This window comes from Mastigoproctus giganteus, chromosome 10 (assembly GCF_048544385.1).
Source record: "Mastigoproctus giganteus isolate SK-2022 chromosome 10, ASM4854438v1, whole genome shotgun sequence".
In the NCBI taxonomy this organism is placed as follows: domain Eukaryota; kingdom Metazoa; phylum Arthropoda; class Arachnida; order Uropygi; family Thelyphonidae; genus Mastigoproctus; species Mastigoproctus giganteus.
Genome location: NC_143584.1, coordinates 179,308,059 through 179,452,237, shown reverse-complemented (window position 1 = coordinate 179,452,237; position 144,179 = coordinate 179,308,059). Strand labels below are relative to the sequence as shown.

The 144,179-nt window shown below is 38.0% G+C and overlaps 1 protein-coding gene across 1 annotated transcript; it reads left to right on the top strand.

Annotated features, from left to right (window-relative positions):
- The first annotated feature begins 68,276 nt into the window (after positions 1 to 68,276).
- On the top strand, positions 68,277 to 143,901 carry LOC150079585 (translational activator of cytochrome c oxidase 1). The gene is made up of 5 exons (XM_090383128.1): positions 68,277 to 68,791; positions 114,643 to 114,752; positions 121,922 to 122,049; positions 136,687 to 136,873; positions 143,701 to 143,901. Exons 1-5 carry the CDS (start codon positions 68,326 to 68,328, stop codon positions 143,899 to 143,901), a joined length of 1,092 nt encoding a protein of 363 aa, XP_090239254.1. The 5' UTR covers positions 68,277 to 68,325.
- Positions 143,902 to 144,179: the final 278 nt, after the last annotated feature.

The window sequence follows — 144,179 nt, the reverse complement described above, 5'->3', positions numbered from 1 at the left end:
TTTATGCGGTCCCAGTACAGCTTGAGGGTTGGGTCTCTAGTACGGTCTCGGGTTCGTACTTGTAATAAGATACGACGCTTCCTTTGATCAACTGGTATTTCCACGGTAGCTTCTGGTGTATTATCCTAGCTACCTGGTCACGTCTGCGAGTGCACTCTGTCTGGTGATCACCTTGCATCCTGCGGTGATGTGTTGGATCATTTCTGAAGCCAGATGCCATGGTCGATAGTATCATCTGACACTCCGGCTCCTTGGCGATATACAGGATGGTTATAAAATAAGTTCCCTATTCAAGAGACTCTCAGTGTCAAAGCGGTTAGAGTTAGCACTGTGAAAATCGGTGGGTATGTCATTTAGGGTATGGGGGAGCGATTCGTAGAAGAAAAAAAATTAGTTCAAATATTCGCCACCAGGGTAAAAACGGCGCTGCACATATGTAAAAGTTGTCATTTTCTTCAAGACACGCTGCTTAAGCAAATGACATTCTGTTAGATAAAAGCAGAAAGGCCAAAGCCACCGTCAATACTCTTTATGGCTCTTACAAAAAAGGAACGTACTCTTTTAGTAAAACTATTCTACTAGTAATAGTAACACTAACGCAGCACTACGTGAATATCGGAAAATTAAAGGTTTGTGTTTTTACCTTTGACATCAGTGGGGCTTCGAAAACTAATAAAGAAATTTGAAGCGACCAGGGAGTTAGATGTAATTCCAGACAGGTGACGACCACGTATCGGAACGGAGGTAGTGGATGAAGTGGCGGTTGCAATGGTCAAAATGTGAAACACTACCAGTCAGTAGTGCTAGAGGTGTGTCAAGAGACTTGAACCTTCCTTGGTGTACTGTGCGTAAAGTGCTTCGAATAATTTTATGCTGGTTCCCGTACAAGATTCACATAGTGCAAGAACTAGCCTTGTAATCAGCAACAATGAATAGACTTTGCTCTACAGTTTCTGGTCGTATGGAACTTGACAATATATGGGCTCGAATGATCTTGTCGTCTAATGAGGCACATTTCACTCTTCATGGGGTTGTAAATGCACAAAACTGCCAAATATGGGGAACTTCTCGTCCATCAGGTGGTACATGACTTTCATCAACCGGTGAAATACCACCACTTTGCTTATTGGAGGCTTGAAGTGGTGAAACCCATGTTTAGTCTCTAGAGCAAAGTTTCCGGCATCCCCCTCCCCCCATACTTCTCCTTCAACCCATGCATGGTACTAAGTACTATAGGTTTTGATACCTTTCGTGTTTGGGGTTTTCATAAAAAAAAAAAAAAAAAAAAATCTGCTGTGCATGAAAGACCACTACAAAGTCCATAAGTTACAGTATGGTGTGGATTCACAGCAGAGTTTATAATCGAACCATTTTTTTTTGAAGAATCTACACCTCATGCCCCCCCGTAAGGTGTATAGTGCACGGTACTGCGCTCTTCTAAGAGATCACATTATTCCCGCTCCGCAAGAAAGGCAATGTTTGGAGACCTCATGCAAGATGGTCGACAAGTGAAGGAACTGTTCCGTTCAACATTCGGAAATGATCGATCCATCATTTCTAGAGACTTTCCGCAGTTCTGGCCAGCCCGATCAGCAGATCTCAATTCCTGTGATTTCTGGCTGTGGAGATACCTGAAAGACAGAGTTTACCGTAGCGGCATACAGACGCTTGTCGATTTGAAAGCAAGCATTAAACAGCATGTAGCCAACATCCCCAATGTGATGCTACGCGAAACTATGTCGCACGCAGTCCTCCGTTTTCAGAACGTCATCTCAAGTGAAGGAAAGCACATAGAAGAATATCTGTAGATTTCTAAGTGCTGATATTAAAATCTAATCCTAAGTTAAGTATTTCATCTCATGTTTACACTCCCCTGGTGGCAGAAATTTGAACTTTTTTTTTTTTTTCCCTTCTTCAAATCGCTTCCCCATACCCTAAATGACATACCCACCATTCATAGTGCCATCTCTAACCGTTTTGACACTAGGGTCTCCTGAATAGGGAAACCTATTTTTTAACCAGCCGGTGTTTTCTATAGTTCCTGGTGTTGATTACCCAGTTGATTACTTAGATGGCAAGGTTGAATCCTTCAGTCTACTGGGAAGAGTGTTCCGCTCCTCTCGTGAGCTATGTATGCACTGGAAGCTATTTTATCTATTTTGTCGATTTGACAAAGAAGACACTTCATGTCTACCATGAAGTGTCTTCTTTGCCCATCTTTCTAGCTTCGTTCGTTCCGTCTGGCTGGAAGGGGACTCCTCGCTTAGATTGAGTGGGGTATGCCGATTATCTGTTTTCCTTATGGAGTGGTAGAGTGCTGAGTTTTTCTGGAAGTAATCCTTCAGGTATTAGCTATCGCTGTCTTCTTTTGCTCGATGAGGTCTATCACGCCCCTTCCTCCTTTCCGAGCTATTATTGTCAGTCTCTCCACGGCTGACTTCAACCGTGGAGTGCCAGACACAACCACAGTGGTCTCAGGGCATCTCCTTGAAAGATTCCTCTCCTGATGAGGTTCGGTCTGGTTGTGATGTTCTCGACCGGATTGACTTTGTAGTTTTTCAGCGTCTCTATTAGCCAGGTATGAGGCACGGAGTCGAAGGCTTTGTGGTAATCGATTTAGGCCGTGTATTGCGGCGCTTCTTGTAGGCTTGCTCTATAACTGTGGCATCAATTATTATTATTACTATTGTTATTATTAATAATAATTATTTATTTATTTTTCAGTGGCGAAGATTTTCGGATCATACACAAGCCGTGGCCACTGTTTGGATTTTAACTTTAGATCAAAAGTTCTTAAAAGCCTTTCTAAGGAGCGAACGCTTCCGCGTAACTTTTCAGTATTTTCTAAGGAATAATGGTAAATATGGTGAATCATCATTAATGCATGGACAGTTACCTACTGATTAATCGTTTAAACTGGTGGCGCCACTTATTTAAAGTAATTTAGGAAACTGAAGATACAGGACAGGAAATATATGAAAATGTTAAGCAGAATCGGTTTAATAGCCTTATTATTTTTGTGTGAAATTGTTTTAAATTTGACCCTCTCCTTTAAAATAATTTAATTTTAACGTATTCAATTTAAAATGTTCTGATCAAATTATTAGGAATTAATGCGATTATCACAGAAGTGAAGAACACGTCGTAATAAGCAAAGAAGACTTAAAAGAATTAATGATGATAGAGAGATTTCTTAGTCTATCAGAATCGGTTTTTTTAGGCAGCAGTTCCTTTTTTAGAAACTTAGTTTCGGAAAGAAACTAAAATCATAAAAAAGGCTACTTTTGTATGCTACTGGAAGAGAAAAAGCAATTGATAAAAGATCTTTTTGAATCTTAAAAGTGAAACGAGAAAGGTAAGGAGAACGGGAAAAAAAAAAAAAAAAAAGGCAAGTACAAAAGACAAAAAATAAAAAAAAATAGAGAGGGGAGAAGCTAGCCTTTGTAGCAATTTTATATTTGCTGACTAAGCTGTACTGTCATCCAAAAGCATTAACACCTGAACAAAAAAAAAAAAAAATCGTTTTGGTTTAAATGCACGACATTTGAGCTTCTGGGAGCGGAGAGCTCAAAGGCGCTTCGTCCTTGTATAATACTGCTGACTACTGCAATATTTTAGATCTGCTAATAATGCAGCTGGAATTACAAGTCGTTGCCATAGCAACGACAGAAATTTAATATCAATTAACCCTCGTTGAGAAGGGAATTATTCTTCGCATCAGAGACTTTAAAGAGAAGTTTTGTAATTAGATGTTAACACCTTGGATCAACTTTGTTTGTCTGCGTTACTTAAGATAGAAAGCTCTCGAATAACGTTTTTAAATAATCTTCTTATTTATGGACTTGCTAATTATTAAAATATTCTTTAATATTATGCATGTGACACTAATGAATCCTTCTCATTTCAATGGAACACCATATCTTTGTTTTTAGCCGTGCTAGTTCCCAGTGCATAGTTAGTTCATGATTCTTTTCATATTTAAGACGTAATATGAGTTCGCAGTTTAAATGGGATAATTTCCATATGTTGAAATATTAAACTTTTTTTCTTCCTCCCCTAGAAAAGTTAACATTAGCACTACCGACAATCACAAAAAGTCAAGCAAAATGTACGGACCTGAAATAATTTTATTCCATTAATTTGTGAGTTTCATTTGAATACTATTCACACACTGAGGCCCTTCGAAAACTTTAAAACGCAGAGAATGTCTAAACTGAATGGAAATATTTTAATTAAAATGTCATGCAGAAGTACGACCCTCAAAATAACTTTCAAACAATGCGGTAACATTTTACCTAAGTTTATTCACTGTAAAATACGTTTTCCCCTATTACAAAACCAAAAACTCTCATTATGTCCTTCATTAGCCAATTTTGCTACTAAATTTGTTTACAAAGGATTTTCCTGTTCGATTCACAAATACATTGTGAATTGATACGCGCTCCATCTAGCGGCATTGCTATATAACATTAGTGCTCTTATTGTCGTAACAAATGTGACTAACAAGGATATTACTTCTTTGCCATTACTTTGCACCGGCCATTGTATTAATAATATATTGTAACCTGAAAGTGTTATTAGACCTAATATATTGTCTCGAATTCTGAAAATGACAGCCGAGGGAATTGCACTGCTGACAACACGTGCATATAATGAGTACGTATTATGCTGAAACCAGGAATTAAAATGGGCATTAAAACTTAATGGTGGTGTATCCTACAAGTATGTAGAAGATTATCGCCCCGTAATTGTTCGAGCTTGCGAAGTAAGATAAACTCACTTAATCAACGACGCTTAAGACGGGACATATTTGTGTTTTGAAATCTTATTAGCATTGTTTAAAGTATGCCAACGTAAGAAAGCTTAAGACAATTAATGTCAAGAAGGTAACAGGCCAAATCTCGACAAGTCGAATTAGCACTGATATCCAGCTTCTGCTTGAAAAGTTTATCATTGCATATCTGAAAATGCCTCTGGCTTATTTGGTACCATGGCTCTTCTTAATATTGTTCTCGATTGTTGGTCCCATGGTTCAAGTAATTCGCAAGATTTCATTAATACTCCCATCATATGCAAGCAACTCCCCGACTTACGTAACGGTTGCGTTCCGCTGAACTCTACGTAAGTCAGATTTTACGTAAATCGGAATTTCCCTAAATGCGTATGCAGCACTCGCAACTATGCGCGCTGAATTTGATTGAAGCAAAAAATAAATGTTCGATGAAGATGTAAATAAAATTATTTATTCAATTTTTTTTTTATCTCATGCACACAAAAAATTACAAAAGTGTACAAAATTACAAAAATTATAAAAATACAAAAAGAGAGAGCAGACAGGCATAACGTCAGCAAGTTTTACCTTACGAGGATCGTTGTCAGAATTAACTCTCCAGCTGATAAGCACGCCGCGGCAAAAGTTGAGGGCTGTGGAGATTTAGAAGGGGTATTTTCCAACACATCACAAAATTTCTCTGCAGCTGCAGAATCGGCACTGGCAACTTCACTGCATACTTTGTTTTGGAAACCAGCGCGATGCTTGAACCTATTAAACTACCTGTGCTTGCCACGAACTTGGCTTGGAGTTCGCCGTACTTATCCTTAATATCTTCATAAATACTTCTTGCTTTTGCTTGAATGGCCATTGGACTCAGGGGCACTTGCTTCTGAATCTGATTGTCCATCCATATTATTAATAGCTTTTCCATCTTCGATATAGCACCTGAACGCTGTTTTGTGATCACTGTTGATCTTAAATTCGTTGATCCTTTAACATGTTCTTTTATACGCGCACTGTCCCTTAAAATAGTATTCACTGTTGAAACAGCGAGACTTAATTCCGTGCAACAGATGACAAACTTTGTCCTGCTTCGTACTTCTTAATTAATCATCTTCATTTCCAAATCAATTTTGTTTCGTTTCCTAGCCAGCACTTGCACTTTCCGTTGGTCCCTTTCCCTTCACCATTGTAATAAGTAAATAGAAATGAAGAAAAGATTCTGAAAATTTATTTGTTTTTATATGACTGAAGATTTCAGTGAAGGGGAACTCATTTCGCCATAATACCGTAAAGTAAAAACCCACAGGATTCCAGTTATCGGTATTATCGCAAATGCAATAAAATCGAGTTAGCCGGGTAGGTAAAGTGCCTGCCTGGCAACCCAAAGGTCGCGGGTTCGAATCCCGCCTCGGGCTTGGATCAGAGTAGAAAATGCAAAAACCTTGGGAGGTGCAATATGGCCACAGAAGCCGACGCTCCAACAACTAAAAAAAAAAAAAACTACCCGTTTATAATAAGATTGCGCTAACAGAAAAGCCCAATAAACCGGAAAGTGCAAATTATATTAATGTTAGTGACCTCCACAGTGGCGAATTCAGGGTAGGGGCTCCGGGGAACGTGCTCCCCCTGTCGTTTTTGGGAAAATATACACCAATCGTTTAAATTCTCTTTAGCTACAAAAAAAAGTTGTTGGTTTTTTTTTATTGTTAACATAGGATTTTATCTATTTTTGCACTGTGGTCAGAGGCGGATTTAACGGCGGGCGCACCGGGCGCGCGCCCTGGGCCCCGACTTCTGAAGGGCCCCTCAAAACCCCAACTTTACACTTTTTTCTAATGACACCAAGTTTGGTTTCATATGTGCAATTTTAATTATTTTACAATCGGCGGTAAAACCTGATAGTATGTTTATATTCGATTATTTTCATTATTTCATTACTACGCTGCATAGGCCCCGCGCGGCTGCTCTACCGCTCATCGGTAGTACCACGGAGCAATAGAATCGTATTTGCTACTTTGTACAGTACTTACAAAGGTTCTCCTGCAGTGCAGACTTACGATATACGCAAATACGCGTATATTGTTGAAATTATATTAAGATAAAATTAATTCCTGTTGTTACATCAGCGCCTGGATTTTCGTAGTTTATGAATAATTTTTGAATTTTAATTAATCATTAATTTATTGCACTATAACGAAAAATCTCTTCTCTAGTATTCTAATCATTTAGACTATTAAATTTTATTTTCATTGGTAGGCTACCAATGGTAGCTAGAAAAATGAAACGACATCTATCAGGGGCTGAAAAAGACAAATTAAAAAAAGACGCGAATATAATACATATATTATATTCAAATTTTATTGGAAATAAAACATTAATAGTACATAATATTTTTTATTTATTTTAAAAAAATGGTTAACATGTATTTTTATTTTCCCTGTCTCTCTCTCTCTTTTTTTTAAGGGACCCAATATTTTCTTCTGCGCCCGGGGCCTCAATCGACCTTAATCTGCTTCTGACTGTGGTTATTTTCAACTGAATAGAGTTGGCAACACTGATGCTAATGTGATCGCAGGTCGTCATAGCCTAGCCTAGTGGTCAGGCGCGCGTGTGCATAAGTACACGTGCCTTGAGTGACCGGGGTTCAAGCCCATGACTACTGAATACAGTGCTTTCTTGGTCCATCTTGTAAACTACTCTGACCGTTTGGTCGTCCCGAAGTATAAACAGAAAATTTATTTATTTATTCTAGTGCACAAAATGGTGCCCCTCCTGTCATTTTTCCTTCTGGATACGCCAATGGACCTCCAGAAATGTGTTTTAGAAAAATATCACAAAGGCGTTCAAAATTGATTCCTATAACGGAACATATGATAACGAAGAAAGTGTAATGCAATTTCCATTATAAAAATGACCTTTTAGAGAGATAAATAGTTTAGTTATATAACGAAAAATTCAACTTCCGAGGCTTTAAAACGAATTACCAAAAAAAAAAAAAAAAAAAACAATGTGTTATGGAGTTCACATTACGATATTTTCATGATACATGTACCTCCATTTATTCCTACGGAATGCAAAATACGTTTCCAGGATTTTTTAAGTTTGCACCGGCCGGCAAAAACTTACGTAAAGTTGAATTTTCGTAAGTCGAGTATTACATAAGCTGAAGAGTGCTGTGTATATATATATATATATTCAGTGGCGGATTAAGAATAGTTGGGGCCCCTAGGCAAATTATATTTGGGAGCCCCCCAAAAAATAATAAAAAAAAAAAAAGAATAAAAAATAAATAAAAGTTAGGTGGCAAATAAATAAAGTTTTGTACTTTTGAATTTTTTGCTTAAATTTTCCTTTTAGCCATTGGAGCAATTTACCCTTAATACCTTTCTGCTCCAATTTGTACAATAGTCTTCCATGCGCAACAGTGTCAAAAGCTTTCCTGAAATCCAAATATATGATATCAAAATTATTTTTTGCATCCAGTTCCTTTGTAACCACATCATAATATCCTATCAAATTTGTCAGACAAGACTTTCCCTTAACAAACCCATGCTGTGTCTGAATTATTGCTGCAGTCTTGTCTAGATGATCCTGCAATGAATCTTTAACCAGTGACTCCATTATTTTACCCGGAACAGAAGTTAAACTAACTGGTCTGTAATTACTCGTGTCACCCTTCGATCCCCATTTGTGAATTGGGGATACATTTGCACATCTCCAGTCAGTGGGAACCTCCCCTGAGTCGAAGGATGCTCTCATAATTATGGCTAAGGGTTTGCTTAGTTGCTTTGCCGCCTCCTTTAATATAACTGGATAGATCCCATCCACCCCAGATGCTTTTCTTATATTTAACTTCGACAATTTCTCCTCCACTTTGCTTTCAGTTATTACAAAATCATTAAGTATCCTGCTACAATTTGATAACCTTCTGCCATTTTCAAACCTTAATAATTCCTCATGTGTGAATATAGATACAAAATACTCATTCAGTTTGTTTGCTATCTGAGCAGGATCATCAATAGTCGAACCATCGATGTCAAGTGGACCAATCAGATTCATTCCCTTCCTTTTAGAGTTTATATAAGTAAATAAATCCTTGCTGTTTTTCTTAGAATCTTTTGCCAAGGATTTCTCGTAATCTGCCTTCGCCTGCCTAACCTCCTTTATAACATGATTACAGACTAGCTTATATCTGCCATAGGCTTCTGAGTCGCTTGATAATTTATATGCATCCAATGCATTTTTCTTCTCTGTCACGAGTCTCATTAGTTCATTAGATAACCATTTAGGCCTAAACCTTGAACAATATTTCTTAATAGGTATAAAACTTTTAGTAGCATCCACGATTAATTCCTGGAATGCTTCCACTTAGAATTTACTGTTGGTAACATCGTCAGTTTATCCCACTGTACAGAATTTAAAAACTGTCGGAGACTACTGTATTCACCTTTACGGAAGCAAAAACCCTATCCTTTACCCCTGATCGTAATTATATCTTTAAGTAAATCCCACATCAGTACACTGTGATCACTGCTACCTAGTGGTTCCTTTATCTGCAAATTCTTAATACACGAATGATCACTGCTGATAACCAGATTAAGAGTATTACTTTCTATGGTTGCCTCTCGAACATGCTTCTGCAGAAAACAATCATCCAATAAATCCACAAAAGTCTGACTAGTGTGTGAGTGACCAACCCACAAGTTCCAGTCAATATCTGGGAAGTTAAAATCCCCCATTATAAGACATTCCGATTTACTAGCCCACTCTATTTCTCTGTACAATTGTTCATTGTACTCATTCGAGTCATTAGGCCTATAACACACTCCTACTCTTATTTTTGCTTTCGCAGTGCTTATGTCACATCAAACTGACTCAACAGTGCATTGTTCATCTATATCAACTGGATGCACTTCTTTTGATTTTATGTTTTTCTTAATTAACAGCATAACATCTCCCTTTCTGTACACATTGTACTCCCCAAATTCCAGTTCAGCATTCCTTATATCTGTGTGACACCAAGTCTCTGCTATTCCAACATTATCTGCCTTTGATGTCTTGACCAACACTTCAAAGTCATCAAATTTATTTACTATACTTCTAGCATTGGTATACATGCAAGCATACATGCTCCTACTCTTAGGTGGCAAAACCATGCCCATTCCTTCACTGCCGTGAGCTTGAAGAGTCCGATGACTAGTATCATATGGTTTCTAGCGAGCAAGGAGGTGGAGGTGGAGGACGAGTTCTCAAATTTCGCGGGAAAGTGGAACTATTTGTTTCACTATTGGACAATACTCGATACTTTCAGGAAAAAATAACTCCCTTTGTTCGAGTTTTAATTTGATTAACCCTGCACTGACAAAGAATTTGTATAACCAGCGGGTCAAACACTTGCCTTATGAAACTACTAAGGTTACTTTATAAAACGAATGTTTCTTTTATTAATAAAAAAAAAACAATTCTTTGAAGGTTCACAGACAGGTCTTTTTAGACAATTAAGTTGCCTAATACTACATGGCTGTGTCTCATGGATGTGCTCGGTTTGAAACTGTATGCCAGGGCCGGCAAAAGCAAACTCACAACATTTGCCCACTTATTTACACTATCCTTCAATATATACCGGAGGAGCTCATTTCTGGAAGGTAGTGGCTAATTGCAGAAGTGCCAAGACATAAATGGTAGTACCAACTAAAAACAGGATATAAGAGTTAGTTAATGTATGCAGTTCATTTACATTTCAGACGCGTTACCAATAAAAATATGATACAGTATTAGCAGTAGACTATGATGCAAGAAAGCAAGCATATAGACCATCAGCCAAAAAAAAAAAAAAAAAAAACCCACTTCCCATTTCACGTATCATGTGAAATGGGAAATGAAACCCGATATACCTGGAGAAATTTGTCTAGTTCTTCCTTGAATTTATTTAAGCTATCAACTTCCACAACGACGGGTAGAAATTTGTTCTATCAATCAACCACTCGCTGGCTAACGGCAAATTTCCGCACATCTTTTCTGCAGCCGTCTTTCCTCGATTTGAATTTATGCCACCTTAAATGCTTAATTAGCATTAGTACAGGCATAATATGCAAGAAAGCAAGCTTACGCAGTATCAGCCAAAAAAAAAAAAAACCTCCCATTTTATCCCTCCATTCGTTCCAAATGCCTGTCCAGCTTGGCCTTAAATTTATTTAGGCTATTAGCTTCCACAACAAAAGATGGAAGCGTGTTCCACCAATGAACTACTCACTGGCTAAAAGCAAATTTCCGCACATCTATTCTACACCTATCTTTCCTCAATTTGAAACTGTGCCCCCTCAGGTTCTTAGTCTGAGCAAGAGAAAGAATCCCAACAGCATTCAGCTTGCTCAACCCATTCAAGGCCTTATACACTTCAATCAGATCAACTCATAGGTGCCTACTCTCCATGCGCTGCAATTTGCAGAACTTAAGCCTTTCTTGGTAAGAGCACAACTTTGTTCCCCTCACCAATCTTGTTGCCTTTCTTTGTACTCGTTCTAGCAACTTTACATCCTTCCTAAAATGAGGCCTCCAGACCTGTACACAGTACTTTAGGTTTGGCCCGACCATTGCCTTGTATAATGGGATAATCATCTCCCTGTCCCTGCTAGCAAAACCTGTACATATCATTGACAAGACTCCATGACCTGCCCTGGCAGCTCGTCTGCACTGCTCAGCAAACTTCATATTTGACTGCATGATTACCCACAGGTTTTTTTTCACTTTCCACTTCCCAGATTGTAGTACCACACAGTTGGTAAGTTTCTCTTCGGTTATTGCTACCCATATGCAGTACTTTGCATTTTTCAATGTTAAACTTCAGTTGCCACTTCTCAGCACATTTCCCAACTTATCTAGATCCAGTTGGAGTAACATACTGTCTTTACTGTTAACAACCACGCCAACCTTTGTATCATCTGCAAACTTGGACATTAAACCCGATATACCTTCATCAATATCATTGATAAATACACAAAACAACAATGGGCCCAACACCGAACCTTTGGGAACTCCACGAATAATATTTGTCCAAGAAGAGCAGTGTCCATTGATTACCACACTCTGTCGTCTCCCACTCAACGATCCCTTTATCCATTGTAGCAACTTACCCTTAATGCCATACCTCTCCAATTTGTACAGCAGTCTTTCATGTGAACAGTATTAAAAGCTTTCCTGAAATCCAAGTATATGATATCAAAATTATTTTTGGTATTCAGTTCCTTTGTGACCACATCATAGCATCCAATCAAATTGGTCAGACAAGACCTCCCTTTAAGAAACCCATGATGTGTCTTAACTATTACTGCAGTCTTGTCTAGATGATCCTGCAATGCTTCTTTAAGCAGTGATTCCATTATTTTCCCCGGAGCACAAGTTAAACTAACAGGTCTATAGTTACTTGTTTTTTTTTTTTTTTTTTTTTTTTTGATTTGGTAGTTGTTGGCGCATCGGCTTCTGTGGCCATATTGCACCTCCCAAGGTTTTTGCAGTACTTTGATCCAAGCCCGAGGCGGGAATCGAACCCGCGACCTTTAGGTTGCCGAGCAGGTACTTTACCCACTCGGCTAGCCCGGTCGGCATAGTTACTTGTGTCACCTTTTGAACCCCCTTTGAGAATTTGTGATACATTTGCACCTCCAGTCCATGGGGACCTCCCCTGGGTCCAAGGAAGCTCTCACTATTATGGCTAAGGGTTTGCTTACTTCCTTTGCTGCCTATTTTAATATAACTGGATAAATCCCGTCCGCCCTAGGTGTCTTCCTTATGTTTAAATTCAACAATTTCTCCTCCACTTTTCTCTGTTATTACAAAATCACTTAGCTCCCTGTTAGCTTTTGATAAACTTCTAGCACTTCCTTCATTGAATAACTCCTCATGTGTGAATGTAGATGTAAAATACTCATTCAGTTTATAAGCTACCTGAGCATGATCATCGACAGTCAACCCATGTATGTTAAATGGTCCAATCTGATTCATTCGTTTCCTTCTAGAGTTTACATAAAAAAATAACTCTTTGCTGTTTTTCTTTGCATCCTTTGGCAAACATTTCTGGTAATCTGCCTTCGCCTGCCTAACCTCCATTGTGACTTGATTACAGACTAGTTTATACCTGCCATAAGCTTCTCTGTCACCTGATCCTTTATACATCCCATACATTTTTCTTCTCTGCCACGAGCCTCATTAATTCATCTAACATCCATTTAGGCCTAAACTTTGAACAGTATTTCTTAGTTGGAATGAAAAGCCTAGTAGCCTCCAAAATTAAGTCCCTGAAGGCTTCCCATTTAGAATTCAATGTTGGTAACATCATCAGTTGATCCCACTGTACAGAATTTAAAAACTGTCTGAGACCTCTGTAGTCACCTTTACGAAAGCAAACGCCCTTCCCTTTAGCCTTGATGGTAGTTACATCTTTAAGTAATTCCGACATCAGTACATTGTGATCTCTGTCACCCATTGGTTCTTTTATCTGCAAATTCTTAATGCATGAATAATCACTGCTGATAATCATATCAAGAGTATTACTCCTTCTGGTTGCCTCTCGAACACGTTGCTGTAGAAAACAGGCATCCAATAAATCCAGAAAAGTCTTGCTAGTGTGCGAGTGACCAACCCACAAGTTCCAGTCAATATCTGGAAAGTTAAAATCCCCCATTATAAGACATTCTGATTCACTGGCCCAGTCTATTTCTCTGCACAACTGCTCATTATACTCATCAGATTCATTAGGCCTACAATACACACCTACTCTCATTTTTCCTTTCCCAGTGCTTATTTCACACCAAACAGACTCAACACAGAATTGTCCACTAACGTCAATTGGATGCACTTCCTTATATTTTGTTTCTTAACTAATAGCATAACTCCTCCTCCCTTCCTGTATACATTGTACTCCCCAAATTCCAATTCTGAACTGCTTATATCTGTGTGACACCTTGTCTCTGATGTCCCAACAATATCTTCCTTTGATGTCTTGACTAGCACTTCAAGCTCATCAAATTTATTAAGTATACTCCTAACATTGCTGTACATGCACCTGTTCCTACTCTTGGTTACCTTAACACAGCCCATGTATTTACTTGTTCCTCTATGACTCCCAACAGTCCTGTAAATCTCCATTACCTTGCTTCCAGGCTGCTGCTCATTCTGATAGAAGCAGTGCAAGAATTACTTTTGCCTCTTCCTGCGGCCACTGTTAACCTTTTAGTCTGTGTATCCTCCCAAGCTAGCAGTTTTCCGACCCACCTAACACTGCCTCGATAGCATCAGCAAATATTCTTGCACCTTTTCTATTTAAGTGTACCCCACCCGTGTAGAAGCAGTCTCTCCTGTCAACAAGCACAGACCAAGGTGAAAAAAATTCTACCCCTTGAGCCTTGCACAATCTCTCCAGGGCTGAACTGATCGACAAGGCTCTCATCATATACTCCCTCCTATCGTGTCTGGGCAGAATTGCAAGACACTTTCACATTTAACCCTAACTCGCGATTTTTTTTAACATTGACTGAATTTAACACTGAATCTGATCAAGAGGAAGAATCCCAGCAGCATTGAGCTAGCTCAAAACATTCAAAGTCTTAAAGGGCTCAATCAGATTACCTCGCAGGTACCTAAGTCTCCAAAGGGTGCAATTTACAGAACTGGAGGCCTTTCTTGGTAAGAGCATCCCTTGTTCCCCTCACCTCGTTGCTCTTCTCTGTACTCGTTCCAGCAGTTTTACATCCTTCTTAAAATGAGGCATCCATACCTTTATGCAGTACTCGAGGTATGACCTGACCATTGCCTTATACAAAGAGAAAATTACCTCCTTATCTTTGTTAGCAAAATTGCTGTATATCACTGACAAAACCCCATGAGCTGTCTTGACAGCCTTATATGCAATGCTCAGAAAACTTCATATCTGAATGCAGAATTACCCCGAGCTCCTTTTCATTCCCCACTACCTGAGTGTAATACCACACAGCTGATATGTTACTCTAGGGTTACTGCTACTCATACACAGTACTTTGCATTTATCAATGTTAAACTTCAAATTGCCACTTCTCAGCCAATCTGCCTAACTTTTCTAGATCCTGTTGCAGTAGCATACTGTCATTACTAACCTTGATAACCTTTGTATCATCTACAAACTTGGACGTTAAGCCTGATATACCTTCATCAATATCATTAATATCATAAATATAGAAAACAGCAATGGGCCCAATGACGAACCCTGGGGGCCTCCACTAATATCATTAGTCCACAAAGTATTAATCAATGGACAGTGGTCCATTGATTAATACTCTCCGTCTTTTTTCACTCAACCCGTCCCTTTATCCATAGCAGCAACCTGCCCTAAATGAATTGATTGACAAGGCTCTCACATACTCCAACTTATTGTGTCTGGGCAGAAGTGCAGACACCTTCAAATGTAACCCTAACTCGCCACTTTTTTTCAAAATTGCCCTGTACTTGTTAAGTAAATCTGCAATGTACTCTTAATGTCACTAGTAACAACATACACAACAATATCACCTTTTGTGCTCTTACCAGTTGTAATAGTAAACAGCATAAATATAATGAATAGCAATAATTTATGGCAAAATAAATAAAAAAGAGCAACAACTTTTAAGCGCGAACTGAGAACATTTCGTTTCTGTGCATTGGCCACACTATCCATTTATTCTAGGGCTTGCAAACCCTAAATCGGTTTTCATATTGAGTTGTTAAAACCGAACTTCTAAAACCGGATTCGAAAACTTCTTAGTTAACCCTCGAATATAGTTTTCTGTTACGCACATTTTCTTTTGTTTGTTCTGGATCGTTCAACTGCTTTGTTTTTTATTTTATTTTATTTTATTTTAAGGTACGAATCTCATGGGCGAGTGGCCCAAATCTAGGAGGGGTACCTTTTATCTTCCCACCTGTATCATGGCACGATGCAGGTGTACTCATTTACGACTGAGTGAGTCGGAGCGGTAGCGTAAAAGAAAATGCTCAACATTTCTCCGTTCCATCTATCTTGTTCGCCAGGCAAGTTATGGAACGCGCCTTATTGATGGTTACCCACTAGAAACAGATTCGCTGAATATTGCATCAAATTTCAATCGTAGAAAGTTTTTTGCTTCTTTATTCCTATTAAATTTGCGATCAAATGTTCTCCAAAAAGCAGCTTCATCAAATTTAGCTTTTATGTAATTTTGAAAATACAATAGATTTAATTGGGGGGAAAAAATTGCGAGTAAATAAATAAAAAATTTCTTTCGTGAAAATTTTGAAACTTGCCTCGATTAGACACTTCATTCAGTGCTTGCAGGGGGTGACACATAGTATTGTGCCTTTGTTATCTTCAATATTTTTATTTAAAATTTCGGTGATATAAATTCCTACTAATTAATATTTATTACTCTTAATATGTCTAAGATGAAATCAAATGTATGGAATTATTTTACTCGAAAAAGCAAAGAAGCACAATGTTCGAAATGTCAGAAGATAATGAAGTCGTCTGGAGGATCTACATCACCTTTGATGTTGCATTTAAAGAAAATGCATCAGATTGACATTAAACAAGATAACAGTGAATCTCCCGTAAAAACGGTAAGAACATTAGAAAACTTTATCGTTAAAAAATCTATGGAACAAGAGATTTCAAAAGTATCTGCTTTAGATGGATTTTCTTTTAATTCAATTGCCAAGAGTGAGTTTATACAATCAAGCCTTCACCTTCAGAGAAATAAATACGATAAATTGCCACCAGCCTCAGTGAAATAAAAAATATGGTTCTGAATTATTATGAAACTAAGAAAGAAGAACTCATTTAGCATTTCAAAAATTTATTCGTTTTGGGTGCACGATATTCATTGACTCTAGACGAATATACGTCTATACAAAATAAAAGTTATACGAATATAAATGTGCATTCAAAAGACAATTATTGGTCGTTAGGTCTTATTGAGATTAATGGTTCACTTAATAGCAGAAGAACTGAGCAAATTATGAATGGACACTTGAAGGAATTTGGTTTGAACTTGGATGAGGATATTGTTGCCTGCACCACCGATGGAGCAGCAATGATGATTAAGTTTGGCAAGAAAATTACGCCTAATCATCAACAATGTATAGCCCATTGTATACATCTGTCAGTTATAGATGTACTTTATGAAAAAGCAATCAATTATGGTACCACAGTCTCTGAGTCTCCCAAAGACAATGAAGAAAATGAAAATAATGAAGAAAGTAGTGATGATTGAGTGATGAGTGAAGAAAGATAGCAAGGCATGCTTTATCAAACCGACTTTACCGATGAGCTCATTTGTTTCTTCAATCCAGTGGCCAATATTGCACAAACTATTAACAAAGTCAGAAAAATTTGCAAGGTTTTTCGAAAATCGCCTACCAAAAATGACATATTACAAAATTTTGTTAAAGCAAAATTTAATGGGAAAGAATATAAACTTATATTAGATTGCAAGACTAGATGGGATAGCACATTCTATATGATTGAGAGATTTTTGAAATTGAAAAATTGCATTCCAAATGCTCTATGTGCAGTACTGTCAACTGAAGCTGTGTCTGACGATGACTGGAAAACACTTGAATTGCTATGTGAAACTTTAACCTCAGAATCTGGCTATAACCTCAGAAGATACAGACTTACTTAAAGCAGAGTCTTCAATAGAATTTCTGCTTGCTAAGCTTGATACAGCAGAAAACCCATTTACTTTAAAGTTTCACCAAAGCCTTTTGCAAAGTTACAATGCAAGACGAAATTGCCAAACTGTGGCTTTGCTGAGCTATCTACACAACCCCAAAAAGTTTAGAAAAGAAGATTCAGGTTCAAGAACTTTTGATTTTCCAAGTAAACAAGTTTTGAAAAAGCATGCTGAAGAGATTTATCAGAGATTATTTGCAAAACATTCCGAAGGAGTCTTAGCGTTGAATGAAGAAACTGAAAATAAACGAACTGTTCTTTTAGAAGAAAACAAAGACTCGTCTAGTTCCGATGCTGGAGATACACTCATGCGAGAGTATGATAGTGTAATGCAGAGATTAACTGAAGAGCCTTCAAAATATCTGAGTGAATTGGAAATCAGCAAAGAATTTAAAATTTTGGAGGCAACTAGCAGTAGAAGTGAAAAGATGGAGAAATTTTATAGAGCACTGCTGACCATTAAACCAACAAGTGTCCAATCTGAGAGAGTGTTTTCGATCACTGGTCTCTTTAACACAAAAATAAGGTCAAGTCTATCAGGAAAAATGCTTAATATACTGTGTTTTTTAAAGGATCATTTTCAGAAAAAAAGCTGAGCAATAAATAGTAAAGTAATTTTCCCAAGCTGTTTTTTTTCACATCATTTTTAATTAATTATTATTATTATTATAGGGCTTATTATTTTTTTGTTTACTATACGACAAGATAGTTTTTATTCAAAGGATTTGAATACAATTTGTAATTTTGTATAATCTCAAGCTGGTTACTTTTTTGGAGCATTTTAATTTTTTTATTTTTTTTAATATAAGAGGTGATAGATTTTGTTTAAAAGATTTCATTACGATTTGTACAATCTACCCAAGATAAAATAAATACCTGCGTTATAAACTTTTAATTATTTTTCCTAAGTCTGAGAAAATCGGTTTTTAAAACCGGTTTTAAGAGTAAACTTCGGTTAAACTGGGTTTTCAAATTTCTCGGTTTTATGCAACCTAATTTATTCCTCCAACCAGCGCGAGCCAACAAACGTAATGGCCAGCGATTCAGCTACAATATACGGTATATGGATAGCTTATGTGAATGTAAGAAAAATTAATAAACTATAATTGCCGAATTTCTATTTCTGTTCGTCCAATTTTAATTAAATTTAGGAAAGCTCGAAAAATCGTTTCTATAAGAGCGAAATATAAAATTTAATAAAAATCCATTCATTGTAAGTCAAATTATTAAATGTAGACGGATGGACAAAAAAATAATAATTGTTGGATTTCTATTTGTCCAATTTTAATGAAATTTGGGATGGCCCATCAATTATTTTTAAGCGGCCCAAATAAATTTTTTTTATGAAAGTTCATCCAGTAGGAGCCGAATTATTACATGAGGACGGACGGATATGGTGAAAACAATATGCCCACTAAGCATATGTGCTAAAGCTCCTAAAAATGCACGCACACTCAATGATAGGTATGTTCTTGTTTATACTTTGGCATAACCACCAGGTCAGAGGAGTTCACAATGAATCATGAACACAATCGTTAATCGTATTCAGCAGTCAGGGAATTGAACCACGGTCTACTCGAAGAGCGTATGCTACTGCACTCTCGTTCCTGACCACTCTGCTACTTATATGGAACGATAAAGAATCTAACTCCTTTCATAAAAGTCAGAACAGTAGGCTGAAACATAGCACGTCAAAAAAAAACATATTACGGCCACCCGAGAATTATCTCACTATCTATGTGTGCGTGTTATGTCTTCAAATTGTATGTGTTATCTGACTGATTTGCCTATTTGGCTGGATGAAACACTCGAGTTTCCTGGAAGGGAAGGAACCATTGATATCTTCATTTGAGGCCGACTAACTCAGCCACAAAATTTAAAAAAAGCCCATAAAAGTTCATCCTGTTATTGAAGGGATTTGAACCCGGTCCTTTTCCTCCCAAAATGCAGAAGGATGGTGATTGTAAATACTGTGCTATCATGAAGACATTAACCAGATAGCCAAAAGAGTGGAACATCCAAAATCAACTGTTGGAAATATTGTATGCAAGAAAACCAGAGTGGGTATCGCGACCACTCATCCTAAGTGAAGTAGCCAGACCACCACTGCTGACCTCCAGAACGTATCAACAGCAGTTGTGATACTGCTGACCTCCAGAACGTATCAACATTTGAAACAGAGAGTGAGAAGAAATGGAAATGACACCCTTAACAAACTGATTCAGGAGACAGCTGACAGAACTGTAAAAAGTGTAGGATCAACAACCATCAGAACAAGTTATTTAATGTATGCAGCTCATTAGCAAATAGTAATCCATTGATTTATAACAAAAAATAAGCAAATAGCAACGACTTTTATGCGTGAACTGAAGAAATCTCATTTCTGCACGTCCACCACTCATTATTACCCATTCATTCCTCCAACCAGTGCATGGCAACAAGCATAATATCCAGTGTTTCATTTGGGGGGGGGGAACCCCCAGTGCCATCAGACAAAAAACGTTACGTGGATAGCGTACATGATATATATGAAAAAAATAAATAATAATTGCTAGATTTCTATTAGTCCTATTTTAATTAAATTCAGGAAGGCTTAACAAATCATTCTTCTAAAATGCTCAAATATAAAATTTCATGAAATATCCATCCACCGCGAGAAAGAAAAGAAATAATAATTTTTGGATATCTATTGGTCTGATTGTAATGAAATTAGGAATGATTAAACAAATCTTTTTAAAAGGCCGAATTATAAAATTTCTTGAAAAATCTTTCCACTGCAAGTTGAGTCATTATGTGAAACCTGTTGTTGTAGGGTTTAAGGCGCATCAGCAACTTAGGCCATATTGCGCCATATATAATATGTCTGTAAATTGCATGTGCTCTATAGTCAATCTACTGTTTGTTGGATGAGTTTTTGGGAGAAAAAAATGTACTGGTCTCTTTCAAGGTGGCCAAGTTAATCGGTCTCTCCTGAAACCGACTAATTCAGCCATGGTGTGAAAAAGACCCATAAAAATTCCTTGCACCACTGCCAGGATTTGAAATCAGGTATTTTCCACTCCACATAGGTAGGGCGGTGATTATACCAAACTGCGCTACTGATGAGAGCAGTTATTATGTGCAGAAGGACATGTTGGGATCATTTGCACCTTACGCATATAAATGCACCTAAGAACGCTTCACAAAACTGGTTACCATGTCCTTGTCCATGAATTGGTTACTGTGCCCTAATTCAATTTAGTGCAGATACTGTACATGAAAGTGGGTCTCCTAGCAATGCACATCACCACCAATCCTGGTGCAAAGGGAAGCACTGGACATTACAGCAGTACAGAGAATGATGTAGAGTAACGTGCCATCCATTCTGGGCATTAGGTGTATCTGCATGGGCTGTATTCCCAAAAAATATTTCCACCCAGATTGTATAAAACCAAGAATGAAGTTTGATGGTAGTAGTGTGAGTAAATGATCCTGTTTTTTGCAATATTCTGCACAATTTTGCTTTATCTGCAATGAGGCAATTCTTTGAAAAGGAAGGGGGGAGCTATTTGTATGATTCATGTCACAAAGCATGGTCAACAAAATCAGTGGTTTTAGGAGCATAACCTGGGGAAAGAAGAGCACTAACTGAAAACATTACAGGAGAAGTGGAGCAAGAATCCAGTCTCCACAAACCAAAAACTTGTAGATAGTGTCCCCCAAGGCCAGAGTTATTAATGTCATTAAAGTCCAGGGATCATACTTCATATTAAAAATTTATTTTTTTATAATCAGATGGGTTTTTTTCCATTTAGTTTCACATTACATTTTGAAGATAGCATATATATTTTGATTGTTGGATTAGATTTATGTCTAAAGCAGCATAACCATGGCCTATGAGAAGAGTCCAAGCATTGCCACGAAGATAGTACCACTGCTTCTGAAGTCATTGCAAAAGGCTAATGTAGCTGGTGTAGGCAGATGAACAGCGATTCTCAATCAGGCTAATGCAGCCGGTGTAGGCAGATGAACAGTGATTCTTGAATAGGCTAATGTAGCTGGTGTAGGCGGATGAACAGTGATTCTCAGTGAGACTAATGTAGGCAGCAGTGAATCGACAGTGAATCCCAATCAGGTTTAAAGTGTCAATTAGTTTTAGCGGTAATCCATCTTAGTTTGGAAGAGTATGTATTCAGTGTCAGATGAACTTTAATAACAGTGAAGTGTAGATTGATTTTATTTAACTGGAATATGAAACTAGGAAGTACGTCATCAAGCCTGGCTTAACACGTGTTTCGTGTGAGTAGTACTTTATTTGAAAAAGAAAAAAAATGCTGCTGAAGCGCTGCATGCCTGGATGTACTCTAATTACAGGAAACCTTATATGAGTGCATTTTGTTTCCCAAATGATGAACTTAAAAAGAAGTGGCTTGTCAAAATTCACCATGAAAATTATACTGTCACAAAATATTCAAGTGTTTGCATTCATCATTTCCCAAAAGTTTATAATCATGCAAGATAGTTTTGTAGATAATACAGGAAAGTTAATAATGGTTAAAAAAGATAAACCAAAACCTCTAAATACAAGAAGAGATAAAAGAGATAAACCAAAATATTCAAATATAGCTGGAGAATTGCACCACATTTAACCAAGAATTTGGGCAAAATGATGGTGCAAGTGGAGCAAACAGGAGAACAGCAGCTACTTGTTGCTAGTACCATTAAAAAAAAGTATGATTACTTATATTAAAAGAATTGAGGCCTCAAAAATTGCTTCTCTTAATAATATTGTATCCTATCTGCAAAAAAGTGATTTTTCTTTGTCATGTGTTTGATAATAATGATTAATAATTATGAAAACGATAAGTAATATCCAAAGATTTGTAGAAGTGTTGTTGTTTTTCCATCTTTATAGTTTTCTTTATTTTTAGGGGAAACAAACTATCACAAATGCACATTATTATTATTATTACCAATATGGTGCAAGGAAGCCTGACGCTTATGCTGCACCAGCCAAAAAAAATTCCCGAGTTATCCTGAGGGAGAGAGAGAGAGCGTCAGAAGCAGAAGGGGATTCACCAAGAAAGAGAAGAATGATGATATCAGCTCAGGACCCTAGGTGTGCCAAGCCCATACTCACAAGATGTGAGCCCCTGGGGTTAGAAGGTTTGATGTGCATTTAAAAAAAAAAAAAAAAAAAAAAAAAAAAGCACCAAACAGAATATTGAAGTATTGGTTACAATTTGCAGTAAAATCAGAACAGCACATGCAATTACAAACATGGAACTTGCTATGAGGAGCTTGAATGATTTCTAAGCACAGTTAGATAATGTTGATGAGAGGAAGTTAAGTTTCTTATGGAGCAAATTTAGATGATAAAAACACCAAAAAATTTAACAAGATTTTCCTCTGCCACTTATCTTTTTGCTTTTGAAATGTACTTATAATCAACCTCAACATATAAAGCAATTAGAGAAACAATTTTTTTTACAATTCCCCATCAAAGAAAATTGCAAATGATAATTAAAAATTAAACATCACAAGTGATAGTTTTGAGGTGCAGTCACTGTATTTAAAAAAGAAAAAACTGGTTTTCTACAACATAATGGGAAAATTGTTTCACTCTCGATCAATCAAATCTATTTAGATGATATTTTAACATTTAAAGCTGGTAGATTAATTGGTGTGAGTGTAAATAATAATAATCCAACCAAGACGGCATACATGTTCTTTAAATCTTCCATTTTCCAAATATAAAGACGTTGTTGGTATAGCCCCTGTGTCATGCTTCACTTCAGACCAACTATTATTATTAGTAGTAGTACTAGTAGTAGCAAATGATGAAAGAAAGCAAGCTTATACAGCATCAGCCAAAAATAAAAAAAAAAAACTTCCCATTTCACCTATCCATTCCCTCTGATAGTCGGTCCAGTTTTTCCTTGAATTCATTTAAGTTATCACTTCCATAACAACAGATGGAAGTTTACTCCAGCACACCTCCTATTCTACAACTATCCTTCCTAGATTTCAATTTATGCTCCCATTCAATTTATATTCATTCAAATATTATATTCATTTTATATTTATATTCATTCAAATATTATATTCATTCAAATATTATATTCATTTTATATTTATATTCATGAATATTATTATATATTCATATTATACTCTGAATATTATTCAATATTCATGAATATTATATTATATTCATATTATTTCTGAATATTATTTGATATTCATATTATATTCTGAACAGCCTCCATAGCCAAGTGGTCAGGAGTGGCAGTGCAGTAGCACACGCTCTTTGAGTAGACCAGGGTTCAAGCCCCTGACTGCTAAATATGGTTGACCTGCCAACCCACACTGGACTAGCATGGCAGATTATGGTCCATTTCCCTCAACATTCATTATTGAGGAGGCTTCCATCCTGCAGTGGGCTGATAATGGCTGCAGTTTACCTTTATATTCTGAATATTAAATGACAATATTTCCCCTTACCAAACCTATGCTGTATCTAAAGTATCACTGCAGCCTCATCTAGATGATTCTGCATTACTTCTTTAACCAGTGACACCATTACTTTTCCTGGAACAGAAGTTAAACTAAAGCCTGTAATTACTTGTGTCATCCTTCGATCCCGCTTTGTGAATTGGGAATACATTCGCACATCTCCAGTCTGTGGTATATCTTCTCTGAATCCAAAGATATTCCCTTAATTATGGTCAAGGGTTTGCTTACTTGCTTTGCTGCCTCCCTTAATATAACAGGATAGATCTAGCAGCCCAGATGCCTTTCTTATGTGTAACCTCAACAACTTCTCTTCCACTTTCCTCTCAGTAATTACAAAATCATTTAGCTCCCTGTCAAATTTTGATAAACTTCTGGCATCCACTTACCTATAGAATTCCTCACGTATGAATGTAGATGCAAAATACTCATTACGTTTGTCAGCAACCTGAGCAGAATAATCAACAGTCAAATCTCTGTCAAATGTCTGCCAGGGGCAAAGGTTGATGACGTTGTAGAGCGGATATCATCTTTTAAGGGCACAAAAGGTGATATAGTTGTACACGTTGGCACTAATGATATTAAGAGTAGGAGACTGGGAATTACTTAACAAGTACAGGTCACTGTTGAAAAAAAAGCCGTGAATTAGGGTTGAATTTGAGTGTCTGCAATTCTGCCCAGACACGATAGAAGGGAGTATATGATGAGAGCCCTGTCGATCAATTCGACCCTGGAAAGATTGTGCAAGGCTCAAGGGGTAGAATTTTTTTCAGCCTGGTCTATACTTGTTAACAGGAGAGACTGCTTCTACAGGGATCGGATACACTTAAATAGAAAGGGTGCAAGAATGTTTGCTGATGCTATCGAGGCAGTGTTAGGTGGGTTGGAAAACTGCTAGATTGGGGGAATACAAGGACTAATAACAGTAGCCATTGGCAGAGGTGAAAGTGATTCTTGCACTGCTTCTATTGGAATGAGCAGCAGCCTGGAAAATAAGATGCAGGATATTTCACAGACTGTTGGGAATCATTGGGGTACAAGTAAACACATGGGTTGTGTTAGGGTAGCTAAGAAAAAGAACAGGTGCATGTATACTTGCGTGTACACCAATGCTAGGAGTTTAGTAAATAAATTTGATGAATTTAAGGTATTGCTCAAAACATCAAAGGCAGATATTGCTGGAATTTCAGAGACGTGGTGTCACACAGATATAAGGAATGCAGAACTGGAATTTGGGGAGTACAATGTCTACAGAAAGGATAGACAGGATAGGAAGGGAGGAGGGGTTATGCTATTAGTTAAGAAATACATAAAATCCAAGGAAGTGAAGCCAGTTGACATCGCTGGAGAGTGCAGTGTCGAGTCAGTTTGGTGTGACATAAGCATTGGGAGATCAAAATTGAGAGTAGGAGTGTGCTATAGGCCTAATGACTCTGATGAGTATAATAAGAAACTGTACAGGGAAATAGAGTGGGCCAGTAAATCAGAGAGTCTTATAATGGGGGATTTTAATTTCCCAGATATTGACTGGAATTTGGGGGCTGGTCACTCACACACTAGCAAGGGTTTTGTGGATTTATTGGATGATTGTTTTCTAAATCAGCATGTTTGGGAGGCAACTAGAGAGAGTAATACTCTTGATTTGTTTATCAGTAGTGATTCTTCATGCATTAAGAATCTGCAGATAAATGAACCACTAGGTGGCAGTGATCACAGTGTGCTGAAGTGGGATTTACTCAAAGAGGTAACTATCATTAGGGGTAAAGGGAAGAGTTATTGCTTTCGTAAAGGTGACTACAATGGACTGAGACAGAATTTAAATTCTATACAGTGGGACCAACTGATGATGTTACCAACAGCAAATTCAAAATGGGAAGCATTCAAAGAACTTATCTTGGAAGCTACTAGTCTTTACATACCAACTAAGAAATATATATATATATATATTTTTTTTTTTAATGAAAACCCCAAACACGAAAGATATCAAAACCTATAGTACTTAGTACCGTGCATGGGTTGAAGAAGAAGTATGGGGGGGAAAGGAATGCCGGAAACTTTGCTCTAGAGACTAAACATGGGTTTCACCACTTCAAGCCTCCAATAAACAAAGTGGCGGTATTTCACCGGTTGATGAAAGTCATCTACCACCTGCTTGTTCAAGGTTTAGGCCTAAATGGATGTCAGATGAACTAATGAGACATATGGCAGAGAAGAAAAATGCATGGGGATACATACAAATTAACACGTGACACAGAAGCCTATGATAGATACAAGTTGATCTGTAACCAAGTGACAAAGGAGGTTAGGCAGACGAAGGCAGATTATGAGAAATCTTTGGCAAGGGATGCAAAGAAAAACAGAAAAGAGTTCTTTACTTATGTAAACTCTAGAAGGAAGAGGATGGATCAGATTGGTCCACTTGATATCGATGGGTCAACTGTTGATGATCCTGCTCAGGTAGCTAACAAACTAAATGAACATTTTGCATCGACATTCACACATGAGGAGTTATTCAGCGAGGGGAATGCCAGAGGTGTATTCAACTCTAGCAGTAAGCTACAGAATCTTGAAATAACTGGGAGTAAAGTGGAGGAGAAATTGTTGAAGATAAACACAAGAAAGGCACCCGGGGTGCATGGGATCTATCCAGTTATATTAAAGGAGGCAGCAAAGGAAATACGCAAACCCTTAGCCATAACTATGAGAGCTTCCTTGGCTCAGGGGAGGTACCCATAGACTGGAAATGTGCAAATGTGACCCCAATTCACAAAGGAGGATCAAAGGCTGACACAAGTAATTATAGACCTGTGAGCTTAACTTCTGTTCCTGGAAAATTAATGCAGGCACTGGTTAAAGAAACACTGCAGGATCATCTAGACAAGACTTCAGTTATAGCTCGGGCACAGCATGGTTTTGTTAAGGGGAAGTCTTGCCTAACCAATTTGATTGGATACTATGATGCAGTCACAAAAGAACTGGATGCAGGGAATAACTTTGATATTATATACTTGGATCTTAGAAAGGCTTTTGATACTGTTGCATATGGAAAACTGCTGCACAAATTGGAGCAGTGTGGCATTAGAGGCAAATTGCTGCTATGGATAAAGGGGTGGTTGAGGGGGAGAAGACAGAGAGTGGTAATCAATGGACACTGCTCATCGTAGACTAATGTTATTAGTGGAGTCCCTCAGGGTTCAGTACTGGGTCCATTATTGTTTTCTGTATTTATAAATGATATTGATGATGGTATATCAAGCTTAATGTCCAAGTTTGCAGACGATACAAATGTTGGCAGGGTTGTGAAGGACACTACTGACACTATGCTGCTGCAACAGGATCTGGAAAGGTTGAGCAGATGGGCTGAGAGGTGGAAAATGAAGTTCAACATTGACAAATGAAAAGTACTACACATGGGAAACAGCAACCCCAGAGCAACGTATCAACTCTGTGGTACTACACTGACAGTCGTAGAGAATGAAAGGGACCTGGGGGTGTTTGTGTAAGCAGATATGAATTTCTCTGAGCAGTGCAGACAGGCTGCAAGAGTAGCTCATGGTTTCAATGATATATAGGAATTTTTCTAGCAGGGATAAGGAGGTGATTATTCCCTTGTATAAGGCAATGGTCAGGCCACACCTTGAGTACTGTATACAGGTCTGGAGGCCTCATTTCAAGAAGGATGTAGAGCTGCTGGAACGAGTACAGAGAAGGGCAACAAGATTAGTGAATGGAACAAAGGGGTGCTCTTACGAAGAAAGGCTTAAGTTTTGCAAATTACAGTGTCTGGAGACTAGGCACCAGCAAGGTGATCTGATAGAGGCGTATAAAGCCTTGAATGGTTTGAGCATGCTCAATGCTGATGGGATTCTTCCTTTTGCTCAGAATAATCACCTGAGAGGCCATAAATTCAAACTGAGGAAAGGCAGATGTAGGATAGACGTGTGGAAATTTGCCTTTAGCCAGCAGGTGGTTGGTTGGTGGAACAGACTTCCATCCCTTGTCGTGGAAGTTGATAGCCTAAATAAGTTTAAGGCTCAGCTGGACAGGTATTTCGAACGAACAGAGGGGTGAAGTGGAAGTGGTTATTTTTTATTTATTTATTTATTTATAAGCTTGCTTTCTTGCATCAAATGCCTCTACTAATGCTAATGCTAAATCATGAATATGAAGTGGATATGATTCATGCATTTCCTTCTAATGTTTACATAAATAAAGTCATTGCATCATTTTACAAATATTTCTCATAATCTGCTTTAGCTTGCCTAACCTCCTTTGTGACTTGATTATAGACTAGTTTATATCTACCACAGGATTATATTTCTACACTGTTAATTTATTAAAAAAAAATTAAGTGCATTGGGCTGCATATGATAAGCGTTGTTACAGAAAATAATGCAATTAACAGCTCAATGTTCAAAACATTTCAAAAGCATCCTTCTCTCAGTGCTGCAGTTGTAAGTCCATATGTTAATTAAACTGCACTGTACAGTACTTATTATTTGATTAAGTACTCATATTAAAAAAAACTCAAAAAACCACCAGTATTAAGTGTTTAAATAGCAATAATGTGTTAGAGTTTTCCAGATAATTGCTTCTCCAGAATATAATTTCCTTCACCATAATAATCGGCTGTGCAACATTGATGCATACTTGTAAATTGCAACTGGTAAACATTCATATCATCATGAAAGAAAAGCAACCTCTCTTGATATGTGGTCATTCATTAAATGAGTTTACAAAATGTGTAATTTGTACTATGTTAAATTTTTCTGAATAATTATATTAGAAATAGGAATGACAAAGATACAAGTAACTCAAAATTCAAGGCCATGAGAAAAAAACAATCTCATTAGTTTAATATTTACATCTACATTCATACATGAAAACTGCTTAGGAAATTATGTAATATGCAGTTTGCTTAATTTGTTCACATTGTATTTTAAACTATCAGCTATAATTTTGTACCTTAAAGAAGAGTAACTGCTCTTTAGTTGTAGTCATATTCTAAACAAGTTGACAAAATGTGTAACTTGTCCTACATGCCACATTTTTCTGAATAAACTATATTAGAAATACGAATGACAAAGATATAAGTAACTCAAAATTCAACAACACAAGGAAAATTTTAAAAAATATTAATAATAATTAGTTTAATATTTATCTTGAAATTACTTTGGAAATTATTTAATATCCAAAGAAATTTGTGGTGACATAAGCACTGGGAAAGAGAAAATGAAAGTAGTTGTGTGTTATGGGCCTAATGAGTATAATGAACAATTGCGCAGAGAAATAGAGTGGGCCAGAATGTCTTTTAAGGGAGATTTTAACTTTCCAGATATTGACTGGAACTTATTGGTTGGTCACTCGCACATTAGCAAGAGTTTCGTGGATTTACTGGATGACTGTTTTCTACAGCAACATATTCGAGAGGCAACCAGAGGAAGTAATACTCTTGATCTAATTATCAGCAGTGATTATTCATGCATTAAGAATTTCCAGATAAAGGAACCACTGGGTGACAGTGATCACACTGTTCTGATGTGGGAATTACATAAAGATGTACCCCATCAAGGGTAAAAGAAAGGATTTTTCCTTTTTTTTTTTTTTTTTTTTTTTTTGAGCAGGTCCATAGAGGTGTTCTAGTACCGTCTAGGGGACTAAATTCGATTGCAAAAATCAAGTTAAAACGAAAACAATGAAAATAATAATAATAATAAAATAACAAATATTGTATATAGTTATTTTAATTTCCGTGAGCGTACGAAGAGTAATGAATATGGATTATTCATTACTCTACATTTCTGAGAATTTATTGATATATCAGCTCTTTTATGTACTGAAAAAATAAATATTTTTGGAAATTATTTTTTAATTTCCAAAAATATAACTGAGTGAACAAAATATTTCTCATTCTACCAAAAACCTCAGCCCAGGTACATCCGCAGGGGATACCAATTTCAACATCTTCCTAGAGCGCCGATTACTGACAGCAAGTTTCGGACCGTCCTTAAAACTATTACAACCACGTCTCTTTATTTATTTATTTATTTATTTTTCATTAATTTTTTTTTATAGTTGAATAATTATAATACAGAACACATGTACCCTTGTTACGCCGCCGCTCCTAAATAAATGCTTACTTTGCGGTGGGAAATCCGGCCCTGAGCGTGCAGGGATAAGGATGTACCGTTGTGCAGAAACACGCAACGTGATATATACTGAGCAACACTGAAATAAAACTAAACTTTAAAATAGCAACATAATACGCTGAAAAATTGCATAAATATAACAAAAAGGAAATATAAAAATTAAATAAAAGATTTAAAATCACTGTACAATAAAATGCCATGTATGATATATAAACAAGCAGATTTTCTATTTCTATTCGAGGACAGTCACATGAGATCAGAATAGTTCGTAACTATGTATAATGATTAACAATAATTGACATATTTATGGTGATTGTATAATAAATAGCCCATGGATTATTTGTACTGTATAGTGAGCACCTATAATATGCTGTTTTGTGGCTCTCAAATCCATTTAAAGAATTAAGTATAACCAGTAGCGTAGCTACCCTTTTTCGGCCCCGGAGGCAAAGAACATATTCAGACCCCTACTTAAATTATAGCAAACATCGCTCACCAATTTGTAACCGCGAAACAAATATGCAGTTATATTTCAGGTAAATTTGTTTTGTTTATAAAAACAAAGGTTAAGAAATATTTGTTATTTCGTAATAACCTAAATTACTGAAAAATTACTTATTAAAGAAAAAAAAAAACTCTATAAGAATACTGTACATTATAAAATTATTTATTTGACATTGGCACACGCGAAAATGAACAGACGATTCAAGTAGCTATGTACAGCTTGTAATGTAGCGATTTTTACTAATCACATTTAATTGAGATTAATAGGTATAAACAGCACACCAATAAATGTTTATAAATTTACCTTGGTAAACAGTCCAAAATAAATACCTCCCAATATATAAATATCAGCATTATTAGTATTAACAAAATAATACAATGAAGCAAGCGTATACGATATCAAACAAACGTTGTTTTTTTTTTTACCTCCTGACATGCCAGTTAAGTTCATTAAATTGAGGAATAAAAAAACACGTCTTACCTGCTGTATTCTTCAAGCTGATTTGGTCCTCCTCAATTTATTTGTACCGAAAACTCTATTATAACACAAGATTTGACTTCTTTATCGCACACTTGTCTTAAACGCAAACAGTTATCAGACGAAACCACAACTATCTGTCTGCACAGAATGTAACAAATGAGTGCCACCTGTATTATTATTTCGTGGTAATTAAAACAATAATAATAATAATCCTCTTATTTTCTGTAATAAGTTAATCAATGGTTCTTCATCAATCAGACACATTAAAAAAATAGCCTGGAATATCATAAATATTATATTAATCATAAATTGATTTCAACATTAAATGAGAACACCTCAGTATAATATTTTATATGATACCATATAAAATATCATCAGCTGGATAGATATCATCATTCTTCTCTTCCTTGGTGATTCCTTTCTATTTCTCTCTCTTTGAGGGTAACTCTTTTGGCTGGTGCAGCAAAAGCCTCATGCTTCCTTGCACCATATGGCTAATGATAATAATAACCCTCTTGCGTTACTTTCATTAAAATGCATTATTTCAATAAATAAATTTAAATGTTATATACATACTGTATATAACATTTTCACATATTATATGACATATATTCTGATGTAATAGCATAGTTCATGGGGACTTATTCTGTTGATTAATTTATTCTTCATACATTTTAATTTGCTTTTCAAATTTAAATTTAGACAGTTCAAAATAGGTGGGAAAATTTCTAAAATATAGGAGGTGCTAGAGCTTTGAAGAAAAGAATAGAGAACCTGAATTCATTAAAGCAAAAGTATTTGGTGTTTTACAAAGATTGTTTGTTTCATATTCTTTTATGGTCTTTTTTTCACACCGTGGCTGAGTTATTCGGTCTCAGGCATGGACAGCAAGGTTTCACCCGAAAAAAAAAACTAGGGTTTTTCGTCCAGCAAAGCAGGCAAATCGGCCAGAGAAAATGCAATTTACAGACACAATACACATGGGTAGTTGAAAGTGACTTTCAAGGTGACCCGAATATAATAGTTTAATTTAGTTTTTTTCGCTTACTTCTGCTGGTTTAACTTCTTGATTCTTCGCTTTTCTCTTCGTTTTTCCATTCTGCCTACCTCCTATATTTAGACGAAAAACCCGGAACTCGTGTTTTCCGTCCACCATAACAGAAAATTGACCACAGAACACATGCAATTTACAGACAATATACACGGAGCAATATGGCCTTAGTCGCTGATGCTCCTAAAACCTCACAAAAACAACAACAACATCAGAATGTGACCGCATTCTGCTATTATAATATGGTTAAGGACATAAGAAATTTCTTGTCTTCAGTAAAACATTTCTTATTTGAGATACAGGTGTGTTTTTTTTTTTTTTTTTTTTCATTTTATTTATTTAATGCATTTACTTTTTTGCTTTTTTGTTATTCCTCGAAAATTTAACTCTGACGTGTTGAAATTTTAGGCTCTAGAAGAAGCTGAGAAGCGAGCGTGATTACTGTTTTTTTTTTTTTTTTTTTTTTGCCACTATGACGTTGTTACAAGGGAAGACGAGCGTATTGAGAATTATCAACTCGCTTACTTGCCGATTAATAGCTATTTATGCTGTTCTTTAATGCATCAGACAGGCTTAATGAAAAGAATTACTCTCAGTTTATGACTTCTAGTCTACTTAGTCTACTGTTTTTTTTTTTTTTTTTTAGTTATACCTTAGTAATTAGGTAACCTGATGTTAATGAATAATCGTCGAAAAGCTAGCGTGAAGGGCTCAACTCGATTGATGATACGAAGGGAGCATGGTGAACAAAGTATCAGATAATAACCTATTTTCGTAAGGAAGGAAAAACAGATTAAAGCTGAAAGAATATTCAGATGAAATTTAAATCTACATTTAAAACAGTCTAAAACAGTACTACTCGAAGTGTGGTCCGCGAACTGTTTGTTACCGGTCCGCGACGAATTGGAAATAGAAGAAACTGGTCCTTCACCACAGATAGTTTGAGAAGCACTGGACTCAAAAACATTAAATATAATATACTGTATAACATTAAACACATTTGGGTTCGATAAAATATCCAAATATTCTACAGAACAATATTATTAGTAAGGTTTTAAGAATAAGCACAGTTAAAAAAAAAAAAAAAAAAAAAAAAGATTTATTTATTTATTTATTGAGTTGCGATATTTTATATATCTGAAAATCTGATTTCCTGATTCAACTAGAAATTATACGAATTTTCGTTAACCATTTTAGAAGGAAGACTCCCTTGCCAGATGACAACAGCAAAACCATAGGGTTAAAAGAACTTCGAGATTTATAGAGAAAAAAAATGCAGATAAAAATAAGAATTCTTCTGTATGAAACCGACTCTGCGTTTAATGTACATAATCACAGTGTGAGGGCCAACACACACGGTCCGTGCCATGTCGGTCATAATTTTAAACAGATAGATGACACCTTTCTTCTTTCTAGCTTTTATCTCCAGTAAGCTAATCTTACAGCAATGGAAATTTTCATTAGCATATTTATTAACCCCATCAGTAGAAGCAGCGGGTTAACAGATTAGAGCATGACAAAAATTACGCTCACTGAAATATACCTCCTCACGTCTTCACGATTAAAACTTTCTAAACTTTAATTCTTAATGTACAGAGTCATTACAATCTACGCCTGAATGGCCGTCTTCAGGACAACTCATAAATGATTCAACAACTAATATCTTTCTCGTGGGCTACTGCCAGTGTTCAGAAGGGTTGCTATGGCACCACGTGAAATCCCATTACCTATTTGATCATCGTACATTATGTCACCTTAATAGTTGCAGGAGGGTTTCAAAGAGTCTTTCAAAATAAATATATGAAGCAAGAGTGTAGTTTTTTAAAATAATCTTTCTGTCTCAAAAAGAAAAAAATATTAAAGAAGTAAATCTTAAACTTGGATTCCTAATTCAGGTCAATAAACTACAATTTTAAAGTATCTAAGTGTATTTGATGACTGGTTTCAACTCTACAAATCACACCACAGCTGTCAAACGAGTGTGTGTTAGTAATATCACAACTTTCAAGTCAATTTGTCAGTAACTTGATTTTGAATATTATTTAACCCTTGGACTGTCCTAAGGATTCATTTGAATTTTCCACTGCAAGGATTCATTTGAAGCAGAAAGAAATGATTTGAAAATGTAAATATTTTTGTGTCATTTTGATATAAAAATACACTCTTACAAATATATTGGAAATATTTAATATATTATTATTATTATTTATATAATTATAATTATATTATTATTAAATATTATAAACAATATTTAATTTTATATTTTTATTATAAACAGGTAATGAGTGGACAATCTGGCATACGCGTCAAGAAAACAGAGCCAGTGTGGCGGATTTTTAAGTAAGTTGGCAACATTTAAGAAAAAAGTGTAAACACAAAAATAGCTTTGGAGGCGATCGGCATAGATCAAAGAATTGTAAGGCCAAGGCGCGAAATAAAAGTAAACAAGAAAATTTCAAGAGTGGGGTTTGTTTTGTTCACCAGGGAGACGATTGTGGGAAGTTTTTTAGCAAATAGGAAGGAGTGAAAATTTAAGCATTGCATTGGGATTGGTTGAGAGTCTTATGGAAGAATGTTCGAACTGCTGAGGAAAAAGGGTTCGGAGGAAAGTTCGGGAGTTGGGAATTGCGGGTTGAAGTAGAGTTTTTTTTTGTTTTTTTTTATTCAGAGTTCACAAATCGTAGTAGCAAGATGAAGAAGAGAAAAAAAAAGTGTTATTGAAGTTGAAGTAGAATTTTTTTTTGCATTCAGAATTCACAATTCGTGGTAGCAAGATGAAGAAGAGAAAAAAAAGAGGGGTTATTGAGGCGGAGTGAACGCGAGTACGTGCGGACTGAAAGTGATGATGTTTTTTTTTTTTTTTGGAAGTGTGGACGAGTGAGAAACATGTGCGTTTAAAGTTTAATGTTAAGGTAAACGTGGAGAGAGAGAGTCCAGTTGACAGTTGATTGCTCTGTCTAACAACGAAATCGCATGCTGTATTTCCGAATATTCATAATAACTGCGCAATCATTCACCAACTGTTATTAAAAATATAAATAGTGTTATGTTATATTAAAATAATGAGGTAGATAAATGAAATAAATAGAATGATAAAATTCCACCGGATAAAACTGATAAAAAGGTAACTGTCTGTACAACAAAATATGAAATTTTAAACTGCAAAGAATTATTTACAATAATATAATGTAGATAAAACAGGATGATAAAAGCGTTAAAAGCTTTCAGAGGCATCCAACTCCTTTTCAACAGTGAGGTTTTTCGTATGGCACATCCTTAAATATCAGCAGGCTCACGGTTGTCGGCACGTGTTTCTACAGGAGCATGGGCAGTATTCTCCTCAAGTGCACTGGAACCGGAAATGGCTCTGGAGCTTGTTTGTTATGCTATTGTTATTTGGTTTTTAGGAACATTAGCAACTAAGGCCATATTGCTCCAGGATATGCGGTGGTCATACCCTGACCTTTCCGCATCCTCCGTATTTGGTGGTGACGGGCTCGAACTCCGAGTCTAATCAAGAAGCGTGTGCTACGCACTGCTGTTCCTTCCCACCTGGCTACGGAGGCGCCCACTCGGGAGCATGCCAGGTGGAACCGCTCATCCCGTCCAAGAACCACCGCCTCGAAGAGGGGATGAATGCAGATTCCCCAGTCTCTATTAATGGTATTGTTCTCAGAGGAACAAATCTGCAAGCTCTCGAGCCATTTGCAGTCCCAAAATCTATGTGCCCGGTCGACGATAACAGCTTCGATGGTGCTCCTCCCAAAAATGTTCTGCCACAGCAGACTTCCCATAATCCGCGGTCTTTATCGCGTTCATATGCTTCCCCAGACGATCTTTGAACCGACGTTTCGTTTCACCAACATAACATTCCCCACAATCCGGGCACCTGATCTTATACACGACCCCACTTGTAAATTCCCTTGGTATGGGGTCCTTGACCTGTGACACAGCTCTGTGACCTGAGTGCAACCTCCGTCCTGGAAGCTGCACACCCACCATGTCTGGCTTTCGCACAATACCCGAGCTATATGCTCAGTTTGACCCGGATAGTAGGGAATGTATGCAGTGGCAACTGGTGTAAACGGTTCTCTTCGTCCGTGCTCCGCTTCTTCGATATATTTATCTATGATCTTCTGGGGGTAGCCGCATTTTCCGAGATCCGCTGTGACACTGTGAAGCTGTGAAGAATTTCTTCTTTTCTATCCTCGAGGGTGCTGCAATGGGACCCAGCCCTGTCCAACAATGCCCTAATAACACTATTCTTATGATGGTTGGTTTGTGCCGTATTGTGATATGTATATTGGCCCCGGCACATGAGTTTCCTCTATACACTGGTTTTCAGCCTAGGGCCTGCCCTATGTACCAACACATCAAGGAAATGGAGGGTACCCTCTACTTCCACTTCCGAGGTAAACTGAATAAACGGGGAGAAGATATTAAGGAAACTAAGCACCTCATCCTCTCTCCCCCTCCTAATAATTGTAAACGTATCGTTTCCATGCACGCATGGGGAGAACCGATCCATCAAAAATCCTGGCTTCGAGCTCCTCTATAGCTAAATTTGCTATGATAGCACTAATAGGAGAACCCATTTCTGCGCCATGAACCTGCTTGTACATTGTGTTTTGAAACACCATGGTGGTGCTTGAGAGACATAGCTCCACCCCACTACAAATGTCCTCCACGCTTAACGTAGTCCTATTGCTTAGGGTGTCATCCTTCTCCAATGCCATGCATGCACTGCACCCCATGGTCAATAGGAATGCACGTGAACAAGGATATCACATCGAATGATACCATGGCCTCGCCCTCTTCTATAGCCTGATGGACAGTGCCAGATATCTCTGACACTGTCCTGGCTGATCAAAATGAAACCACCAACTGGACTGACTCTGTCAGCGCCATCATAAATAAGCTCTTCCGGACGACAACCCTCAGAATCACTTTTCAAATCTTCAATTTGTCTCCGTCCAGGAAGCTCTGGCGACCCTGGCGGACACAAGCCAGAGAATAATGGGCAGACTGGTTACCTCCTAGTGGTGTGTGCGGGCAACGTGGAGTCCTACCAGGGGCCCTGCGGCCAAATGCCAGAACACACAACAGAACCTAACGCAATATGTCATATACAGCACACAACACTTTTTTGGCATTTACAGTAGTAAAAATAATAAAATAAATTTTCTGTTTATACTCCGGGACGACCAAACGGTCATAGGAGTTCACAAGATAGACAGATTACAAGAAACAGCACCGTATTCAGCAGTCACGGACTTGAACCCCGGTCACTCAAGGTACGTGTACTAATACACGCGCGCGCTTGACTACTAGGCTACGGCGGCCTTCCTTCACGGCGAACATATGGCACTGATGTGGGAAACCACAGGTGGCGCCTAACCCTAATACTATGCACACTATGCACACTATTTTCAAATCTTCGTTGGGAAATGGTTAATCCTGAACATTTTTTATCACGCCTTTATATAAGAATTTTGCCAGCTGAACGAAGAATTGATTATAGTATTTTATAAGTCAATCATTAATTCGCATTGTGAGTAGTGCCCAGAAGTTTGGAATCCTCATTTTAGAAAGTATGTAGATGTGTCAGAGCTAGTGTAGAAAACGGCGAGCACCTTAGTCAAGGACACAAAAGTGTATACTCTTATCAAGAAAGCATTAGTATTAGTGTCAGCTTATAGAGCAAGGAAGCCATAGACGTTTGCTGCAAAGGACAAAAAAAGAAAAACTAGATAAAAAAACAAAATAAATGAAGAATACACGAATATCAGATTCAACTGCCTGTGGTTACAAATTATTACAATAATTAACGACTTACTGGTTAAAAGAAAACTTCCTTATAATCTAGTTAAAACTCTTCCGCTGTAATTTGTATTTATGGCCTGTTATAAATACTTCAGGAAGTATTTATAACAGTGAAAATTTCATCTTCATTAATTTTACTAACCCCTCTCAGAGGGGTAAGTAAAATTAATAAATCTCAATCGGGTCTTCTGTAAGGCTTGACAAGCTCTGTAACTCAGAAAAAGTTTTTCCTCGTACAGTCACACTTTTTCCGATCTCAATGAGAGTTTCTGGCCTCTGGACGCCTTTAAGAAGTCCAGTATCTTTTTTCAGATGAATTCTCCATATATGGACACAGTGTTCCAAATGATGTGTTACGATTGCTTAATCAGTGGGATTATTTGCTCCCTATTTCTACTGGATATTGTTCAAAATATCATGGATCGGACACATCGAGCTTTCCTAGGTTCCTATTCATATTTCTCGGAAAACTTCATGTGTCCACATCGTAATTCCCAGATCTTCCTCCACTGTATTTAATTTAATTCCACCTTATAATCCCTCCTATACAAACTGGCCAGTATTACAGACATTACCATTCTGACCAAACGCATGGCATTTTTCAACGTTGTGCTATATTTATTCAAAGTGCTGTTTTTTTGTTTTTTGTGTTTTTTTTAATGTAAACACCAAACACGAGAGGTATTAGAACCTGTAGTACTTAGTACCTTGCTTGGGTTGGAAGTTGAGAAGAAGAAAGAAGATATTTGTTGACATTAGACTTGAACTTCTGTAGACTGTAATTTTCAGGAAATACGTATGAAGGAAGGTTGTTCCAGAAAACGGCAGTTGAATGAATAAACGAGGAAGATGAAAAGTTGGTTCTGTGAGTTTGAAGTCAGACAGTAAATGGATGTCGGCTGGTGGCGGCGGCACGTTTTCGGACTGTTTTGAAAGAGAGAGCGGAAATTATAGAAGCCAATTCAGAAGAACAGTGCCCATGGAAGTACCTGTTCCCCCTCTTCTTCTGTACACCCTGTACTACCTCACTCTATCTAATCGCTGCTTTTTTTTTAAATTAATTAATTTATTTTATTATTTTTTTATTTTATTATATTATTTATTTATTTATTATTATTATTATTTTTTATTATTATTATTTTTTTTATTTTTTATTTATTATTTTTTTATTTTTTATTTATTTTTTTTTTAAATTTTTATTTATTTTTTTTATTTTTTATTTATTTTTTTTATTTATTATTTTTATTTTTTAAATTTATTTTTCATTTTTTTTTAACTTTGTCTCCGCTCAGGAAGCTGAGGCAACCCTGACGGAGACTATCCAGAGAACTATGGGCAGCCTGGCTACCTCCTAGTGGTGTGTGCCGGCAACGTGGGGTTCCACCAGGGGCCCTGCGGCCAAATGCCAGGACACACAACAGAACCCAACACAAAACTACACATTCAACACACAACACTTTTTTCTGGCATTTACAGTGTTCTGTATTTCTTCACAGTGTACATATGGCGCAGATGTGGAAAACCACAGGTGGCGCCCGACCCTAACATTATGCACACTATATGTAGAAAAGGCATGCAGCAAACATAGTACGTCTATGAGACAGCTAGTGGAGAGACTCTGTTAGAGAAGAGTCATTAACTAACCTAATTGCCCTCTTCTGAATGGAATCTAGAAGCCTGGGAGAGGTTTTGGGGGCATCTCCCCAGATGTGGGAACAATATTCCATGGCAGGGAGGATTTGCGATTTGTGCAGAATGAACAGCTCTTTGGAAGAAAAGTAACGCCGAGAGCGAAAGATAAAACCAAGTTTTTTAGATGCAGAGAAAGCAATATTTGTAATGTGCTTGTGCCAAGAGAGATTAGAAGTCAAGGTAATCCCCAAAAGCGATATATCATTTTGCCTAGAAATCGGAGTGTCACTAAAGATAAGCATAGGAGCAGACGAATCATTTTTGCGAGATATAAGACAAGATTGAGTTTTAGAAGGATTGAAATCAACTAAGTTGTCTTTGCCCCACTGGAGAATTACCTGGAGATCAGCATTTAAGGAATTGGTACAAGATTTTCGAGAAATTGAAGCTGATTGAGCACGGCAAGGTTTCTCAAAATGGAAAGTGGATGCAATGTGCTGTCATCAGCAAAACTATGGATAGGATTTCCAGTCAATGGAAGAAGGTTATTAATATACAAGAGGAAGAGAGATGGGAAAAGAACTGAACCTTGGGGGACACCAGCATTAGTGGAGAAGTAAGAAGACAGAGAGCTATCTACCATCACCCTTAGTGAGCGATCAAACAGAAAACTGGATAAGAAATTACAAGAAATAATAGGCAAACCATAAGATGGAAGCTTGTTTAGAAAATCTTTATGCTAAACACGATCCTGATAAAGCTTTTGAGATGTTAACAGCAACTGTTTGTGTTCCACCGAACTTTTCCATTGAATTAGTGCATAAATGGGTAACATAAGCCAGAATATCACCAGGGCTCGACGCTCACGGAATCCATACTGGCGATCGTTGATCAGACGGACGGTTTCTGGGAATTTTAAGAGTTGGTGGATAATTGATTTTTCCATTACTTTAGAAAGAGTAGAAATTGCAATGGGACGATAATTGTATGGGAGGTATTTGTCACCCTTTTTAGGAACTGGCTGGATATGAGCAAATTTCTAAGCAGAAGGAAAAACCTCTTTGGAATAAGAGAGTGAAAAAAGGCGGCAAAGAACAGGAGTTCAGGACCACCGGTTTTGAGAACAAGTGGAGAAATACCATCAGGACCTGGAGCTTTCTTAGCATCAAGATTCGTCAAAATCTTTCTGGCATCCTTTTGACGGAAGACCACAGGAGGCATTGAATGGAGCGTGTTTGGAATGGTGAGAGGTGTTTTACCAAGGTCATTAATACATGAGTTGGAAGAAAAATGGGATGCTAGCAGGTCAGCTTTATCCTTGGCTGAAGCGAAGACAGAACCATCTTGTTTAGACAGAGGTAGGAGCAGAGATGGGCAAAAGTTGCGACCAATAGCTTTGGTAAGAGACCAGAATGCTCGGCTACCATTAGGGCAAGAAGCAAGTTTTCTACTCTTAGCCTGTTCAAAGTCTAATTTGAACTGATTAATAACTGCTTTACAATTGTTGCGAGCTTTGGTGTAGGCAGAAAATGAAACTGAAGAATTAGAAACAAGACAATTACTATATGCAACGTTCTTCTCTTGAACAGCATTCTTCTCTTTATTGGAAAACCAAGGTTTTCCAATAAAGAGAAGAATAAAGGACGAGATTATAAAGTGGAGTGTGGAATAAAGGATTCCATTCCTGCAAGAATAATTTCACTGACACGATCTGAGCAATCGTTCACATCAAAAGTTTTGAAACAGGATTCCGACCATGGAAAAGATGAAAAGAAATCTCGCAGGTCATCCCATTTTGCATTCTTGTAATGCCAAACAATACGAGGTTGGGAATAGTCATGAGATAAAGGCTCCATTGGAAAGAGACTATCACCAAGTTGTGATCTGAGGTGCGTAAAGGACCACTCACTTCGCCCGTGTACTTAGAACGGTTGTTTGTGTGAAAAAAGATCAAGCATGTTGGCTGTATGTTTAGGATTGTCCAGTATTCTTATAGGTAAATGAATAATCTGTGCAAGGTCATTAGTAATTGCAAAAGCGTCAGCTGTAGTCGTAAAATTAGCAGAAGATATTCTCTATGAACGTTATGAATGTTATAATGGTAAATATTTTAATAATATTTGTTTTTCAAGTCTTTCAAAAACCAGAAGGCAGACGCTATTCACCTAAAAAAAATCAATAGAGTATATGGCGTATAACCGCGTATACTCTCCACTACAGCCTAGTTTATTCAACAAATCTTCATCTCGTGTTCGTTTAACTTTATTAGTCCCCACTGAGGGAAATGTTTAAATCTCTGGCATTTACAGTATACTGTATCACACGACAATGTAAACTCGCTGTGATGGGAGAGACCCCTGGTACCGTTTGACCCTCAACACTGAACTGAACACTGAGGGAAATTATTGATCAAGAAAGAGAAGCAAACCATCCCACACCAGAAAAGGAAACACGAGAATACCCCCAACTGCCAGAACAGTAACAATGCGCTGTTCATGACTCCAGCCAGGTGCACATCTACAGTAACAAAACAGAAGATAAAATAACCAAAAATAAGGAATACATTAATGAAGAGGATACAATTGACTCCCTAACATCTACAAATGAAGCCACATCACAGCTTGAACGTGACATGGTGGCCTCTATCACCCATGAGACAAATAACATAACAATGTCTGCGATAAACTTTATTATGGATAAATGGACTGAAATGGTAGCCTAACAACAACAATAACAACTCTCATCATAGACAAAGAAAAATTAAAAGTAAGAGCAGAAGAACTCAGAAAACTAGTTCACTACCAAGAATGCCATTTTCAAGTTCTATCAGACTCCTCTAAGAAGACATATACCACCACTTTGCAACAGGGATTGCACAGTGTGAAGTCCAAAAGTTACTCTAACTCTGTTGCTTCACAACTTGCAGAAGAAAACTATATTCTAAGACAACCTAGATCAAATGAACTGTATCAAACTTCCCAGACAACTCCAAAACGAAATGTATTGTTTGTTTGTTTTGGTTTTAGGAGCATTAGCAACTAAGGCCATATTGCTCCTGGAATATGCGGTAGCCATTCCCTGACCTTCCCGCATCCTCCGTATTTGGTAGTGACAGGGTCGAACACCGGTCTAATCAAGAAGCATGTGCTACGCACTGCTGCTCCTTCCCACCTGGCTACGGAGGCGCCGAAATGTATTGATCATACGTGCCACAGATAATTGCAAAATGGAATCAGGTAATGAAATCAAAAACACGGTTGCATAAACACTGACAGAAGAGTACAGAAATGTTAAAATAGGATCTTTATGCACAATTTAGAATAAAGTGTTCTGGAAACCACTAGCTCTAATGATCTAGACAAGATTGCATTTTCTGAGACAATTATCAAACAAGGTCTCACTACAGCCAAACCCACGATATTTGTGTATGATGTTCCCAAAAATTATCAAAAGATGATATCATATCTGACATATACCATGAGAACCTAGAGAATTTTGGCTTCACATTTGATGAAGTCAAAGAATCCAACAATCTCAGGTTTAACACAGGATCTAAAGCCGACTCAACAAATTGGGTCATTGGCTTCCCTGAAAAATTTCTAAAATGTCTTTTTGAACAGGACAGCCTTCATCTTGGGTATCAAGCCCATAAGTGCCGTCGGTTTACCATAGTGAACAAATGCTTTAGATGTCTGGCTTTGGTCATTCACCCCACAACTTTAATCAAAGAGTAGTGTTGTGTAGTCATTGTGCCATGGGAAGACATGTATACTCAGACTGTCCTCAAAAACAGGAGAGACTAAAATGCATAAGGATTACGATCACTCCGTATGGGACACTTCGTGTCCAGAATACATTAGAACACCGGAACAGGCTAAAACAAGAACCATTAATGAGTAACATCGGCCAGACCTCTGCTCTTAACGCAACTTTCCTTAACCATGAGGATATTACCATACTGCAACTGAATGTTCATTGCTCCAGTAATGTCACAGATGAAGTCAGAGTTGCCATCACTGAGAATTCTTACGACTTGCTCTGCTTACAAGAACCCTATTTTTTCCAGAGGTCTCCATGGACACAACTCAAAATTAATGGGTTTCCCAATCTCTGCCGGGATCATACGTGCTGAGGCAGAACATCCAAAATCTGCAACAGTGGCATTTAATACCTCACTTGACATAACAGCTTTTTCTTCCCTGTGTGTCCCAAATGCTACATGTGTATGTACAAATCTCTTCACTTTCTACTACTTTCTATTTGATATACTCTACTGTCCGCCATCTGAAGATATCCAAATCTCCCTGAATTACCAAGATTCTGTCATTGAAAAACTATGCCCATCACCAATCATTATAGCTAGACTCCAATGCCACGTCTACATTATGGTTTAGTACCTTCACTGACCACAGAGAACAACAACTGGAGAACTTCTGGCACATAACCTGCACATCCTAAATAAATCCAACCAACCCAGTACTTTCTTGACAATAAATGGTGAGTCTAACATCGACCTGACTTTCACAATTGCAAGCATCACTAACAAAATATCAAACTGGGCTGTAATGGAGGATCTTACATATAATGACCGCCATGCAATTTCATTTAAAATTACTACAAATTTACAAAATCGGAAATTACCTCAAGACTTGAGAAGATTTGCTATAAAGCATATAAAATGGCCACTGTTCTCGTAATCAGTTAAACATGACTTCCGTCATGAAATTTTAGATTCATTTAATCAGCTTAATGCCGAAGAACAAGCCTTCTATATCCAAACTGCCTTACTACGAGCAACTGAATGTTCGACTAAGAGAATAAATCCAAAGAAATCATCTGTTCCCTGGTGGAGTCCCCAGCTAACGGTTATAAGAAGACGTGCTCACAGGGCAAGGAAACTGTATCAAAGACGACACTCTTGGCTTCCTAATGAAGTACAAAGACTCAGAAATGAATAGAGATCCATAAAACATCAGTATAATCTCGAAATCTCAGAGCAAAAAATCGCTACCTGGCAATCCTTCGTCGGGAAACTCAAACCCGTGGGTACTACTCTATAAACTTAGCAGAGATAAAGTGCCAACCAATATCTATAACTCCATGAACGTTATGAATGTTTCATACTAACTAACGACCCTTAAATCACGACATGGCATGATACTGTCACCATGATTCTTGATAAACGTTTTCCTCAAGATGATCAGTCCACAGACTTTTCCATTCAATCCATAAGAAGAACCCTCAATCTTCAATACTCCACCACTGTGGATACTGACCTGTTTACTGAACAAGAGCTTCAAACAGCTTTAAATAAAATCAGTGCCCAAAAATACCCTGGATTTGACTTGCTTGGGAATGTTGTCATTAATTAAAAACAGGATATTAGGATAAGTTCGGAGAACTTATCCTAACATCCTGTTAAATCTCTTCAACAAACGTCTCCTCTTTGGTACTTTTCCCCACCTCTGGAAGAATGCACTAGTCAAACTGTTAAGAAAAAAAAAAAAAACTATTATATTTAGGCCACCCGAATAATTAAATTCATCTGCGGTGCTGTGTCTTTTGTCTGTTAATTGCGTGTGTTCTATGGTCGATTTGTCTGTTTACTGGAAAACTACTAAGGAAACCCAACAATCCCCATCGGACCTCAGAGCGTTCCGTCCCATTTCTCTCCTAAAGAATTTCGGAAAACTCTAACAATGACTACTCGCCCCAAGAATGTATGATCTCTTGCAAGCTCAAGATATCCGTTCACCTCACCAGTATGGATTCGTTAAGGGCAAGTCCACTGAAGATGCATTTCTTGTGTTAAAAAATTACATCCAGAATTCCACACAAAAAAATATGAAATGGCCATCTTCGTAGACTTCGAGGGTGCTTTTGACTCCCTCTGGTGGGAGAGCGCCCTCTGAAGTCTTCGGAACATCTCATGCTCCTCTCAGATGTACCAAGCTATCCGATCCTACTTTGATTACAGATATATACAGGTTACTTCAAAAACCTGCAGCATAACACGAGCTGTCAATAGAGGATGTCCTCAGGGTTCTGTTCTGGGGTCGCTCCTCTGGAACATTAACATTAGCATTAGCATTAGTAGAGGCGTACGATGCATGAAAACAAGCTTATACAGCATCAGTTAAAGAAAAAAAAAACACCCTTAAACCCTTCCCATTTCTCTCATCTATTCAATCCAAATGTTTGTCTAGTTCTGCCTTGAATTCATTTAAGCTATCAACTTCCACAACGACAGATGAAACTTTGTTCCAGCAATCAACTACGCGCTGGCTAAAGGCAAATTTCCGCACATCTATTCGACTTTCTTTCTCTTCGTCTATTCGTCTTTCCCCAATTTTAGTTTATGCCTCCTGAGGTTTGTAATCTGAGCAAGAGGAAGAAATCCATCAGCATTCAGCCTGCCAATCCATTCAAAGCCTCATACACCTCAATCAGATCGCCTTGCAGGTGCCAGGTCTCCAGACGCTGCAATTTGCAGAACTTAAGCCTTTCTTCGTAAGAGTACCCCTTTGTTACGTTACACTGAACACATGGCTAACCAGACATTTTGATTTTGCTACTCCATTTGCATATGCCGACGACCTTCTCATTGTCTTCTCTGGCAACTCTAGGCAACAAATTCAAGAAACAGCTTCTCCGGTCTTAAAGGATCTCATCGAATGGGCAACTGCCAACAAACTTAAAATTTCTCCATCCAAAACCTGGCTCATGACTTTTAAAGGTTAACTAAATATTCATCGTCCTCCTACCTTGAAAATAGCTAACAAGCAAATACTATATGTCAAGCACTTAAAACATCTTGGTGTAATCATTGATGACAGCCTCAATTTTAATTTCCAGGTAAGCCACCTAATAGATAAAATCCAAAAATGTACTATGGCTATTGTTCCGATTAAGAAAAATAGCCATAGTAAATGGCTGCGGGCTTGGACGCAGAGTTCTTCTCTTATATTACAAGGCAGTATTCATACCTGCTGCAACCTATGCTGCTCCGGTTTAGTATGACAGAATTAAGAACATCAAACCGAAATCAAAACTACACTCCTTGCAAAGATCCGTGATTCTTACAATGCTCCGTGCCTGCAGGATTGTCTCAACTGATGCCTTGCAGTTCATAGCTGGAGTACTACCTCTGCACTTGCACATTTTACATCGTACCTTCTGTTACTTTCAAAAACATCAAACCTCCATGTAATTCTACGGAATTCAGAATGATGTTCTTGAAGACACCAAAGCTGAAAAAGGCCGGATTTCGCGTGATTTAATAAACATTTGGAAAGATCGTTGGGACGCAACCCTAAGGGCAGAACTACATATAAATTTATACCAGATGTCTCCTTTACTACTAGAGGACTATGCTTCAGGCTCAAAAAAGGAATACCTACCTCCATCATGGATATAGACCTATCGCTGAATGATGACAATAAAAGGGAAAAAGCTCGATGCTTTAAAGAGCTAATAAATGTCTGGCAAACAAGGTGGGACAATTCAACTGTTGGCACTGTAACCAGAAATTTCCTACCGGATGTCTCCTTTGTGATGTCAAAGAAGGTTAGTTCGTGGTTTACAATTAGTCTGGAAACATCGTATCTTATTACTGGGCATGGATCCCTTAACGAAAAACTCCACCATCTAGGCCTGTTAAATACTGACCTCTGTTTCTGTGGAGCAAAAGAAAACTGGCAACATCTTCTCCAGGAATGTGCCTGCTATGAAGACATTAGGAATGAGCTGCGAAATGAAGTCTAATCCTTCAGCATAAATCAAGTTGACCAACTTGTTCTGACCCCACATCACTTGTCTGCATTCCAGGCTTTTGCAGCTGCTGTCGTTGCCAGAAGGAAAGATATGCTTACAACTAATGCGGTGGCAACATAACCTCAAGCACCGATCAAAGATCAACCTATTGACCTTTTCAGGCATATTATTATTCTATTTTATTTTTATTTTTCATTTATAATTTTTCCTTTCCTCATCTCTTTTTTTTTTTTTTTCATCTTCCCTTTTTTTTTTCTTTTTCTTTTTTTTTTCCTCCCCTTTTTCTTTTCCATCTACTTTTTTTTAATTTCTTTCATTTTTTTCTTTTTAATATATATATATATTTTCTTTATTTTATTTTATTATTATTTTTTTATTTATTATTATTTTTTTATTATTATTTTTTTTTTTATTTAATGATCATGATTATTATTTTTTTTTTCCTTTCAAAACCTGCACCACGGGTGAATGTGTTTTTTTTTTTTTTTTGCTGAAGTCCCTCTGGAATGGGCCCCCAGAGGATCCTGGCCACCTGCTGGCAACAACAGGTGGGTCAGAGTCTCTTTTGAGACGTTACGTGATATACTGGGACTGGCCCACCTTCCCGTGGTGTGGACGAGTACCCAGAATCATCCGTCCAGGTGACTGATGCTTCTGGGTAGCCAAGCGGCCAGAACAGAATAACAGAACACACACATAATACACACAAACTGACGTCACACACATATCTGGTCCATCTGTAGTGATACTGTTCTTCACAGAGATACGAGGCGGAGTTGAACGAATGTTCCAAGTGCCGCCCTTTACATATACACATGTCCACTGCTAACAAGAAAAACTCCCTATGGTTCTCTTCAAACCTCTACACATCATTTATCATAACCGGACATGGCTCTTTTAACTCCAAACTCTTTCAATTCAGAACAAGCAATATCGATTCTTGTCTTTGTCTCCAACTGGAAGCCTGTAACCACCTGCTCTATCATTACCCTTTTTACGCTGACCTACGGAAATCCCTACAAGACTGTATAAACATCTTCTCACCTGGCAACGAAAATCATTTAGTAGATTCTGCCTCACACCTTGGAATCCTACAACAATTCGTTCTGATTTATTTGCTAGAAGAAAACTTCTGTTGGCCAATCTTGCTTCAGCTTCATCTTCATCCCGTATGATGCCTCCAGCGCCTTCAGTAATGTCGTCAGCCTCAACAGTGAGTGGTGTCTTGCAAAGTTAAAATATTGTCACCTTGAATAGCTCTTAGAAGATCATCTTTTTGAAGCTCCACCCCACATTGATCCAGTTTTTTTCCCTTTTTTTTCTTCTTCTTTTTTTTTTTTTTTTACGTTTATTTTCCCTCAGACCTGGGCAACCCGAGGATTGCAGGCACCCACTGGTACTGCACTGCCCCCAGTGGGTGCAGAATTTGTCCAAACTTAGGCAATTAACTTATATATATATATATATATATATTATTATTATTATTGATTTGATTTTATTTATCTTTTTTATTTTATTTTATTTTATATTTACAATCATTATTTTATTTATTTTTTTCTTACTTTTATTTATTATTTATATTTATTATTATTATTTTATTTTTTTATTTTTTTCTCTATGCTGGTACCCTAAGATTGGGCAGCTGTGGGTATGGGATTTGCTGGCATCCACTGAAATAGCACTACCGCCTGTGTGTGCAGAACTTCGCCCTCTTCAGGGCACAAAAAAAGATTGCAATGGTCTATCTCCACTTGGCTAGGGACATATCTAGTTGTGGCCCACCTCTTCGTGGTGTAGCCGAGCACCGGGCACGCTTTCCAGGAGATCGCTTGCCCTGCTGCAAAGAGGCCATAAACAATACAACAACACATAATATATGCAAACATAACACTACACACGTTTCTGGCCATTCTACAGAGTTTTATATCATCACAGAGTAACATGACGCATATGAACTAATGTTCCTGGAGCAGCTGTACAGAAGATACTGTACATGTCTACATGAATAATGATTTTTTTCTTTACCTTCTTTAAAATCTGACAATGTGTTGCTAGCAAACATCGATGGCTTCCCACACAGTTGTGGGTAGCACAGTTGGTATAAGCAGCGTCCAACGTGGCCCATTTAATCGGTTTCAATCGTGGCCAGCTTGGTTTTACTTCCGGAAATTCGGGGCTGGCATTCAGCAAACAGCAAATCGATCACAGAATACACGCAATTTATAGGCATATTATATACTGGGCAATATCGCCTATGGTTTTCATTCACCGAAAACCCAAACGACAACAACAACAATCACTTGGTCCTCCGGGCAAACTCACCCAGAATCTGGTCCACCTGTTCTTTTTAAAAAAATATTACCCTTTTCATTGACAACAGAATCTTCGAAGTAAAACTAAATCTCCTTCAAACAGAGCAGTCAATGAGCTATTTGAGTATCTAACAGGCTCTCAGTTACATTTGTTTCTTGGGCAAGCACCTGTCCCTCTAGTGACTCAAATTCTTCCATTAGTGCACCAATTTTAATTTTAGATCAGTATATTTCTAACATCGGGCGTAAAGAAATGAAATGTCACGTGAGGTTGATTTTTTACTAGACCGATGTTTCAATACATGCGACAGGCAACACAAGTGACAAACGCATGACTCACTCTATAAATGCCCCCATGCATTTCTAGTGTGCACATGCACACTAGAAATGCCCGTCTGAATTGTGATGTCATTGAACGACGTATTGAAAGTGAATCGTGTAATAACCATTATTTAGATAAAATTTAAACTTATGAAAGTTGAAAAAGAGTAAAAAAAGAAAGAAAAATTTTGAAAGAAAAAAATTTAAGGCCTTGAAGAATCAAGGCCTTAAAAAAATGGTTGCAGGATACATGTGAAAAAATTTTCTTTCAGCTGCAGAATACCTGATGAAGAAGGTAGTATTTTCTCCTTTTTTTTTTTTTTTTTTTGGCTAATGCTATAATCTTTCTACCTTGCATCCTTTTGTTACTACTATTAATAATGTTTAATGAAATTTCCGGCCATTCTACACTCAGATGTATTTGCCACTTCCAGAAACTCCTGTTTTTCGCCCAACGAAACCAATAGATCGACCAAACAACTTATGCGCTTTAAGGACATAAAAGTTTATGGACACATGAGTGTATAGGTTCAGACATGCATGTCCCTAATAAGACACATTGTTAAACACTTAGGGTAGCTCTTAAATTTTTCTAAACTAGTTGGTGATTTGAACCAATTTGTAACTCTGGATCAATGCATACCTTTTCAGTGGCTGAGGCGACTTTAGTATGTTGTTGAAAATTGCCAGTCTGGTACTGGGTTCTATTGTGCTAGATTTAGGAAGTTGGTGTAGTTATAAATAATACCATCAGCTAACCTATAATCTTGCAGTCTCTACTCTGCCAGATAGTGACTGGAAAGAGTCAGAGTAGTGTGTATGCGAATAACATTTTCGTGGTCAAGGACCTGGATATATTCTTGCCACGTGTACGAAAAACTTCATTATTTTATGCAACATGTACTCCCTAACCTCCTTACCACTGAATACATCGTAAATAGTCAAACTAATAGAACAAACTTAGCTGCGAAAAGATCTAAACCGCCAAAACACTTCCTCGATCATTTCACAAATATACTTGCTCTAATTTACAATCTCAATGACATCCATTTCCACTTTCAGTTTGTCAAACTCCTCATACTTTTATTAAAAGAATTCCAATTATCAGTTTGATTCAACAATCCTCAAATCAGTTTTCCGAATTATTCGTTGTACGAATCCTTTTGCTTTAAAAGGTGATATTTGTGCATATGGCCGTTATGATATTCCCTGTCAGCGACTTAGTAATTTAGAATCTCCTCTTTTCGATCTTCTCAGGCTTAAAATTTCTCTACCCCATACTGTCAAATTCATTTGTTTCGTCTATTATTCTCCCAATTCCACCAATAATTTGGAACTCGTTAACTTCCTCTCTTTGAAACTTAATTTCTCCAGTCCAGCTTTCCTAACAGTGAGGAAATTTTCGTTGATTTTAATGATCAAAACTCCAACTTTCTTTCATATTCTGATCACACAGACCCAACTATTCTAGATGCTGATGATTTTGAAATTTCTAATGACCTCGCGCAGATTTTTTACCTGCCAGATTACCAGACAATCCTCACCTCGCAGCCTACACGCTTGACCTTTTCTCACAAACAACCCTTCTAAGTACACGGTCGCAGTTCTCTAGGACCTCATTCTCCTAATTCTCGGTGTTTCTTCATATCACAACTTGGTAGTGGTCTCTTCTCCAATGGATCCATTCGGTCGTAGCCATTCTTAAACTGTGTTGATTGGAATTACAAGGATGCAAAATGGGATGACCTATGAGATTTCTTTTCTTTTTTTTCTTGATTGAATTACTGTTTCAAATCTTCTGATGCCAACGTTTGCTCAGATCGTGTGAATGAAATTATTCTTGTAGGGATGAAATCCTTTGTCGACACTCCACCTTAAATTCTTGTACTTTATCTAAACCTTGGTTTTTCAATAAATAAATGTGCTAATGCTGTTCAAGATAAAATGTTACATATCGCAATTGGCATGCATCCAAATATCAAGGTGCATTTTCTGCATACACAAAAGCTCGTAACAATTGTAAAGCCTTTATTTTTCAGTCCAAACTAGATTTTGAACAGGATAAGTGTAGAAAACCTGCATCTTTGCAAATCGTAGTCGGGTATTCTAGGCTGTTGTCGTGTATTGATGATCTTGGTAAACCACCTCCATTCTAAGTACACTCAATGCATTGCATCCTGTGGTTTTCTGTCAAAAGTATCTATCAAATCGTAGTCGGGTATTCTAGGCTATTGTCGTGTATTGATGATCTTGGTAAACCACCTCCATTCTAAGTACACTCAATGCATTGCATCCTGTGGTTTTCTGTGAAAAGGATGCCATCATAGGAATTTTGAACTGTCTTGACGCCAAAATGATGTCAGAACCTGATAGTATTTTTCCAGTTGTTCTTAAAACCTGTGCTCCTGAGCTTACTGTTCTTCTACATAGATTTTTTATATTTTCTTATTCCATCGGCGTTTTTCCTTCTGCTTGGAAATTTGCTCATATCCATCTTGTTCCTAAAAATTATGACAAATCCCTCCCATCCAATTGTTGTCCCATTGCATTTACTTCTATTCTTTCTAAAGTAATGGAGAAATCCTTTAACCGCCAACTTCTAAACTGTCAATAAACCGTCCATGCGATGAATGATCACCAGTATGGATTCCGTCCGAGTCGATACAATGGTGATAATCTGACTTATGTAGCTCATCTTCGGACAAATTCAATTGAAAAGTTTGGTGAAACTCAAGCAGTTGCTTTCGACATTTCCAAGGTTTTTGTTCATGTTTGACACAAATGTCTCCTAAATAAGTTTCCATACTATGGTTTGCCAACGGTTTTTGCAATTGGATATCCAATTTTCTCTATGGCCGCTCACTGCACCTGATGGTAGATGGCTCTCTGTCGATCTCCATTAATTCAAGTGTCCTAATTTTCAGTTCTTTCTCCCAATCATTTCTTCTTGTGTATTAATGACCGTCTCCCATTGACGGAAATCCTATCCTTAATTTTGCTGATGATAACACATTGCATTTTATCTTCCAGATTGAGAAACCTTGCCCTGGACAACCAGTTGCAACTTTTCAAATATGCGCTACCAAATCCATAAATGCTGATCTCCAGTGAGGCAAAGATAACTTAGTTGATTTCAATATTTCTATAAATCAGTCTTGTGGTACATCAGATATAATCTGATGTACCACAAGACTAGTCTGTAATCGAGTCACAAAGGAGGTTAGGTAAGCGAAGGCATATTACGAGAAATCTTTGGTAAAGGATGCTAAGAAAAACAGCAGTGATATCTTTATTTATATAAACTCTAAAAGGAAGGGGATGAATCAGATTGGTCCACTTGATATCGGTGGTTCGACTGTTGATGATCCTGCTCAGATAGCAAACAAACTGACTGAGTATTTTGCATCTATATTCACACATGAAGAGGTATTAAGACAGAAAAATGCCAGAATAAATAAATAAATAAATTTTTCTGTTTATACTCCGGCACGACAACCAAGTCAGTAGAGTTTATAATAAATCATCAATAGAAATATTTATCGTATTTAGTAGTCAAGGGCTTGAACCCCGGTCCACTCAAGGAACGCGTGCTATGCACTCTCGCTCCTGACCACTGGCTACGTCAGAAGTTTATCAAATTGTAATAGGGTGCTTAATGATTTTGTAATCACTGAGAGCAAAGGGGAGGAGAAATTGTTGAAGTTAAACTTAAGAAAAGCACCTGGGGTGGATGCGATCTATACAGTTACATTAAAGGAGGCGGCAAAGCAACTAAGCAAACCCTTAGCCATAATTATGAGAGCATCCTTGGACTCAGGGGAGGTTCCCACGGACTGGAGATGTGCAAATGTGTCCCCAATTCACAAAGGTGGATCGAAGGGTGACACGAGTAATTACAGACCAGTTAGTTTAACTTCTGTTCCGGGTAAAATAATCCAGTCGCTGGTTAAAGATGCATTGCAGGATTATCTAGACAAGATTTGCAATAATTCAGACACAGCATGGGTTTGTTAAGCGAAAGCCTTGTCTGACAAATTTGACTGGATACTATGATGTAGTTACAAAGGAACTGGATGCAAAAAATAATTTTGATATCATATACTTGGATTTCTGGAAAGCTTTTGATACTGTTGCACATGGAAGACTACTGTACAAATTGGAGCAGAATGGTGTTAAGGTTAAGTTGCTGCAGTGGATAAAAGGGTGATTGAGTGGGAGAAGACAGAGGGTGGTAATCAATGGACGCTGTTCTTCGTGGACTAATGTTATCAGTGGAGTCCCACATGGTCCGGTGTTGGGCCCACTGTTGTTTTGTATATTTATCAATGATATTGATGAAGGTATATCAGGCTTAGTGTCGAAGTTTGCAATGATACAAGGGTTGGCATGGTTGTTAATGACAGTAATGGCAGTGTGCTACTGCAACAGGATCTAGAAAATTTCAGTAGATGGGCTGAGAAGTGGCAACTGAAGTTTAACATTGACGAAGTACTGCATATGGGTAGAAATAACCACAGAGGGACCTACCAACTGTGTGGTACTACACTTAGGGTGGGAAAATTGAAAAGACTTGGGAGTAATTGTGGAGTCAGATATGAAGTTTTCTGAGCAATGCAGACAGGCTGCAAGAGCAGGTCATGGGGTTTTGTCAATGGTATACAGGAATTTTCTAGCAGGGAAAAGAAGGTGATTATCCCATTGTATGAGGCAATGGTCAGACCAAGCCTTGAGTACTGCATACAGGTCTGGAGGCCTCATTTAGAAAGGATGCAGAATGACTTGAGCGAGTAAAGAGAAAGGCAACACGATTGGTCAGAGGAACGGAGGGATTGTCTTACCAAGAGAGCGTTAAGTTCTGCAAATTGCAGCGACTGCGGTCTATGATCAGTTGATTGCTTAACTGGGTGCTGATTCCGTTTTTTCTACCTCGCAAAAATCTCCTCCTGAAGCCAGTGTGGAGTGGCTGTCAGCAGGATTGTGTGTGCAATGAGGGTAGATTGCAATTAAGATGTATTGGGCATAGTTTTTATATAATCGGATAAGCTCATTTGAATTAAGTATGTTCGTCAATTTAGCTGGGTCATCAAAATTCCTTAGTTGGATTTTGTTAAATATATCTAGGAGGATAAGTTTTATCTTATCCTCTGTGCAGTACCGTGATATAGTCTTTCAGCTCTTGTAATTGAGCTTTAATAAGAACGTTTCCTTGCTCAGGATTAGTAACGAAATCTGAATAAACTTCACCATTGCACTTTCTTTCTGTTTCAAGTATTTATTTTCTCAGATTGCAGGAACTGAGTGCTATCATCGAGGTTGTTTGTCAGTGACTTCACATCATGGGAATCTTGTTTTGTCAACTCAAGAAGTTCCATTAGTTTATTAGCCGCAAGATCGGCTCTATTTAAATGCTCTTTCTGGAACTGGCGGAACTCGTTTGAAAGTTGTTTCACAACTGTCAAAATCTGTGTTAATTCACTGCTCGCGCTCCTCGTGCCATTCCATGTTAACGACGGAGGGCATGTTAAATCGGCATCATCTAATGAGTCATCATTTATTGAGTCCTTAGACTGATTGCCACCCTTATATAGCTCACATTTCCAGGATTTTTTTTACTTTTTCAGCGAGTTTTTTCAGATCCCCGTAAGGAGAACAGGATCCGCAATAATGGGCATGACAGGATGTATGTACACTGAAGTGCACAGTCCAGATGCTGCAACTAGTACAGATTAACAATTTCACCATAGTCATGTGGAAAGGAAAACAGAAGAACAGAATATGCCAAGCAGCCCTTCCGAGGCGCTTCGTAGTGACAGTCAGTAATTAGCCGTGACCTTTAGCTTGTCCAAAACAGCTCTAGGGCTTGAAACGTTTGAGAGCATAACACAATGCATGTAGGCTAGAAGAAGCTAACTGCTGACCTTGACCATGCCAGTTTAATGCAGACGAAAGCTCTTTGTCTTTATTACTGAAATTCGAAAAATGAATAAAATTACCTGAAATCGTCCAAGAGAATCTCTGTAAGTTGCCAAGAGTAGTCACAGCGATTAGGGGAAACACCTTAACTCCACGAAATGGAGACTCCTTAAGTTAGATACTTATTTAAAGCCCACTTTTGAAGAGCACGAAATGAAGACACCTGTATGCAGGCGCGCACGCGCCTTAAATATCTTTAATTACACACTTTACTTCCAAAAAAGTAAAGTGTGTAATTAATTGAAATATTAGAAATCAAGCAAATGTCAATCACGACAACCAAACATACATTTTATTGCATTTACGTGTACAAACTGCAATGACAAGTTAACATTGTAGTATTATGTACTGTCAATCAGCGAAATAAGTCCTCGATATTTTGTTGTTCCTCCTCGCTGCAATTACAGCCTTGCAACGATCTGGCATAATAATTACCATATCGTGGTAACTCTATGCCAGATCATTGCAAGGCTGTGTGCTACCACACTCTTATAATGCTCTCTTGAAGCTGAATCTTACTTGTTGGCTTCTTCTGAGCAATTTTAGACGACAATATGTACCATCAATTTTCAATAGGGTTCAAATCTGCACTGTTGCCGGGCCAGTCCAACATTGTAATGCCAGCATTTCTGAGGCAAGACGGCACCTTAAGGGAGATAAACGAGGGAAAACATTAGTGTAAGTATGTTTTAAGTCTTATGAGACAAGAAGACTAACTCATCATTAAATCTAAATTGCATAAAACTTACCAATTTTGCTCTGTAACAAGGTGCTGAGTTCTGCTGAAAAATTTAGTTTTGTACGTTTGTGTGCTGATCCCTAATAATGGGTTTCAGGCACTGCTCCAAGATAGCGTTGTAGGTTTGTGCATTCACCGTTCCGTTAATAAACTTAATTCGTTCCTCCCCTTTGCTTGTTATGCATCCCCCAGATCATCTGACCGGCGGGCAGGGAACTTTACAGTCGGTGTTATACAGTCATGATGGTATGCCTCTGATTTTCGTCTATTGGCATAGGGCTTCCCACATAAATACATGGATTGTGTTAAGGTAACTAAGAGTAGAAATAGGTGCATGTATACTTTCATGTACACCAATGCTAGGAGTATAGTTAACAAATTTTATGAGCTTTAAGTGCTAGTCAAGACATCAAAGGCAGATATTGTTGGTATATCAGATACGTGGTGTCACACAAATATATATGCAGTGCAGAATTGGAATTTGGGGAGTAAAGTGTACAGAAAGGACAGACAGGACAGGAAGGTAGGAAGGGTTATGCTGTTAGTTAAGAAAGACATAAAATCTACGCAAGTGCATCCAATTGATGTTGGTGAACAATGCAACGTCGAGTCTGTTTGGGGTGACATTAAGCACTGGGAAAGGAAAAAGGAGAGTAGGCGTGTGTTCTAGGGCAAAGGAATCTGATGAGTATAATGAGCACTTGGGCATAGAAATAGAGTGGATCAGTAAATCAGAATGTCGTATAAAGGGGGATTTTAACTTTCCAGATATTGATCCTGAACTTGTGTGTTGGGCACTTGCACACTAGCAAAACTTTTTTGGATTTATTGGATGACTGTTTTCACAGCAACATGTTCAAGAGGCAACCAGAGGGAGTAATAATCTTGATCTGATTTTCAGAAGTGATTATTCATGCATTATGAATTTGTAAATAAAGCAACCACTGGGTGACAGTGATCACAATGTACTGATATGGAATTACTTAAAGATATAGCTACTATCAAGGCTAAAGTTAAGGGATTTTGCTTTCGTAAAGGTGACTACAGGGGTCTCAGACAATTTCTCAATTCTGTACAGTGGGATCAACTGGTGATGTTACCAACGTGGAATTGTAAATGTGAAGCCTACAGGGACTTAATCTTGGAGGCTGCTATGCTTTTCATTCCAACTAAGAAATACTGTTCAAGGTTCAGCCCTAAATGGATGTCAGATGAATTGGGCTCGTGACAGAAAATAAAAATGTATGGAATGCATATAAATTATTAGGTGACATAGAAGCCTATGGCAGATATAAACTCGGCTGTAATCAAGTCAAAAATGAGGTTAGGCAGGCGAAGGCAGATTACGAGAATTCCTCGGCAACGGATGCAAAGAAAAACAGCAAAGAGTTCTTTACTTATGTATACTCTAGAAGGAAAGGGATTAATCAGATTGGACCACTTAATATAGATGGATTGACTATTGATGATCATCCTCAGGTATCTTATAAAGTTAATGGATATTTTGCATCTACATTCACACATGAGGAGTTATTCACTGAGTGGAATGCCAAATGTTTATCAAACTCTAACGGGAAGCTTCGTGTTTTTTTAATAACTGAGAGCAAAGTGGAGGAGAAGTTGTTGAAGCTAAACATAATGAAGGCACCTGGGGGTGGACGGGATCTATGCAGTTATTTTAAAGGAGGCTGCAATGGAAGTAAGCAAACCCTTAGTCATAATTATTAGAGCTTCCTTGGACTCAGAGGAGGTCCAAGGAAAGCCGTGGAGGAGTCCATAAACCAAGAGAAACGTACCAACTCTGTGGTACTACACTCAGGGTTGTGGAAAATGAAAATGACCTGGGAGTAATTGTGCTGTCAAATATTAAGTGTGCTGAGCAGTGCAGATGGGAAGCCAGGGTAGGTCGTGGAGTCTTGTTATATGCAGTGCAGAATTGGAATAACCAAGTGATATATAATAATTTTGCTAGCAGGGACAGGGAGGTGATTACCCCTTTTAGAAAGCAATAGTCAGGCCACTCCTAGAGTACTGTTTACAGATCTGGATTCTTCCTCTTAGGAAGGATGTGGAGTTGCTAGAACGAGTACAAAGAAGGGAAACAAGATTAGTGAGGGAAACAATGGGGTGCTCTTACCAAGAAAGGCTTAAATCCTGCAAATTGCAGCGCCTGGAGAGTAGGTTCCTGCGAGGTGAACTGTTTAAGGTGTCTAAGGCTTTGAATGTGTTGAGCAAGTTGAATGCTGTTTGGATTCTTCCTCTTCCTCAGATTAAGAACCTGGTGGGGCATAGATTGAAATTGAGGAAAGGCAGTTTTAGAATGGATGTGCGGAAATTTGCCTTTAGCCAACGGGTAGTTGATTGTTGCAACAGACTTCCATATTTTGTTGTGTCAGTTGATATCCAAAATAAATTTAAGGCTGACCTGGACAGGCATTTTGAACGAATGGAGGGGTGAAAGGGGGAAGAGGTTCTTTTTGCCTGCTGCTGCTGCTGCATAATCTTGATTTCTTTCATCGTATGCCTCTAATAATGCTAATGCCATCTGAGCCATGCACGTTGAATTTCGATTCTTCAGAAAAGATGATGGTGTCCCATTGGTTTTTTGTCCATGAAACATGCTATTTAGCCTAAGTAAATCGCTTTTTCTTCATTTGTTGTGTCCACAACGGCATTTCCTTGTGCGGATAGGCATGCAGACCACATTCCGAAAGTCGTCTTTGGATGGTTCGTGCACTTGTTTCAACACCAGAGGTAATCCCAAATTCCAGTTTAAATCAGGGGCACTAGTACATGCGTTTACGAAGGCATAGCCGTTTTCAAATGTCGATCCTGGGAAGGCGTAGTCACTCTCTTTCGAACGAATGGAGGGGTGAAATGGGAGTGGGTTTTTTTTATTTTTTTGGCTGATGCTGGATAAGCTTGTTTTCTTGCATCATATACCTCTAGTGTGTGTGTGTGTGTGTGATTGTTTACTGGCGCATTAGCTGCTATGGCTATAGTGCGCCTAAATGCCTCTACTAATGTTAATGCTAATGCTAATACTAACAATGCTAATAAATATTAATGCTAATAAATAGAAGGCCTGTTTCAGGTCTTCTTTTCACATCACCGGTTCTGTGGGAACCGGGGTTTCTGCTCTATTTATTTATACGGCTATATATAATAAGTATTACTATACCCCGTACTTTGGAAACCAAATTAGGTAGTTGTGTATTAAATATTTTTAAAATTTTTTTATAGAAGAGCAACTGGTTCCTCACCCTTCCAAAATTCACAAGCTATCCTACTGTTTTATTGATACTTTCTGTCTCAGAAGATTTTGGGCACTGAGGATATTTTTGTTCTCCCTGTGCAGGTTCGAATTTAATGCAAGTTTTTTTCTTTGAGGGCAGTGTACATTTAAATAAAATAAATTTTCTGTTTATACTCCGGCACGACAACCAAGTCAGTAGAGTTTACAATAAATCGTCAATACAAATATGTATCGTATTTAGTGGTCACGGGCTTGAACCCTGGTCCACTCAAGGAACGCGTGCTATGCATTCTCGCTCCTGACCACTGGGCTACGTCAGGCATTTCGCTTCGTATAATTAAACATTTATCTAAATTCCTAAACATAATAAGGTTTATTTACACATCATATTTTGCACGTTATTACCTCATTAAAAACACATTGTATCTTTTCCTCCCCCTTTTTTTTATCTGTACAACTCTACTTTTAATTAAAATTAACTACAAAATCAATACAACTTCCTTCTTCTCCTTTATACAATTTTTATCATACATTTCTCATCTTATCTAAAATTTTCTTTAGATCTATTTATTTATTTTTATTTTTGTACTCACACAACACACTCAGAAACCATCCTTTCAACTTTACAGAAAATTTCTCCTCTAGTCAATAATCACATATCAATCAGATACCTATATCAAATATCAATAATCACAACCATACAAAACCTTGAAATATCTATATTTCTCTAGAGCACATACACATCTTAATCTAGAGCATAAAATATACCTTTTTACAATGCCCTTGCATCAGAGATAGGTAGCTCTTTCTCTCTCTCTCTCTCTCTCTCTGCCAACTTAACCCGGTTGCTTGCTGGCTATTTGAGTCCTAAGCCTGTCCCAAACTATCTGTCGACCAAGTAACAATCATCATTCCTGAGTGGGTTTTAATAAACAAAATACTGTATATAATTGTGGGAACTTATTTTCCTTGCCTAGTCTTTATTCCTCAGCCATCAGTGAGTTTCACTTCAAATCTTTTCTTTCGCGGCTGTCTTCCTAGTACCTGGTTCACCAATCGTTCGAGCATTTCTCTCCTAGCTTCTGGTTCCGATACATCGATGGGCTACGGTCTGCTTCCATTTATTTTCTTAGCATGGAGAGGATGGGATTCCTTACGCATCCATCAGGCCATTCATCAGATCAGTGGCGTGGCTACCATGTAGGCAGGTAAGGCAATTGCCTCCGCGCCCGGGGCCTTTAGGGTCCTGGCGTCTTTGGATGTTTCCTGTTTTCGGAATTTTCAATAATTAAGTAGGGGCCCGAACATGTTCTTTGCCTCCGGGCCCGGAGAACGGTAGCTACATTAGTGCATCAAATGTACTCCTCACCTTAATGACTACCTTCACTCCTTTACATAAAACACGGGTATTTCCACCTTGCCATTCTTATGGACCTGATGTTACAACCATTATTTTTCAGACACCACAAAACGTTTTCCAGACGACCACGACATTTCCCAGACATTCACAACCAAAAATTCTTTTTCGACGACTTTCCCTTCTGCTCTTCCTTTTTGTTCCCATTTTCCCACCTTCTTTTTGATCAATCATAATCACCTTCTCTTCCATCATCTGTACTGTAATCCGCCCTTCATCGGAAATCTGTTTTCTCTGGGTGCAGTATAATTGGGCATCTTCGTCCCTCCTTGAGTACAAGGGTTGCAGACCCACTTCCTTCTAGAACTTTCTACTAACTGTACCTTCCCTTTATCCAGTTAGTTCCGCACGTAGTCTGAAACAGACGCCCTTCTATTTCCCAAAAGTGCTTTTTATGTGCAGTTTAATTGTATGTACTCGACTTAAATTATTTTCCATGGCTCTATTGTTGCATTCAGAACCATTATTGTTCTGTGCCTGCTCACATTAGCATGCCTAATTAGCAATATGCGTCAAATGAGTGTCTGGGAGGATTTAGATGTTCGAGCACTTAACTTGCCCTATTTTAGATTCTTTGTAGTTAACCCCAAAGAAGATTTTAGAAAATTTTGTTATAAAACATTTTCTTACTAATTAATTAAAAATCATTTCCTTTATTTATACTTGCAAGATTTGGGGATCTTACAATCGGTTCCATGCTTTAATTTCAGCGCCCGAGATTGACTGGTGGCAGCCTATTTTAACAGCGATAGCATGAATAAATAGCCCTTCCTGGGACAGAGCAATAGCTACACTTTTTTTTTCTTGGTGTCAACTGGACAGAGTGTAGAGTGTAGAGTGTGTTTAGTGTCAAACGGCACCAGGGGTTTCCCCTATCTCTGAGTAGTATACATTGTGGGTGTGGAACAGAACACTGTCAATGCCAAAGGTTTAAAAGTCTATGGGTTTTGTATATGTGTAGTGTCGTGTATCGTTGTTCCTCTGGTCATTTAGCCGCTCGGCCCCCTAATGGGTTCCAACGTTGTCCACACTCTGCCCCGTGGAGGCAGACCAGGTACACCAGTATTATAGTTATTTACTCTGGCAAGTCCTGCCACCTAATTTCCTGAGATTTCAGTGGCTAGGATCTAAAAAAAAAAAAAAAAACCGCTACAGATAGGGGTCAGCCAAAAGGATTACTGATTATGCAACTGATGTTGCTATTAAGTTTTTTGGTGTAGGGATCAGGCAATTTAGAGATGGTTCAGACGCTGGTTATAAGTTAGAGAAGGGGAGGGAGACTGAAGGCTGGGAGGAAAAGACAGAGATAAGGGGTACATAGAGAAGATGGCCCCCAAATCAGTGGAGCAGGCCCATACCTCCCCAGAGGGAAAAGAGGAATGGCAAGGGGGCAGGCGTCTAGGGGTAACCGCCCCCCTGCCTGGGTGGTGGAGAAAAATAACCACGCAAGGGAGCGTGGCAAAGAAAGCTTGATGGCAGCAGCTGAGCTGTGCTTTGGAGTGTCATAACTGGGACGAAGGTCCCGTCCCATCTTGTCTTTTTTTTTTTTTTTTTTCAAAGTCTGGCAAGGCTGTCACACTTGAGACTGTACGTAATGTGTCTCACCCGATGTATACTTGTCACTACGAGTTCGAAGCTTTCAGGTCTGGTCGTCAAGTGTGTAGTTATCACTAGTCTGTGTCACTAGCATGGGTCTCACTGCGGATTTCTCCCTTTTGTTAAGTCAAAATTAGAGGTGTATGTTCACTGCAGTCTGACTTAGGGGCGGTTTCAGGGCTTCTGTCCATTTGGTCACTGGGTAAGCAGAGCTACATATCATAATTTGTAAAGAGTCTAAATCAGGAATGTCCAAAACAGCGTTGTCATTCATTGAACAGAGGTCCCATTTTAATAACTGGACATATGGAACCATACTTACACCTCCGCAAAACATGATACTAATGAGGGTGTAAACCCTTCCAACTCCGTATTTATAGAAACGGCTGACCCAATACATTGCAATTAGGATCTGATGTAATAGAAGTGTTATCTGACGCAATACCTTTGCTTTTCAACAAACGAAATTATTATTATTATTATTGGTCATATGGTACAAGGAAGCCTGAGGCCCGTGCTGCACCAGCCAAAAAAAAAAAAAAAAAAAAAAAATTCCCGAGTTTCTCTGAGCGAGAGAAACAGAAAAATCACGAAGAAAGAGAAGAATGATGATATCTGATATCCAGCTCAGGGTCTTGGGTGTGCCAAGCCCCAAGCTGGATATCATCATTCTTCTCTTTCTTGGTGATTCCTTTCTACTTCTCTCTCTCTCTCTCTCTCTCTCAGGGTAACTAGGGAATTTTTTTTGACTGGTTCAGCACAAACCTCAGGCTTCCTTGCATCATATGACGAACAATAATAATAATGATTTCGTTTGTCGCAAAGTAAAGGTATTGCCTCAGATAACGCTTCTATTAGATCAGACAGTAATTGCAATGTTTGGATCAGCCGTTTCTATAAAAACGGCGTTGGAAGTGTATACACGCTCATTTAGTATCATGTTTTGCGGAGGTATAAGTATGGCTCAATATGTCCAGTTCACACCAAGAAAAAAAAATGACTGTAATCAAACAATATCTTATACGTTTCACTAAAAATGTTAATTTTTGTAAGGTGATGCAGTTTTTTTGTCTGCCACTGTACATAAGATTGCTTTCTTGCATCATATCGAAACCTCAAAAAAAAAAAAAACTTCCACCATCACTTGTTCAAATACTCTTATAACTTATCTAGTTTTCCTAAAATAGGAACCCTACTCTGAATAATTTCACTAGATCTTCTTGTCCTGCAACATCAGAAGGAGATACTGCTCAGGGGCTCACATCTAGTGAGGCATGGGCTTGGCAAACCCTGGGTCCTGAGCTGGACATCATCATTTTTTTTTTTTTTTTTTTTGGGTGGTGCCGCATAAGCCTCAGGCTTCTTTGCACCTTATGGCTAATAATAATCATATGCCTCTACGCTAATGCTAAAGTATCTTCTGTTATCTTGTCAGTTTTCAACCCACTCACGGTTCTAAATACTCTAGATTCTAATACCTTGTTGTACCTTTCCTGTTTCGGCCTTTCAAAAAAAAAAAAATAATAATAATAATAAATAAATTTAAAAAATCAACATACAAGAGGGGACATAATTTTAAAATGAGGGATACTTTGATGTCTGCTTTCAGACTACAGTTAGTTTTTTTGCAACAAACCTTCTGATGTTGCAGGGCAGAGAGATCTAGTGAAACTATTCAGAGTAGGATTCAATTTTAGGAAAACTAGATAAGTTATAAGAGTATTTAAACAAGTGACGTTGGAAGTTTTTTTTTTTTTTTGTGGTTTCGATGCTTTTAAGCTTTCTTTCTCGCGTAGTTTCCATTTCTACTTCTACTAATAAATATTCCTGGCATCATTGATGTGATTCGAACCAAGAACTTTTCTTCCTTTTTTGATTTTTAATTATAACCACCGTGGTTCAGCGGATGTTTATTTGCTGATACTCTAGTTTCTTCATTGATAGAAAATTAAAATTTCTCTCATATTTTCTGTGCAGGCCAAATTCATCCTGCTTATCATGATTCGCAAGAATTATTGGAGAATTTGCGCTCTCTTGGCAGCACGTTTGTCCAAATCCTTACAGAGCAATTCCCTTGGGTTACCTGACAAGTACTCTGCTGAATTGCCTAGGATAACTTTCTCTACCAAATACCTGAAGCCAGAGATCATTCTCCAATGCTTGATTGGGTTTGACTGGGGGCGTCTCTATTCTGAGCCGTTGGAGGATGCCATTATGCTCTTGTCGGAACAAATGAAGTTAATTGCACTACATGGTGCAGCCAGAATCACCAGGAGTGGTAACAGGTCGAATCGGGGTTTCAATAAGGAAACTAAGATGGCTTTCATCAAGAAGCAGAAGGCCTACCGGAAATGGCAGAAAACTCAACTTCCCTCAGACCATTCCATCTTTAAGAAAGAAAGAGCTTGCTTCTTGAAAAAGAAAAGGCTGGTCCTTAACCAAGCTGTTCTCAATAGGTTGAAGAGTGGTAGAAGGATCCTTTCGAATCATCATCCTCTAGCCATTGACAAAAAGCTTGTACAGGAATGGGCACAGTGCAGCTTACAGCAGGCAGATTTTCCTGACTCTGATTCCTTTCTCTCGCAGGAGGACTGGTTACCTAGGGCACACTTGTCTGAAATAGAAATAACTAGAGAGACCCTAATTGATGTCATCAATAAACTACCCAACAAAGCCACTGTAGGTCCGGATGGTTTCCCACTCTTTATTATCAAAATTTGCAGCCCATATATAGTCGACCTTCTCCTTCACCTTTTCAGACAAATCCTGCAATCTGGAATAGTTCCTTCAATTTGGAAAACTTACCATGTTAAGCCCATTCCAAAGATCAAGAAACCGAAATCTCCTAAAGACCTGAGACCAATATCCATCAGCTGTTCTTTACTCAAAATTTTCGAAAAAGTAATTCAGCCAACAATTGCCCAGCATTGCTTTGCACACAGGTCCGAGTACCTCCATACCGTTCTACAAAGGAGATCGACAACTACCAATCTTCTTGATACCCTCTTCAGAATTCAGCACTCTCTTAAAAACAACAAATCACAGATTGACATCATATTCCTCGACATAAAATCGGCTTATGACAGAATACACCTCCCAGCTCTTTTTACCATTCTGAAACACTACTTCGGCCTGGCGGAAACCTTGCTTCAAATTTTGAAGTCTATTTTACTTCCTAGACATCTGTCTGTGACCCACAATGACTTTCAAGTAACTATTGACGTCTCAAGAGGCATTCCACAAGGAAGTGTACTGTCAGCTATCCTGTTTGCAGCAGTTTTGGAGCCTTTCCTTGCTCAGAATCCGAACTTTGTTTCTTATGCCGACGATCTGAAGTTCTACGTGAGCTCAGATCATAATCATCAGATTCATGACATCAACCAACAAGCTTCTAGGCAGATATCGAGCTTGGAAAGTTATCTTGCCACAATAGGACTGCATCTGAGCCCTTCCAAATCAGCACAACTGACGATAACCAAGAAGAAAGCCAAAAATGATATCCAAATCTTTGTGAGTGGGGAACCGGTGCAAAAGGTGACCTCTCATACTGATCTTGGCCTCACCTGGGACGTTGGGCTCACATTTCAGCCTCACTTTGCCAGGATGAGGCAGAAGACGTATGCTGCTCTTTGGGCAGTGCGTCAAGAGCTCGTTGGTGTGCATCAGCCAGCGCTGCTTGTTCGGCACATCCTGAGGTGTATTACGCCGATTCCTCTCTATGCTTCTGAAATTTGGTCATCTGCCCCTGCCTCATACGTTCAGAAGTATCTTAGTTTAGAGTACTGGTTGCTTAGATGGATGAACATGGTGGTAGGCCATCCCCTAACTATCTCCAGATCTATCCTACAAGCAAATCTAGGCACCACTCCCTGGAGACATATCATCATGACAAAAAATGTTCTCACGCTTGCACGGCTTCTAACGAGGCGAATTGATGCTCCATCAGTATCCGCATTAATCTCTGGCCCGAGAAAGGCGAGGGGGGAGCACCCCGACTCCTGTTTCCCTCTACGTCTTATGCTGTCAAACATCGATTCCCTGAGGAACATGTTTCCAGCCAATTGTCTTCGGATCTTCAATAAATTTAGGATCCACCCTGATAGGTTCTGTGAAGACAAGCCCTACAGGAAGGAAATCCTCAAGAACTGTTACCAGATTATGAACCTATAATACTCACCTGCTCCTGGACAGACCTTTTTTTTTTTTTTTATTTATTATTATTTTATTTATTATTTTTTTTTAACTTGCCTCTTTGTATATGACAAAGACTTTCTGTCTTCAAGTAATCATGTATATTACTGTATATTTTGTACATTTTTGTTTATTTAATCTGTAAAAGTCTCGGGTCGAGCACGAATGTACCCTTGTTTATTGTACATTGTGTTCCTCGCACCTTAGTCTGTATTCACACCCTTCTAGCGTAGAGCCGTCCCGGGGTGACCCAAGGTTTTTGGGAAATAAACTGATTTTAATAATAATAAAAAATCACCAACCATTTTTATGGCCATTTTACGTACTTTGTCTGAGTTATTCGGTTCAGGCAAGGGTAGCATATTTTTTATTATTATTTTTTTTCTTGAAAGCTCTGGTTTTTCGTACAACAAGCATCAAATCGACCAGAAAACTTGTGCAATTTACCGACATATTATCTACGGCACAATATGGCCGAAGACGATAATCGCCTGAGACACTAAAGAACAACAACAACATTGAGAATTTCCGTTAGCCAAAGCTGGAAAACTTTGTGTTCTTAAATTTAGTTGAAGTAGCGTTGCCGTTATAAATATTGTTTCTTTTTAATTTTTATATTCAGTTATAGTATATACCTTTTGTAATTAAGTAGTAACTGCTTTAAATAATAAAAATTATAATTGTAATGGAATGTAATCTGTATTTATTTAAATATTCTCTCATTCACCAGAATTTTGAACTATTTTCGATTGTTAGGTTTGAAAATTCAGAAAAAGAAGAGGGTCATTGAAACCTATTTTGCACACTGACACAAGAATACGTTGACGTTGGTTTTGGGGGTTTCTAGTTTTATCGACGTCAGCTCCTTTCAGGGGAATATTTTTAACTGTGTGTGTAATTCTTTTGACCACAGGTGGTCACGGAGGGTAGTCGTTGCTTTTATATAAATAAATCCCTATACTGTATACAGTAAATAAAACGCCGTTCACTAACCAAAAAATGAAATGGGTAGGGTTGAATATTCTGTGTGGCGCTGATGTGCTTCTATTTTACGTTAGTGTGTGGTAGGGTGTACGATTGAAATTAAAGATTGCTTTTTTTCAATAAAAAAAATTTAATTAGCAATATGCTGTGTGTCCTGAGGCCTGCACACGAAAGAGTGACTGATATTCTATTATCTCGATTTCCAGTTAAGTGTTTCTACCAAGCTCGATTTTTTCATAAATTTATTGGCCTCTCTCAATTTTATTCTATACCTTTCTACAGTACGGAAAAACACAACAGTCAGTCTTTCTTCCATACAGCTTTTCGAAAAAGTAGTTTAACTTCACGTGGTATATTTGAAATGCAGTCTATGAAGACATTACTTTCAAAAGTGTATAATCCCATTAATTCAGTATTTGTTTGCTCCCTACACGCTTCTGTTGCTCCCGCTATTCGTATTGTGCCCAAAACATCAGCATACTTGATACCTGCAAGAAGTAAAGGACATAGTAAATGGCAAAATATTAGGCACATTAAAGCTGCTAAAGACATGCAGAAATCCAAAATATTTGCAAGGATATGCCAAGGTATTAGGAAGGCAGTAAAAGGTAAACTACCCGATTTTAATGTATTATTTAGTGGGAAACGTGTCTAAATACATATTTAAAATTATCCATTGTGATGTAAAAAATGAGGCACATGCTTATTCACGTTATATACGCGCATATAGTCAGATGCAAAGTTTTGTTATGCACACCTCAGGTATGTAATGAGGACTAAGCAGCTTTCAAGGTAAAACAACCCCAATCAGCATGTCAGGTATTGTAACATAGATACAGTGCCTTAAACCTTCAACATTCTGAACCTCTATTTGTTCTACCCCTATAACTTAATCTACCAATGTGTGCAAAAAAGTTCAAGGGTTAAGTCTGGGGAATCATATAACTTGCATTCTTTGACATTACAACATTTCAGGAATGTTTTAGTAATAATAGCAATATTAATAAAATGGGGATGAGCCTTACTTTATTGAAAGGTAGGATTCTTTCTGATCAAGAATTAGCTGCAGCATATCCATAAATTAGGTTCTCAGTTAGGGATGCCAGATCTGAAAAACAAGCAAAAAAAAAAAAAAAACTGCCCTTTCAAAAATTGTCCTGTAACAGCAATGAGGCTGTGCAATACAAAAAAAAAAAGAAAGAAAATTGTTATTTTAACTGTATTAGCATTTTTTTAAAAAAATATTAGACAGTTCATGTTGTGATGTGGTTCTGTTACATAATGCAACTAATTTGATGCAGTAGAATTATGAATTATGATGCAGAATGGTTAGAATGGAAAAATTAAAATGCTTTTTTTTTCATATAAAATTTCTTATTTTTAGAGTAAATTTACTTAGTACTAATTTTAACAGACTTAATTTCAACATCTGGCAGTTAGCCTTATTTTGTAATTTTATTTTTTAAAGATTCACACTTTCTGACATGTATCTTGCGTGTTAAGTACCTTTTACTTCTTGTTCTCAGCATGGTGATTCTACTGTTTTAATATCATTACATTTTACCCTATGCTAGAAAAAACTTGCATAAGAATGTCTGGCATCTGTTTGTCAGCCTGCCATTGTTAAAAACATAGTTACATAATTTATTGTGCTCTGCAACAGTAGCACTAAACCTGACACTGATTTTGCCACATGTGTATAACCTACAGCAAGGAAACAATACCACATGAAAAACTGTGTTGCATTTATGTATGCAGGCCAAAACATGACATTTGGCACTATTTCCTTAGAGCAGTGGTTCCCAAACTACTGAGATCTACGGATCCCTTCAAAAATCAAAAAAAGTTTGCGGACCCCTATATATATACACTGTGCTGCCGCTTTATTAGGTACACCTACCTAGTAGTGTGTTGAGCCTCCTTTAGCCTTCAGAACAACCTGAATTTGTCTAGGCATGGATTGAACAAGATGCTGAAAACGTGCAGGAATGGAGTACCATCAGACATGTTCACTGCAGGCCTACACCTCCATCGAATCTCAGTTCCTTGAGATTCGACGGAGGTGTAGGCCTGCAGTGAACAGCCCTTTCCAGTTCATCCCAAAGATGTTCAATAGGATTAAGATCCGCGGACTGAGCGGGCCACTGCAGCAAAGAAAAGTCTGCCATTCCATAGTGATTCGGGCTTTGTGCACCGGCGCATTGTCCTGCTGGATGTAACCATCTGACTGAGGATAAACTGTCAACATGAATGGATGCACTTGGTCAGCAATGATGTTTAGGTACGATGTGGCATTCAGACGTGAAGCTATGGGTATCAATGGACCCAACATCTGCCAAGAAAACATTCCCCACACCATAACACTGCCCCCACCACCTTGCACAATAGTCGTCAGACATGACAGGTCCATGGATTCATGTTGTTTTCACCAAATTCTGAGCTTTCCGTCAAAATGATGCACCAGGAACTTCGACTTGTCAGACCAAGCAACTGTTTTCCAATCCTCGATAGTCCAGTGCTGGTGTTGCTGTGCCTACAGGAGCCGTGCTCTCTTGCTCTTCATTGATAACAAAGGTACACAATGTGGCAGTCGGCTGTTGTAGCCCATTCGCGACAAAGTGTGACTAGTGGTCCATTGCAATATTTTGTTCTGCGTACCAAGGTTGTATTCTGACATGATGTGCGCCATTGTGGCCTGTCTGTTTGCTTGCACAATTCTAGCCATTCTCCTCTGACCTCTCTCATCAACAAGCGATTTTCTTCCACAGGAGTGCAGTTAGGATGTTTTCTGTTCGTTGCACCATTCTCGATACACCCTTGAAACTGTGGTGCGTGAAAAGTTCAGGAGAACTGCCGTTTCAGAGATGAAGTCCTTTAGATCACTCCTTTTCCCCATTCTTGCAGTGGTTTGTATGCTTAACTGATACTAGAAAGGTTGTTCTGCTGCATTTATATCCACAACTGTGGTCATGTGACTTGCAACGTTGTGGGACAAACTATTTGTGTGCACAGCAGGGCTGTACCTAATAAAGTGGCAGTGCTGTATGTATATATGTGTGTTTGTGTGTATACAGGGTGATTCACTACCAGTGCAACAAACTTGCAGGAGGTGTAGGGGGCACAAAGACGAATCGGAATCGCATCGCATAGCATTGCAGGGTCCGAAATGCCTTCGTCATGCAGTAGAGGACGTTGAACGGGAGGTCGCGTGAACAGCGATCCTGCTGAAGGTCAGCATTTGCGAACTGTTTCTGTTGAAGAAACCAAGTAGCAAAAGTCCTCCGGAGTGGATAATCCGCAGGCTCCAATGATTGAACGCGTTGCAGATGGTATGAACTCATTTGGTTTGTTGACAGTATCCTCCATACGGTGGATTGGGAAATACCCAATCGTTGGCCTATTGCTTGAGTACTCGTACTCGGATTGCCTTCTGCAAGACGTAGGACATTCTCCTCATTGTCTGGTGTCCCGTTGTTCGCTCTCGATTCACGGTACCTCTTGTGAAACAACCAGTCTCACGTAACCTTCTGTGCACACGTGCGAAAATTGTATGATGAGGAGCACGCCTGTGCGTGAAATGTTCCTAGTACAAGCGCAGAGCGGCACACCCATTACAGTCCGCAGTTCCACACACGAGGTGCATATCAGCCAGTTCAACGTTTGAATACTTGTCCATCCTACTGCCTCGGGAACCGGTTTGCAAATGCTGACTTCCAGCGGGATCGCTGTTCATGCGACTTCCCATTCAACGTCTTCTACCGCATGACGAAGGCATTTCGGACCCTGCAATGCTATGTGATTCTGATTCGTCTTTGTGCCCCCTACACCTCCTGCAAGTTTGTCGCACTGGTAGTGAATCACCCTGTATATATATATATATATATATATATATATATTATGAACACTGGGTTTTTTGAAAAGAAAAAAGGTTTATGTTTAAAAGAACTCAATGTTATTCTTATTTTTACATAAATATATAATAATAACTTTATCATTAATTTACTACACATAGAATGAATAATTTGACCAGTTGCAGAGGGTCTATTTTGTGGATCCCGCGAAACTGGTCTATGGACCTCAGTTTGGGAAATGCTGCCTTAGAGGACTCCACTTACAGTGTAAGCCCAATAGCAACATAATGCTACAATTCAGAGAGTTGTGCAACATATTTGTTTTACCAAGTATCATTTACCATTATTGTATGTGTTTATCACAACTCATTTTATACAAAGCATGTATCATTTATGTGTTAAATTTAAAATAAAATTTTTTCCACTCCTAAGTAGTTTTAAAAATTAAATAAATTGCTTTTATGCAACAGATTCAACAATAAAACTAGCTTCTGGCTTATAGAAATGGTTCACTATTCAAAAACCATCATTTGGCAACCCTAATCACACTGTCTTGTCAGCAAACACAAATAGTTTATAAACTTTTATAGTATATTGATTGCTTTTCTGTGCAGATATAATTTTGACCATTAAAATTGCACAAATGTTGGATCACTAAATAATGTTTTAAATTAAGCTTTTCTTTTCTGCAACCTGGAAATAATTATGATACATAACTACATGCTGCTTAAAAATAGCATTAGTTGAGGCATATGATGCAAGAAAGCAAGCTTATTTAGCATCAGACAAAAAAAAAAAAAAAAAAACCTCTTCCCATTTCACCCACCCATTCACTCCAAAAGTTTGTCTAGTTCAGCCTTGAATTTATTGAAGCTGTCAACTTCCACAACGACATATGGAAGTTTGTTCCAGCAATCAACCACCTACTGGCTAACAGGAAATTTCTGCACATCTATTCTACACCCGTCTTTGCTCAATTTGAATTTATGCCCCCTCAGGTTTATAATCTGAGCAAGAGGAAGAATCCCATCAGCATTGAGCTTGCTCAAACCGTTCAAGGCCTTATACACCTCAATCAGATCACCTCACAGGTGCCTAGTCTCCAGACGCTTCAATTTGCAGAAGTTAAGCCTATCTTCGTAACAGTAACCCTTTGTTCCACTCACTAATCTTGTTGCCCTTCTCTATATTCGTTCTAGTAGCTCAATATCTTTCCTAAAATGAGGCCTCCAAACCTCTGTGCAGTACTCAAGGTGTGGCCTGACAATTGCCTTATACAAGGGGATAATCACCTCCTTAGTCCTGCTAGCAAAATTCCTATATATCTGTAGTTCTTCAATTTCGGGAACTACTACTTTCCAGCTCTACTTTCAGTTCAGACCACCTCCATTGTTGCCATTTCGTGATACCAGCACCATTGCCACTACCAGCATCTTTTAGCTCAGGTACCATCTTCACCGCCACCTTCAACTTGGACAGTTTCTATTCTTGTTTGTACGCTGCTGAACGATATCGCTGTGTCCTGACAGCTTTCCTGACTTCTGTGTCCTGCTGGCCTCAGGCTGGTCCTGAGGTGGAATCATCTGCTGACACAGGTTATCCTGTGTTGAATCTTTATCTCATCCCTCTCTCCTCTTTTAATTTAATTCATGTCTTTTCCTTCTGGCCCTCTATCGAATGTTTACTTGTTTACTTTTTATTTTTCCTTGTTCTTTTACTGTTATTCTTTCCTCTATTGTGTTTCTTATTGCTGGCACCAGCCTTGCATTGGTGCAGGAATTTTATTTATTTTATCTTTATTTTTTTTTTCTAGTGTGCTATCAATTCCTTGTGAATGAAATTGTGAATGATGTTACCATCCTGAACAAGGTAAATGTTGGAAGTGATCACAGAATTGTAAGATGCATATTTGATATAGATGTAAGAAAAGGAAAAAACTGACTTGAGTAAATAATACGAATGTCTTTGAGATAACAGAAGAGGAGAAAAAGCAGTATATACTGGAACTTGAGAACAAGTTTGAGCTTCTGCAGACCTTTCAGGACCAAGATATCAACGAGGAATACTACAACTTACTGAAAGTGATAAAGCCCAAGAAACCTATAGGTAAACAGAAATCCAAAGAAGAAAAAATTAGTCAAGAAATACTTGTCATGATGAACTGATGATGATGACAAATGAAGAGCAAGATAAACACTGACAAGGACAAAATTGAATATACTGAGTTATGCAAAGCCATTAAAAAGAGACTTAGAGAGGACATAAGAAGATTTAACACAAGAAAAGTAGAGCAGGCATTAAGGGAAAACAAAGGACTTAAATCAGCAGCCATGAGCAGTAATACAGAAAGACAAATGATACTGAAACTGAAGAATAGTGATGGTGTACTTATAAATAGCAGAGAAGGCAGAAGACTACTATAAAGGGTTATATAAGGAGTGAGGGAATGATGCGAGCAGTGGGGAAGATGGATCGCAAATTAGTAACACATACAGCATATCTGATATCCTTCCTGATGAGGTAGAACATGCGTTGAAGAAAATGAAGAATCGGAAACCCCCATGTGAAGATGAAGTTACTGTAGAGCTGTTAAAATTGGGAGGAAGAGACATGACATAGAAACTGGCAAGACAATTCACAAAATCCATTAGAAAATGCATGATGCCTAAGGAGTGGAATAATACAATCATAGTTTTGCTTGTCATCCCACATCTACAAGTTGTTCACAAGGGTCATTACTAACAGATTAGAAAGAATACTTTGAGAATCAACCGAAACAGCAAGCTGGCTTTAGGACAGGATTCTCAATTATGGATCAACTTCATATAATATCACAGCTAATGGAGAAAGCAAATAAATATAAAACACCATTATGCCTGCCATTTGTGAATTATGAAAAGCATTTGACTCCATACAGCATAAGGCAATGTTTCTGGAACTGGAAAGTCAAGGCATAAATACCAATACATTATGATTTTGAAGAAAATATATGAGAACGCTACCTCCTTTATTAAGCTAAACAAAGACAGTAACAATTTAAAATTGAGAAAGGAGTTCGACAAAGAGACACTATCTTCGAAGTTGTGTATTGCTGCCCTTGAGGAAGCTTTAAGAAGATGACTTGTTGCAGAAAGGAGTCATTGTGAATGGAGAGTACCTAAACCATTTACGATTTGCAGATGACTGTGATCATAAGCCACAATCCCAAAGAATTACAGGAAAATCTTAATCATTTATGCAGAGATAGTAAGGATTTTGGACTAAAGATAAATATGGCTAAAACAAAAGTAATGATGAACAAGTATGCCCCTGAAAGGGATATGATTGAAGCAGCAGTAATTGAAAAGGTGGAAGTCAATAGAAGAATAAATTTTGGATGGATTCAGAAAATATAGTCACATACTGAGGAGCAATATCCCAATTTGTCTGAAATGTAAAATAATGAACCGGAACCAATGTATACTCCCCACCATAAGTCATGGTGGGGAGTATACATTCACTAAAAGAATGGAAGAGAAGCTGAGAACTACACAGCAAAGAATGGAACAAATTAGGAATCAGACTGTTAGATAAGAAGAGAAACACATGGATTAGGCAGCAAACACAAATAGAGGACATTTTATCAAAACTAAAGGACTGAAATGGTGGTCTTGGGCAGGACACGTAGCTTGAAGACATGATGACAGATGGATTAAGAAAATAACAGAATGGTACCCAAGAAGAGCTAAAAGAAAACCTGGAAGACAACAACAGAGATGGACAGATAGTTTGTGGGTAGTAAATCGATGGCCATTGCACAAAACAGAAGGAACTGGAAAGTTGCTGGAGAGGCCTTCATCCCATATTGAAAATGGCTGATAATGATCAATTCCTTATTTCTATTATTTTTATTTAATTTTTCTTCATTTTATTTTACTTTATTTAGTTATTTTTATTTTTAATATTTGTATCCTTTTTTTAACTTTTTAATTTTTTTTATTTTTATAATTTTTATTACTTTACTATTTTATTTGCTCATATTTTGAATGATTTGGACATTCAGTACACGACACTCAGTGTTTGCTGCAGTTTGCGCTCAGTTGTGGCCCACCTCCTCGTGCCATATTTGAGTATCAGGACACACCTCTCTGGTGCTTGTTGCTTCCTGGTAGCAAAGTGACCAGAAGCAACTAAACAACATAAGAACACATACAGAGCACAAACATGGCATTACACACATTTCTGCAGAGTTTCTGTATCATCACAGTGTACCATGGCAGAGTTGGATTAGTTTGGGAACTGCCTTACATAAGATACAATACATGTGTACATGTATTCTTTTATTCTTTTCACTTCAAAAGTGGTACTTTTGCACATGTTGTTTTTGATGGTCCTTGTCAGATCTTTCCTAATTTGGAATCTCCTCTGGCTTAAAATCTGTTCACCCCATTCTGCCAAATAATCTGTTTCCTCTATCATTCTTCCAACATCACTAATTGTTCAGAACTCTTTGATTTACTTTCTTTGAAACACTTGTATATATATTTGTGACATTCTTCCACTGCCTCCATCAGGAATCCTTTCCATATTTTTGCTGATGATAGCACACTACATTCCACCTTCCTGTTTGAGAAACATTGCTCAGCACAAACAGCTTCAAATTCTCAAATATCCACCGCCAGTACAGATCTCAAGGTAATTTTGTAGTGAGATGAAGATAACTTATTTAACCTCAATGCTAATTAATACTAATGTTAATTTTAACTTCCCACATATTGACTGGAACTTGTGGTCTGGTCACTCGCACACTAGCAAGACTTTTGTGAATTTATTGGATGATTGTTTTCTACAACAGCATGTTTGAGAGGCAACCAGAAGGAGTAATATTCTAGATCTGATTATCAGCTATGATTATTCCTGCATTATGAATTTCCAGATAAAGGAACCACTGGGTGGCAGTGATCACAGTGTATTGATGTGGGATTTATTTAAAGACATGACCACCAGCAGGGGTAAAGGTAAGGGATTTCGCTTTTGTAGGTGTGACTACAGTGGCCTCAGACAGTTTTAAAATTTTATCAGTGGCCCAACTGATGATGTTACCAACAACAAATTCTATATAGAGGAAGCATTGAAGGAATTAATGTTGTAAGCCACTAAGCGTTTCATACCAACTAAGAAATAATCTTCAAGGTTTAGGCCTAAATACATGTCAGATGAACTAATGAGACGTGTCAGAGAAGAAAAATGCATGGGATGAATACAGATTATCAGGCAGAACAGAAGCCAAAAGCAGATATAAGCCAGTCTGTAATCAAGTCATAAAGGAGGTTAGGCAAGCAAAGGCAGATTATGAGAAATATTTGGCAAAGGATGCAAAGAAAAGCCACAAAGCTTATTTAAACTCTACAAGGAAGGAGTTGAATCGGATTCATCCACTTGATATCGATTGTTCAACTGTTGATGATCCTGCTCAGATATCTGACAAACTGAATGAATATTTTGCATCTACATTCACACATGAGGAATTCTGTAGGGAAGTGGAGGAGAAAAGCTTATTAAACAAGGAGCTAAATGATTTTGTAACAACTGCGAGCAAAGTGAAGGCGAAATTTGTTGAAGTTAAACATAAGAAAGACACCTTGGGTGGATGGGATCTATCCAGTTATATTAAAGGAGGTGACAAAGGAAGTAAGCAAACACTTAGTAGTTATTACAGCATTCTTGGATTCAGGGAAGGTTCCCATGGACTGGAGATGTGCAAATGTATCCCTAATTCAAAAAGGGTGATCAAAGGATGGCATGAGTAATTACAGACTTGTTAATTTAACTTCTGTTCCGGAGAAAATAATGGAGTCACTAGTTAAAGAATCATTGCAGGATCATCTAGAGAAGACTGCAGTAATAATTCAGACACAGCATGGGTTTATTAAGGGGGGAAGTCTTGTCTGACCAGTTTGATTTGATACTATGCTGTGGTCACAAAGGAACTGGAGGCAAAAAATAATTTTGATATCATATACTTGGATTTCAGGAAAGTTTTTGATACTGTTGGACATGGAAGAATGCTATGAAAATTGGAGCTGTATAGCTCTAAGAGCAAGTTGCTACAATGGATAAAAGAATGGTTGAGTGGGAGAAGATGGAAAGTGGTAATCAATGGACACCACTCCTTGTGGAGTCCCCCAGGGGTCAGCCCATTGTTGTCTTCTATATTTATCAATGATGTTGATGAAGAATTAATCTTGTAATTAATCATCAGGTTTGATGTTGAAGTTTGCAGATGATACAAGTTTTTGCAGCATTGTTAATGACAGTATGCTACTGCAACAGAATCTAGAAAAGTTGGGTAGATGGGCTGAGAAGTGGCAACTGAAGTTTAACATTGACAAATGCAAACTACTGTATATGGGTAGTAGTAACCCCAGAGAAACGTACCATCAGTGTGGTACTACACTCAGGGTAGTTTAGAATGAAAAAGACATGGGGTAATTTTGCAGTCGGGTATGAAGTTTTCTGAGAAGTGTAGAGAGGTTGCCAGAGCAGGTCATGGGGTCTTGTTAATGATATACAGGAATTTTGCTAGCAAGGATATGGAGGTAATTATTCCTTTGTATAAGACAATGGTCAGGCCACACCTTGAGTATTGTATACAGGTCTGGAGGCCTCATTTTTAGGAAGGATGTTGAGTTGCTAGGATGAGTACAGAGAAGGGCAATGAGGCTGGCGAGGGGGACAAAGGGATGCTGTTACCAAAAAGACTTAAGTTCTGCAAATTGCAGCATCTGGTGACTAGACACCTGCGAGGTGATCTGATTGAGGTGTATAAGGTCTTGAACGGTTTGAGCAAGCTTAATGTTGATGGGATTCTTCCTCTTGCTATGATTATGAACTTGAGGGGACATAAACTCAAATTGAGGAAAGACAGTTGTAGAATAGAGTGTAGAAGTTTGTGTTTAACCAGTGGGTAGTTGATTGTTGGAACAGACTTCCATCTGTTGTGTGCAAGTTGATAGCTTAAATAAATTCAAGGAAGAACCAGGCAAATGTTTGGAATGAATGGATTGGTGTAATGGGTAGTGGTGTTTTTTTTTTTTTTTTTTTTTTTTGGCTGATGCTGTATTATAAGCTTGCTCTCTTGCATCATATTCCTATGCTAATATAATCCTAAAACTCAGTCCCATCTTATTTCTCCCAAAAAAAAGAGCCTACTGCTCTGATGCTCATCTTTGAAAAACCTTTGAAGCTTCTGTTCTCTATTGAAAAGAGAGCAGTCAGGTTAAGGAAAGACCAGTCCCTTGCAAATTCTCTCCACCCTTTGTTGCTTTGACATTCAGTTTATGCTGCTTGACTTTTCTCTATAGATACTTACATTGGAACTCTACAGAAAATTCTAAAACTTGTAAATCATTGTATAAGGTGCACACAAAGTTTGTGAAAGTATTGTTGTTGAAGGATTATATTTCATAGTTTTCTCTGATAGTTTCTCCATGAGATTAGTGGACCACCAGCTGGAACACTTTTCATTGCCCCTAAAGTTATTCACAAGGATAAAGATATTTACATTCACTAAGAGGGGTCTGGTCTGGCCGGGTCTATTGAATTTCCTTAAGAAAATTTCTGGGATACTGTTCTTGGACCCTTTTCTTGTAAATATAAACACACAACTATGTTACTATATAACCCCAGGGGCTCACATCTGGTGAGTATGGGCTTGGCAAACCCAGGGTCCTGAGCTGGATATCATCATTCTTCTCTTTCTTGGTGATTCCTTTCTACTTCTGACACTCTCTCTCTCAGGGTAAGTCGGGAAATTTTTTTTTTTTTTGGCTGGTGCAGCATAAGCCTCAGGCTTCCTTGCACCATATGGCTAATAATAATAATAATGTAAAGTATATGTTATGCAGTGTAATGTGACTTGAGTATTTTAGTGAGATACATCAAGACTGTATAAACATGTTGTATATATTATAAGCTGTAAATGCCTAAATTTATGTAATATTGATGTACATTATTCTGGAAAAATAGAAATGATAAAGGAGAGCTGCCACTATTAATATTATAGTATACAATAGTATTTGCGCCGACCGGGCTAGCCGAGTGGGTAAAATACCTGCCCGGCAACCCAAAGGTCGCGGGTTCGATTCCCGCCTCGGGCTTGGATCAAAGTACTGCAAAAACCTTGGGAGGTGCAATATGGCCACAGAAGCCGATGCGCCAACAACTACCAAATCAAAAAAAAAAAAAAAAAAATAGTATTTGCCACTATTAATACTAATGCTGAATAGCATTAGTAGAGGCATTTGATGCAAGAAAGCAAGCTTATGTAGCATCAGCCAAAAAATAAAAAATAAAAAAATAAAAAATAAGTAAATAAATAAAAAATAACCACTTCCACTTCACCCCTCTGTTCGTTTGAAATACCTGTCCAGCTAAGCCTTAAACTTATTCAGGCTATCAACCTCCACAACAAGGGATGGAAGTCTGTTCTACCAACCAACCACCCGCTGGCTAAAGGCAAATTTCCTCACGTCTATACATCTGTCTTTCCTAAATTTGAATTTATGCCCTCTCAGGTGATTATTCTGAGCAAGAGGAAGAATCCCATCAGCATTGAGCATGCTCAAACCTAGTACAGTATTAGTATTAATAATAGCATTAGCATTAGTAGAGGCATTTGATGCAAGAAAGCAAGCTTATGCAGCATCAGCCAAAAAAAAAAAAAAAAAAACCCCACTTCCACTTCACCCCTCTGTTCATTCCAAATACTTGTCCAGCTGAGCCTTAAACGTATTTAGGCTATCAACCTCCACCACAAGGGATGGAAGTCTGTTCCACCAACCAACCACCCGCTGGCTAAAGGCAAATTTCCTCACGTCTATCCTACATCTGTCTTTCCTCGTTTTGAATTTATGCCCTCTCAGGTGATTTTTCTGAGCTAGAGGAAGAATCCCATCAGCATTGAGCATGCTTAAACCATTCAAGGCTTTATACACCTCTATCAGATCACCTCGCTGGTGCCTAGTCTCCAGACACTGTAATTTGCAAAACTTAAGCCTTTCTTCGTAAGAGCACCCCTTTGTTCCATTCACTAATCTTGTTGCCCTTCTCTGTACTCGTTCCAGCAGCTCTACATCCTTCTTGAAATGAGTCCTCCAGACCTGTATACAGTACTCTAGGTGTGGCCCGACCATTGCCTTATACAATGGAATAATCACCTCCTTATCCCTGCTGGAAAAATTCCTGTATATCATTGACAATACTCCATGAGCTACTCTTGCAGCCCGTCTGCACTGCTCAGAGAACTTCATATCTGCCTGCACAACCACCCCCAAGTCCCTTTCATTCTCTACCACTGTCAGTGTAGTACCACAGAGTTGATACGTTGCTCTGGGGTTGCTGTTTCCCATGTGTAGTACTTTACATTTGTCAATGTTAAACTTCATTTGCCACCTCTCAGCCCATCTGCTCAACCTTTCCAGATCCTGTTGCAGCAGCATAGTGTCAGTAGTGTCCTTGACAACCCTGCCAACCTTTGTATCATCTGCAAACTTGGACATTAAGCTTGATATACCATCATCAATATCATTTATAAATACAGAAAACAATAATGGACCCAACACTGAGCGACTCCACTAATAACATTAGTCCACGATGAGCAGTGTCCATTGATTACACTATTAGTATTAATAGTGGCAAATAATCAAGAAAGAAGTTTATACAGCATCAACCAGCGAAGGTAAAGAAAGCCAACACGAGAACGACGAGAAACGTCGGATAACTTACGTGGAAAATTAGTTTCCCGATACAGCACTCTAGCGCTGCTCACTCAGTAAACAGACGGTAGGTGTTATCAGTCTGGAGCAAAGTCGAGAACGATATATTGATTGACAGGTAGACTTGGCAAACGATATGCTGATTGGTGCGCGAACACAACACACGATAAAATCGGGTTAGTATAATTTTAGTAGCACTAATGGTAATTTGCCCTAATGAACACTTTCCATAATGGTGAAAAAAAAAGGTCAAGTTACCTCCACTTGAATCCCATGGGAGCTTGAACCCCTCCAGAAATAGAGGGGGTAACCTAACCTTTTTTCTTTAGTATCATGTGGACTAGCGCATAAATTGTTTTTTAACAAAATATTATTTTTTTATTACAGTACTTTTATTTTTAAAGACACTCGTGCGGATACACCCGTATCATAACATCAGTCAGCACCACAGCAGCTATTCACTATATATATAGAATCTTTCTTTCTTTTCTTATATTATTTCATAACCTAATGTTTAAGGTTAGGTCACTAAATATAAGGAAACCGTTTCTGTTATTTCCTAACCTACCATTTAAGGTCAGGTTAAGAAATATAACGAAAAATAAAGAAACATTTTCCTTTTTTCGTAACCAAATTTAAATCAACAGTACAGTAAAAACACTCATGAACTCCAAATATCCGCTTTTAATAATGAGAAAAAAACATAATGAAGAACATAAAAATGAACAGAACAAAACTTATATTAATTTTGTTTTCATCAAAAAATCAACCAACGTCTTATTTTCCTTACAGATTTCTTCCATCTTTAAAAGATTCATCGCTATGATTACCTGTTTACCGTTCATTACAAAACTATTATGCACCGTTCTTTACTCATAAATACGCATTATAATGCCAACCAATGACTACACAGTAGCTTGTCCTCTGTCGCACCCACCACCAATCATTTCATCGTTTGCCACGCCTACCTGTCAATCAGTATATCCTTCTTGATTTCGGCTCCAGCCCGATAACACCTACCGTCTGTTTACTGAGCGAGCAGCGCTAGAGTCCGGTGTTGGGAAACTAATTTTCCACGTAAGTTATCCAACGTTTCTTGTCATTCTCGTGTTGGCTTTCTTTACCTTAGCTCATCAACCAAAAAAAAAAAAAAATCCCATTTCACCTATCCATCCCTTTCAACAGTTTGTCTAGTTCTTCCAGAAAATTATTAAAACTGTCCACTTCCACAACAGTGGATGGAAAACTGTTCCAGCAATCAACCACCCGTTGGCTGAAGGAAATCTGCACATCTGCTCTGCAACCATTCTTCCTCAATATGAAATGGTCCCCCTCATTGTGCATACTCTGAGCAAGAGAAAGAATCCATCAGCATTGAGTTTGCATTAGCATTAGTAGAGGCATAGGATGCAAGAAAGCATGCTCATACAGCATCAACCAGAAAAAAAAAAAAAAAAAAAAGCCCTTCCCATTTCTCCTATCCATTTGCTCCAAAAGTTTGTCCAGTTCTTTCTTGAATTTATTTAAGCTATCAACTTCCACAACAGGTGGCAGTTTGTTCCAGCAATTAACCACCCGCTAGCTAAAGGCAAATTTCCACACATCTCTTCTACAACTATCTTTTCTCAACTTGAATTTATGACACCTCAGGTGTGCAATCTTAGCAAGAGGGAGAATCCCATCAGCATCGAGCTTGCACAAAACATTCAAGGCCACATTCGCCTCAATCAGATCAACTCGCTGGTGCTTAGTCTTCAGACATTGCAGTTTGCAGAACTTAAGCCTATCTTGGTAAGCGGATCTCTTCATTCCCCTCACCAATCTTGTTGGCCTTCTCTGTACATGCTCAAGCAAATCTACATCCTTCCTAAAATGAGGCCTCCAGACCTGTACGCATTACTCAAGGCATGGCCTGACTATTGCCTTATACAAAGGGATGATCACATCCTTTTCCCTGCTAGCAAAATTCCTGTATATATCATTGACAAAACCCCATGACCTGCTCTTGCAGTGTGTCTGCACTGTTCAGAAAACATCATACCTGACTGCACAATTACTCCCAGGTCTTTTTCATTTTCTACCACCCTAAGTGTAGTACCACACAGTTGGTACGTTCCTCGAGGGTTACTTCTAAATGACGGGAAACGTCGGATAACTTACGCGAAAAATTAATTTCCTGGTACGGCACTCTAGTGCTGCTCGCTCGGTAGATAAATAAATAAATAAATTTTCTGTTTATACTCCGGGACGACCAAACGGTCAGAGGAGTTCACAAGATAGACTGAGTACAAGAAACAGCACCGTATTTAGCAGTCAAGGGCTTGAACCCTTGTCACTCAAGGCATGTGTACTTATGCACCTGCGCACCTAACCACTAGGCTACGGCGGCTATGGTGGGTGTTGTCAGTCTGGAGCTGAAATCGAAAATAAAAATACTGTCATAAAAAAATTTATTTTTTTATGAATTCAAATCAAAAGGGATTATGGAGCCCAATAAGTCCTATTGTTATTATAATAATCTTAAATTATAGGTGAAAACCTCATGCCTTTGAGTAGAACTGTTAATCTCTCAACACTCAATCGCGAATGATTATAATATGAACTTATTCCCCATGTATTGTCATAAATGAATCAAGTTAAAATAACTATTAATTAAAGTAAGCATGTATTCAACTCTCATATCTCGTCAAGGGAATTGGAAAGAATCACGGAAAAACACCACAAGCCATCATGAGAATTGAAATAGTATTGAGAATTGAAACAGTATTTTTTTTTAATTAATAGTTATTTTAACTTGATTCATTTATGACAATACAAGGCAATTAAGTTTATATTATAATCATTTACAATTGAGTATTGAGAGATTAACAGTCCTACTCAAAGGTATGTGGTTTCACCTATAATTTAAGATTATTTTTTATGAATTTATTTCTAAATATGATTGATTCTAAAGAAAAATGGTTAGGTTACCCCCTCCGCTTCGGGAGAGGTTCAAGCTCCCATAGTGGAGGTAACCTAACCTTTTTTCACCGTTCATTAGGGCATGTGCGATTAGGGCAAGTTACCATTAGTGCTTCTGAGTGTTACTAAAGTGATACTAAACCGATGTTATCGTGTGTTGTGTTCGCGCACCAATCAGCACATCGTTTTCCACGCCTACCTGTCAATCAATATATTGTTCTCGACTTTTCTTCAGACCGATAACTCCTACCGTCTGTTTACCGAGCGAGCAGTGCTAGATTGCCGTATCGGGAGACTAATATTCCGCGTAAGTTATTCGATGTTTCTCGTCGTTCTCGTGTTGGCTTTCTTTACCTTCACCCTTTGCATAGGTCAATGTTAAACTTCAGTTGCCACTTCTCAGCCCATCTGCCCAAATTTTCTAGATCCTGTTGCAGTAGCACACTGCCATTACTGTCATTAACAATCCTGCCAACCTTTGAATCATCTGCAAACTTCGGCACTAAGCCTGATATACCTTCATTATTATCATTGATAACTATACAAACCAACAGTGGGCCCAACACCAAACACTGTGGGACTCCACTAATAACATTAGTCCACAAAGAGCAGTGTCCATTGATTACCACTCTGTCTTCTTCCACCCAACCACCCTTTTATCCCTTGTAGCAACTTACCCTTAATATCATACTGGTCCAATTTGTACAGTAGTCTTCCAGGTGCAACAGTATAAAAATCTTTCCTGAAATTGAAGTACAGTATATGATATCAAAATTATATTTTGTATCCAGTTCCTTTGTAACCACATAGTATCCACTCAAATTTGTCATACAAGACTTTCCCTTAAACTCATGCTGTGAATGAATTGTTACTGCAGTTTTGTCTAGATGGTCCTGCAATGCATCTTTAACCAGTGACTCCATTATTTTCCCTGGAATAGAAGTTCAACTAACTAGTCTGTAATTACTTGTGTTACCCTTTGTGAATTGGGGATACATTGGCACATGTCCACTCTGTGGGAACCTCCCCTGAGTCCAAGGATGCCTCATAATGATTGCTAAGTGTTTTGCTTGCTTCATTTGCCACCTCTAATATAATTGGATAAATCCCATCCACCCCATGTTCCTTCCTTATGTTTAACTTCAACAATATCTCCTCCATTTTTCTCTCAGTTATTACAAAATCATTAAGCTCCCTTTTAGAGTTTAATAAGCTACTGCCCTCCACTTCCCTACAGAATTCCTCATGTGTGAATGTAGATGCAAAATACTCATTCAGTTTGTCAGATATCTGAGCAGGATCATCAACAGTTGAGCCATTGATATCAAGTGGCCCAATCTGATTCATCCCCCTTCCTTCTAGAGTTTATATAAGTAAAGCATTCCTTGCTGTTTTTCTTAGTGTCCTTTGCCAGAGATTTCTCGTAATCTGCCTTTGCTTGCTTAACCTCGTTTGTGACTTGATTAGACTGGCTTATATGTACCATAGTCTTCTGTGTCACTTGATAATTTTTTTTTTATTTTTTTTTATGTGAACCCCAAACATGAGAGGTATTAGAACCTATAGTACTTAGTACCGTGCTTGGGTTTGAGGTTAAGAAGACGAAAGAAGATATTTGTTGACATTGGACTTGAACTTCTGTAGATTGTAATTTTCAGGAAATACGTATGGAGGAAGGTTGTTCCAGAAAACGGCAGTTGAATGAATAAATGAGGAAGATGAAAAGTTGGTTCTGTGAGTTTGAAGTTGGACAGTAAATGGATGTTGGCTAGTGGCGGCACGTGTTCGGACTGTTTTGAAAGAGAGAGCAGGAATTATAGAAGCCAATTCAGAAGAACAGTGCCCATGGAAGTATCTGTAGAAGAGGCATCCAGCAGAAACAGTGTGTCTATGAGAAAGCGAGTGGAGAGACTCTGTTAGAGAGGAATCATTAACCTAACTGCCCTCTTCTGAATGGAATCAAGAAGCCTGAGAGAGGTTTTGGGGGCACCACCCCAGATGTGGGAACAATATTCCATGGCAGGGCAGATTTGCGATTTATACAGACTGAGCAGCTGTTTGGAAGAAAAGTAATGCCGAGAGCTAAAGAGAAAACCAAGTTTTTTAGATGCAGAGGAAGCAATATTTGTAATGTGCTTGTGCCAAGAGAGATTAGAAGTCAGGGTAATCCCCAAAAGAGATATATCATTTTGCCTAGAAATCGGAGTGTCACTAAAGATAAGCATAGGAGCAGAAGAATCCTTTTTGCGAGATATAAGACAAGACTGAGTTTTAGAAGGGTTGAAATCAACTAGTTGTCTTTGCCCCACTGGAGAATTACATGAAGATCGGCATTTAAGGAATTGGTAGCATATTTTCGAGAAGTTGAAGCTGATTGAGCAGGACAAGGTTTCTCAAAATGGAAAGTTGAATGCAATGTGCTATCATCGGCAAAACTACGGATAGGATTTCCAGTCAATGGAAGAAGGTCATTGATATACAAGAGGAAAAGAGTGGGGGAAAGAACTGAACCTTGGGGGACACCGGCATTAGTGGAGAAGTTAGAAGACAGAGAGCCATCTACCATCACCCTCAGTAAGCGATCAGAGAGAAAACTGGATAACCAATTACTAAAAACAGTTGGCAAACCATAAGATGGAAGCTTGTTTAGAAGACCTTTATGCCAAACACGATCTAAAGCCTTTGAGATGTCAAGAGCAACTACTTGTGTTTCACCGAACCTTTCCATTGAATTAGTCCATAATGGGTAACATAAGCCAGAATATCTCCAGTGGATCGACACTAACGGAATCCATACTGGTGATCGTTGATCAGACGGAAGGTTTCTAGGTAGTTTAAGAGTTGGTGGTTAATTGATTTCTCCAGTTAGTTTAACTTCTGTTCCAGGTAAATTAATGGAGGCACTGGTTAAAGAAGCACTGCAGGATCATCTAGACAAGAATTCAGTTATAGCTCAGACGCAGCATGGTTTTGTTAAGGGCAGGTCTTGCCTGACCAATTTGATTGGATACTATGATGTAGTCACAAAAGAACTGGATGCAGGGAATAACTTTGATATTATATATTTGGATCTTAGAAAGGCTTTTGATACTGTTGCACATGGAAGACTGCTGCACAAATTGGAGCATTGTGGCATTGGAGGCAAATTGCTGCTATGGATAAGGGGATGGTTGAGTGGCAGAAGACAGAGAGTGGTAATCAATGGACACTGCTCAACGTGGACTAATGTTATTAGTGGAGTTCCTCAAGGTTCAGTGTTGGGTCCATTGTTGTTTTCGGTGTTTATGAATGATATTGATGATGGGATATCAAGTTTAATGTCTAAGTTTGCAGATGATACAAAGGTTGGCAGGGTCGTTAAGGACACTACTGATGCTATGCTGCTGCAACAGGATCTGGAAAGGTTGAACAGATGGGCTGAGAGGTGGCAAATGAAGTTTAACATTGACAAATGTAAAGTACTACATATGGGTAACAGTAACGCCAGAGCAATGTATCAACTCTGCGGTACTACACTGACAGTGGTGGAGAATGAAAAGGACCTGGGGGTAATTGTGCAGGCAGATATGAAGTTCTCTGAGCAGTGCAGACGAGCTGCAAGAGTAGCTCATGGTGTCTTGTCAATGATATACAGGAATTTTTCTAGCAGGGATAAGGAGGTGATTATTCCCTTGTATAAGGCAATGGTTAGGCCACATCTTGAGTACTGTATACAGGTCTGGAGGCCTCATTTCAAGAAGGATATAGAGCTGCTGGAACGGGTACAGAGAATGGCAACAAGATTAGTAAATGGAACAAAGGGTTGCTCTTACGAAGAAAGGCTTAAGTTTTGCAAATTACAGAGTCTGGAGACTAGGCACCGGCGAGGTGATCTGATAGAGGTGTATAAGGCTTTGAATGGTTTGAGCATGCTCAATGCCAATGGGATTCTTCATCTTTCTCAGAATAATCACCTCAGAGGGCATAAATTCAAATTGAGGAAGGACGGATGTCGGATAGATGTGCGGAAATTTGCCTTTGGCCAGCGGGTTGTTGGTTGGTGGAACCGACTTCCATCACTTGTTGTTGAAGTTGATAGCCTAAACAAATTTAAAGCTCAACTGGACAGGTATTTCGAACGAACGGAGGGGTGAAATGGGAGAGGGTTTTTTTTTTTTTTTTTTTTTGGCTGATGCTGAATAAGCTTGCTTTCTTGCATCATATGCCTCTACTAATGCTAATGCTAATTACTTTAGAAAGAGTAGAAGTAATTGCAATGGGACAATAATTGGATGGGAGGGATTTGTCACCCTTTTTAGGAACTGGCTGGATATGAGCAAATTTCCAAGCAGAAGGAAAAACACCTTTGGAATAATAAGAAAGTGAAAAAAGGCGGCAAAGAATAGGAGTAAGTTCAGGAGCACAGGTTTTGAGAACAAGTGGAGAAATACCATCGGGACCTGGAGCTTTCTTAGCATCAAGATTCATCAAAATCCTTCTGATATCCTTTTGACGGAAGACCACAGGAGGCATTGAATGGAGCGTGTTGGGAATGGTGGTTGGTGTTTTACCAAGATCATTAATACATGAGCTGGAAGGAAAATGGGATGCTAGCAGGTCAGCTTTATCCTTGGCTGAAGTGGCAACAGAACCATCTGGTTTGGACAGAGGTGGGAGCAAAGATGGGCAAAAATTGCGGCCAATAGTTTTGGCAAGAGACCAGAATGCTCGGCTACCATTAGGGCAAGAAGCAAGTTTTCTACTCTTAGCCTGTTCAAACTCTAGTTTGGACTGATTAATAACTGCTTTACAACTGTTGCGAGCTTTGGTGTAGGCAGTAAATGAAACTGAAGAATTAGAAACAAGCCAATTACGATATGCAACATTCTTCTCTTGGACAGCCTTAGCACATTTATTGGAAAACCAAGGTTTAGATAAAGGACGAGATTTTAAAGTGGAGTGTGGGATAAGGAATTCCATTCCTGCAAGAATAATTTCACTGACACGATCTGAGCAAACGTTGACATCAGAAGTTTTGAAACAGTAATCCGACCAAGGAAAAGAAGAGAAGAAGTCTCGCAGGTCATCCCATTTTGCATTCTTGTAATGCCAAACAACACGTGGTTGGGAATAGTCATGAGATAAAGGTTCCATTGGAGAAGAGACAATCACCAAGTTGTGATCTGAAGTGCCTAAAGGACCTCTCACTTCGATCGTGTACTTAGAAGGGTTGTTTGTGAGAAAAAGATCAAGCATATTGGCTGTATGATTAGGATTGTCTGGTATTCTTGTAGGTAAATGAACAATCTGTGCTAGGTCATTAGTAATTGCAAAAGCCTCAGCATCTCGACCTGCTGGTTCGGTGTGACTAGAAAACGGAAGCCAGCTGGAGTTGTGAACATTAAAATCACCAAGAAAATTACTTCACTGTTAGGAAAGTTGGACTGGAGAAAGTCAAGTTGCAAACAGAGGAAGTCAAAGAGCTCCAAGTGATTAGTGGAGTTGGGAGAATGGTAGAGACAACAGATGAATTTGACACAATGAGGTAGAGAGATTTTAAGCCAGAGAAGATCAAAGAGAGGAGATTCCAAATTGCCAAGTCTCTGACAGGGAATATCAGAACGGACATATGCACAAGTACCACCTTTGAAGCGAAAGGAATCATACAGCGAATAATTTGGGCATCTGAGATGAGCAGTAGATGAATCAACCGATAACTGAGATTCTGTCAGAAAAAGTACATGAGGTTTGGCAGACTGCAAGTGGAAATGGACATCTTTGAGATTAGAATTTAGACCACGTTTATTTGTGAAATGAATTAGGAAGTCCTTGGGAGGTTTAGATCTTTTCGCAGATAAGCTTGCTCTATTAGTTTGACAATTCATGGTGTATTCAATAGTAAGAAAAAGTAGATGGGACATGCTGTATGAAGTAATGAAATTTTTGGATATGGCGTACATGTGGTAAGAATATATCCAGATGTGGTAAGAATTTATATGCGTCCCATGATTTTTTATTGTGACACGAGTCTTATGAGTTCATCTGACATCCATTTAGGCCTAAACCTTGAACAGTATTTCTTAATCGGTATGAAAAGCCTAGTACCTTCCATGATTAATTCCTTGAATGCATCCCATTTAGAATTAGCATTAGCATTAGTAGAGGCATATGACGCAAGAAAGCAAGCTTATGCAGCATCAGCCAAAAAAAAAAAAAAAAAACCCTTCCACTTCACCCCTCCGTTCGTTTGAAATACCTGTCCAGCTGAGCCTTAAACTTATTCAGGCTATCAACCTCCACAACATGGGATGGAAGTCTCTTCCACCAACCAACTACCCGCTGGCTAAAGGCAAATTTCCGCACATCTATCCTACATATGTCTTTCCTTAATTTGAATTTATGCCCTCTCAGGTGATTATTCTGAGCAAGAGGCAGTATCCCATCAGCATTGAGCATGCTGAAACCATTCAAGGCTTTGTACACCTCTATCAGATCACCTCGCCGGTGCCTAGTCTCCAGACACTGTAATTTGCAAAACTTAAGCCTTTCTTCGTAAGAGCAACCCTTCCTTCCGTTCACTAATCTTGTTGCCCTTCTCTGTACTCATTCCAGCAGCTCTACATCCTTCTTGAAATGGGGCCGCCAGACCTGTATACAGTACTCAAGGTGTGGCCTGACCATTGCCTTATACAAGGGAATAATCACTTCCCTATCCCTGCTAGAAAAATTCCTGTATGTCATTGATAAGACACCATGAGCTACTCTTGCAGCCCGTCTGCACTGCTCAGAGAACTTCATATCTGCCTGCACAATTACCCCTAGGTACTTTTCATTCTCTACCACTTTCAGTGTAGTACCACAGAGTTGATACGTTGCTCTGGGGTTGCTGTTTCCTATGTGTAGTACTTTACATTTGTCAATGTTAAACTTATTTGCCACCTCTCAGCCCATCTGCTCAACCTTTCCAGATCCTGTTGCAGCAGCATGGCGTCAGTAGCATCCTTAACAACCCTGCCAACCTTTGTATCGTCTGCAAACTTGAAAATTAAGCTTGATATATCATCATCAATATTATTTATAAATACAGAAAATAACAATGGACCCAACACTGAACCCTGAGGGACTCCACTAATAACATTTAGTCCACAATGAGCAGTGTCCATTAATTACCACTCTGTCTTCTGCCACTCAACCATCCCTTTATCCATAGCAACAATTTGCCACCAATGCCACACTGCTCCAATTTGTGTAGCAGTCTTCCATGTGCAACAGTATCAAAATCCTTTCTAAGATCCAAATATATAATATCAAAGTTATTCACTGCATCCAATCCTTTTGTGACTACATCATAGTATCCAATCAAATTGATCAGACAAGACCTTCTCTTAACAAAACTATGCTGTGTCTGAGCTATAACTGAATTCTTGTCAAGATGATCCTGCAGTGCTTCTTTAACCAGTGCTTCCATTAATTTTCCTGGAACAGAAGTTAAACTCACAGGTGTATAATTACTTGTGTCAGCCTTTGATCCTCCTTTGTGAATTGGGGTTACATTTGCACATCTCCAGTCTGTGGGTACCTCCCCTGAGTCCAAGGAAGCTCTCATAATTATGGCTAACGGATTGCTTACTTCCTTTGCTGCCTCCTTTAATATAACTGGATAGATCCCAACCACCCAAGGTGCCTTTCTTGTATTTATCTTCAACAATTTCTACTCCACTTTACTCTCAATTATTACAAGATCATCTAGCTCACTGCCAGTGTTTACTTCATCTGTGGCATTTCCCTTCCTGAATAACTCTTCATGTGTGAATGTAGATGGAAAATATTAATTTAGTTTGTTAGCTACCTGAGCAGGATCATGAACAGTTGAACCATCGATATCAAGTGGACCAATCTGATTCATCCCCTTCCTTCTAGAGTTTACATAAGTAAACAACTCCTTGCTGTTTTTCTTTGCATCCCTTGCCAAAGATTTCTCGTAATCTGCCTTCGCCTGCCTAACCTCCTTTGTAACTTGGTTACAGATCAACTTATATCTATCATAGGCTTCTGTGTCACTTGTTAATTTATATGTATCCCATGCATTTTTCTTCTCTGCCATATGTCTCATTAGTTCATCTAACATCCATTTAGGCCTGAACCTTGAACAATATTTCTTAGTTGGTATGTAAAGCCTAGCAGCTTCCAAGATAAGTTCTTTGAATGCTTCCCATTTTGAGTTTGCTGTTGGTAACATCATCAGTTGGTCCCACTGTATAGAATTTAAATACTGTCTCAGACCATCGTAGTCACCTTTACGAAAGCAATAATCCTTCCCTTAACCCCTGATTGGAGTTACCTCCTTGAGTAAATCCCACTTCAGCACACTGTGATCACTGCCATCTAATTGGTCCTGTATCTGCAGATTCTTAATGCATGAAGAATCACTACTGATAATCAAATCAAGAGTATTGCTCCCCCTAGTTGCCTCCCGAACATGCTGATTTAGAAAACAATCATCGAATAAATCCACAAAAGCCTTGCTAGTGTGTGAGTGACCAACCTACAAATTCCAGTCAATAGCTGGTAAATTAAAATCCCCGATTATAAGACTCTCTGATTTACTGGCCCACTCTATTTCCCTGTACAGTTTCTTGTTATACTCATTAGAGTCATTAGGCCCATAGCTCATTTCTACTCTCAATTTTTATCTCCCAGTGCTTACGTCACACCAAACTGTCTCGACACCTATCCAGCGATGTCGACGGGCTTCACTTCCTTGGATTTTATGTGTTTCTTAACTAATAGCATAACCCCTCCTCCCTTCCTATCCTGTCTATCCTTTCTGTAGACATTGTACTCCCCAAATTCCAGTTCTGCATTACTTATATCTGTGTGACACCACGTCTCTGATATCCCAACAATATCCGCCTTTGATGCTTTGAGCAATACCTCAAATTCATCAAATTTATTTACCCAACTCCTAGCATTGGTGTACACGCAAGTGTACATGCACCTGTTCCTTTTCTTAGCTACTCTAACACAACCCATGTGTTTACTTGTAACGCAATGACTCCTAGCAGTCTGAAATATCCTGCATCTTATTTTCCATGCTGCTGCTCATTCCAATAGAAGCAGTGCAAGAATCACTTTCACCTCTGCCAGTGGCTACTGTTAATCTATTAGTCTTTGTATCCTTCCAAGCTAGCAGTTTTCCGACCCACCTAATGCTGCCTCGATAGCATCAGCAAACATTCTTGCACCCTTTCTATTTAAGTGTATCCGATCCCTGTAGAAGCAGTCTCTCCTGTTAACAAGTACAGACCAGGCTGAAAAAAATTCTACCCCTTGAGCCTTGCGCAATCTTTCTAGGGCCGAATTGATCGACAGGGCTCTCATCATATACTCCCTCCAATTTGCTTTTGGTTCCACTGTATAGAACTTAAAAATTGTCTGAGACCACTGTAGTCATCTTTACGAAAGCAAAAACACTTCGCTTTACCTCCGATGGTAGTTACTGTATTTTCTCATGTATGAGATGCACCTTAATTTTGGGGCCCGAAATTTGAAAAAAAAAATGTATTACGTAAAGTTATCGAACTCAAGTTTTATTCATCATAAAATTCATACAACTTATCACTGTCAAAACTCCCATCCATTAGCTTGTCCTCATCTGTGTCTGATGACGAATCACTGTCTTCATATATTGCCTCATCCTGAGTTCCATCTATGGCATTTGAAATGCCACACTTCTTAAATGACTTGACAACGATCTCAATCTTGATATTATTCCAGGATCTTTTCACCCAGTTACAAACTTCTCCTATAGTTGGTTTCTTTACTCTTCCTGCTGGTGTCAAATTGTCCCCAGAAGACTTCATCCATTGGTTCCATTCGTCTCTCATGGCAGCTTTGAATGGTTTGTTAATTCTGACATCAAGTGGTTGGAGCTGGGATGTCAAGCCTCCAGGTATGACGGCAAGTTTTGCTTTTTGCTCTGCAGCAATCTTTGTATTTTTTGTTATGTGTGCCCTGAACTGATCAAGCATCAATAGGGCAGGTTTGCATAAGAGCCCACCTGGTCTCCTGCTCCAAACTTTCTCAAACCAGATCTTCATCCAATCCTGATCCATCCAACTCTTGTCATGAACGTGGGCAATCACTCCTCGAGGAAGTCTTCTTTTGGCATTGTTTTGCATTTGAAAATCAGCATAGGAGGCAGCTTGGTTCCGTCGGCACAACAAGCCTGAACAACTGTATAATGGCTCTTTTCATGTCCACTTGTCTTCACAGTTAGTTTTCACCCCCTTCTTATCAACAGTTCTGTTTCTTGGGACATCAAATTGAAGGAGGACTTTGTCCATATTTGCAATCTGTCCCAACTCAAACTGATGTCTTCCGACATTGAATGACAAAACGATGAAATTCAAGGACCTTCTGCTCATAGCTTTCAGGCATCTTTTGGGCAAGTCTGGTGCGTGTACACGTGCTTAGTCCATTCCGTTTCATGAACCTGAAGCACCAATTGTGTCCTCCTTTGAAATCAGTAACTTCTTTTTCATTAGCAGTTCTTCTTGCCTCATGCTGAACCACCTTTGTGGACACAGGAATTCCAATTGCCCTTTGCTATTCAATCCTTATCTTCAATTCCCTCTCTAAATCAGGCCATTTTGCTGACTTGCCTCTCATGGCCTTCTTCTGCCGTGGCGTTTTCAATAGGGTTTCTTCTTCCTGTAGCCAGTCTTGGATTGTTTTCCCAGTTGGAGGAGTACCAAATTTACGTTCAGTAGCACGATTTCCATTCACTTTTGCAAACTGGATCACTTTTAACTTGAATTCAGCACTGTACAAAAATCTTTTCTGAGCTATTTCTGGGCAGAACGTGGCTAAACGTAACCTAATGTACCGGTAACAAGTGTGGAACAATTAGCGCAAAGACAACAAGCGCGAAAAAGTGGGAAATGCAAGTAAAAAAAAATCTACAAAAACCCCAAATTTTTCGAAAAAAGGTGCGTCTTATACATGGGGAAATACGGTATATCTTTAAGTAAATCCCACATCAGTACACAGCTGTCACTTCCACCTAGTGGTTCATTTATCTGGAAATTCTTAATGCACGAATAATTACTGCTGATAACCAGATCAAGAGTATTACTCTCACTGGTTGCCTCTTCAATATGCTGCTGCTGCAGAAAACAGTCATCAAATAAATCCACAAAAGTCTGCTAGTGTTGGGTGACCAAACCACAAGTTGCAGTCAATAACTAGGAATTTATAATCCCCCATTATAAGACATTCTGATTTACTGGTCCACTCTATTTCTCTATACAATTGTTTGTTGTACTCATTTAGTCATTAGGCCTAGCATTAGTAGAGGCATATGATGCAAGAAAGCAAGCTTATGTAGCATCAGCCAAAAAAAAAACCTTCCCATTTCATTTCACCCATCCATTCCCTCCATAAGTTTGTCCAGCTCCTCCTTGGATTTATTTAAGATGTCGACTTCCACAACAACAACAGATGCAAGTTTGTTCCAGGAATCAACTACCTGCTGGCTAAAGGCAAATTTCTGCACATTAATCTACAACTGTTTTTTCTTAATTTAAGTTTATGCCCCCTCAGGTTTGTAATCTGAGCAAGAGGAAGAATCCCATCAGCATTGAGCCTACTCAAACCATTCAAGGCCTTATACACCTCAATCAGATCACCTTGCAGGTGCCTAATTTCCAGATGCTGCAGTTTCAGAACTTAAGCCTTTCTTGGTAAGAGCAACCTTTGTTCCTCTCACCAATCTTGTTGCCCTACTTGTTCTAGCAACTCTACATCCTTGCTAAAATGAGGCCTCCAGACCTGTATACAGTACTCAAGGTGTAGCCTGACCTTTGCCTTATACAAAAGGATAATTACCTCCTTATCCTGCTAGAAAAATTACCGTATATCATTGACAAGACACTATGAGCTACTCTTGCCACCTGTCTGCACTTCCCAAAAAACTTCATATCTGACTGCACAATTACCCCCAAGGTCCTTCTCATTCTCCACTAATCTGAGTATAGTACCACCCAGGTGGTATGTGACTCTGGGGTTACTGTTACCCATATGCAGTATGTTACATTTGTCAATGTTAAACTTCTGTTGCCACCTATCAGCCCATCTGTTCAACTTTCCTAGATCCTGTTGCAGTAGCACACTGCCATTACTGTCATTAACAACCCTGCCACCCTTTGTATGATCTGCACACTTGGACATTAACCCTGATATACCTTCATCAATATCATTGATAAATACAGAAAACAACAATGGGCCCAACACCGAACCCTGGAGGACTCCACTAATAACATTAGTCCACAAAGAGCAGTGTCTCCATTATTACCAATCTCTGTCTTCTCCCACTCAAACATTCTTTTATCCATTGTAGCAACTTGCCCTTAATGCCATACTGCTCCAATTTGCTTCCATGTGCAACAGTATCAGAACCCTTGCTGAAATCCAAGTACAGTAATACCCCGACTTACGCGAACTCTGAGTTACGCGGTTCTTGATTTTTTCGTTTGGCAACGCTGCCGCCCACTATCTTCAAGGTCGTTTTTCATATGTTATCGATATACGGTGCGACGGCGGAGAATGAGAGCGAAAGGTGAACAAAATTCAACTTTGCTGCTTTTATGTTTTTTATATCAGTGAAGGGAAAAACACATTTCACCATAATAATGTAAAAACCAACACAATTCCAGCTATCGGTATAATCGCAAATGCAATTAGATCGAGTTTACTACCAGTTTATAACAGATTTCACTAGCAGAAACGCAACTGGATTTTTATTGTTTTATGGTAGTAACCCCTAGAAATGTGAGGTGTTAATAGCGTATCTCTGCCTTTATGGTGTTGTTTATTCAGTTGCTACATGCGCGCAGCTTTGTTTATGCGTATCAAGCGTGCCTCCTCGTTTTGTAATTGTGCTTTATTCCCTAAAAATGAGTAAAATACTTAAAAGGTGTGAAAAGGAAGCGTCCTGGTGAAGACACTGCAGATTCAGAGAGAAAAAGAAAAGCAATTATCGATAAACAGAGGCAGACTGGGTCAAAAATTCTTACCCGGGAAAATTTATAGTGGCCTCATACTATGGTTTATGGCCAAAATCACACTGGCCCACCGGGGTTTCCCCGGTAAGGCTTATGGCCAGTCCGCCTCTGTCGATAGAAAAAAAATATGAAATTGTGAAACGCTTTGAGCGAAATGAAAGACCATGTGATATTGCACGTGCTACAGGCCTAAATGAAGCAATGGCGAAAAGCACATGGAACGAAGAACGCGTTATAGCTACAAAGCAAGGAATAAAAAAAATTATTAGCTTGCTACGAAGAAATTCTGCGTGAAAAAAAGAACGCGCTGTGTCGTCAGATGAATTTGTTAGATTTTATGAAGCCATCAACATCGAAATAACTTTTTAACGTAAGTCATTTGTTTTTTTAATACATATTTTGTATTAATATGTATAAAGAACTGCAATTTTATTAATATTTTTCTTCTAAACTAGTGTTTTTGTTAGTCCTTGGTCCCAATTAAGCAAAATTTATATGTATTTATATGCAAAGTTGTATCCCGACTTACGCGAATTCGACTTACGCGATTTTCGTCGGACCCACCTATCGCGTAACTTCGGGGTATTACTGTACACTATATTAAAACTACTTCTTGCATTCAGCTCTCCTGCGACCACATCACAGTACTCAACCAAATTGGTCTCACGCTCCTGCTCTTGTTTTTGCTTTCTCAGTGCTTATGTCACACCAAACTGACTCAATATTGCACTGTCCATCTGTGTCAACCGAATGTACTTCCTTAGATTTTATGTGTTTCTTAACTAACAGCATAACCCCTCCTCCCTTCCTGTCCTGTCTATTCTTTCTGTACGCATTGTACTCCCCAAATTCCAATTCTGCACTGCTTATATCTGTGCGACACTACGTCTCTGATATCCCAAGTATGTCTTGACCAGCACTTCAAATTCATCAAATTTATTTACTATTCTCCTATTGGTGTACATGCACCTGTTCTTACTCTTAGTTACCCTAAAACAGCCTATGTATTTATTTGCTCCATGATGATTCCCACCTGAAAACCCAGCACCCTGCCCTCCAGGCTGCTGTCATTCTAATAGAAGCAGTGCAAGAATCACTTTTACCTCTGCCTGGGGCTACTATTAATCTTTTAGTCTGTGAATCCCCTCCCTCAGGCTAGGAGGTTTCCAACCCACCTAACACTGCCTCGATAGCATAAGCAAACACTCTTGCACCCCTTCTATTTAAGTGTATCTCATCCCTGTCAAAGCAGTCTCTCCTGTTAACAAACACAGACCATGCTGAAAAATATTCTACCCCATGAACCTTGCACAATCTCTGCAGGGCCAAATTGATTAACAAGGCTCTGTTATTGTTATTTTTGGTTTTTAGGAGCATTAGCAACTCCATATTGCTCCAGTGGTCATTCCCTGGCCTTTCAGCATTCTCCATATTTGGTGGTCACGGGCTTGAACCCCGGTCTAATCAAGAAGCATGTGCTACACACTGCTACTCCCGCCCACCTGGCTATGGAGGTGCCGACAAGGCTCTCATCATGTACTCCCTCCTATTGTGTCTGGGTAGAATTGCAGACACTTTCAAATTTAACCCTAACTCACAACCTTTTTTCAACACTGGCCTGTACTTGTTAAGTAAATCTGCAGATCTGCTACTCTTAGTATCATTAGTGCCAACGTGTACAAAATATTGTATTGCAATCATACTTGTATGATTGCAAAAATACAAGTATTTGTAATGAGACGCTGCAACAAGTATTTGTAATCAAATACATATATTCTAAAAATATTTCTAGGCTAAATGCCTAAGAGTATGAAGAAGTTGATTTATGCATGGGTACTTCACATGCATCATTTCTACTGCTAAGGTAGTATGAATGCATCGTTTAATTATATCTCATGTTGTGAATACTGTGAATAATTATATCTCATATTGTGAGTATGTATTCACAATATGAGATATAATTAGATGATGCATTCATATACTGCCTTGTTGGTAGAAATGATGTATGTGTCATCATCATCAGCCATTTTCAATCCACTGCAGGATGAAGGCCTCTCCAGCAACTTTCCAGTTCCTTCTGTTTTGAGCACTGGCCATCCATTTACTACTCAAAAACTCATGAATTTCATCTATCCATCTCCGCCTTTGTCTTCCAGGTTTTCTTCTAGCTCCTCTTGGGTACCATTCTGTTATTTTCTTAGTCCATCTGTCATCATGTCTTCGAGCTATGTGTCCTGCCCAAGACCATTTTAGTTCTTTAGTTTTGATAAGAATGTCCTTTACTTGAGTTTGCTGCCTAATCCATATGTTTCTCTTCTTATCTAACAGTCTGATTCCCAATATAATTCGTTCCATTCTTCGCTGTGTAGTTCTTAGCTTCTCTTCCATTCTTTTGGTGAGTGCCCAAGTTTCACTTCCATAAGTCATGGTGGGGAGTATACATTGATTCATTATTTTACGTTTCAGACAAACTGGGATATTGCTCTTCAGTATGTGACTATATTTCCTGAATGCTATCCATCCAAAATTTATTCTTCTCTTGACTTCCAGCCATTTATCATTATTACAGCTAATAACTTGTCCCAGATAAGTATATGACTCCACCTTTTCAATTACTGCTCCTTCAATCATTATTTCCCTTTCCGTGGCATACTTGTTCATCATTACTTTTGTTTTAGCCATATTCATCTTTAGTCCAAAATCCTTACTAACTGTGCATAACTGATTAAGATTTTCCTCTAATTCTTTGGGATCGTGGCTTATGACCACAATGTCATCTGCAAATCGTAAATGGTTTAGGTACTCTCCGTTCACAGTGACTCCTTTCTGCGACCAGTCTAATCTTCTGAAAGCTTCCTCAAGGGCAGCAGTAAACAGCTTCGGAGATATTGTGTCTCCTTGTCGAACTCCTTTCTCAATTTTAAATTTCCTACTGTCTTTGTCTAGTCTAATAAAGGAGGTAGCACTCTCATATATTTTCTTCAAAATCATAATATATGGGGTATCTATGCCTTGTCTTTCCAGTGCCCGAAACATTGCCTTATGCTGTATGGAGTCAAATGCCTTTTCATAATCCACAAATGCCAGGCATAATGGTGTTTTATATTCATTTGCTTTCTCCATTAGCTGTGATATTACGTGAAGGTGATCCATAGTTGAGAATCCTGTCCTAAAGCCAGCTTGCTCTTTCGGTTGATTCTCATCAAGTATTCTTTCTAATCTGTTAGTAATGACCCTTGTGAACAACTTGTAGATATGGGATAACAAGCTAATTGGTCTATAATTTCCAATTTCTGATTTATCTCCTTTCTTATGCAGCAAAACTATGATTGCATTATTCCACTGCTTAGGCATCACACCTTTTCTAATGCACTTTGTGAAGAGCCTTGCCAGTTTTTGTGTTATGTCTCTTCCTCCCAATTTTAACAACTCTACAGTAACTTCATCTTCCCCCGGGGCTTTCCGATTCTTCATTTTCTTCAATGCATGTTCTACCTCATCAGGAAGAATATCGGGTATGTCGTATGTGTTGCTACTTTGCAATCCATCTTCCCCACTGCTGGTATCATTCCCTCGCTCCTTGTATAATTCTCTATAGTAGTCTTCTGCTATTTGAATTATGCCTTCTCTGCTGTTTATAAGTACACCATCGCTATTCTTCAGTTCCAGTATCATTTGTCTTTCTGTATTACTGCTCATGGCTGCTGATTTAAATCCTTTGTTTTCCCTTAATGCTTGTTCTACTTTTCTTGTGTTAAATCTTCTTATGTCCTCTCTGAGTCTCTTTCTAATGGCTTTGCATAACTCAGTATACTCAATTTTCTCCCTGTCAGGGTTTTTCTTGCTCTTCATTTGTCGTCTTTGGTTCATCATGACAAGTGTTTCTTGACTAATTTTTTCCTCTTTGGATTTCTGTTTCCCTATAGGTTTCTTGGGCTTTATCACTTTCAGAAAGTTGTAATATTCCTCGTCGATATCTTGGTCCTGAGCAGTCTGCAGAAGCTCAAACTTGTTCTTAAGTTCCAGTACATGCTGCTTTTTCTTCTCCTCTGTTATTTCAAAGACCTTTGTATTATTTACTCGAGTCAGTTTTTTCCTTTCCTTTCCTACATCTATATCAAGTGTACATCTTACCATTCTGTGATCACTTCCAACATTTACCTTATTCAGGACGGTAACATCACTCACAATATATCTTCTGTTAGTGAGGATGAAGTCGATTTCATTAGTTGTTAATCCATTTGGACTCTTCCATGTCCACTTTCTGTTCACCCTTTTCTTGAAAAAAAAGTGTTCATTACTGACAGTCCTTGAGATTCTGCAAATTCCACAAGTCTTTCACCTCTTTTATTTCTTTCACCAATTCCAAAATTTCCTATAGTTCCTCTTTCTGCGCTGTTTTGCCTTTTTCCAACCTTAGCATTGAAGTGGCCCATAATAATAGTGTAGTGGGTTTTCTGCTCATCTAGAAGACTCTCAATTTCAGTGTACGATGTATGTGTAGTATACATCATTTCTACTACCAAGTAGTAGTTCTACTAACATGTAGTACCCATGCATAAATCAACTTCTTCATACTCTTAGGCATTTAGCCAAGAAATATTTTTAGATTAAACAACGCACACCATCAAGCATCTCTCCTATTGTGGAGTTATACTTCCTAACTGGGTTAGTGGCATAGTGTTTTTTTAGTGGCATAGTGATTTGTGTAAGTTGCCACCAGTGGTCTCCCACATCTGCACCCCATAACTTGGTTGGCACTATTACAGCATAGTACCTGCCTGCCCACTGGTGAGTAAGTCAACAAGCTTTGAAACGGTGCTCTCTGGGTGGTGGTATCTGCCAAGATTAAGTAATATTAGTCTTCTCCATTGGTGAAGTGTTACTTATTCAAGGTAGTGCAAAACCATGGCAACTTGTGTCACAATATGAGATATAATTAAATGATGCATTCAATACTACCTTGGTAGTAGAAATGATGTATGTGCTGTTCCTATGCATAAACCAACTTCTAAATACTTATATTGTTGCAATCATACTTCCTGCAGTTGCTATTTGATTGTAGCCATTCAAATGGCTGTATTTTGCCAAGGATGTTTCACCTAAAACCATCTACCGTGTGTGCCCGTCACACTCGCCATTTTTTAAATTTTTTAATTTTTTCCAACCTTTACCTGTACTTGTGAAGTAAGTCCACATATCTGCTACTCGTAATGTCATTTGTGCTAACGTGAATAACAATATCACCTTTTGTGCCCTTAAAAGATGATCTTCAACAACATCATGCTTCATCAAAAAATCACGAATTCCATTGTATTACCATATTATTGAGGTATAGTGCTGTGCTGCAGTTTTAATTTAATTTTTAGTCAAGATTATGGCTTGGAATAAGTAGCAAAGCAAATAGTCCAGAGTAAGCAAAAATACTTTGACTCAGAGAATTACTGAAGTCAGTTCTACAAATTAAGGCTTTGTCGTACTCTGTATACTGTGTGTAGAAGTCATTGTACTTGTAGTTGGACATATTAATGCCATAAGAGATGCCATTTTATATGTGTGTTAGAAGCAAAGAAAGTGATGGATTTAAGTGATGGTTCTGATGGATGAAATTGAATTGTTGAAGGAAAGAGTTAACGCTCTTGATGCATCAAGTGTCCAAATAGGCCAATTTAATACTAACGTATATCTTAATGCATCCGCCTGCAAGGTAGGGTCACCCAAGGTGTCCCACACAAGGATAGATAGGGTGCAGTTACTCCAGAAGTTTGCTTGGGCTCCTGGAAAAACACAGTTACTGTAAGAAGTAAATTTTTTTATCTTTGATTGCATTTCTTTACTGTAATTATTTCTCTTTTCGTTTATTGCATTTAAATCTATTTGTAAATATATCAAAGCAATATACTGCTGTGTCAGGTATCTACTCTTAATTGTGCCACTTTTAGGACAATATAATAGTGAAGAGTGAAAATCTAAACACTTCAACCTGCATAGAGTCTAATCTGGCTTTAATTTATTAAAGGAATGCAGATAATTCTCAGACATTTTGTGGTACTTCCTGTACCACTTCAGTGACTGTAAATGCCAGGTAAATTATACAGAGATTTTCTTTAATTAAACTTGAAGTTTGCTTAACAATCTTTATTCATTAATTAATATACAGATTTTAATAGTTAACTGATTAATATTTATAGACCAAATGTTAATAAATAATAAAAAATAAAAAATACCAACATACCTGAATTGCTGTTCTTGTTTGTTATGCTGTCAACTTCTCTAAGTTTGTTACGCTGTCAACTTCTTTAGAGGTTGGCAGAGTGGTTATGACTGCAACAAGACCTAGAAAAATTAGACAGACCGAGAAGTGGCAATTTAGTTTTAACATTGATGAATGCAAGATACAACCTATGGGCAGCAGTAATTCCACACCAATTAGGTTGTGCCACACTCACCATGGTGGTGAGTGTGGCACAACCTAATTGGAGCACAAAAAAACACCCGAGGTTTAACATTGATGACTGCAAGTTACTATATATGGGCAGTAATAATCCCAAAATAACATACCAATTCAGTGGTACCACACTCATGGTGGTGGCAAACAAAATAGACCTGAGGTAATTGTACAGTCAGATGTTGAAGTTCTCTGAGCAGTGCAGATGGCATGCTAGGAGATGTCATGGGGTCAGTTATATATTTTACCAATTCGTTGTGTGGCAATTCATTTCATTGCAAATGCAGTGGGAATTGGTTATGGGTCTGCCAGAAGCATTTTACACGACCATCTGCACATGTCTAAGGTCTCCACACGATGGGTTCCAAGATTACTGATAATAGTAGGCTACATGTTGGGTATTGTATACAGGTCTGGAAGCCTGATTTTAAGGATGTGGACCTCTTGGAACAGGTGCAGAGAAGAGCAACCAGACTAGGCAAGAACACAAGAGGGTATTCTTACCACAAAAACTTCAGTTTTTCAAATTGCAGCATCTGGAAACTAGGCACGTATAAGGAACACCTTACTGAAGTGTTTAAGGCAAATGGATTGAGTAAATTAGTGCAGATGACATCATAACTCTTGCTCAGATGACATACAGAATAGGACATAATATGAGAAAGGATGGCTGCAGGATAGATAAGGAAAAATTTGCTCTCAACCAGAGAATAATTTATTTTTGGACCCAAACACCATCTCATGTTGTGGAAGTGAGTAGTTTGAATACATTTAAGGAAGAGTCAGACTTATTAGATCTGATGGACAGATGAGGTGAATATTTTTTTAGGTGCATTAGCATAAATGTATAACTTACCTGTTGTCTTCACCTCTTTTCTCCTGTAATAATTTGGTTTCTAGTGAAATTTTCATGAAAGTTTATATTTGGACCTTTTAGCAAGATTTTTCAGGCCATACCAAATTTAATTTAAAAAAATTGGATCAGTAAAAATCGGACAATTATTATTTCTTTGTCTGTTGATCTCTACGTGATAATTTGACTTCCAGTCAATGGACTTTGCTCTTTCAGAATGTTTGCTTTTTTTTTTTTTTTTTTTTTTTTTCCTGTTCAAATCACATAGACTATCCATATCTTGTACGTACTATCCAAAATATGTTGTAGCTGAAGCAGTTGATATTATGTTTGTTGTCATGTACTGTTTCGAAGAATAAATAGAGAATTTGGCAAATGCACAGAAATGAAATGCTTTCTCAGTTTGTATGTAAAAGTTGCTTTTTGCAAAAATCTTTTTTTTTTTTTTTTTTTATTATATATAATGCACTGTGTATATTAACTAACTTGATTTTTTTTGGCTGACTTTGTTTCCTCACATCATTTGCTACTACTAACTTCACACACTAAGGCATAGGTTGATTATTGTCTGTATTTATATTAACATTAACATTAGTAGAGGCATTTGATGCAAGAAAGCAAGCTTATGCAGCATCAGCCAAAAAAAAAAAAAAAAAACTCACTTCCACTTCACCCCTCTGTTCGTTCAAAATACCTGTCCAGCTGAGCCTTAAACTTATTTAGGCTATCAACCTCCACCACAAGGGATGGAAGTCTGTTCCACCAACCAACCACCCGCTGGCTAAAGGCAAATTTCCGCACGTCTATCCTACATCTGTCTTTCCTCAATTTGAATTTATGCCCTCTCAGGTGATTTTTCTGAGCTAGAGGAAGAATCCCATCAGCATTGAGCATGCTTAAACCATTCAAGGCTTTATACACCTCTATCAGATCACCTCGCTGTTGCCTAGTCTCCAGACACTGTAATTTGCAAAACTTAAGCTTTTCTTCGTAAGAGCACCCCTTTGTTCCATTCACTAATCTTGTTGCCCTTCTCTGTACTCGTTCCAGCAGCTCTACATCCTTCTTGAAATGAGGCCTCCAGACCTGTATACAGTACTCTAGGTGTGGCTTGACCATTGCCTTATACAATGGAATAATCACCTCCTTATCCCTGCTGGAAAAATTCCTGTATATCATTGACAATACTCCATGAGCTACTCTTGCAGCCCGTCTGCACTGCTCAGAGAACTTCATATCTGCCTGCACAACCACCCCCAAGTCCCTTTCATTCTCTACCACTGTCAGTGTAGTATACCACGGAGTTGATACGTTGCTCTGGGGTTGCTGTTTCCCATGTGTGGTACTTTACATTTATCAATGTTAAACTTCATTTGCCACCTCTCAGCCCATCTGCTCAACCTTTCCAGATCCTGTTGCAGCAGCATAGTGTCAGTAGTGTCCTTGACAACCCTGCCAACCTTTGTATCATCTGTAAACTTGGACATTAAGCTTGATATACCATCATCAATATCATTTATAAATACAGAAAAGAATAACGGACCCAACACTGAGCCCCGAGGGACTCCACTAATAACATTAGTCCACAATGAGCAGTGTCCATTGATTACCACTCTCTGTCTTCTCCCCCTCAACCACCCCTTTATCCATAGCAGCAATTTGCCTCCAATGTCACACTGCTCCAATTTGTGTAGCAGTCTTCCATGTGCAACAGTATCAAAAGCCTTTCTAAGATCCAAGTATATAATATCAAAGTTATTCCCTGCATCCAGTTCTTTTGTGACTGCATCATAGTATCCAATCAAATTGGTCAGGCAAGACTTCCCCTTAACAAAACCATGCTGTGTCTGAGCTATAACTGAAGTCTTGTCTAAATGATCCTGCAATGCTTCTTTAACCAGTGCCTCCATTAATTTTCCTGGAACAGAAGTTAAGCTCACAGGTCTATAATTACTTGTGTCAGCCTTTGATCCTCCTTTGTGAATTGGGGTCACATTTGCACATTTCCAGTCTATGGGTACCTCCCCTGAGTCCAAGGAAGCTCTCATAATTATGGCTAAGGGTTTGCTTACTTCCTTTGCTGCTTCCTTTAATATAACTGGATAGATCCCATCCACCCCGGGTGCCTTTCTTGTGTTTATCTTCAACAGTTTCTCCTCCACTTTACTCCCAGTTATTTCAAGATTCTGTAGCTTACTGCTAGAGTTGAATACACCTCTGGCATTCCCCTTGCTGAATAGCTCCTCATGTGTGAATGTCGATGCAAAATATTGATTTAGTTTGTTAGCTACCTGAGCAGGATCATCAACAGTTGACCCATCAATATCAAGTGGACCAATCTGATTCATCCCCTTCCTTCTAGAGTTTACATAAGTAAAGAACTCTTTGCTGTTTTTCTTTGCATCCCTTGCAAAAGATTTCTCGTAATCTGCCTTCGCCTGCCTAACCTCCTTTGTAACTTGGTTGCATATCAACTTGTATCTATCATAGGCTTCTGTGTCATGTGTTAATTTGTAAGTATCCCATGCATTTTTCTTCTCTGCCATATGCCTCATTAGTTCATCTGACATCCATTTTGGCCTAAACCTTGAACAATATTTCTTAGTTGGTATGTAAAGCCTAGTAGCTTCCAAGATAAGTTCTTTGAATGCTTCCCATTTTGAATTTGCTGTTGGTAACATCATGAGTTGGTCCCACTGTATAGAATTTAAATACTGTCTCAGTCCATCGTAGTCGCCTTTACGGAAGCAATAACCCTTCCCTTTACCCCTAATGGTAGTTACCTCTTTGAGTAAATCCCACTTCAGCACACTGTGATCACTGCCACCTAGTGGTTCATTTATCTGCAGATTCTTAATGCATGAAGAATCACTGCTGATAATCATATCAAGAGTATTACTCCCTCTAGTTGCCTCCTGAACATGCTGATGTAGAAAACAATATAGTACTGACGCAGCTACAAGTGCATATGTATTTATGATTCAAAACTTATTGTCAAATTACAAAGATGTCTTTTTCCGTGAAAAAAATTAGTGCAGAAAAATGGCATTCAGTTTTGAAAAAAAATTATTGTGGATTTGGAAAAAATTGGTTATAATGTTGTAGCAATTGTAAGTGATAATAATTCAATTAATAGTAAAAGTATTTCACTATTTACATATCCTCCACAACTAAGTATTGATTATCCTAATCCCGTTGATTTGTCACGTCCCCTTTTTTGTTATAGATGCAATTCATATTTTTAAATATATTCGCAATAACTGGTTAAACCAACCTAACTCTGATAAAAAAAATTTTATTATCCATCATTTGAAGGTGCTGAACATCTTCATACAGCTTTTGATACCATTCGTTTTGATTTCTTCATACCATTATATTGTCACAAGCCCTAGAGAAAGAATTCTTGAAGTTACATAATCAGAGAGATTTCTTATCATTACTTATGTCAAATTTCTTTGAAACTATGGAATTTTCTTTGAATGCAAAAAATGGTCATTTTGTAGAAATAATTTTAAATTTGCTAATTAATACCATTATCAATATTTTTCTCAACAATTATTGTAAAAAGAAAAATGATGTATTAAAAGCAACATATAAACGTAAACTTCAAACATTGAAAAAGAGCTAAATTTAAAGTAAAATAATTAAATAATTTCTGTTCAGCTATAGCATCAAATAATTAGATTAAATGAATAAATGTATACATTAGTTGGATTACATATTACATGTAAAACATTCAAAATGTAATAAAATAATTAACTATAAAATGTGTCTTTGTTTTTTCAGTGTTATGATTAAAAAAAATTATCACACTTAAGTAGCAAAACTGATTATTTTATTATTAGTTTTTTTTTCATATTGACCCTTGCAGCATACATTTGCTTTCTTCAATTGTGTGCAGCAATGTAGCTTTCTGTACTTCTTATGGCCCACTTATAATGATGTCAAACATGCAGTAATAAGGCATTATTATTACGGTGGTGATGATACGACCCTCATTAGAGACTGTAATTTTAACAGTGTTACATCAAAATCCTTCCAGTATTTTAAAAGCATTGCCATTGAGCAACGATTAAGTTCGAAGATGAATCGTTAACGTTGAAGAGCAGCTAATTTAGTTTGTAAACTATGGGTACCTCCCCTGAGTCCAAGGAAGCTCTCATAATTATGGCTAAGGGTTTGCTTACTTCCTTTGCTGCCTCCTTTAATATAACTGGATAGATCCCATCCATCATCTGGTCAAAGTAACTGTGGATTCATCAATCTGCATTTCTCCAACCTCCATGGTTGGAGAAATGCAGATTGATGAATCCACAGTTACTAACAACAAGGCCCTTCTAATGGCATATGCTTGTTATTTTGATGATGATTGTAAATTGCATGAAGAGATGTTTGTAAAATCCATAGAAACTGACTATACTGGAGCATCAATTTTTGCTGCGGTAAAAACACAATTTGATGAAAAACAAGTACCATTGGAAAATTTGGTATCCTGTGCCACTGATGGTGCTACCTCCATGGTTGGAAGATAGAGGTTTTATACCCCCCCCCCCCAAAGGAAGTATGTCCCGAAGTTCTTGCAGTACACTGCATTGTGCACTGACATCATCTGGTCAAAAAATATTAGTCCAGTTCTTTATCAATCTCTCAGTATAGTTATCATGAATGATTTCATGTTACTGCTTTGTGTATATAATATATTCTTAACACATATACAGGCAAAATAAATAAATATTTCTTGCTTTTTTTTCATTGGAATATGTTAATTTCAAAGTGTGGTTTTTTTTTTTCTAAATATTGGCTTAAAATTTTGTTGGAGAAATGCCAAAGTTTTATACAATTAATGCCTCCACAAACAAATTTTGCAGAGATTAATTGTGTTATGTTTCAATTTTATGTTACCTCAATTATCCTGAAAATTTAAGTATAATTAATGAATGTTTTATAATAAAACTAATCAGTACTTTTAGTGGCCAAAAACACATTTGCAAAATTTTCAACTATAAAAAAAATGAAGCATTGCAATATACTGATATAAGATCAAAAATTAGTACACTAAAAGCATAATTCAAAAAATCAAATACTAACCAATAGTTTGTATAATTCATCCTTGAATTTATTAAACTATCCACATGCACACCAGTGGGTGGAAGTATGATCCAGCAATCAACCACCCATTGGCTGAAGGCAAACTTCCACACATCTATTCTGTAACCATCCCTCCTCAATTTGAATTTATGCTCTCTCACACACAGTCTGAACAATAGGAAGAATCCCATCAGTGTTGAGTTTGCTCAAGCCATTCAAAGCCTTAAACACTCAATCAGATCATCTTGCAGGTGCCTAGCCTCCAGATGTTGCAGTTTGCAAAATTGAAGCTTTCTTGGTAAGAGCATCCCTTTATTCCCCTCACCAATCTCGTTGCCCCTCTCTGTGCCTGTTCCAGAAGCTCTACATCCTTCCTAAAATGAGGCATCTAGACTTATGTGCAGTGCCCAAGATGTGGCCTGACAATTGCTTTATACAATGGGATAATCATCTCCTTATCCCTGCTAGCAAAATTCTTATATATCATTGACAAAACTCCATGAGCTATCTTGGCAGCCTGTCTGAATTGGTCAGAGAACTTTATAACTGACTGCACAATTACCCCAGGTTCTTTTCACTACTCTGAATGTAGTACCACACAGTTGGTATGTTACTCTGGGATTACTGCTACCCGTATGGAATACCTTTTGTTTGTCAATGTTAAACTTCCATTGCCATGTTTTCAGCACATCCGCCTAATTTTTCTAGATCTTGCAGCAGCAGTATACCTTCATTACTGTCATTAACCACCCTGCCAACTTTTGTATCATCTGCTAACATAGACATTAAGTCTGATGTACCTTCAGCAGTATCATTAATAAATACAGAAAGTAAAAATGGATACAAAACTGAACCTTTTGAAACTCCACTAATAACATTAGTCCTGGTATAATATGAGTGGGTTCCACACCAAGAAAGCATTTTTGTATTTCAAAAAGTCTTTCAGAGAGTGAGTAGTGAACAAGTGATTTAGTGTATTAGTGTTTGTAAATAAGTGTGAATCATGAACTACGTTTAAATTAGAAATAAAATCTACAATTACTTAATTGTGTTCTTATGTGCAAGTACCTCAACCGTACATGAAATTTGTCACGTTCTTACTGAAATAAGCTTGATAGCTTTTACTACATTTGCAGAGAAGCCGTATTAAAATCGCAGCAGAAGCCAGTGTCACAACTTGTGACAAAAGTCTGTGAACTCTATTTTAGATGTAAGGTCAGAGATCATGATAAAGTATGTGCTCTATATAATTTCCTGTAGCTCATGTTCAAGGATATTGACAGGCTGGTGTAGTGGTAGTCATAAATTGATGCCTTTTGCTATTCCATTGGTATGGTGGGAACCTCACAACCACATAAATGATTGTTACTTTTGCATGACCAATATTTCTAGTTAATGACCCTGGGAAATCCAAGCATAAAGCAGTGTATCCCAACATACCTTCTGCTCTAAGGCCTGGTCCTCGCACTGTTACAGTGCCAAAGCCACCAGAAACTTATGGACTTGACTCTGATTCAGAATCGGAAAAGGAGTCTCCAAAATATGAACAAGTATGTATCCAGAGTTTTCAATTCTTGATACTGCAAAGCTGCATCTAATCACTAAGGGAGAATTGAACGATTTGGTCAGAGATTTGGACCTCTCCAAAACCAAGGCTCAAAATCTAGGATCACGATTTCAGCAGTGGAATCTTCTTGTCAAGGCATCTTTTTATAGGAAGAGGCAATTTAGCATAACAACCTATTACTTCATGGATAGTGCTTTGGTTTATTGTAACAGTGTCCTGGAATTAATCTGTGTTGACCTAAAAGGGATAGTTTTGCCAACTGGGTTGCAAAGTGGATACACTAAATACTTCTGCTTTTTATGCAAGAGGGACAGCCGAGTGAAGGATTGCCACTATGGGGTAAAAAAAATGGGCCGACCGTTCAGAAACTACACCAGGCCAGTAAAGTGTGGCACATCCTCCTTTTGTGGATAAGTCAAAAATCTGTTTACCTCCATTACACATCAAGCTAGGTTAGGTAAAAATATTTGTGAAAGCAATGGACAAAAGAGAAGGATTTTCCTGTTTGAGGAAAAAGTTTCCTCGAATCAGTAAGGCCAAGATTGAAGGAGGGAATTTTTGTAGTCCTTAAATCAAACTGCTATTCCAAGATGAATTCACTAAAAAATTAAATGCTACAGAAATAAGAGATTGGAAGGTATTAAAAAAAAAGTCTGCTGGAACTTTTTAGGCAATGAGAAATCACAAAATTACAGTGAAATTGCAGATGATCTAATTTTAGCATATGGAGAGTTGGGATGGAACATGTTGTTTAAGCTTCATTTCCAACATTCCCATTTAGACTTTTCCCCCTGAAAACTTGGGTGCAGTCCGATAAACATGGTAAAAGGTTTCACCAAGATATTTCTCAAATGGGAAAAAGATACCAGGGAAAATGGAGTCCAAATATGTTGGCAGACTACTGTTGGAATCTCATACAGGAGACACCAATGGACGAAACCAAAAAACAATAAAAGTATTTTGTTATCAGATAAACATTTTTGTAAATAGAATAAGGTTAATAGACCCATTGTACTGTATGTAATATTTAGTATTGTATGTAACATTTCCCTAAAATATATGAAATCTTTTTTACTAGAAACTTAATTTTTGACATTAATCCCTTCTCCCTTAAAATTGGTGAGTGTTACATCAATATGGTTGCTATATTTGAATTCAGCAACATCAAATCTACAAGAATTGCTCTGAATTTTAATAGGGAGTGAAAAAAATTTGATTTTTTTGCTGACCAGTGTAATTGGACAAACAATTTGGTTATAGGTGAGTTTTTTTTTTTTTTTGCTAATGCAGTATAAGCATGCTTCATTTCATAATTTTCCACTACTAATACCAAATATGTCCACACATGTTCTTTATAATACAGTAAGGCATATCTTGAGTAATCCCATTAATAGACTCAGCAATGTTGTTTTATAATTCCTGAAAGGTGTGGAGATTTTGTGGCAGCTGAGATTCCTTTTGAAAGTATTCAATTTAGCATTAGCATTAATAGAGGCATGTGATGCAAGAAAGCAAGCTTGTACCGTCAGCCAAAAAAAAAAAAAAAAAAAAACCCCTTCCCATTTCACGCATCAATTTGCTCCCAACCTTTGTCCAGTTCCTTGAATTTATTTAAGCTATCAAATTCCACAATGACAAATGGAAGTTTGTTCCAGCAATAAACCTGCTGGCTAAAGGCAAATTTCCACACATCTGTTCTATAACTGTGTTTCCTAAATTTGAATTTATGCCCCCTGAGATGTATAATCTGAGCAAGAGGAAGAATCCCATCGGCATTGAACTTGCTCAAACTATTCAAGGCCTTATACACTTCAATCAGATCCCACGCAGGTGCCTAGTCTCCAGATGCTGCAATTTGCAAAACTTAAGCTTTTCTTGGTAAGACCAACCCTTTGTTCCTCTCACCAATCTTGTCCTTCTCTTTACTCGTTCATAGCAGCTCTACATCCTTCCTAAAATGAGGCCTCCAAACCTATATGCAGTATTCAAGGTGTGGCCTGACCACTGTCTTATACAAGGGGATAATCACCTCACCTCACTGTCATTGAAGATCTTCATGTGTGGGGATTACATTACCTCCACATTCTTTATCATCTGGCTACTTGAAGATGCACATTTTCAGTTGCCCATATGCATGTATTTTGGTGTCTGATGGATCCAGGTTGGGTACCATAATAACAAGATGAAATTAAGCCTCATCTGTGAAAAATTTCATGTTCAGAATGTTTAGCCCAAACAGTGATGTGTTGCAGAATCTATTTACAACTGATCACTGCTTGGTTTTCTTTGTTGGTTTATTTAACTGATATATTGCCTTCACTTTATATGGGTAAAAGTTTTATTTTTTAACCAATTTCTGGTAAGCACCATATGAAATATCAGTTTGTACTGTGAGTTTTAAGGGATTTTCAAGAGCTATTTTTGTGGAAAGATTTTAATTTTAAAAAATATTCCATCAGAACTTATATCAGTAATCAGTCACATTTCTTGCCTGCTTAACTTTATCACCTTCATTTTCTTTTCTTTCAAGATGCTCTTATTTCTTAGTGCTTTTTTGTGCAAATTCACATTTAAACTGCTTCTGCATAAATATGTTGTTGATTTAAGATAACTCTCCAGGATGAAAGCTTTAAGGGTAGTAATGCATTGTACACATTTGGACAAACATCTACACATGCTGCTTTTACCTATACCTAAAAATGCATAGGTAAAATTCCATGCCCCTATGTCTATTTGTTTTAGGTAGCACAACTAAAGAATCACCTGTATTTGCAATCATTTTATTATAAAGAGTGTCATTTTCTTACTAGATCTCTTAAATATTTAATTTCTTAATTACATTTAAAATTTTAAAATAACACTTGTGATTTTTAAATAACATTTGTTTATGTAGAGGGTGGTCCTAATCCTAAGCTGAACAGTAAGCTTGCTAATATATGGCAGCAAGCAAGGGATGCTAACATGCCAAATTCTACTGTTGAGAATGCCATTAAGAAGACCTTGGTAAATAATTCTAAAATCTGTTAATCTAATCTAAAATATTTTGTGTAAAGTTAAAGAAACAGAAATCAATATTTCACTGTGAATAATCAATTTAATGTAAATAGAAACCAGATTTTCCTGCCTACACCCCCCCCCCCTTTTTTTTTTTTTTTTTTTTGAGACATGCATCATGGAAACCAGTTGTACAAAATATATAACTTCTGTCCATGGGACACATACTGCTTCTCTCATATTGCTTTTCCTATTGCCATTTATTTCCTATGTGATTTATTTCTTCATTTGATATGAGTGTAAATTTTCATGATGTAATATAAATAGTAATTAAGATAACTTAGCATTAGTAGTGGCATATGGTGCAAGAAAGCAAGCTTATATAGCACCAGTAAAAAAAAAAATCTCCCATTAATTCATTCCAAAAGTTTGTCCAGTTCTTCCTTGAATTTATTTAAGTTATCAACTTCCACAACAACAGATGGAAGTTTGCTACAGCAATCAACCTCAAGTTGGGATATTATTTAATCCTTTCCCCACACCCTTTACACAAGGATCTGATATGATTTGTTTTCCTCTTCTTTGTACCCACATAGACAAGGATTTTTACACTTAAAAATCCTTGTTCCTATTTGCTTTCTTATCCAGTTTTTTCTTGTACCCAGCCCTTGCCACTCTTAACATTTTCTATAGTACTGTTACAGATCAACTTTCAGCTGTTGTAAGCTTCAGTACTTTTCATTGTTCTGTAACTAGAGGCAATGTTAGGAGTGCAATCCAGGGACATTTAGATTGATATAGCATTCTGAATAACACACAACATGATTTTGTTAAAGGAACATAGTGTTTAACTAACTTAGTAGGCTATTTTGACAGTTACTCATGAGCTGGATATAGGGAACAGTTTCAACATAGTTTATTTGGATGTTAGCAAGGCATTTGACTCAATCCCTCATGAGAGGTTACTGTATAAGCTGGAACATGATGGGATTACTGGAAAAATTCAAAGATGGATGGCTGCAGGGCAGAAGGCAGAGGGCTATGATTAATGGATATTCTTCAGATTGGTGTAAAATCAGAAGTGGAGTCCCCAAGGATTGGTTCTTAGACCTCTTGTTTTTGATTTTCATAAACGACATTGATGAAGGAATAGAAGGTGTGATGTCAAAATTTGCAGCCGGCATAAAGATTTGTAGAGTAGTTAATGATCAGTACCAAGCAGCACTCCTTCAGGATTACTTGAACAGGCTGCAAGAATGGTCAAGAATGGAATTCCCCACACTCATGGGGAATAGCATTCCACAAATAAATTATACATTTGGTGAGGTTGAATTAAAAACAGTAGAGGAAGAGAGGGGCCTGGGAGTTATAATACAGGCAAATATTAAGTTTTCTGAGCAGTGTAAACAGTCAGCAAAGAAAGCCCATGGTGTCCTATCGATTTATCGAACATTATCCTGTAGTGATATTCAGGTCATAGACCCATTGTATAAGGCAATTGTAAGACCACATTTGGAATACTGTGTTCAAGTATTATGGAGACCTCATCTGCAAAAAAAGACATTGAGCTTCTTGAAAGGGACTAAAGGCAGGCAACTCGCATGGTGAGATCAGCAAAAGCTTGGCAGCCAGACCCCTCAGAGGTGACCTGATTGAGGTTTATAAGGCTCTGAGAGGGGTTAGTAAAATGAATGAAAGCTGAATTTTCACTGTTATAAAGAATTACACAACTAGGGGGCATAAATTAAAATTACTGGGGAAGAGGTTTAGACTAGATTGTAGGAAGTTTTCTTTTAGCCTGCGAGTCATTGATTGCCTTTGCAGATAGTTGAGGCTGACAGTTTGAATAAATTAAAGAGTCAACTGGATAATTAACTATGGGAAGAGAGAAGCAAATAATTTTTTTTTTTTTTTTTGGCCAGCACAGCAAAAGCCAGTGTCTTCCTTCAACTACATGGCTATCACTGATACTAATTTTTCCATACCATTCTTTTTCTGCTTTGTTAGACTGTTCACTGCTGTATTCATCCATCTCAGCATCCTCCCGGTGCTGTATTTTTTTAATGGTTGTTATTATTTGGTTTTTAGGATCATTAGCAACTAAGGCCATATTGCTCCGGGGATATGCGGTGGTCATTCCCTGACCTCTCCGCATTCGCCGTATTTGGTGGTCACGGGCTCAAACCCCCAGTCTAATCAAGAAATGTGTGCTACGCACTGCTGCTCCTGCCCACCTGGCAACGGAAGCACCTTTTTAATGGTACAAGGGGCATTTGAAAAGTTCATGGTCTGAGTATGATGGATGTATTTGAGGAGTCTGGTAATATGTTACTTTTCAACATAGTCCTCCCCTTTGGAGTGAATACACTTTTGCCATTGACGATGCAATTCATTGATTCCATCTGCAACAAAAGTTTTCTCTTGGGCCTATAGGAATGCATCTGCTACAGCAGTGACATCACTGCTGGTAGGAAAATGGATGCAGCCAAGTATTTTTCAATTACAAAATAGGTGAAAGCAGGGGCAAGCTGTCCCAAGAGTGCAAGGGGTGCACTGCACCCGGGAGCCAACATTCAAGGGGTGCCTGAAAACCTGAAACTTACACACACATATAAAGAAAATTTTAAAGGGGTGCCAAATTTCAATTGGCACCTAGGCGTCACATACCTAGGAATCCCCCTAAGAAAGTCTGATGGTACTAGAGCTGGTGAATCTGGGGGATGGCCCATGATTTCAAAGCCACACTCATGCACTGCAGTCATGGCAGTGACAGACTTATGAGCAGGCAGATGTTCCTGGTGGAATGAGATTCCTTTACTGGGTTTCCATCGGCATTTGTCTCTGTTTTCATACAAACGCCTCACAAGGTTTGCATAATATGCCCCTCTGACTGCCTGGCCTTTCTGAAGGTAATCCACTAGCAAAACTCCATCAGCATCCAAAAAAACTGATGCAATCACCTTCCTAGTAGAAGGAATCAACTTGGATTTTTTGGAAGGGGAGAAAAGCTGTTTTCACTGTTTGAACTGCTCCTTTTTTATCAAATTGAAATCACATAATAAGACACTCGAACTTGCTTACACATTCCATCAGCATGTATAGATTGTCATCATACTCTTCGTATTGAAAGTGAAGGGTCATTGTCTTATCCATTGAGGCAAAAGTTTTTCATCGTTTTTCAAACCTTGCAAGGAAATTGCTGGATCTGCTTGAAAAACGATGTAATGGTCACTTGACTTGATAGCAGTTGTACACATTTTTCATAGCAAGAGCCTCTGTTGTTATGTAGTACATGCATTCAAATGAGATGTCCAAGATGCTGGCAGTATACCGAATTGTCACTTGTCAATCACTCATCACCAGATCATGCACTCTGTCAACTCCTGGAGTGATAGATGTTGCAGGTCTTCTACAGCATGAGTAATCCTCTAAGCTCTCTCCCTCATTTAAATTCTGCTGCCCACTTCTTATCCATGGAATAGAAAGGAGCATCTTCCTCCAGTGTTGTAATCATATCCTCATGAATTGCCTTTGGTGTTAGTCCCTTTTTTCCCCAAAATATTGGATGACTGCACAGTGACTAATTTTGTCCATCTTTCCTCTTTTACACGACCTTGTTAACCTTAGGGCCTGTAATTAAAAAAAGATGTAATTGAAACTGCAAGAAACTTGGTGAGTTACTATTTGAAGTGTTATGCATTAAATGAAATTTTTAACACTACAACTACCCTTTCATACTCAGGCTACAAACTGTTCAAACACCCCCTCGTATATATGGATTCATGGTTCCTGTGACTGTTGATTTAAAGGTATTCCATAATTCTAATGTATTCATCCTCCCTCTACACTTTGCCCAGTTGATAGATGCTATATAATGTCTTAAACTGTCATAGTTCCCTTTTCATACCTTTAACAACGGCAACATGTTTTAATCATCCAGCTGTCGACTGTGTGTGATCACTACCTGGCAATACTTCCCGTATTGTGAGCTCTGTGATGTCATCTGATTTGTGAGTAATGATTAGGTCTAGAATATTCTTACCCCTAGTATTTTCTCTAACATGCTGGTACAAATAATAATCATTCAAGTATTTAGACTAAGGCGCATTTAGGGCTAGAGCCTCAAGCTGCGAACAAATTTAGACTATGTATATAAAGTGCTTAGCATCATAATACACAGCCATTTCTGAATAAACAGAAAATTTTTAAGGTGGCATCGTTTTAGGTTATATCTCATATTGTGAATGCCTTCACAACGAGTTGCCATGATATTGCACTACTTCGAATAAGTAACGCTTCACCTAAGGAGAAGACTAGTGTTACTTATTCTCAGATAGGTACCACCACCCAGACAGCACTGTTTCAGGGCTATTTGGCCCTTCGTCAGTGAGTGGGTAGGTACCCAAGTGATGCAATGATGGCAAAAACAGTTATGAAGTATAACTCCACAATATGAGAGATGCCTGATGGTGTATGATGTATTTAGACTAAGGCGCATTTAGGGCTAGAGCCTCAAGCTGCGAACAAATTTAGACTATGTATATAAAGTGCTTAGCATCATAATACACAGCCATTTCTGAATAAACAGAAAATTTTTAAGGTGGCATCGTTTTAGGTTATATCTCATATTGTGAATGCCTTCACAACGAGTTGCCATGATATTGCACTACTTCGAATAAGTAACGCTTCACCTAAGGAGAAGACTAGTGTTACTTATTCTCAGATAGGTACCACCACCCAGACAGATAGGTGGTACCTATCTGAGAATAAGTAACACTAGTCTTCTCCTTAGGTGAAGCGTTACTTATTCGAAGTAGTGCAATATCATGGCAACTCGTTGTGAAGGCATTCACAATATGAGATATAACCTAAAACGATGCCACCTTAAAAATTTTCTGTTTATTCAGAAATGGCTGTGTATTATGATGCTAAGCACTTTATATACATAGTCTAAATTTGTTCGCAGCTTGAGGCTCTAGCCCTAAATGCGCCTTAGCCTAAATACATCATACACCATCAGGCATCTCTCATATTGTGGAGTTATACTTCATAACTGTTTTTGCCATCATTGCATCACTTGGGTACCTACCCACTCACTGACGAAGGGCCAAATAGCCCTGAAACAGTGCTGTCTGGGTGGTGGTACCTATCTGAGAATAAGTAACACTAGTCTTCTCCTTAGGTGAAGCGTTACTTATTCGAAGTAGTGCAATATCATGGCAACTCGTTGTGAAGGCATTCACAATATGAGATATAACCTAAAACGATGCCACCTTAAAAATTTTCTGTTTATTCAGAAATGGCTGTGTATTATGATGCTAAGCACTTTATATACATAGTCTAATCATTCAAGTTTATTTTAAAAAAATTGTTCCCCATGGTGAGTTTCCCTCCCACTTACTCCAATCAATTAGGAGCAAATTGAAATCACATAATAAGACACTCGAACTTGCTTACACATTCCATCAGCATGTATAGATTGTCATCATACTCTTCATAATCTTCTGGCTTGTATATTATTCCCACTCATTATACCTTTCTTCCAACTAACTCACAGTACACAGATTCAATGCTGTCAGAAATAACTTCTGAATCTGCTAAAGCTCTTTTTGCCCTCATGCTACTTTTGATAAGAAGCACAACCACACTTCCCCTTCTCTCTTCCCTGTACTTCCTGTTACATTTTATGTTCCATGTCTTTGGGTTATAACCCAAGACGATAAAGACTGTTGTTATGCTGAAGCTCTTCATCTTAGTGAAGGCATTTTAAAGAAATGCTGACATAAATTAAACCAGATTTATTTGAAAAGTATTATACAAAATTTTGGTTGGGCTTTGCATTTGAAGCTTTCCATTTTATTCTTTGCCAAAAACAGATGAGCAGTTACATTTGATATTAGAACAAATTTGAAAATTGTTGATATTAGAACAAAGTTCTAGTAGTGTGTTTATATACACTGAATAATCACTGAATTATGACCACTCCTATGAAAACTGAATGCGACCTGTTGACCACGTGAGGTACGAGCATAGATAAGGTGTCAGTGGTTCAGAAGGTAGTAAAATTCCAAGCGTGATGGGTAAAAGGAAGGATTTATCGGCCTTTGATAAAGGACGGATTGTGGGTGCTCGATGAGTTGGTGCCTCGATTTCCCAAATGGCTGAACTGGTAGGGTGCTGGAGAGCCGCCGTAGTTAAAGTGTACCAGGACTGGCATCAAAACGGTCAAACAACAACCTGATGGCAAAACTGCAAAGATCAGCGAAAGGTTGATGTTAGAGGTGAGTGCCGGGTCCAATGACTCGTACAGGTGAACAGGTGCAGCACTGTTGAAGAGTTGATTACCCAATGGGCCAACCCGGAACAACTGGCATGACCACGTATTGCACGTATGGGCTATACCAGCAGACGACCCTTACAGTACCCTCTCCTAACCAAGGTTCATCGGTGTAAAAGACTCGTCTGGTGCAAAGAGCCTACACGTTGGACGTTCGAAGACTGGAAGAAGGTGTGCTGGTCGGATGAGTCACGTTATTTACTCCACACCGTGGATGGTCATGTATGGATTTGGTGTCGACACGAGGCTCTTGATCCATCATGCATGGTATCAAAAGTGCAGGCCGGTGGAGGCGGTTGTATGGTGTGGGGCATGTTTCACTGGCAGTAACCTGGACACCTGGTGCATGTGAAACAACGTATCAGTGGTCTCTGCTATCGTCAACTGCTTGCTGATTGTGTACATCTTGCTATGTTACACTTTTTCCCAAATGGTGATGGTGTTTTCCAAGATGACAATGTGCCAAGCCATCGGGCACATGTGCAGGAATGGTTTGAGCAACACAGTTCTGACTTCCAGTATATTGATTGGCCTCTGAACTCTCCCGATATCAATCCCATAGAGCACTTGTAGGACATTATGGAAAGGCATATCAGGCATCTGGATACACCAATCACCTCCATACCTGCATTGCTGACCGCATTACACACAGCTTGGTTGGCCATACCTCCCGAATGCTTCCAACATCTTGTTGAATCAATGCCACATCGAATAGCTGCTGTACTGAGGGCAAAAGGAGGACCTATGAAGTACTAGGTAGGTGGTCATAATTCAGTGATCACTCGGTATATATTTAACATGTTTTTTAGACTATATACAAAACATTTTTTTTTTTTTGAAGGCAGGTAAAGTCAAATGTTGTGTTTTGGAAATCCTTGGTCCTGGTGCCTGTATTTTTGTACTTGAAATTGAAACAGACAGATATCAGGAAACACTACATGATCTTAGACAAATATGCAAAAAATTCAAGTAAGTTTGAAAATCAGGTTATTACATATTTAAAATTATGAGGAGTGATCATTTAATTTCCGGACTGGTGCAAGATTTTGTTTATCACGCGAACTTTCCACAACTGCTGCTAGAGGCACTCTCCCTGATCGCTGCTGAGCAGACTCTGTTTTTACATGCCAGTACTTGTTGAGCTAGTGTTGTGTGAAGAGAGCTTTTTAGTTGTGTGTCACTGATGATCGTTTTGAAGCAAGTATCATGTCGGACATAAATTGAACAGCAATATGTGATTTGCTATTGTGTCAGACAAAGCTTAAATGCATTGGAAACAAAGAGATGAATGAAGTGTATGGTGGTATTGCGTGGCTTGGTAGGATGGCCATATTTAATGGCACAAACGATTAAGGCCATGATCTTTTGCAGATGACCTAGTCAGCCTTCCTTCTCAACAACTCCTGAGCAAATCGTAAAAGCCCAGGAAATCTTGGATGAAGATAGGCGAATTACACTTCATGAATTAGCTGTTAGAATGTCCATTTCATACGGTGGCACTCACAATATTGTGAAAGATCACCTGACTGGATTCCACACAATTTGACTTCAGAACATAAATAGCAAAGAGTAGACTTGTGCAAAGAAATGCTTGATCATTTTGAAACACAGGATCAAAACTTCTTAAATCAAAAAGTGACTTGGGATGAAACTTGCATTTTTCATTATAATTCAGAGACAAAACAACAGTCAAGTGAGTGGAAACATTCTGATTCACCAAGACCTAAGAAATTTTGAGCTTCTCATTCGGCTGACAAACAAATGGTTCTTGCATTTTTTGACATAAAAGACATTCTTGTTACACATTTGTTCCTCCTGGAACAGTTATGAATAAGGAAGCATACTCTGAAGTTCCCAGTCAAACTTCACCATGACATTCGTGAGAAATGTCAAGAACTTTCTGTTGTGAAGTGGTTTCTCCATCATGACAATGCCAAGCCCCACACAACTAATATTGTGCAGCCAGTGATCACTGCCATAGGTGCCGAGGTTCTGCCACATCCCCCTTATTCACTAAACTTAGCCCCGTGTGATTTTTTTCCTGTTTCGCTTATGAAGAAAGCCCTGAAAGGCAAGCATTTCATGTCCAACAATGATGCTTGCAGCCACAACAGAAGCACTTCGCAGTCTTTCAAAAAATGGCTTGCAAGGCATGGGTATGACAGCAGTGAAAGTGTGTAATGTTCAAGGGAGAATGTTTCGAGGAGAAATCCACAGAAGATTCAGTTGATGACAGTTAAGATAAGATCTTGCACCAGCCTGCGAATTAAATGATCACCCCTCATATTTCTTATATGATAAATAGCAGAAAATTTATCTACTAAAATATGATGTTATAGAGCTGTAAAGTTGGCAAGCTGTACCATGTTCACGTTTAAGCATGAACACAGGACCGGTCTTATTACTATAAAATAAGAATAGCAAATTTTCTTAATGAAATAAACAGGGTTTGACCTAAGCTGATCCCAGGAGTAATTAAGAAATTTATATTAATGAAACTAGATAAAACATTGAGAAAGGCCTGAAAAATAAATTATTAGTGTATAAAAAAATGGTATTTGCTCCTTGGTATGCTTTGGAATATCTGAATATCTCCTTTAGCAAATACAAATCCTTTGAGGTTGCTGTAAGTTTTTTCATCATTATGAACTTATGATTCTGACTAATAATTTTTCAATGTTTTTGCTCCTCTTGATGAGTTTGGAGTATGTAGTACCTGTCTTCTGCCATCCTCTAGGTCAGAGGTCCCCAAACTACGGCCTGCAGGACGATCTGGCCCTTGAAAGAATTTTATCCGGCCTGCGGATATTTAAATTAGATCGTAAAAATTAATGTTTATATTAGATACAATATAAACATTTACAATAAAATTTATGAAAAACACATTTTACAGATTATTTTAACATTCATCAGTTCATTAATAGTGTTGATGCCTCTGTCGTCAGCATAGTCTTGTTAGATATTAATTCTGTTATTTCCACTGAAAGCTATTCTTTGAAACATCATTAAAATAATCCATTAATCTTGACCTTGTCATTAAATAGCAAGAGGCGTTAGAGGCAGTAATTAGGGATTTCGTAATCCCTTACCAGCCTGCACACCAACCCTGATGTCCAGAGTATGGGAGCAAAGGTCACCCTAGGCTTCCACTACACAAGAATCCTGGATCCAGGATTAAACTTGGCTGACACTAGCAGCATGGTCTGATGATTGGTATCGGTAAGATCCTGAACCAGGCTGCACACGAACCCTAATTTCAGGGTATGGGAGCAAAGGTCACCTCTGGCTTCTACTATACAAGAACCCCAGATCCAGGATAAAAACATGACACTATCCTATTGGTTAATGGAGTGAATCCCTCTGCTATAAATTAACTGCTGGCAGCCTGTATGCACATAAAGTTTCTGGTAGCATCAGCAAGAGGAGGCTGTCAGCAGATATGAATTTAATCTCTTTGTATTATCTTAAATTTTCTGTTTTCTATTGTAACAGCAATGCAAAACTTAATACTTGAGAATCGTAATTTGCAAATTGTAATATTAGTAATTGTAACTGTAATATCCTAAAATATTCAAATTTGTAGCCCTTTCTGTTCTCCCCATAGCATGGTCTGATGATGGGTTTTGGTAAGATACCAGAAACATCACCTTATTAAACTATATTGTAATTAATAATATAGTTTTTTATTATAATATAAAACTATACGTTTTATAATATAATAATGTAATTTATTAGGCAAACAGCGTAATACACTATATTATTAATTTCACATGATATGAATATGATAATAACCTTTATGTTAAAATATTTCATAAAATTTTAAGACATGTCAGTGCTTACTTACTTCAATATTCACGAGTGTTTTTTTTTTCATTCCAGTGACTCCATAAAAGTCATATCGAAAAAAAAGAAAAATTGATGCTGAGTGTTGCGTTTTTAATGAGCGGTGGCAATTAATTACTTTTTTGCACTGCTCAATGATGCTTTCATGTGTCTTATTTGCAATGAAGCCTTGTCGGTGTTCAAGGAATATAATGTGAAATGTCACTACACCACAAAACATTCCTCAAATTATGATAAATTTCAAGGAGCTTTGTGGCAGAAAAAACTCCAAGAACTAACCAAAACTTTTCAAAGTCAACAACAGATTAGAACTTTTACTCATCAAAATTTATCTGCAGTTAGAGCTAGTTGTCGAGCCTCCCAAATCATTGCCGAAGAAGGAATGACCTTTACAGATGGAGAATTTGTAAAACGAATTTGTTTGGCAATTGCAGAAGTATGTTCTGAGAAAGTAAAGAATTTTGCATCTGTAAGTTAGTTATCTTCATCAACTGTAATGAGAAGAATTGAAGATTTAGGAGATGTTGTTCAAAATCAACTCGTAGAAAATGTTCGTGAATTCACACATTTTTTTCAATAGCAGTTACTGATTTATAACCGAGGTGTAAATCAAGATTTTGCAGTAACTGAAGAGCTAGTTACATTAAAAAGTTTGAAAGATACAACAACAGGTGAAAATATATTTTTGAGTGTGTCAGAAGCAATTGACGGCCCCAAATTGAATTGGGATTTGCTATGAGCAGTTACAATAGATGGCGCTAAAAATATGGTCGGTACTAAAATTAGATTCTTGGGTCAGCTTCATAAATATCTTGAGAGTAAAAATATTAAAAAAACTAATACAATTTCATTGTATAATTCACCAGCAGTCTTTGGGCAGAAAATTTTTGGGCGTAGTTTGTCATGTCAACAGTAATATCAACAGTAAATTTTATTCGCAAGACTGGTCTGAATCATCGGCAATTCAAAAATTTTCTTGAAGCTATTCAGGCCGAATACGGTGATTTGTTGTATCACACTGAAGTATGATGGTTGAGTTGCGGCAACGTGTTGAAGAGATTTTTTGAACTTAGAATTGAAATAGATCTGTTAATGAATGAAAAATTGAAACCTGTTCCAGACCTGTCAGATCTCAAATGGTTGTGGAACCTTGACTTTTTAACAGATATATGTGAATACCCGAATTTTCTTAATATAAAACTACAAGTACGAGAAAAACTTGTCAATGAATTGTATTATAATGTCAAAGCATTTGAAACAAATCTGGAGTTATTTAAAAGTCAACTACTTCAGAATAATTTTTCACATTTTCCATGTCACAATAATTTATCTAAAAATATGCCTAGTTGTAATTTTTCCACTGAAAATTTTGTTCAAAATGTTAATTTTGCGGCTAGATTTTCTGATTTTAAAAATAAATAAAAGGTGTTTGAATTTTTTCAAAATCCGTTTGACGTACCCATCAGTGATGTTGATGAGAATTTACAATCAGAGTTGGTAGATCTTCAAACTAATGATGCATTGAATACAATATTTAAAAATGAAAATCTAATTCAATTTTATTCAACATTGTCTCAGTCAGATTATCCAAAAATTAAAAATTTTTCAAGAAAGGTTATATCAATTTTCGGAAGTACATGTATATGCGAGCAGACCTTTTCAAAAATTAAATATGTAAAATCAAAAATACGATCATGTCTAACTGACCCGCATTTACATGACTTTTTAAGAATTAGAACTAGTACTTTAAAACCTGATATTATGAAACTTAGTCACACTCTACAACCACATTAATTGCATTAATTATAATTTTGTTATATTACTAAACTGTATTTTTGTGATTAGTACAATAAATAAGTAATAATTAAAATTTGATATAAACAAACTGGTATATTTTATATTATATATCCATCAATTTATTTTTAAATCTGTAGAGATAGGTAGGTATAAAATTTGTTTCTCTGCATAACTTTATTGTTATGCAGAGAATGTAGTTTTCAGTAATTAGGAATTTTCTCCGGCCTGCCAAATATTCCAAAAATTCACATGTGGCTCTCTTCTTTAAAAGTTTGGGACCCCTGCTCTAGGTATATTGAATACTGAACTAACTGTAGTTTCTGATGGGTGGTGTGTGTTGGGGGGGGGGACTGGATCAAAATTGGTATTGATAAAACTAATCAGAGGTGGTTTTGATATATGAATAAATAAATAAGTTGGCCGTTTTAATTCTACTGAAACAAAGGTTTTTAAATAATAAATTTTAACCCCTAAGTGGTACCTGTTTTAGAAGTATTATTTGAAATTGGTTAAACATAGTGGAGGCAGAAATTAGAAATTTTTATTTCTAATTTCTGGATATATATATATTTTTTTTTTTTTTATCAAACCCCCAAACATGAAAAGTATTATAACCTTACATAGTACCATGTATGAGTTGAAGGTTTAGAAGACAGTATTTAACAGACTTGGGTTTCTGTAAATTGTAGTTTCCTGTGAGGGAAGATTGTTCTTGAAAACAGAAGTAGAAGCGATAAATGAAGAATAAGAAAACAAAAAAAAAATTAGTTCTGTGAGTTTGGACTTGGACATTGAATGTATGCTGACTGTTTGCTGCACATGGTTTGAAAGATAGCAAGGGAATTACAGATTCCATTTCAGAAGAACAGTGTCCTTGGAACTATCTATAGAAAATGCATGCTGCAGAAACAATATCTACAAGACAGAGTGAAGAGGCTTTGTAAGAGATGGGTCATTAATTAACCTGGACTTCTATCTTTTGAATGGGCTGAAGATTCTTGAGAGGTTTTGAGGGACACCACCCCAGATGTGGAAATAATATTCCATGATAGGGCAGATTTCATATTTGTACAGTGAGTTTAGAAGAAAAGTAATACCAAGAGCAAAAAAAAAAAAAAAAAATCCAGATTTTTAGATGCAGAGGAAGCAGTATTTATGATGTGCTTCTGCCAAGAGAGAGAAGGAGAAGTCTGGGTAATCCCTAATAGAGATTGTGATCTCATCCAAAAATCTGAGTGTCATTGAAGTTAAGTATAGGAGCAACAAATTCCTGAATAGTGTGTGTGTATATATATATATATATACACACACACACACTATTCATATATATAATACACACACACACACACACACACACACACACACACACACACACACACACACACACACACACACACACACACACACACACACACACACACACACACACACACACACACATGTGTGTGTGTGTGTTTCACCCAAGTTCTTTGTAACCAAAGTGACCTTTTGTGATGGTGATATTGCAAAGACTGCTGGTAATTGCTTAAGTATTATTGATATTTATTTTCATAAAATTAACCTTAAAACAAAATTCCTTGAATTAGATCTAAGTTTGATTTACTAAAACTTAATTCTACTATAAAATTTTAAATTCCTAAAAATTTTAAGAATTTCATAATAACAACCCTCAGTTATCTTTTTGCAGTCACTGAAGAGGTGGTAAGAAAATACCACAAATTGTTTGACTCCGTTATGTACATTTCCAAATCAGAAATATGCATAATTATGCTAACATAGGTTTCAGTTCTTTGTTATCTTCAAACAGTGCAGTACTCAGTTATAGGTAATGTATCAGTTTCAATTATTTGAAAATTAACTTCGAAATGCACCAATAAAAAAGACATATGCTCACTGAGACTACCTTGTCTCCTATGCCAGTTAAGCACATTTAAAGAGTGATAAAATTTTGTAAGATAAAATAAAAAAACACTAACAGAATTTAAGTACCTGCTGGACATTTTGTTTCTTCTACTAGGAAACGCTTGACAGTGCGTGATTCAAAATTATATGCTAACTCTACAAACGTTAAATGTAAGCCAAACATAAATACTGCTAAATGATGGTATTCAGGAATTATTGAAGTGCTACAGCTTTTCAATTATCCTTCTTTCACTAAGTTTTGTGTTTCCTGAAGAGATAGGATCCCAGTAGATGAAATACTAATTAAAAATTTTGGGGATTTTTATAGTTTGCTTTCACTCAGTGTTTGATTAGCTGACACGTATTAGCATTAGTAGAGGCATTTGATGCAAGAAAGCAAGCTTATGCAGCATCAGCCAAAAAAAACAAAAAAAAACCACTTCCACTTCACCCCTCTGTTCGTTCAAAATACCTGTCCAGCTGAGCCTTAAACTTATTTAAGCTATCAACCTCTACGACAAGGGATGGAAGTCTGTTCCACCAACTAACCACCCACTGGCTAAAGGCAAATTTCCGCACGTCAATCCTACATCTGTCTTTCCTCAGTTTGAATTTATGCCCTCTCAGGTGATTATTCTGAGCTAGAGGAGGAATCCCATCAGCATTGAGCATGCTCAAACCATTCAAGGCTTTATACACCTCTATCAGATCACCTCGCTGGTGCCTAGTCTCCAGACACTGTAATTTGCAAAACTTAAGCCTTTCTTCATAAGAGCACCCCTTTGTTCCATTCACTAATCTTGTTGCCCTTCTCTGTACTCGTTCCAGCAGCTCTACATCCTTCTTGAAATGAGGCCTCCAGACCTGTATACAGTACTCTAGGTGTGGCCTGACCATTGCCTTATACAAGGGAATAATCACCTCCTTATCCCTGCTGGAAAAATTCCTGTATATCACTGACAATACTCCATGAGCTACTCTTGCAGCCCGTCTGCACTGCTCAGAGAACTTCATATCTGCCTGCACAACCACCCCCAAGTCCCTTTCATTCTCTACCACAGAGTTGATACGTTGCTCTGGGGTTGCTGTTTCCCATGTGTAGTACTTTACATTTGTCAATGTTAAACTTCATTTGCCACCTCTCAGCCCATCTGCTCAACCTTTCCAGATCCTGTTGCAGCAGCATAGTGTCAGTAGTGTCCTTGACAACCCTGCCAACCTTTGTATCGTCTGCAAACTTGGACATTAAGCTTGATATACCATCATCAATATCATTTATAAATACAGAAAACAATAATGGACCCAACACTGAGCCCTGAGGGACTCCACTAATAACATTAGTCCACGATGAGCAGTGTCCATTGATTACCACTCTCTGTCTTCTCCCCCTCAACCACCCTTTTATCCATAGCAGCAATTTGCCTCCAATGTCACACTGCTCCAATTTGTGTAGCAGTCTTCCATGTGCAACAGTATCAAAAGCCTTTCTAAGATCCAAGTATATAATATCAAAGCTATTCCCTGCATCCAGTTCTCTTGTGACTGCATCATAGTATCCAATCAAATTGGTCAGGCAAGACTTCCCCTTAACAAAACCATGCTGTGTCCAAGCTATAACTGAAGTCTTGTCTAAATGATCCTGCAGTGCTTCTTTAACCAGTGCCTCCATTAATTTTCCTGGAACAGAAGTTAAGCTCACAGGTCTATAATTACTTGTGTCAGCCTTTGATCCTCCTTTGTGAATTGGGGTCACATTTGCACATTTCCAGTCTATGGGTACCTCCCCTGAGTCCAAGGAAGCTCTCATAATTATGGCTAAGGGTTTGCTTATTTCCTTTGCTGCCTCCTTTAATATAACTGGATAGATCCCATGCACCCCGGGTGCCTTTCTTGTGTTTATCTTCAACAATTTCTCCTCCACTTTACTCCCAGTTATTTCAAGATTCTGTAGCTTACTGCTAGAGTTGAATACACCTCTGGCATTCCCCTCGCTGAATAACTCCTCGTGTGTGAATGTCGATGCAAAATATTTGCTGATGCTATCGAGGCAGTGTTAGGTGGGTCGGAAAACTGCTAGCTTGGGGGGAGACAAAGACCAATAGATTGACAGTAGCCACTGGCAGAGGTGAAAGAGATTCTTGCACTGCTTCTATTAGAATGAGCAGAAGCCTGAAAAACAAGATGAATGGTATTTCAGAGACTTCTGGGAGCCATTGCGGTACAAGTAAACACATGGGTTGTGTTAGGGTAGCTAAGAATAGAAACAGGTGCAGGTATACTTGCGTGTACACCAATGCTAGGAGTTTAGTAAATAAATTTGATGAATTTGAGGTATTGCTCAAAACATCAAAGGCAGATATTGTTGGGATATCAGAGACGTGGTGTCACACAGATATAAGGGATGCAGAACTGCAATTTGGGGAGTACAACGTCTACAGAAAGGATAGACAGGATAGGAAGGGGGGAGGGGTTATGCTATTAGTTAAGAAACACATAAAAACCAAGGAAGTGAAGCCAGTGACATCGCCGGACAGTGCAGTGTTGAGTCAGTTTGGTGTGACATAAGCATTGGGAGATCAAAATTGAGAGTAGGAGTGTGCTATAGGCCTAATGACTCTGATGAGTATAATAAGGAACTGTACAGGGAAATAGAGTGGGCCAGTAAATCAGAGAGTCTTATAATGGGAGATTTTAATTTCCCAGATATTGACTGCAATTTGGGGGCTGGTTACTCACACACTAGCAGGGCTTTTGTGGATTTATTCGATGATTGTTTTCTACATCAGCATGTTCGGGAGGCAACTAGAGGGAGTAATACTCTTGATTTGATTATCAGCAGTGATTCTTCATGCATTAAGAATCTGCAGATAAATGAACCACTAGGTGGCAGAGATCACAGTGTGCTGAAGTTGGATTTACTCAAAGAGGTAACTACCATTAGGGGTAAAGGGAAGGGTTATTGCTTCCGTAAAGGCGACTACGATGGACTGAGACAGTATTTAAATTCTATACAGTGGGACCAACTGATGATGTTACCAACAGCAAATTCAAAATGGGAAGCATTCAAAGAACTTATCTTGGAAGCTACTAGGCTTTACATACCAACTAAGAAATATTGTTCAAGGTTTCGGCCAAAATGGATGTCAGATGAACTAATGAGGCATATGGCAGAGAAGAAAAATGCATGGGATACTTACAAATTAACACATGACACAGAAGCCTATGATAGATACAAGTTGATATGCAACCAAGTTACAAAGGAGGTTAGGCAGGCGAAGGCAGATTACGAGAAATCCTTGGCAAGGGATGCAAAGAAAAACAGCCAAGAGTTCTTTACTTATGTAAACTCTAGAAGGAAGGGGATGAATCAGATTGGTCCACTTGATATTGATGGGTCAACTGTTGATGATCCTGCTCAGGTAGCTAACAAACTAAATGAATATTTTGCATCGACATTCACACATGAGGAGTTATTCAGCAAGGGGAATGCCAGAGGTGTATTCAACTCTAGCAGTAAGCTACAGAATCTTGAAAAAACTTGGAGTAAAGTGGAGGAGAAACTGTTGAAGATAAACACAAGAAAGGCACCTGGGGTGGATGGGATCTATCCAGTTATATTAAAGGAGGCAGCAAAGGAAGTGAGCAAATCCTTAGCCATAATTATGAGAGCTTCCTTGGACTCAGGGGAGGTACCCATAGACTGGAAATGTGCAAATGTGACCCCAATTCACAAAGGAGGATCAAAGGCTGACACAAGTAATTATAGACCTGTGAGCTTAACTTCTGTTCCAGGAAAATTAATGGAGGCACTGGTTAAAGAAGCACTGCAGGATCATTTAGACAAGACATCAGTTATAGCTCAGACACAGCATGGTTTTGTTAAGGGGAAGTCTTGCCTGACCAATTTGATTGGATACTATGATGCAGTCACAAGAGAACTGGATGCAGGGAATAACTTTGATATTATATACTTGGATCTTAGAAAGGCTTTTGATACTGTTGCACATGGAAGACTGCTACACAAATTGGAGCAGTGTGACATTGGAGGCCAATTGCTGCTATGGATAAAGGGGTGGTTGAGGTGGAGAAGACAGAGAGTGGTAATCAATGGACACTGCTCATCGTGGACTAATGTTATTAGTGGAGTCCCTCAGGGCTCAGTGTTGGGTCCATTATTGTTTTCTGTATTTATAAATGATATTGATGATGGTATATCAAGCTTAATGTCCACTGTTTGCAGATGATACAAAGGTTGGCAGGGTTGTGAAGGACACTACTGACACTATGCTGCTGCAACAGGATCTGGAAAGGTTGAGCAGATGGGCTGAGAGGTGGCAAATGAAGTTTAACATTGACAAATGTAAAGTACTACACATGGGAAACAGCAATCCCAGAGCAGCGTATCAACTCTGTGGTACTACACTGACAGTGGTAGAGAATGAAAGGGACCTGGGGGTGGTTGTGCAGGCAGATATGAAGTTCTCTGAGCAGTGCAGACGGGCTGCAAGAGTAGCTCATGGAGTATTGTCAATGATATACAGGAATTTTTCCAGCAGGGATAAGATGGTCAAGCCACACCTAGAGTACTGTATACAGGTCTGGAGGCCTCATTTCAAGAAGGATGTAGAGCTGCTGGAACGAGTACAGAGAAGGGCAACAAGATTAGTGAATGGAACAAAGGGGTGCTCTTACGAAGAAAAGCTTAAGTTTTGCAAATTACAGTGTCTGGAGACTAGGCAACAGCGAGGTGATCTGATAGAGGTGTATAAAGCCTTGAATGGTTTAAGCATGCTCAATGCTGATGGGATTCTTCCTCTAGCTCAGAAAAATCACCTGAGAGGGCATAAATTCAAATTGAGGAAAGACAGATGTAGGATAGACGTGCGGAAATTTGCCTTTAGCCAGCGGGTGGTTGGTTGGTGGAACAGACTTCCATCCCTTGTGGTGGAGGTTGATAGCCTAAATAAGTTTAAGGCTCAGCTGGACAGGTATTTTGAACGAACAGAGGGGTGAAGTGGAAGTGAGTTTTTTTTTTTTTTTTTTGGCTGATGCTGCATAAGCTTGCTTTCTTGCATGAAATGCCTCTACTAATGTTAATGTTAATATAAATACAGACAATAATCAACCTATGCCTTAGTGTGTGAAGTTAGTAGTAGCAAATGATGTGAGGAAACAAAGTCAGCCAAAAAAAATCAAGTTAGTTAATATACACAGTGCATTATATATAATAAAAAAAAAAAAAAAAAAAGATTTTTGCAAAAAGCAACTTTTACATACAAACTGAGAAAGCATTTCATTTCTGTGCATTTGCCAAATTCTCTATTTATTCTTCGAAACAGTACATGACAACAAACATAATATCAACTGCTTCAGCTACAACATATTTTCCATAGTACGTACAAGATATGGATAGTCTATGTGATTTGAACAGGAAAAAAAAAAAAAAAAAAAAAAAAAAGCAAACATTCTGAAAGAGCAAAGTCCATTGACTGGAAGTCAAATTATCACGTAGAGATCAACAGACAAAGAAATAATAATTGTCCGATTTTTACTGATCCAATTTTTTTAAATTAAATTTGGTATGCGGAAATTTGCCTTTAGCCAGCGGGTGGTTGGTTGGTGGAACAGACTTCCATCCCTTGTGGTGGAGGTTGATAGCCTAAATAAGTTTAAGGCTCAGCTGGACAGGTATTTTGAACGGACAGAGGGGTGAAGTGGAAGTGGGTTTTTTTTTTTTTTGGCTGATGTTGCATAAGCTTGCTTGCTTTGCATCAAATGCCTCTACTAATGCTAATGCAATTCATTTAGTTTGTTAGCTACCTGAGCAGGTAGCTACAGTTGACCCATCAATATCAAGTGGACCAATCTGATTCATCCCCTTCCTTCTAGAGTTTACATAAGTAAAGCACTCTTTGCTGTTTTTCTTTGCATCCCTTGCCAAGGATTTCTCGTAATCTGCCTTCGCCTGCCTAACCTCCTTTGTAACTTGGTTGCATATCAACTTGCATATCACCTCTGCCAGTGGCTACTGTCAATCTATTGGTCTTTGTCTCCCCCCAAGCTAGCAGTTTTCCGACCCACCTAACACTGCCTCGATAGCATCAGCAAATATTCTTGCACCCTTTCTATTTAAGTGTATCCCATCCCTGTAGAAGCAATCTCTCCTGTTAACAAGTACAGTCCAGGCTGAAAAAAATTCTACCCCTTGAGCCTTGCACAATCTTTCCAGGGCCGAATTGATCGACAAGGCTCTCATCATATACTCCCTCCTATCGTTTTTGGGCAGAATTGCAGACACTTTCAAATTCAAGCCTAATTCTCGGCTTTTGTTCAACAGTGACCTGTACTTGTTAAGTAATTCTGCCGGTCTCCTACTCTTAATATCAGTAATGCCAACGTGTACAACTATATCACCTTTTGTGCCCTTAAAAGATGATATTCGCTCTACAACGTCATCAACCTTTGCCAGTGGCAGAGACATACCCTGGTCCTGTTCAACCTATCCTTTTTACAAAGCATGTTCCCCGTTTCCCTGACAATAGAGTCACCAACAACTACTAGTTCCTTCGGGACCAGCGCATTCTGCCTTGGGGGTTGCCTCTGTGTCACGTGATGCCCAAGTGCAAACTCTGGCGTTGAAGTGGGCAGCTGAGAGCTTGATGGGCCCCTCAATTTAGTTTCTTCGAGGGCATCCACCCTGTCCTTCAAGCTCTCATATAGGCCCAGAAGAACGCTGAGTTGTTGCCTGATATCGATACACTCCTTGCATCGCGCACACACAAAGACATCCCCCATGTCCCGTACCCTATTGCTCTGCAAACATCAAGCAAACAGTGCATTTTATAAGACTGTGAGTCAGAGGACAACTGCCCCCCTCAGTTCTGCTCTGAGCCACAGCACTTCCATTAGCTTGAGCCTTTTGCTTTGCTGCTCTGGTCTGAGTCATGATTCTATTAATTTATTAATTAATTATAATTAATTGTTATGTTATTAATTATGTTAAATATAATTAATTATGTTACGTTTGTAATCTAAGTCGTTATATGTATTTATTTAAAAGTACAATTTAACTGCTAACGAAGTTAAACTAACACTATCTAGTACGGTATATAACTATCGTATCACAAAGGCGGCAACTTACGAACTTTATATCTACGGACACTTAAGTATTAATTAACTTTCAAATCTCGCTGTCTCAATTCAGAATAAACTAATGATCCTTACTAGGTCTATAAGCTACTTACAGAAATAATTAGATGTAAAAAATATTCAATCAAGCGGCTAAATATGGCTAAAGAACTTCTCGTTCAGCGGAGTTGCAAACACTTGGATACCCTTACCGATACTTTTATGCAATTACAAGGCCGAGTAAAGAATAAATACACCAAAGTAATCAGAAAATCACAAAATAATGTTATACTACTAAATTTAAATCAAAAGTTTTAGAAAAACAATAGTTTCAAATCAATAAATAAGAAAAATCCACTTAGCGGCTTTGAACACGACCGTCTCCTAGTAGCCTCGTCAGCAGACCAATATTATATCTCCGTATTTTCAAATTATGCACTATTGATCAAATATTTCCTAGTAATGAGCAAAAGATTTTGTAGTGCAAGATCAAGGCAAGTTGTGATAATAGTATCATAGCTTATGAGATCAAAGCCAACTATGTTGATTTTGTATATTCTGCTGATAGGCAACTCATTACATTTTTCTTTTTTTTTTTTTTTTTTTTGTAATTGTGTCGAGTTAATTGAATTTGATTATTCACCCATCACTGGCATGAACAGCTTACTTTCTCTATCCCAAACTTTGAAAGAACAAGCATGTTGCCATTTTCAAGACGTAACTTATATAATAAAAAATGATTTTCTCGGATTTGCCAAAGAGAATTTTAGTAATTCAGATTTTTATTTTGTCGTCTGCATGGATAGATTTCAGAGTCTGGGATTATAGCAAGGGAGCTTTCAGAATCCAAAAGTATTATAAAAGTATTGATATAATAGATGTCTCTCTCTCACATGCACACACATTTCATTTAATTAAGAGAAACGTTTTCTGTAGGAATTACGGTATTGGAATCAAAGAAGAAGGGCGAAGTCGTCTCTTCTTTGATAAAAAAGGGATTTTTAAGATAACTGGTACCCATGATGGAGCACTACTTAGTGTTGATAAAGCCACAGAAGTTGCTATTGAGGCTGGTGCAGAAGATGTTCAAGAAGTAGAAACTGAAGAAGGAAAAATTTTTGAGGTAAATAGCAACTTAATTTTTCTAAATGTATTTTGAGATTTGTTTGTCTTGAATGTTTTTTTTTTCCTTAATGCTTAAATTTTTACTTAAATTAGTAAAAGTTAATAAGATATTTTATTTATAAATTTATATATTATTTGCTACATATGGTCCACTGCCACTGTTTTTTAATGTCCTATTTATAAAAATTTGTAAATTTTTTTAAAGACAGAGAAAAAGTGATTTATTAAAAGTAATTGCAGATTCTAAGTAATGAAATGTTCTTTTAACTTAATAGTAAATTGATATATACTAAATATGTTCACCTGTTATGTGCCATTTCTGTAAATATTTCCTTGGGCACTGTCCTCCCGAATTGGCATCAGTAATTTCGCTGTTCTCTTCCAAACTAATCTGAACTTGTGCCTCGACTAAACAACATCCATTCACTCTCCAACTCCAAACTCACAGAACTAACCTTTCCATGTTTATCTCTTCTACTTCTGTTCTTTGAAATAATCTTCCTTCCTTCCTTCCTATACATTATACAACTATATCCTATACATCAGCAGTTCCCAACCGGTGGTATGCAAACCCCTGGGGGTTCTCACAAAAATTTTTTTTATTGGCATCTGCTTAGATTTACATAGGTAGATTATTGTAAACTACAAAATATAACTAATAATAAACAATAATTTAAAATAAAATTAAATAAAAAGTAAAGAATTGCCAAAGAAAGAAACCACATCTCTCACAATTCCTTATAATTAGTTTACTATCTTACAATATATCATGTTAAATAAATATTTTCCATACTAAATTTTTTTGATTCTCAAGGACCATTGTTATGTACAGGTACTTTTTTTTCTTTCTTTTTTTTTTAAGAATCTATAGTACTTAGTACCGTGCATGGGTTTGAATGTTGAAAAGTTGAAAGATGATACTTGTTGACATTAGACTTGAACGTCTGTTGATTGTAATTTTCAGGAAATACATTAGAAGGAAGGTTGTTCCAGAAAATGGAAACTGAATGAATAAATGAGGAAGAAGCAGAGTTGGTTCTGTGAGTTTGAACTTAGACAAGGGGACAAGGTATTCTTGTATTGATTGCGGCCTCCACGGTTACCCCTATATACCGCTGTAGCATCTGTAGGTTATTTATAGCCGGCAAGTGTGTGTGTGTGTAAGTATATATGTGTGTTGTGATGGTTGTTGTTTGCCGGCCCTGGAGTCTTAGCAGCCGGGAGGCAGGGAGCAAGCTACCTGCGTCCCGACTCCCGTCCCTAGCCACGTGGAGGCGCTCCAGGAACTATCTAAATTACACTTAGTGGGATTCCAACAAGTGGAATCCCGGTTATAGTAAATAATGAATAGGGAGGATAAAGTAGGAGAAAAGAAAGTAGAAGAAGAAATGAGAGCAAAACACTCTCTCAGGAAAAAGAAGAAACAGGAAAGAGGAAAACACTAGTTGGAAAATCTAACAAGCGAGAGAGCTTGAAGAGGTAAAATTTTGAAGCCTGAAGGCTTGTACATTTGAAAGAAAGATTCCCCTAGCCAGGAAGGAAGCCCAACTTGCACCGACAAGGGGAAAAAGAAAAGTCTCAAGGAAAGAACAAAGGTAATGTACAAGTGGCTATTAGATAGCCACTTAAAAGAATAAATTAAGATAAATAATAAATACTTATGTCACCAATATGAAACATAGCAGTAAACATATTAACAAATTACACTGCATAAGCAGAGAGTAAAATATACAATATTTACAAAATAAGTAATTAAAATCTTGGCTGAAAAATTAGTCAACCAAGAAATTAATAGAAATAGTCAACCAGAAGAAATGTAGAAACATATATACAAAACACAAAGAGACAAACAGAACTCACCCAAGGCAAAGATATGCCAAAGGCAAAACCAATAAATACTGTACAAATAAATTAGTTAACCGAATCAAAAGCAATTCTAAATTTAAATCTAAGTATAACAGATCAAAATAATAAGTTAAGTATTAAACAATAATTAATTAATATGCAGAGAAAATGTCTCTGCACAAGTAATCTAATCTATAAACATATGTACATAACCAGCAAGTGCAAAGCTGCTACCACAAGCTGCGAAAAACAAAACTTGTTTCAAATAACAAGACACGTAGAATTAACAATAATGCATAGGTAAGCATTAAAAAAAAAAAAAAAAATGGATGTCAATTGCCAACAAAGCAATTGGATCTGAGAGGGCGGGGAGAGGTCCATCCCACCCCTCAGGGCCCCGGGTGCCAAGCGTTTCCGTGGCCAAGCGATTCTTGCATGTGTATAAAGCGATTTTCCTCCAAGTGACAGAGTTTTCCTTATTTTTCTCTTAGAATTAAAATTTTCTGTTAAGTAGCTCTACTTACTTAAAAACACTAAGAAGAGAGCCCAGAAGAAGGCAAGTACCTTTTTCTTTAATTTAGCTAGCCGTACTAACTTACTAACTCTACGCTTGGCCACCAAGCAGCACTGCTCCTGCCTCCCCGTGGCGGGGCCGGTAACCTGGGTGGTAAAGGCAAACCCCCAGGGCAAAAAGGAGTGATCATGGATAAAAATCATTATCCAAACTTAGAGCCTTTGAGCTCAAGAGCGGAAGATTCTAAACCTGACCATGACTCAAGTCAACCTAAAAGACTGCGAAGAGAAGCAGAATGTCATGACGATTGCCCAAACTTCCTGGTGATCCATTCCCTATCTGCCCAACCTGTGGGTAAGTTGTCACCATTCTTAATTCAGAAAATCTTGGAGTCAATTGCTGGATCACCAAAAATGGTTAAAAGACTGCAATCCGGAGACCTTCTGATTGAAACAGCCACCTCTAAACATTCTGAGCGGCTGTTAAAAACAACAACATTTGGTGGGTTGACAGTAGAAATTACTCCCCACAAAACTCTAAATTCATCAAAAGGTGTCATCAGCGAGTGGGACCTAATTACAGTCTCCGAAGAAGAACTACTCCAAGAACTCAGCAGTCAGAAAGTAGTAAATGTAAAACGGATCATGACGAAAAAAGATGGAAATCTTACTCCAACAAGATCCATCATTCTGACATTTAGCACTCCAGACTTACCATCCTCTATTAAAGCTGGTTATTTAAACTGCCGGATTCGACCATACATCCCGAATCCTGTTCGTTGCTTTAAATGTCAGAAATACGGCCATTCCCAGCAGGCTTGTCGCGGGGAAGCCACATGTCCCATCTGTGGCTCTAAAGATCACACCCAAGCGGATTGTTCAGTCAAAACTCCTGTTTGTCCAAATTGCAAAGGAAGCCATCCAGCCTTTTCCAAAACTTGTGAGCTATGGATAACAGGAAAGAAAATACAAAAATACAAAATTGAAAATAAAGTCACGTTTCCTGAGGCACGTAGACAAGTTATGTTGACCATGCCTAGTGGTCGTTCTTATGCCGCTCGAACTAGAAACTTTGTTTCTACTGCAGCTCAAACGGATGTATCAGTTCCGCCTAATACCTCTCTAGCGAATTGGCTTAAAGTTACACTTTCAACCTCTAAAAAAGATAATCCTCCGAAAAAAACTAGCGAAGCCACAAATACTCCAATCAGTATTCCTACTCATACCCCATTAGTCTCAGTTGAAAAAGAACAATTAAAATCTCACTCAGTCTCAAAAAAAATGGAATCGCCTACCAATAATATGGATGTAGATGAGCTGCTAAGTAACGAGGAGCCCATTCTAGAACTCCATGCAGATGACACCATGGATATTGGACGCCCCACATTCCCAAAAAAAGACCGGAAGAAATGTCCCACGAACAAAAAACAGTCAGACGAATCATCCTCAGCTAAATCTAAATAATGTATAACATCATACAATGGAACTGCAGAGGACTAAGTAGTCATTCTGATGACTTAAGGGATTTACTAGCTCAATTCAATCCCATAGGTGTATGCCTACAGGAAACTTTCTTGTCTCCCCAAATTTCACCAAAATTTTCAAATTATGTGATGTACAGACGAGATAGGAGTTCAAATTCTCCTGCTCGTGGCGGAGTAGCTATTCTTGTTAACTCCGACATTCCATCCAGGCCGATCCAATTGAGAACCACTCTAGAAGTTGTCGCAGCTCGATGCCCTTTTGCCAATCTCACCAGGTGAGTTACCCATCTTTGGATCCTTTCAAGAAGCACAATGTCTTTCCTTAGGTATGGTGTCCATACTTGAACACAGTATTCCAAGTGTGGTCTAACAATAGTCTTATATAATGGGATTATGACATTCTTATCTCTACTAGTAATTGTTTGATAAATCATCAATAGGACACCATGGGCCTTCCTTGCAACCTGTGCAATGCTCAGAGAACTTCATGTCCCTTTCTTCCCCTACTGACTTTGGTTCAACTCCACCAAGTGTATAAGTTATTTTGGGGTTACTGTTTCCCGGGTGTACGACTTTGCAAATTTGCAGATGATTTGCATCATCTGCAAATTTAGACATCGCGCCCTCTATCCCTTCATCGATGTCATTTATGAAAATAAAAATTAGCAGTGGTTCTCATATTGATCCTTGGGGAACCCCACTTCTTACATCCATCCAATCTGAGGAATATTCATTTATCACAATCCTCTGCTTCCTGCCCTGAAGCCATCCAGCTATCCATCTAAGGAGTTTTCCTGTGATTCCAACATGTTCCAGCTTATAAAGTAACCGCTCATGTGGGACCGAATGAAATGCTTTGCTGAAATCCAAAAAAAAAATGTTGAAATTATTCCCTAAGTCCAGCTCTTGAGTGACCCTGTCAAAATAGCTAACCAGATTAGTTAAACATGATTTTCTGTTTACAAAACCATGCTGAGTATCCTTTAGAATTCCATTTCTATCTAAATGATCCTGAATTCCACCCTTCATCATTGTCTCCATGATATTCCCTACTATTGAAGTTAGACTGACTGGACGGTAATTTCTCACTTCACCCTTAGAATCGCCCTTATGTATTGGAGGCACTTTTCCAAACCAGTGGAATCACTCCTGAGTCCAGTGATGCTCTCATAATTAGCCTCAATGGTTCAATGCATTCACTTGCCGGCTCCCTTAAGGTTATGGGGTATGTGTCGTCAACCCGAGGAGCCTTACTGGCCTGAAGGCTTGAAAGTTTTTTCTTTAAATAAACATGTTAAATTTCACAATTATTAATTACATGTTTTTCAACTTCACTCGCATAATATCAAAGGGTTTTTTTTCTGTATATATCGATGCAAAGTAACTGTTGAGTTCATCTGTAATTCAGCTGGGGTATCTAATACTGTCCGAAGCCCATTACGTAAGGGTTTCATCTGGTTTGTCCTTCTCTTCTTTCCATTTATATGTGTGAAGAATTCCTTATCCCCACTCTTTGCTCTCCTTGCCAGTGATTTCTCATAATCTGCCTTTGCCAGCCTAACTTTTCTGTGCCACTATTTCAGATTTGTAGCTGTTATAGGCTTCAGTACATTTATTGCTTTTCAACTTTTCCCTGCCATCTTTTTCTGCTCAAGTAATCTGGCAACTTCCTTATTCATCCAACTTGGAATCTTCCTCATGGAGTATTTTTTTAATAGTATACAAGTATTCAAGGCTTCTGTGCTTAATGTTTTTAAGGTATACCATAATTCAGTTGTATTTGCTCACTGTGAGATACCTACCCCAGTTAATAGAGGCCATGTAGCATCTTAAGCTGGTGTAATTTCCTTTCTTGAAATTATAACCCATTCCTTTGCCTTTAACTACTGCTACCTCTCTTTTCATCGTCCACTGTAGAACTCTGTGATCACTTCCTGCTTACTGGTTCCTGTACTGTCAGCCCTATTATGTCATGTGGTTCATGAGTGATGATGAGGTCTAGAATATTCTTTTCCCTAGTACTTTCCATGACATGTTGATACAAATAATAATAATCTAGTTGATTTAAAAATTTTGCCCTCCATGTGGAGTTTCCTTCCCATTTGCTCCAATCAATTAGAGGCAAATTAAAATCACCCATAATAAGACATTCACGATTACTTGCCCATTCCATTTGCATGTAGAGGCTCTCATCATAATTGTCACAATCACCTGGCCTGTAGATTGCTCCCACTCATTATACTTAGCACCCATTTTTTTCAGTGACTCAAAGTGTTCTAGCAGTGCACCAAATTTTAACTTAAGATTGCTACACTTCTTACAATGGTGACAAAGAAAAGAATCTCCCGGTGAGCTATGATTATCCACTAGGTCGACCTTGGAATACATGCCACAGGTTCTGCAAGGGATAAAATCATGAATCGCCCGGAAATCGTCATCGGCTATTTCCATATGAGTCATGGCAACCTCCAATGAAGTGTTCAAGGCAGATCTTGTAACAGCCATTGTAAAATTTACTAAATATTAATAAAAGAAATTTTTAAAAAATCAAACTATTACAGGGGAAAAAAACTTATCAAAATAAACTTTACAATAAACTAAATAACCACTGAAATCCTGCTCTAATCTCCTCTTACTTCTTTGCTATTGCTATGAAGAGCTTCACAAGGCATGTCTGCTTGCCACAAACACCAACGGTCAAATGATCTCTCTTGACATAAGCATATCTCAGATGTTGTTTCCTATGCATCAAAAAACTGGATTTTCTCTTTTGCTTTCAGTACAGGCACATATATTTCCTACAGGCACAAGTACTACCATGCTTTTTCTTGTAGTTAGTGCAAGGTGTATAAATAAATTTGTTTAATGATATATTTAAAATTCAGATTTTTATTGTGTTTGTACAATTTTTAATTGATTCCAACTACTGTATTGAAATATGTCCCAGTTCTATATTTATTTTAATATTTTTTTAAATATCTAGTTCTACTGTGATCAGCATGATTTCCTCCAGGTGAAGAAACACCTTGAAAATTCGCCATGTGTAATAGAAGATGCCTTTATTTCATACATTGCAAAAGTAACAGTTGAACTAAATGATGAAGATATGGGGATCGCTTCAAAACTTTGTGAATTAATAGAGGAGATCCCAGAAGTACTAAAAGTGCATGATAATATACAGTAATGTTAAAAGAGTGTAACTAAATTTAATTTTAATATTGCTCATGTTAGTAAAATCTGCTCTCAAAAATGCCTTGAATGTTTTGTAACTATAATATTTGCCTAATTTTTGAAAAAACTAATAATAGTCTTAGTAATTTTAGTTTTAATGATTAGAGTTATGAAATGTCTCCCTGCTTTCATTTTTAACCCTTAAGTGCTGACATACATACTGACATGTCATCTGTGAGACTACCTTGGAACAAAATTATTTTTTCATACGTGTTTTTATTTTAAATTCAA

What these genes read in the sequence shown, in the direction of transcription:
- LOC150079585 (XM_090383128.1), top strand. Translation starts at nt 68,326, where the DNA reads ATGCTGTGTGTCCTGAGGCCTGCACACGAAAGAGTGACTGATATTCTA. An exon ending in CAAATATGCAAAAAATTCAA is followed by an intron (nt 122,050 to 136,686) that starts GTAAGTTTGAAA and finishes CGTTTTCTGTAG; the next exon opens with GAATTACGGTATTGGAATCA. An exon ending in AAGAAGGAAAAATTTTTGAG is followed by an intron (nt 136,874 to 143,700) that starts GTAAATAGCAAC and finishes TTAAATATCTAG; the next exon opens with TTCTACTGTGATCAGCATGA.